The 112,312-nt window shown below is 40.1% G+C and overlaps 3 protein-coding genes and 1 long non-coding RNA gene across 7 annotated transcripts in view; 1 reads left to right on the plus strand and 3 right to left on the minus strand.

Moving 5' to 3' along the window:
- Positions 1 to 11,099, minus strand: part of fbxw5 (F-box and WD repeat domain containing 5) — a 16,744-nt gene extending 5,645 nt beyond the window's left edge. Inside the window, exons 1-10 of one of the 2 annotated variants that reach the window (XM_061734127.1) lie at positions 8,402 to 8,460; positions 8,252 to 8,283; positions 7,167 to 7,362; positions 6,922 to 7,079; positions 5,702 to 5,885; positions 5,395 to 5,543; positions 4,843 to 5,178; positions 4,565 to 4,748; positions 4,286 to 4,433; positions 86 to 298 (exon numbers count right to left, since the gene is read on the minus strand). In XM_061734127.1, the coding sequence (XP_061590111.1) occupies positions 86 to 298; positions 4,286 to 4,433; positions 4,565 to 4,748; positions 4,843 to 5,178; positions 5,395 to 5,543; positions 5,702 to 5,885; positions 6,922 to 7,079; positions 7,167 to 7,353 (1,559 nt within the window). In that variant the 5' untranslated portion in view covers positions 7,354 to 7,362; positions 8,252 to 8,283; positions 8,402 to 8,460. Of the gene's footprint in view, positions 1 to 85; positions 299 to 4,285; positions 4,434 to 4,564; positions 4,749 to 4,842; positions 5,179 to 5,394; positions 5,544 to 5,701; positions 5,886 to 6,921; positions 7,080 to 7,166; positions 7,363 to 8,251; positions 8,284 to 8,401; positions 8,461 to 10,979 lie in introns of those variants that run through there. The other variant, XM_061734128.1, reaches the window with a different exon arrangement.
- A 21,914-nt stretch (positions 11,100 to 33,013) lies between these two features.
- Positions 33,014 to 33,884, plus strand: LOC133454647 (uncharacterized). The gene is made up of 3 exons (XR_009783407.1): positions 33,014 to 33,136; positions 33,468 to 33,545; positions 33,644 to 33,884. It is a non-coding gene; the product is annotated as an uncharacterized LOC133454647 (long non-coding RNA).
- A 3,853-nt stretch (positions 33,885 to 37,737) lies between these two features.
- On the minus strand, positions 37,738 to 41,936 carry LOC133454649 (PR domain zinc finger protein 12-like). Its single transcript, XM_061733368.1, has 5 exons — positions 41,714 to 41,936; positions 39,698 to 39,888; positions 39,452 to 39,607; positions 38,936 to 39,050; positions 37,738 to 38,225 (listed from the first exon to the last, which is right to left on the minus strand). Exons 1-5 carry the CDS (start codon positions 41,934 to 41,936, stop codon positions 37,738 to 37,740), a joined length of 1,173 nt encoding a protein of 390 aa, XP_061589352.1.
- Positions 41,937 to 46,997: 5,061 nt separating this feature from the next.
- Positions 46,998 to 94,377, minus strand: fubp3 (far upstream element (FUSE) binding protein 3). Of its 3 annotated transcripts, none has more exons than XM_061734134.1 (19): positions 94,232 to 94,377; positions 70,729 to 70,840; positions 69,339 to 69,369; positions 67,956 to 68,005; positions 67,746 to 67,817; positions 64,377 to 64,434; positions 64,081 to 64,243; positions 59,425 to 59,523; positions 59,086 to 59,190; positions 58,881 to 58,983; positions 58,403 to 58,503; positions 58,186 to 58,315; positions 54,429 to 54,589; positions 54,082 to 54,146; positions 53,868 to 53,944; positions 53,305 to 53,361; positions 53,036 to 53,089; positions 52,777 to 52,898; positions 46,998 to 48,428 (listed from the first exon to the last, which is right to left on the minus strand). In XM_061734134.1, exons 1-19 carry the CDS (start codon positions 94,325 to 94,327, stop codon positions 48,420 to 48,422), a joined length of 1,665 nt encoding a protein of 554 aa, XP_061590118.1. In that variant the 5' UTR covers positions 94,328 to 94,377; the 3' UTR covers positions 46,998 to 48,419. The 3 variants fall into 3 exon arrangements, with proteins under 3 accessions (XP_061590118.1, XP_061590117.1, XP_061590119.1); XM_061734133.1 differs by having other exon boundaries at positions 69,339 to 69,372; XM_061734135.1 differs by lacking the exon at positions 53,305 to 53,361 and having other exon boundaries at positions 69,339 to 69,372.
- Between the last annotated feature and the right edge of the window lie 17,935 nt (positions 94,378 to 112,312).

Below are 112,312 nucleotides of genomic sequence, written 5' to 3' on the forward strand. Positions count from 1 at the left end.
AAGCATACATAGTTGTTGTAATGGAAATATAGTTATAGTAAAGCAGGTCAAATTAAAGCTACTATAAAAGATGTTGGTTATTAACCTGGCAACGAAGTCTCTGCTGACATCAAGGAAGATGAAGAAGCATTCGTCGTTTGGCGTAAAGGCTCGATGTGCGCGCAGACTTCTTCTCTCTTCCCTCAAGCTCTTCAGATCAATGACATGCAGGTCTATCTCCTCTGCAATAGGAGGCGGAGACATGGGGTCCGAGATCACGCATCCTGCTGGCCACGCCCGACTGTTCACATACAGGTATCTGACCAACAGTAGAAAAAAACAGTTTTAGGCTTAACATTATAATATACAAAGATTATTCATGATTCTTCAGAAGCAGCACACAAACTGGTATTTTCTGATGGAAGTGGAGTAGATGGGGTAAGTGATCATGTCAAGAAAAGTATTTGTTTCGTAACTTTAGTGGTTACAATCATTTTCAGATTCTGTATTCAAAAAATAAGATTAAAACTAACATGTTCTGACATTTGTGGGGCTTAGGCACTGTAAGAAGTGCATCATGTTGAGAGGAATGATTCACTGTCCTTCCTGGCAGTCAACCTGACCTTCAGCTCGTTGTCATTGCAAATAAATGCACGCCCCTCATGCATACTCAGTGTGCAGAGCTGCCACTGTCAGTGGAATAAGCTCAATAAAACAAAGCAAAAAAAAAAATCATGTGAGGCCATAACGCTGCCTCAATGTATTTGACTACAACCAAAAAACTGCAGGAAGAAGTAAAGTGAGAGTTAAAATTAGAATAGTGTGTAAATTGGTTTAGTGTTTCCTTTGTGAGAAACCATTCAGAAGGAACTGAAGTTTCAGTGAAGTTTTAGTTCAGCTTCATTGAAACACCAGTGTGACTGGTTTGTCACAAGAAGGTAGAGTTTGCCAAAAGTGAAGTAAACAAACCACAGACATGTTCTTGTAAGAGAAAAGCGGTGCCCTAAAGATGTTAAACTGTCTTTGTCCCTGGGTCCCCCTTATCTGCCTCGAGAGTTCCCTCAAATATATGTCATGTTTGTATACATCCATCCCAGAGTGAATAGGGATAATGTCTCAGAGATAAAATTGCAATCTAGCAAAGGACTGGAGGCTGTAACTCCTGGATCTCCTGTTTTAACCCTTGGTGATTTTCATCACTGTTCTCTTTAAGAACTTTAAGATGTTTTTATCCATAAATGACCTGTCCTCCCAGATTTAATAAAACACTGGACCTGTGTTATAGTTTGATCAAATGGTGTATAAAGCTCTCCCTCCACTTTGAGGGGCTGACTACAGCTGGTTTCAGAGGGAGAACTCCTCATCAAAAAGCTTAAGGTCTGGACTGAGAATCCATACAAGATCTTCAAGGTTGTTAACGAGTGCACGGATTGTGAGATGTTTAAGGAGAACTGTTTGAACAACGATGATCTTGTCAGTGTTTCCTTCTGTTTAGACAATGTGATCCCTGAGAAGACGATTAATATATACCTAAATAGTAATCATGGGCGACAAAGACACCCAGGACTGTGCTTTACAGAAAAAGTTGTGCTTTCAAAGAAGAAACCTTTTCACGACTGGAAAAACTAAAAAAGAAGTGAAATCTGAAATTCTAAAAGGATTATACTATATCATAAACGTGCCTGCTCATTTCAGGTTCTGAGCAACTTGGTCCAACATTTTATCACATTTTACAGCTTTCTTGAGTCAGCAGAGTCTCAACAATTTGAAAATATTATATCACTGTCCAAATGGTCAAACACAGTCATCCTAAGGTTGTGTATAATCTCAGACCAGTTGCCTTGACCTCATTAGTTATTATAGATTTTGAGAAACTTCTGAAAAGGATGCTCCTCATTAGAACAGAGTATATTTGACCCATTACAGTTCGCTTATAGTGAGGGGTAGAGGATGCCTACTATCACCTTAAGAATATATCAAGGTTATAGATCTGATGTCTCAGCAGGACCTGGAAAAACTAGTCCATTCATTCATGTTTAGTAGACTTGATTATTGTCTTTACAGGTCTGCCTAAAAAGTCAGTTAGACAACTGCAGCTCAATCAGAGTCCTCACTAAGACCAAAGAAGTGGACCACATCAGTCCAGCTCTGAGGTCTTTACACTGGCTGTCTGTCAGTCAGAAGATAGACTTTAAAGTTCTGATGCTGGTCTATAAAGCTCTGAATGGTCCTGGACCAGAATACTTTAGTGACCTCCTGACCCAGTATGAACCTTCCAGACCCCTCAGGTCATCTGGATCTAGTTTTCCATCAGTTCCCAGAGTCAGAACCAGTATTCAGTTTCTATGCTCCACACGCCTCAGATCAGCTGAAACACTCCAGATTGAAGACACACCTATTTTCAGCTACGTTTGAGTAAAGCTTTTAAGTTTTAGTTTCAAAACATGATCTTATTTTAACTACTGATTTTATCTATTGTTGTTATTTCTTTCTTTTTTGTTAACATTTTAAATCGTGAATTTTATTTCTAATGTCTCCGAAAAGCACTTTGAAACACCTTGCTGTTGAATTGTGCTATACAAATAAACTTGCTTTGCCTAATATAAACGCAAAGATTTTAGTTGTTGATTTTTTAATCCGCTTTTAACACTATTCAACCCCATAGTTTAGTTGAGTTCTTAAGAGATTTCAGTTTGGATTTTGGTTTAGTTGGTTGGATTTTAGATGATTTTGACAGACAGAAGCCAGAAGGTTGGAGTGAATGAGGTGTTTTCAGATGAACATAGAAGAAGAAAACCTGGGCAGTAGGTTTGATAATAAGCTTAACTTTAATCTTAACACAGAAAGCATCTGCAAGAGAAGTCAACATAATCTACTCCTGAGAAAGTGCCTAAGTTCAATGTAAATAAAACTATCCCAATATTATTTTATAAATCCTACACTAAATCTGTCTTAACATGCGCTACTGGTGTGTTGGTATTGGAACCTTAGTGTCAGGGCCAAAGCTGCTCTCTCACAAACTGTGAATGTCAGTGGTAAAATCATAAGCTGCCCAGCCTCACAGATCAGTACAACAAATTTACCATTTAATTATCTCAGCCTCTTCACTCTGAGTTCTGGTTATGACCTATTTGTTCTCTTGGACGGGCTGTACTGGAACTAATTGGCCCTTTGGGGATAAATAAAGTTTATTGCATTGAATTGAAGATTCCCTTTTATCAAAAAGCAACAGACTCAAACACTCTGCTGACTCAGATAGGGAAAAGTTAGGTGTTGTGTGGGTTGGAATTTTGCACTGGATAGCCTGGTCGCACTCTTTTAAAAATTTTTGTTTTAGATGTGCTCACTTATGTTTTTGGTGTTGGAATTGTGTTTTGTTGAGGTGGGAACGGCCATGATAGGCTCAAAGCTGAGCTTTTCCACTTGTTCATTTGGTGTGTATGTTGCATTGGGCTTTGTACCATTAAAAATGGCCTGCATCATAAGAAGACGGATCTCCCACTCACCCCTGACTGATGTGACTGAAGCAGCTTAGTGAGTCCTGCAGATATGTTATTTCTGTTGGGATGAGGGTTGTATGCAGCTTTAACTTGGGATGTCTGTTGCTATCTCTATTGCAATTCACTATTACCTGACTGATGTGCCTGTGCCTTTTTTTTATTTTTTTTTAAATTTAATTAATAATTCTCATTACAATTTTTTTTTTATATATATATTTTTTTTAATTATATATATTTTTTTTATTTCTTTATTTTTTTGCAATTGTCCATTTCTGTCTTAGTTTTATTTATTTTATTTATTTGTTTTCTTTTATTGTGGTTCTAGTTTTATATAGGTTGTTCGGGTATGCTGCAATATGTAAGTGACCACTGTATTTTTCTGTTGTTGTTTCCTAAAAGAAAAATGTGTGCTTAATTTGCAAAATGTTTTGATATAATTGTTTACATCTGCAAAACCCAATAAAAAAAGTTGGAAAAAAAAAAAAAAAAATGGCCTGCATCATTTCACACCAAAATCTGGGCCACTTGTTAGCAACAGGGTAACAATATTGACATCACCACCCTCATATTAAACACATTTCTCCTGGCTATCCAAGTTCACGTTCGTGTTCTAAAGGTGTGTTTTGGCTATTGATGCAGGTTGGGAGGAAAAGTCTTGTAAACTTTCCAGTCGTCACCAACCATAACTTTATGATTTGTTTACAAGATATTTTATGTTCTGAAAAAATACTGGAAAAACAAAACAATACAGTGCACTCCCATAAGGCTATGGAAAGATGGATGAATCGATTTGTGGTAGTATTTACCTGTGATCTGGAGAAAGGCCCATACCAATGATATGCCCATGAATATCAATGACATGGTCCAGGGAGTCAAAAAACTCATCTGAGCTCCGCTCTTCCCCAAGGACAGGACCAGATGTCGTCATCTGATCGGGCTTTATTTGTTTAATGCCTGGAAATGAAGAGCACCAGCTTCGTGAGAGAAGAATCTCTGGCAACAATTTGCCTCATCCTTCTAATTTCTTGTTGTATATTTCAATCACAAGCTTTGCTTTTGCTGCAGTGAATATGACATTATCTTACCTATCTGGTGAGGAGAGTATGTAAGGCTGCCGGTGGTAAAAAGTAAATACGTTTTATCCTCTCCTTCACCAGACTCAGACTGCTCAATGAGGCTGGAGTCAGGGGCCTTTGTGTGGTGTCTACCCATTAGCTTAGCTACTTGGGTTTCAAGCTGGAGTTCCCTGGCCGCCACGTTTTCACGACTCTACAAAGAAGTGAATACAAACGCAAAAACAAGTTATGAAGAATAAAGAACTATAATAGCCAGACAAAACAGGCAAGTTTAACAGCCATCTTACATGAAGAACTTGGTCCAGGTTTGAGACAGTAGATTGAGGGAGGCGGATAGACGGGAAACTGCGACCTTTTGCTGCCCTCTGATGTTCTTCCTCCTCCTCCTCTTCTTCCTCTTCCTCACTGCCAGAGGTTCCCAGGTCAAAGAGTAGAGGTTGGTGCCTGGACTGCTGCTCCCCTTTTTGCCTCCTCGCCTGAGACTGAGCCTCGTAGTCCAGCAACAAGTCTGGGTTGTCATGGCGGCGGCAGTGGGCCACCATGACCGTACGAATGGTACTGACATTGATGTTTTGGATCTTGAAGAGGCGTTTAACCACATTGACGTTCTCTGATTCAATATCCTGGAATAAAATTAAACATTTTTTAAAAGACCAGATAAGGATGAGACATGTAACTGTTGGACTCCCGATCTCCCGCTGATCTTGCTGCATGCTCAGTATGGGTATTCACCAAAAAAGACATTTTATTTCAGCACAACTGCAACTTCCATAGAGAATCTTCCTGTCGGTGCTGCCAAGAGTTTAAAAGACAACTCCCACAGCAGCACCGGGTCTCACCTGGAAAGCTTTGTTGAGCCAGAGAACAGAGCAGGATGTCATGTTGCCGATCCAGTGTAAGTTGCCAGAGATCAAGTGTGTCTCATTGAGCCAGCAACCAAACACATCATACGGCTTGTTCCTAACCCGTGACAGTAGCGTGTAATTGTCTGTATTGTTGTGTCAATTAAGGACAGTGAGAGTCAAGGGGAAAAAAACAAAAAATTAACGAACGCCTCTCTTGGACATTAGGATATTGTCATACAGGAAGAAAGGCTTATACATGGAATTAAGAAAATGGCAGATATTGTTAGTTAATCCTTCTTACCTAGACTAATGACTGCAATCTCTCCAGATGACGAGTGATGTGGGCCAAGGTAGACCCCAGAAACAAGCAGCAGGCTATCATCTGCATTGAACTGGGAGAACTGGGTGTAGCCCCAGTTAAACTGCCGCATGCTGGAGCTATGCACCAGTGAGATGTGTCCATCTGGCCGCTCTGTGTCCCACAGCTGTAAACGAGAAGAGAAACATGAGTTAAGACATTACTGCGTAGCTAATGAGAGAGATGACAGCAGGTGGTGATGTGACATTTAGAAAAATTAACAAAAGATTGCAACATTTATCTGAAAAAAAAAACAAATTAGGGCTCAGAAGACTGAACAAATCAAAATGGTTATCTTGTTGACTGAAATTTGATTACAATGGCAAAATACACAGTCAGTATCCATAAAAGACATTTCTTTTCTTTTATTGTATCGACATGTTAAATGTAACATTTCATCATGTTGCTTAACGTGTCATGTTTGGTAGTCTGTTGTCTTTTTAAATTGTGTATTGCACAACATTCTCTGTGAGTGGGTACAAATTTTAATTGTTATTTTTCATATGGTAGCATTTTTAGGGCCCGAGCACTTACAGTGCGAAGGCCCTATCGTATCTGTAGGAATTTTTATTATTATTATTCTGACAAAAGGTAGGCCTTTTCCCCCCCTAAACGTGCCCAAAAAGTCACCAAATTTTGCACGCAAGCCAGGCTTGGCGAAAAATTTGATATTTAATGGTTTGCATTAATGGGCGTGGCAAAATGGCTCAACAGCGCCCCCTAGAATAATTTTCTCTGCCATAACTTTTGAATGGTTTGACATAAAGAGTCGAGGGTGGTGTAATCGGACTCGGTATTGAGTCCATGACCATAATTGGTGAAAATTATCCCCGCTCCTTCTTCTGATTGGCTGTCCCTATTTTCTGCTATAACTTTTGAATGGTTTGACATAGAGAGTGGTGGGTGGTGTCATTTCTGATATGCTTATGGGGGGCGGTGGCCATGAGTGCGAGGGCCCGTGCATCGCTGCTTGCAGCTTTAATTTGTTTTGATTTTGGAACTTGGTTGAACCCGAACATGTGTGTTAAAGCAGAAATATTAACATACAAGAAAACTGTGACGCTCTACTGCTGACCAACAATTCAAATACTGAAAATGACTACTCACGCTGGAAGTATGAGTAATCAGATGAAAGTAACCTCAACAAATCTTTCAATCTTTACCTTTACTGTGCAATCTTTGGAACAGGAGGAGAACCGGTGACCCTTGTGGGAGAAAGCCAAATGAAGGACTTGGTCACTGTGTTCTCTCAGCGTCTGAACCTCCACACACGGGATACAGTCAAACAAACGTTTGAACTCCCTGTACCACGACACAGCCGCTGCGTGCAGATACAAATCTTGAGTTATTAAACAAAGGACATTTTATGGAATTGGGATTTAATGCTTCTTTGAAATGAAATATTTACATGGGTGTCGTGGTACGGCGCGTGGTATGCGGTAGTAGCTGTAGAAGAGCTCCTTCCACAGGAACTCATCTCTGGAGACGGCCAGCCACTGTCTACAGGTCAGACCAGCTCTTAGCACAGCATCATAGGGCAGACGCAGGAAGATCTCCAAAACCAAGCTGTCCGGCAGAAGTGGACAACAGTCCATCCTAACATCCTGAGGAGCAAAAACACATCACAAGTACAGTACTGAAATTAGAAATGTGTTATTTATGTTCAGGTGTTAATGTTACTTGCCATATGTTTTTGAGGTGATACCACAGAATGTATGTGATCAATTGAGTTATTCAAAAAAAAACATCTCTACTGCAATGCACATTTGCAAAACATTGTTCTTTGTAAGAAATTAATGAAAACCAGCCTATACCAAGTACAAAAGTCACTGATATTATTTTTACCTGTATTTTAGCTCAAGCCATGTGAAACATTGACACAATACTACATTTTCGCCAATATCTGGCATGCAAATCAATTCTAACTCATTTTAGCTCCTGCTGATACCAATGTTTATCTTATCAATTTACAAAAAAGTAAGGTGAGTGAACAATTGCTGATTTTAGTTTTGTACGCAGTTCCTGAATCCATCCTAGGATCTGAATCAATCTTGTAAAGTGTTCAGACCCTGCATAACCATTGGTTACAGGACTGGTCTGAATGAGGTCATAAGGGTTACTTCCTTGCAAAATCCTAAGATGGCCAGAAGTGCCACCTGCTCACTTCAAGCAAAAGCCAGTGAGACCAGGTATATCCATATAGTGTCCGGCAATGTGTGGCCACAATTGGTCTATGTAGGAGAATTGCGGCCAAAAAAGCCATATCTCCCATGTGGAAACAAGGCCAGGCAAATCAACTGTGCATTAAAACATAGGAATAGGGGTGTAGAAAAATAGCAGCAGCTGCTTTGGACTAAAGGGTCAAGGATACCTGGAAGTGACGATATGGTCTCCAGAGAGCCTTGATCAACATCACAGAGAAAGAAGTATTTAAAGCAGCCTACAGTCAAAGAAGATCTGTGGTGACATCTCCAAGATGCTGGAACAACTTACCTACCGAGTTCTTTCAAACCCAGAGTGGAAGCCTATCAAAGGGTGGTCACAACATATAAAGATTTGATTCAGGTTGCATTTTTTTGTATTAATAAAATAAAATCTATTTATTTTTTATTGTTGAAAGCATTCTAAGTTTACAGTATTTACTCACACCTGCCCAAGACTTGTGTACTTCACAGTATTTCATCGGTCCTGATCCAAAGAGGTATAAACCGATTATAAGCTTCTTCTAAGGACAAATTAATAAAATTGTGATTTTTAAATCTACCATTCACTGAGCAAAACAAAAATACTGATTCCCCTGGCTTGTAAAATATCCTAAAATAACTTGTATGTATCAGTTTAAAACACAACTTTTAATAAAGAGGGGACTATATTTGATTTATACAAATAAGAAAAAATATGTCCATAATTTTCCTTTTTTAACCTTTATCAGCTGTTGCAAAACACCTGCCTCCCACTGCTGAGGTTTGAAAATGATCATTATGATACCTCAGATGCAGAAATCTGCTTTCACAAATCTTATTTTAACCTTTAAATTGTTATATTTTATCAATGAATGGGTTTCTTGGGGAAAAAACTGTAAATAATCAAAATATCCAAGGAAATATGACTTTGCTTACTGCTTATCCTAGCTCCATCATACAGAACACTGTGATATTTTAGCTAAATTCTTATAGCTCCATGAATATCTATTAGAACAGCTGTAAAACATATACTACATTTTATAATAGCTATTATATTTTAATTGCTTACAAGTCACTTGACACTCCATCAAGTGTACCAAGTTACGGTGTTTATGTTACAGGTAATATGGATATTGCCATCAGATTGCAAAAACATGTAATTATAGTCACCCCACATCAAAGATTAGGATTACACTAACAAAGGTTACTTTTAACATTTTAACTCCTCTTCAAAATGTGTCCTCTTCAAAATACAAGACTTAACCAAACAGATTGAGCACATTTGTAGGTTTTTTGTAATTATTAACATTTGATCCTGCACTCAAACTCAGTGTAGTGTAGACACTTTATGCCATTTGTTTGCACTCCTAAGTCGATGTGCACTGAATATTTGCACAAGTTTAGCAACCTCATATAGGTTGTTTACATCTCTGCATTATTTAATTTATAATCTGTATATATTGTATTTACTATAATACTTTCTGTTGCACTTCTGATTAATGACAATAAAGTTGAATCTAATCTAAAAAGCAGAAATAAATAGGCAGATAAATATGCAGTACTTTCTTTAGTAAATTAAAGTAAGACAGTTACTGTCTTACTTTAGTTTTGTTAACAACAGCTTAACTTTAAATGGTAGTATAGACATTTATAGCAAGGGATGTGTAAAGAGAAAGGGACAAGTACTTTGCTTTGTCCATATCTTTAGGACAAAGTATAATATTTTCAAAGTTGGGAGTAATTCAAAAGTAATCCTCGTTAGTCAGACCGAGCTATATCTTCTGATGACATGTTATTTTAATCATACTAATAACGTAAAATATCTGTAACTCTAAGCAAGAGCAAAGCCATCCGAACAAACACATTACCAGGGGCCAAAAATGTATCTCCTCAATGAAAATTCTCACAAAGACCATACATGTAATACTGAAATGAGGAGGCACATCTGTTTAGTCTCATTATAAGAACTTGCCTCCTTTTAGATGACCGAAACCTGATGTACTTAACATATATCAACTCATTTTAGGAAATACTTTTAACTCACTTTAAGATTAGGTTTAGTTTTAGTTTGGCTAAATAGTTAAGGGTAGTGTAAATGTATAGGAATTAATATCAAATTAATATCATTTTATGATATCATTGTCATGTTCTCTGAATTACGTGAACATAACTACAGCAACACAACATGATAGTTTTGACACCCCCAAAAAGTGATTTTGGACAAACATAAAGAAAACCTGCAGCATAGATCTTTGTGATCAAACATAGCTTTCTATTCAGTATAATTATAATTTGTGTTTAATTAGTTCAAGGCAGTTAATTCCTATATTTGAGTTTTTCATATATGAATAAATAAATACACTCATGGTGTAACTATTATTGTTATTATTGGTTATAATCATTATTATTTCTGCTTTGGTCTTAAACATACTAAGGGACCACATCATACTAATAACGTAAAATATCAGTAACTCTAAGCAAGGTAAAGCCACCCGGGTGAGCTCAGCTGACTGCAGCCTGACAGCTGTTGTTTCACACACAGCCCTGAACTGATCTGCGTTTCTTCAGCTTTAAATATTGAACTAAAAACACGCAGCACTGCTTCAACGGTGTCACGTATGCGTGCACTTCTCCCAGACGCAAAACACGACACTATTCACACAATGTCACGTGAATATTTTTATACAGAAACGAACTAAGTCCCGAGCGATTATTGTCCTATAAAGACATTTTCATCCGTCGATGATCATACAAGTCGCTAAACGAACAAACAAATGGGACATTAAATAGCTGAAAATGTGATGAGTATGAGTTTCTGAGCCCTTATTCAGAATTGCTAGTTAATTTCTCCACGATAAACATGTTTTCTGTGAAGCGTTAACTGGCTAACTAGCTGTTAGCTGACGTTTGTTCTCAACTTTCAGCTACAGAGATTTAAACGTGTCAATGCGCTCTCGCTCTCATAATCCACTGCTCTCGCTGAAAACAGACAATCAGCGAGGTTTTATGTAAGATTGCCGACATAAAATGTGGCCCACCTGCTGAATCGAAGTATGTTGGAGAGAAAAAGAAAACGTTACGCCGAGCAGCGCCAACGTCGAGCAGCGAAGAATGAAAACAATCCGCAGCTGAGTGAGACCCGACTAACAGAACACAGAGTCATCGGACAGCCGGACCAACTAACAGAACACAGAATCATTGGACAGCCGGTGTGGGTACCAGATTGTATCGGGCTGCAATATTTTCCCCGGAAGTGTGCATTTTTTCCCCGCGATGGTATTTTAGTCAGAAGCAGCAGATCATAGTGGAGGTAAAAGGGAGAAGAAACATATACAAGGAATTATCAGAATTATCAGTGATCTTACTGACATAGGCTAAAAAAAATATTAGAGTTAAAATATTTATTAGGGACTATTTTCATTAGACAATTGGAGATTCATCAGTGAGCTGAGAACAATAATAGCCTACTATATGTATAGGGTAAACAATCTTTTGCTTGCTGCATAGCAGTAAGCAGTTAAATATTTTGATCTTAATAGACATTTTAAATTATCGATTTGCTTTATTACATTTATTAATCATCAGTTTTCACAAGACGGAACGTCATCACGTACGGGGAGCCGGGAAAAAAAAGCACCGACACGTCATCACGTATGGTCAAAAGCCAATCACAAGACGAAACGTCATCACGTACGGGGAGCCGGGAAAAAAAAGCAGGTGGGAAAAAAAAGCACCGACACCGGACCAACTAACAGAACACAGAATCATTGGACAGCCAGACCTGTCACTACCTGATGTGAGTCGCTACCCAATTTGAGTCACACATGCGCAGTCGCGTCCAACAACAGGGAATGTCATGCTATATAAGGGTATTAATGCAAAAAATCTTTATATTATTTTTAGCAAAAAATCTTTATATTATTTTTAGCAAGCATAGCTAAGCATGATAGCCAAATTACATTTCAAGATGTAATTGAAAGGTAGAAACGAACGAGTTTCATAGAACGAGTAATCTTCCATTTGTCAGCTTTTCCCAAACTGGGATGGAACTTTCCGGATTCCATGTAGGCATGGAGATGATGGAAAACATTAAAGTCGCTCATTTTAATCAATAATCGGGTAATGACAACACTACTTCTCCACTGAAATGCACATGTTGGACGCGACTGCGGCTGCGCATGCGTGACTCAAATCGGGTAGCGGACTCACATCAGGTAGTGACAGGACCAACTAACAGAACACAGAATCATCGGACAGCCGGACCAACTAACAGAACACAGAGGCTGCGACCGAAATGCCATACTAAAAAGTATATACTAAAAAGTATACTTAAATTCGGCACACTTTTGAGTAAATTTCCATAAGCTGTGTCCCAATTCAGGGGCTGCGTCCTTCGAAGGCTGGATTTGAAGGCCGATTACGTCACAGCGGCGCGCCGAAAGGCTGTCCCATTTCGAAGGCTCCTTCAAATGCAGCCTTCTTTTCCCGCTGTTTGAAGCAGGTTTGAAGGATCCATCGGTTGTATCCTCCGCGGCCCACTATATCCCAAGATTCATTGCGCACAGTCAGAAAAATATTTATTTCCAGAAAAATATTTTCAGATTCAAATTTTTTCAGAAAAATATATTATTTCCGCCGGCGCCGCCGGACACGCCTCTCTTCCTCCTCCAACAAAATTAAATAAAAAAAAAACAAAAACAAAACTTCTGTCTCCATTTCTTTTTTTTTTTTTGGTTCTTTCTTTCTTTTCCATCGTGTTTTCTTTCTTTCTTTCTTTTTCTTTCTTTCTTTCTGTCTATCTTGCTGTCTGTCTATCTTTCTTTCTTTCTACTTTGTTAAGTGACGTAGGACAAGGGCAGGAACAGCTGGTGACGCAACCAGGAAATCCCCCACAGGCTAGACCGTCTTATTTCACTAGCGTCCGTCCAGCCTCGGTATGGCCTTCGCGGTCTTCGAAGGCGTGGCCTACGAAGACCGCGTCCTCAGAAGGACGCAGCCCATGAATTGGGACACACCCTACGGGTGTGTCCCAATTAATTAATTAATTAGTGTGCATTAATTCGGACTTACTATTAAGAGTGCACACGCCACTTCCTGCCGTAGGGGGGGGGGGGGGGGGTTGTTACCATGGTAACCTGTCACAGCAGCGGTAGCAGCGCTCCGCTCCGCTATTTCCCGTGAGAGAGACTATATAATATTATTATATACAAATATTGTAATATTAATATTATATAATAATATTATTATACTTAATATTATACTTATGACATATACGTATCACTTAGCAACCAAACGCAGCTGCATTGCATTGTGGGAAGTTTCTGCTCGGCTAATGTCCATCAATCCACACTAAAAAAACTCTCCGGAATGAGTATGGATAGAGCATACTATTGAGTACATTACATACATAACTTTACTTTTTTCTGTTTGCGAGTTGCCTTTATTTTTGAAATCTGAATTGATTGAATATGTATAGAAAATACAGGCTTATTTCTATAGCACAATTTAACAATGACGTGATTCAACGTGCTTTACTTGGATATTAAAACATAAATAACTGACTGTATAGATGAGTTGTGGAAAAATATCTTATGAAATCAGCAAACTGACTCTGGTTGAATATTGGCAGAAGAAAGACCTTTATTCTTACTGGCAAGTAGAGCAGTACATACACCCACTCTGGTATCTGGTCTGCAGTGCTCCAACCACAGCACGTTGCCTTTCTGTTTTATAACTCTGATGGAGAGAAACCCCCCCCCATATAACCCCATGTAACCTAAAGTTGAATACACAAACAAAGTATACAGTAAACCTTAAACAGAGACCATTGTCTCTTTACAACATCATATAGTTACAGACTTTTATCACTTGTGACCTGGTTTACACCTTATGACCCTGTTTACGGCCTGGGCCTGCAACAGAAACAACTAAGTTAGCATTTTCATTAGAAAATACACACAGTTACATATCATGAGGATTGAGGAAAGAGAGGGGAAGACAGACTATTATTGGTACAGTAACAATACTAGAATAAGAACAACATATATGTATATATTTTCCTATTACAAGTTGACTGCATGAATATGACATCACATTGTTATATTTGTATGAGTATTTAAAGATATATGTACTGTATGTATATTTCTATACATAGATAGTGTGTACATGTTACTTTCATGTAATCAGTTTATATCTATGATAAAGCTTTCCTGAGATGAAGAAGAATCTTGAAGATCTTGAAACTTGTCAAACAGTCTGATACAACCTGAAATTTGGGAGTTTGAGGCCCCCCTGTGATTTGGATTGCTGAAATATTTTCAGTCTGACCCTAGGGTGTTTTGATTGCCATATACATTTTGAAATCAGCTTGTCTTATTTATCAAATGTAGATTAAGGAATGTCTACAGTTAGCATCTGGAATGGGTAGAGTAGTGTAGGTAGAACATGTTACTTTCATGTAATCAGTTTATATCTTTATGATAAAGCTTTCCTGAGATGAAGAAGAATCTTGAAGATCTTGAAACTTGTCAAACAGTCTGGCGCTGGAACGTGAAAAAAAAAAAAAAAGGAAAACTAGGAAATCAACTGAATCAGAGCTTCAATGACTTTCAAGTTCAAAATCATATTTGAGAAAATCTAAAACCAAAAGTTCAAGTTGACAGCTTTACAGACGCTTCAGGTTAAGTCCTGTCCTGATTATGGATAAAACCATCTTCAATATTTTAATTGGTAAAGTACAACAATGTAATAAAATACGATATGTAACCTGCATGAACAGAGGGGTGACGTGTGCCCATCTGGATAGATAAAAGACCAGACAGGTCATTATTTGATGCACTTTTTGTATTGGTTTGATCGCACAAACTGGAAGGACGGCTAGGAGGGGTATAACCATGGCGAAGTTATAGACTTCAGCCAAAAGTCTGAACATACCTGGTTCAGCAGCCTTCCTTCCACATGTCACTAGTCTAGATACAGACATATTACTGACAAAGTTGGAGACTATGTAGGTGGCTGTGGTATCTCCATCTTGTGTGTTGATGGTGTGCTGCAGCCTGGAGCCTTGATGGCGTTGGTTCTCCACAGTCAAGTGGTAGGTGACACTGATGTAAGAAGCTGCGCTGCAGTTCAGCAAAACTGTACAGGATTAATTTGAGAAAGATGAACTGATGGTGTAAGTCAGGGTGGGCTCAACAGTGATGGGCTCTGATATGATGGAAGAGAGAGAGAGAAACATGAACTATTTTGATTACTCCTATACTGTACTCTGTATGAATTATCTTCCTCATCTTCCACATCGGAACATGACAAACAGCAGAGGAAAATCTCAGGTCTCATTGTCAAGTTTGTTGTTGAACCATTGGTGTAGGTTTGTGAGTCCGTGCTCAGACAACTTTTCTCAAAACTGAGTCTATCTGAGAGGGGGAAAAACCATTTATAAAACCAATGTTGGTTAACGTTGAGATTGTTTAGGCAGCCCATAAGATTGTGGTCCTAGTCCACTCCAACATTTGAGTCTCACCAAGCGAGATGTCCAAGAAAAGCAGTCTGTAAAGACTGTTGGCATCTGCTTTTCTCAATGTCTAGCCACCTTGTACACACAGGGTTTTGCAGTCATGCTGTTAGGGGCCTAAACTGCGCAGCCCAAAAATACAAGCTGAAATTTGGGAGTTTGAGGCCCCCCTGTGATTTGGATTGCTGAAATATTTTCAGTCTGACCCTAGGGTGTTTTGATTGCCATATACATTTTGAAATCAGCTTGTCTTATTTATAAAATGTAGATTTAGGAATGTCTATAGTTAGCATCTGGAATGGGTAGAGTAGTTTAGGTAGAACATTCATTTTTATACAATTGTTGCGGCCTGCCATGGATAAGGGAAGTGTTGACCATCTGTCCAACTCTTTACTCATATTTTTTAGGGCCTGAGCACTAACAGTGCTCAGGCCCTATTGTATCTGTATACCGGAAATCAGTTCCTACTTTCTGCCATAACTTTTGAACGGGTTGTGATAAAGACATGTGGGGGGTGTCATTGGACTCGGTTTTGAGTACTTGACCTTCATTGGCATGAATTAGCCCCGCCCCTTCTTCTGATTGGTCAATATTTGATAGATCCTATTTCCTGCCATAACTTTTAAATGGTATGACATACAGAGTCGTGGGTGGTGTCATCAGACTCGGTTTTGATTCTTTCACCTTAATTGGTGAAAATTAGCCCCGCCCCTTCTTCTGATTGGTCGATATGGGATAGTTCCGATTTTCTGCAATAACTTTTGAATGGTTTGACATAAAGACTCGTGGGTGGTGTCATCGGACTAGGTTTTGAGTCCTTGAACATAATTGCTGCAAATTAGCCCCGCCCCTTCATCTGATTGGTCAATATCTGATAGTTCCTACTTTCTTCCATAACATTTGAATGGTTTGATATAAAGAGTCGTGGTTGGTGTCATCCGCTAAATGCCCAGGCCTGAAGAATCTACATGCAAGTCATACAAGCGCTTCCACTGCACTATGCCTGAACGTGCACAAGGGTGCGAGGGCCCGTTCATCGCTGCTTGAAGGTTTAATTGTTATTATTTTAGCACACCTTGAGGGTAATTCTTCAAATTTCATGTAAACGTCCACACAGATTCAAGTATTTTATGCACCAATTATACACCTCATTTGCTTACTTGGGTAAAATGTAATTTACTACAATAAATACTATTTATTCTGATTCTAGTTGTGCAGGACGTGGAATGCGCTGGAAGGCTACTCCATTGACGCTAAACCTCACAGAGTATCAGCATCAGGACAAAACTGATCTAGACAGACATGGCTGGACCCCAATAGACTGAAAAACGCAGGAAGAGGTACCTCATCAGAAGTGTCCGCTGAAGATGGAAAGTTGTGTGCAGTGAAGTGGTACGAGAACAAACCAGTAATGTTGATGTCTGTTGTTCATGGTACACAGACTGAAGACACCTGCCAGCGCTGGGAGAAGAAGTTGAAACAATATGTCACCGTCTCACGCCCAAGCATTGTCCGTGAGTACAACAAATAGATGGGTGGAGTTGACTTGATGGATAGAATGATCAGTTACTATCGCAAAAGCACCCGCACTAAGAAGTGGACAATGCGGATGGTAATGCACTTCATGGATCTGGCTTTAGCCATGCAGGTAGCTACTTTACTGCAAAGACCATGCAATATGTGCTGGACCAAAGACAAGACCCATGCAGTTCCTTCAGTTCCGTATGGAAGTGGCAAAGTGCCTCTTGGCCCAGCATCACGGTGCAGATTCTGACCTATCGGAACAATCAGAGGAAGAAGATTCAAATCAAGGGGTAAAACATCATGTTACAGAGTTGCCCCATGTCTCGGTCCGCAGGAGGGCTAATGCCTATCTCCCAGAGATGATTGGCTTGAAGAATGCGATGCATTGTAGACAACCAGGCTGCACTGGAAGAACCCGAGTGCCTGCAAAGTATTCTTGTGCTTGTAAACCGAACGCAACTGTTACTCACACTCCATAAGCAGACCAGGTCCTTCTGTCCTCAATGATCGCACCCTTTCACATAATCCTGTTTTTTTACATTACGAATACAAAATTTCAGATGAGCCATACTGTAACTGTGACTGTCAAAAAGGGGCAACATTTTTGTTCTGTTTGTTCATTTTGATGTGCTTTAATTTTTTTTTTTTTAACTTTGACATTCAAAACACAGCATTAGCCTAAAAAACGAGTTGTTGAATGTTTTATATTTTGTTACAGGCATACAATGTCATCCTGCAACTGTTTGCAGCTCTTCAAATGATCCATGCCGTGTAGTTTTCAAAAGGGGCAAAAATGCAATGTTCCATGTTTTTGCACTGTTTTTACCCTCTGATACATTTTAAACATGTTAAAAATGTGTGTGTTATGTATGTATGTATGTATGTATGTATGTATGTATGTATGTTATTAATACATGCAAAAGCAGTGTTCAAGGTGGAAATAAAGAGTTTTTTATTCTATTTCACAAAGATGACTTAATTGTGTTTTATGGAAATTCAGAACAAGAATCCACATATGTGGACATAATTTTTCTCTAAAAGTACATCATATCAAAAGATGATGCTTAGTTTTTATTCTAATTAGGTTCCAATAAGCCCAAATAGCAAAGAGAAATAAATGCATGTAAAAAAAATTGTCAAATATTACCCCCAAATTGCGCAGGTTGGAGTGAGCAGCAGTGGAAAGGGACCAGAACCTCAGTTTTGCTGTCGTTTAGCTGCAAATAGTTGTCTGCCATTCAGTTTCTTATTGCACCAATACAGTCTTGGAGTATGCTTAGGACCTTCCCCTGGCTTAACAGAAAAATGTAATTGGATGTCATCAGCATAGGGGATGTTGGATCTTTACACTGGCTTCATGTGTGGCACAGAATAGATTTTAAAATCCAGCTGTTGGTTTATAAATCTGTGAATGGTCTCGGGCCAAAACACATCACAAATCTCCTGATCCATTATAACCAACCAGATCTCTCAGGTCCTGCCAAACCTACAGGCGGCAGGGTAACGAGTAGCATAAAGTCATGCTAGCCAATCGGAATCCTGGAAAAAAACATCAACAAATAACACCAGTAACTACAGTGGCCAAACAAATTGTAAACACAGGTCACAGCCATGGTGACGTTTCTGTCGCATAATGTGACGTTCTGCAGCCTAAATGTCCGTTTCCCTCTGTTTACAAGCAAACGTGAAGACGGAGATTTTGCAAATCTCCACTTTTGCCGGAGTTCTCAGAAATGATTGTTTTTGGTGACTTTGAGCTTTGTTTTAGAGTAAACGAACGGCCAAAATGTATGAAAACGCCACCGCTTTTGCTACGTGTAAACGGGCTGTAGACAGCAGACACTGAGGTGGTCAGAGGGCAGGGCTGCAGGTCAGGATGTCAGCAGGCATCTACCAGGCATTTTGAATATATAGAGCCCCAGAGAAGATATCTGAAATAAATAAATAAATCAAGACCACAAATTACTATTAAGTGGGCTCAAAGTATTATTTTCTGATTTCATATTCCGTCATGGCCAGTTGGTCATGGAAAATGCAATCGCATCTGCAGTCATCTATTGTTGGAGCAGCACAGACTGAAAGAAGACTATTTTCTGGGGACTGTTCTGCAGCCTCTGGAGCTGATTTGTGCAAAGGAGGATATTTCATAAAAAGAAGAACATCGTAGGCAACCCTTAACTTCCTCTTCACAACAAATTTATTCACTAACAGAGTGTCTTCAGTCAGAGGATTCTCCAGATCAGCTGCAACACAGACCGCTACAGGAGATCCTTCCCACATACAGCAATAAACCTCTACGATGAAGACTGAAATCAATACTACCGTAACAGTTAACTTCCCCTCTGGGATAAAGTATTTTTGAATTTAATGTCTGATTTTAATACTGCCTGAAGGCCTGAAGATCCCGAGCATCCAGTTCAGAACTGTTGTCTCCTGTGCACAGATATTCCTGCAGATTCTCTGCATCTTTTGATGATATTATACAGTGTTGATGGTTGGAACTCAAAGCGGTTGCATTTTTACATTGTGAAAATGTTCATTAAAATGGTCCATAATTTTTGGGGCAGTTTGTGACAGATTAAAGAACCTCTGCCCATCTTTACAAGTGTGAGAGTCTACCAGGGAGAAATGCTCTTTGCATACCTAATCATGTTACTGACCTTTTGCCAATTAACCTAATTAGTTGTCACATGTTCCTACAGCTGCGTTTGATTGATCCCTGTTATTTTTCCAGCCTTATATTGCCCTTGTGGTAAAATGTCTCAACATTTGATAAGACATTCATGGGCTATTTGGAAAACAAAAAAAGGATTGGTAAGATTTTCATATCACTGCATCTCAAGGTTTTGTGGCTACAAAATGTTAAGTTTAGTTCATAAAATATTGATTTATGGCTACTGTTTATTTCAAAAGTCTTGGTCTCCATGAACTGGAAATGTTCTTTCACGCTCATTATTATTATAATAATAATAATAATAATAATAATAATAATAATAATAATAATAATAATAATAATATCAGCCAGCGTTTTGCCCTGCTACTTACCTCACGTGGGGTTTAAATTCTCTCTTTCCTCTTCAGGTGCAAAAAGGTAACTTAAGAGTTGGTTTTCCCAGAGGGACATCATCCAAAATGGCCGAGAGCATGCAGGACAGTGGCGTGGACTTGAACCGGAGTCACTTCTTTTGTTCGGTGTGCCTGGACCTGCTGAAGGAGCCGGTCACCCTCGTCTGCGGTCACAGCTACTGCCGAAGCTGCATCGACGCCTGCTGGGACCATGAAGAGAAGAGGGGACGCCTCAGCTGCCCGCAGTGCAGGGAGCAGTTCCCCTCCCGCCCCGTGCTGGGGAAGAGCAACCTGCTGGCTAAGGTGACGCTTCTGACATGTAATCCATCTGGTTTGTGTTTTGATAACAGGGGACACATAAATGGTTAGGGATGGGAATCGAGAACCGGTTTTTGTTCAGAACCAGTTCCCAGTGTTTCAATTCCTTGGAATCGTTTGTAAAAGATTCCCTTTTCGATTCCAGTGAGCACGAATGGCGTCATCAGGCACGTTGCATAGCTGGCACCCAAGCGATGCTAACGCTCGAAAGTCTTGTTACACTTCAGTAAAAAAAGACAGCAGGGCAACTTTCAATACTTGCCAAATATTTCTTCAAAGGGAGGAAATACTACAAACGTGCAAAAACATTTGTGCACACAGCAGCAATAACAATCAATGAATGTTGCGTTTTCGATCTACTCCGGACCAACGTCAGTAATCCTCAACCCAGCAGCAGCAACGTTAGCATGTCCTTGGCTAATAATACTGCAGGTAAATAATTAACTAAGAAACACTGCCTATCATATTAGCGCCATTTGCCTCATTTTTGTCCTTTTTTTCCAAATGAGAATTGATAAGGGAATCGAAAAAGAACCGAATTATTAAGCAGAATCGAAAATGGAATTGGAATCGTATCAATTCACATCCCTATAAGTAGTGTGTGGAGACGCTGCGGTTTGGATAAAAACTTAAATGAGTGACGTTGCAGCATCACCACGCGGTTCCCAACGCTGGTCCTCTGGGCTGCATTTTACACGTCTCCTTTCATCTACACAGTATATAATAATATAGAAGTTTGCCTGAGATTATCCACCCATGAACGTATCTTTTTTTTAGTTATAAAACTGGTCTGATGGTCTCTTCAGACATTTTTGTGTTTTTTAAATCAAAATAGTTCTGTTTTTGCATTTTGGTGGCAAAGATTTATATTTTTCCTCATTTTCATTTAGAAGGTTAGTTACCCTTAGAAAATGTAACTAACTTTAGCCCCAACTTGAAAATTGAACTAGGGGAACCTTTATTTTATTTTAAATACATGCACGAAGAATCCCTGCCCTGCATTTGCGTGACACGTAATTGCAAACATCTTTCTCAGGTTGTGGAAAAGCTGAAGGAGGCGGCCGGCCAGCCGCCTCCTGCTGCTTCTCTGGCTTGTGCCAGTCCAGAAGAGGTCGCCTGCGACTTCTGCTGTCTCTCCAGCCCATCCAAGGCCACCATGTCTTGCCTGACGTGCTTGGCGTCATACTGTCCCGTTCACCTCGGCCCTCACCAAAGCGTTCCTGTGTTGAAGCGGCACCAGCTGGTCTCGGTTACCATCCCACTTCACAGGCAGATGTGCACGAAGCACAACAAGCTGATGGATGTCTACTGTGAGACGGACAAGAGGTGTATCTGCTATCTGTGTACCATAGTTGACCACAAATGCCACAAATTCATGCCGGCCTCTGCAGCAAGAAATGAAGAACAGGTACAAAGTTTAAAAATTGAGCAAACATGAGACTGGACCAGTGAGTCAATGTGACTAGAACATTCACAAAGCAACACACGTTTGAGTACCAACAATTTCTTTCAGAAACGGCTGATCGGCAAACAAAAGACGCTTCAGCAGAAGATCCAGGAGAGGGAGGATGAGTTGAGGGAGCTGGACCAAGCGCGGCGTGACTTTCAGGTGTGGAAGAAATGCATATTTAAACTTCAAATAAAGCAGAGTCTTCCTGTAAATGAATAAACATCAGTGGGCATCACAGAAAGGCAGCATTAAGTTACTTGTTTTACTTCACAAGGCGATGTCTTGTATGAAGGAGTTGCCGCTTGGGGGGGATAGTGTGTGTGTGTGTGTGTGTGTGTAGGGTGTATTTTTTTTTTTTTTTTTTTTTTTTTTAAATCAGTATAGCAAAACTAGAAATGGGAAATTAAAAAAAAAAAAATTAGGTTAAAACTCAAATGTCGTAAACCAATTTTTATGTCCAGTGTTTAAAAAAAAAAAAAAAAAAACAATGTTGATGTAATGCATCATCACATTAGACTTGAAAGACGTAAAAGTATTTTTTGACGCTTTATGACGTTTTAATTGCTCTGCAGGTTCCTGTAGAGCAGGGGTGTCCAAAGTCAGTCCTCGAGGGCCAGTGTCCTGCATGTTTTAAATGTTTTCCTGCTTCATCACAACCCTGCCAGACGTGGCTGAGTCAATAACAGAGCTGTTGATAACATTAGTCAGGTGTGTGGGAGAGGGAGGCATCAGAAACATGCAGGGCAGCGTTTCCTGCAGACGGACTTTGGACGCCCCCCAGAGTCTAGATTAAGGCAGTTCAACAATGACGGCAGCGTTACTGAACCAACCAAGACTGATGTTCAGTTGCTGTTTTCACATAGCAAAACATGCATCAAAATATGAGCTTTATAAAGTGTTCCAGTCAACCATAGTTTTTTCAGCTGTTCATCTTCAGAAAATCTGAGTGTATTCAACTAGAGACAGAGATTGTTCACATTGCTGATTATACAGTGGTGTCATGACAAATGGTTTAGAAAGTCTCCGTAAGATCAGAGGAAGGAAAAAACAGTTCAAGAGCTCAATCTTGATTCTTTCTTTGTGTGAGCAGCGCTCTGCGGAGGTGGCGATGGACTCCATGCAAGAGATAAGCGATGATCTGATTTCCTTCATACACAATAAATGCATTTCTGCAAAGGAAATGGTGCTGGCCAGACAGAGGGCCACCACCACTCTGGCTGAGACGCTGCGGCTGGAGCTGGATGCGGACATTGCCAACTTGTTGAAAAGACGCTCGGCCTTGGAACAGCTGTCTCTCACCAAGGATGACATTCATTTCATTCAGGTGTGGTGGTTCGTGGTTTTGCTGTACCGTAGTGCAAATTTAGCCCTCTATTTCTTTAGTTTCTGCTGAATGTAATAAAGAGAAATGTGCTGCAAGTGATCTTAATCTGTTTAAATCTTCACATTCATATAAAAAGATAATTCAGGAAAAAATGTGCATAGATGTAATACGCAGATACAGTAATGGAGGTACATTTTTATTTTCTAATGACTTTATAAAAGATTCCTTATCCAAACGCTTTTATGGTATCTGCCTATTAGCGTTTCCTAACTATGCAGACGGTTGAACCCTTTGGTTGAAGTTTAACTTTCAGAGACAATACAAATGGACAAAACTGGACCCGTTGCTTTTAACAGTCCGACTTCAATCAGAAAAATATCCAGCAGCACACCTGAGCCTCGATTGCTTCGGCTCCACACCGTGACAGTTTGTGGGCGTGCAAACCTGTTTATTGGACTGTCGATGAATGCAATGTAAATCTGTCTTTTCCCTGCAGGTTTTCCAGTCTCTCTCCGGGCCGTGCGGCTCTCCACGCCTGCCGCCTGGTGCTGTTGTCCGTCCTGCTCATTCCATGGAAGTGGTGACTGACTGTTTTTCAGAGCTGAAAAAAGAAATGGAGGACCTCGTGGAGAGTAAATGGTCCAACATCTCTGCCAGAGGCACGTGACTGAAATCTTACTGTAGTGGCTCCTGGACACTGGTCTCTTTCAAGCTGACTGGTATTCATTACAAACCTTTTTTCTTTCTTTCCTCAGTGTCTGCCATGGATGTTGTCCTGCCACCTGTACCGAAGACCAGAGAAGACTTTTTACGCTGTGAGTAAAAGATTTGATACTCTGCAGCTCTTTTTGAATACATTTCATTTCATTTCATTTTTATTTATTCCATATCATGGGAATAGTTCACATATGTTCCATTCCATGATGGAAAAGGGGCAAGAAGAAGAAAGCCTTATATGCCAAGCCCCTTTCTCAAAAAAAAAATAAAACAATTCATATAAAGATGGTCTGTCCGTCTGTTCAACAATCAATACTTATATAATACCAAAAAAAAGGAATAATGAAAAAACAAAAAAATAAGAAAACATACACACTAACTCACCAACAATATAAAAACAGAAACAACAAAATATATTTTACCCGTTAAATTCATATTGTATGGTCTTTGTACAATTTTTTTTTTTTTTTTGAACTGGTGAATATTTCTACAATCCTTCAAATCAGCTGCCAAGGAGTTCCATAATTTTACACCACATACTGAAATACACATTTGTTTTAAAGTGGTGCGTGCAAACGGATGTTTAAAATCAAATTTCCTCCTATGGTTCTTATCTTCTGAACTAAAAACAAAAAAACGTTGTATATTTTCAGGCAATATTCTGCTTTTTGCCTTGAACATAACTAATAAAGTCTGTAACTCAATAATGTCTTTAAGTTTAATTAATCCTGCATTAATGAAAAGTCCATTGGTGTGTTCTTACACACACGTTATACACAATACATGAATGACAAGTTGATCACCAGAATGTCCGAGGATGAAATATTTGAGGTCAATTTCCAGAGATTGTCTTTTTTTTTTTTTAAATCTTTACACACTTTTTTTTTTTATTGCATTACTTTTGTATGTGTATACAGTACTGACTAAAGGTTTGGACACGCTTCTCCATTTGGTTGAATGAGAAGGTGTCCAAACTTTTGGTCCGTACTGTGTGTACGTGTGTTTTTTTTTTGTTTTTTTTTTTTATATATATATATATATATATATATATATATTAGAGCCTGTGGCTCTGGGGCCTTCACCCCCCAACCTACAGGGGGCCAGAAAATGAGGGGCTGGGATCTCAGCTACACAACACAGTTCAACAGCATCATTGTGTGAACACGTCACACAATGATGTGAATGCTGTTGTCATAGAAACCCACGCAAGCTTTTAACTATAGGGTCCCTCTAATAGATTAACCTGGGAAACTGCAATTTTCAGGTTGATTAACTTTGAACATTGACAGAGTTTTGCAGCCCTGACATAATATTTTCCTTTTCTAACAGATTGCTGTCCTCTTAGCCTGGATGGCAACTCTGTCCACAGATGTCTGTCCATTTCTAAAGAACGGCAGCAAGTGAGGAGTTCCCATGCGAGACTGTACTTGGCTCACCCAGACAGGTTTATGGCTGTAAAGCAGGTGCTGTGCAGAGAGGGTCTGACTAAGCGCTGCTACTGGGAGGTCACTAGGGGCAGTGGTACTTGGGCAGTGGCAGTGGCCTACAAACACATCAGTCGGAGATCCTTAGACTCTCACTTTGGATACAATGACAAATCCTGGAGTTTAGACTGCTCCCCAGATGGGTATACTTTTAGGCACAGCCAGTTAACCTTGGATGTGTCAGGACCTCCATCCTCTACAATTGGAGTGTACCTGGACTATAGAGCAGGCACTCTGTCTTTTTACTCCGTCTCCGTTTCCGACCAGATGACTCTGCTCCACAAAGAACAAACCAGCTTCACTGGGCCTCTGTATCCGGGCCTCGGGCTGAGGGTTGCTGCTTCACAAAGCAACTGTTGGGCTGAGTTTAAAACATTATGGTGAAGAGATTTACGCTGGTAGACTTCGGTTTGTTTTTAATTATCCTGCATAAATCTGTGATGACTTGCCCTTTCTGAGCAAATGTTCATGTTTTAAATGTTTTGTACTAATTAAAGAATAAAGACATGTGCTCAACTTATTGTCTGGTTTCCGTTTTCACTGAAAAATCTGTTGCCTTCATTATTGGGATTGTGGCATCCCAGATGATGAAACATCTATAAACGGACTGCTGATCAGTAAAATGTGGTACAGTAGAAATCAGAAGTTTACATACACTTCAAAAAGACTTTTTTTAGTTACATCAGACTAAACATCTCATGTTTCAGGTTAGTCAGGATTACCAAAATTATTTCATTCTCCTAAATGCCACAATGAGGGAGAGAATTTCTTAAATAATGGAACATTACTTTCTTTGAGGTCAAAAGTTTACATACACAAAATTTGTGGGCAGATCTGCAAAGGCATGTGCAAGTGAGGCGACTGACAAACCTGACTCGATTACACCAGTTCTATCAGGAGGAATGGGCCATAATTCCAGCAGACGATGGCAGGTGACCCAAAATGTTTGACCCAAGTCATGCAGTTCAAAGGAAATGGTTCTAAGAGTTTTTCTCATTATTGAAGCATTTATCAAAATTACATTTTGTTAATCCTGACTGACCTGAAACAGACTTTTAGTCTGATCTAACTTTAGAAAGTGAGACAAAAAAATGTATCTTTGCATAGTGTACGTATACTTCTGGTTTCAACAGTACATTTAATTTCCAGTCCATTAATAGAAGAGTTCGCATTACTGTTTGACTTTAAGATGAACGAATGAGGAGCAATTGGTTTCGGTTTTCACATCACAGAATGTGTACGTTCATCAGCTGTGTCACTTGGGTGTTGCATGTTTGAGTAACAGTTTGCCTGCATGCTGGGTGCTCTCCGGGTGCACTAATATCTGGGTGTGATGTGTATAGAAGTATCTGTGTAGTTGGATGTGAAAGTATCTGAATGCCAATTCACAATGCAAACATTTTGGATTAAACTAATGTTACATTACTATACTGTGTATATATATACACACTGTATATAGTTTTTTCTATTCATAAGCCTCAGAAAATCGGATGGATAAGTGTAATTATGAAATATTGGATAAGGGGTCTTCCTGTAGGCCCACCACCCGCAGGAAGGACCGTGAGAGGCCGGTGCAATGTGGGCTGGGTAACAGTCGTGGCGGGGTGCCTCGACGACCCAATCCCTGGACCAAAACCCCTTCAATGGGGACATGGAATGTCACCTCGCTGGGGGGGAAGGAGCCGGAGCTTGTGCGTGAGGTTGAGAGATACCGACTAGAGATAGTCGGGCTCACCTCCACACATAGCTTGGGCTCTGGAACCCAGCTCCTTGAAAGGGGCTGGACCCTCCACTACTCTGGAGTTGCCCAGGGTGAGAGGCGGCGGGCTGGTGTGGGCTTGGTTATAGCCCCTCAGCTCAGTCGCCATGTGTTGGAGTTCACCCCGGTGAACGAGAGGGTCGCTTCCCTGCGCCTTCGGGTCGGGAAAAGGTCTCTCACTGTTGTTTGTGCCTACGGGCCAAACAGCAGTGCGGAGTACCCGGGCTTCTTGGGGTCCCTGGGAGGAGTACTGGATAGTGCTCCAACTGGGGACCCTATTGTTCTACTGGGGGACTTCAACGCTCACGTGGGCAATGACAGTGATACCTGGAGAGGCGTGATTGGAAGGAACGGCCTCCCCGATCTGAACCCGAGCTGTGTTTTGTTGTTGGACTTCTGTGCTAGTCACGGTTTGTCCATAACGAACACCATGTTCAAGCATAAGGGTGTCCATCAGTGCACGTGGCACCAGGACACCCTAGGTCGGAGGTCAATGATCGACTTTGTTGTCGTTTCATCTGACCTTCGGCAGCATGTCTTGGACACTCGGGTGAAGAAAGGGGCTGAGCTGTCAACTGATCACCACCTGGTGGTGAGTTGGATGCGCTGGCGGAGGAGGAGGTTGGACAGACCGGGCAGACCCAAACAGATTGTGAGGGTCTGTTGGGAACGTCTGGCCGAGCCCTCTGTCAGGGACATCTTCAACTCACACCTCCGAGAGAGCTTCTCTCGGATCCCGGAGGAAGGCGGAGGACATCGAGTCCGAGTGGACCATTTTCTCTGCCTCCATTGTCGACGTGGCGGCTCGAAGTTGTGGTCGCAAGGTCTCCGGTGCCTGTCGTGGTGGCAATCCTATAACCCGGTGGTGGACACCGGAAGTACAGAATGCCGTCAGACTGAAGAAGTCCTACCGGGCTATGTTGGCCTGTGGGACTCCTGACGCAGTGGATAGGTACCGGCAGGTCAAGCAGGCCACGGCTCGGGCGGTCCTGGAGGCAAAAACTCGGGTCTGGGAGGAGTTTGGGGAGGCCATGGAGGAAGACTTTCGGTCGGCCTCGAGGGAATTCTGGAGGACCGTTCGGCGCCTCAGAAGGGGGAAGCAGTACTCTGCCGGCACCGTTTACGGTGCGGGTGGTAGGGCTGTCTTGGTTGGCACACCTCTGCGACATTGTATGGAGGAAGGGGACAGTGCCGCTGGGGTGGCAAACCGGGGTGGTGGTCCCTCTTTTTAAAAAGAGGGACCGGAGAGTGTGCTCATACTATAGGGGGATCACACTTCTCAGCCTCCCTGAGAAAGTCTACGCCAGGGTACTGGAGAGGAGATTACGGCCGATAGTTGAACCTCGGATTCAGGAGGAACAATGCGGTTTTCGTCCCGGTCGTGGAACACTGGACCAGCTCTACACCCTCCGCAGGGTGCTCGAGGATTCATGGGAATTTGCCCATCCAGTCTACATGTGTTTTGTGGATCTGGAGAAGGCATTTGACCGTGTCCCTCGTGCCATTCTGTGGGGGGTGCTGAGTGAGTATGGAGTCCGGGGCCTCTATTAAGGGCTGTCCGGTCTCTATAGGATCAGAGCAGGAGTCTGGTTCGCATTGCCGGCAGTAAGTCAGACTTGTTCCCGGTGCATGTTGGACTCCGGCAGGGCTGCCCTTTGTCACCAGTTCTGTTCATAATTTTTATGGACAGGATTTCTAGGCGTAGCCAGGGGACGGAGGGGATCCGGTTTGGGAACCACAGCATTTCGTCTCTGCTTTTTGCAGATGATGTTGTCCTGTTGGCTTCATCGGACCGGGACCTTCAGCATGTGCTGAAATGGCTTACAGCTTAAGAAAACACAAATATCCTATCTCAAAAAATTTGAATATTCTGGGAATCTTAATCTTAAGCTGTAAACCATGATCAGCAATATTAAAATAATAAAAGGCTTGCAATATTTCAGTTGATTTGTACTGAATCCAGAATGTATGACATTTTTGTTTTTTTAATTGCATTACAGAAAATAAAGAACTTTATCACAATATTCTAATTTTCTGAGACAGTCCTGTATGCAATATAAGAGCTATATATAAAATAACATATTTAAGTGAGCAGGCACCGCAGACTTCAATGTGGGCGGAGTTCAACGTTTGACCCCGCCCCCCACAGACTCATCATTCAGTGTCCAAAATGGGACAAGAAGCCATTTATGAATTGCGAAATGCAGGGATTTTAACACAATAAACATAATCTTTGGTTTTACTAATTATTAAATGAAATGTTGACACATTTCACAAAATAACAGATTAATTACCTATCAATTAATAATTGAAATGATGAAAAAAGTCATATATTTTAATGTGTATTTATCACAATAAAATGTAACGAGATACTTCTTTAATGTAACAACAACAATAAAAACCACAACAACAATAATAATAATAATAATAATAATAATAATAATAATGACAATAAGAACAACAACAATCATAATAACAATTTCTGAAAGTGGGACCCCATAACTAGGGGTGACAGTGGCCTGTGGAGGATGTGGAGGGGCCATGGTGGCCTGATTAGGAGCCGCTGGACAATCTGGAGGTCCATGATCGTGGTCCATTAGATGCTTCAAAAATTAAGCCCTCTTAATTATTGTTGCTTGGCAATATATGCAGTGAAAGTGAGTTGTCTTTCGACAACCCAATCCACATTTGACGATTGTGAACTCTGAAAGAGGCATAACAGTAAAGTAAAAATATTATAATACCATATTATATAAATACATAATATGACCAGAGACTCATAAAACATCCTATCTCTGAGTTGTATACAAGTGATTTTAAAATCAAAAAGACAATATATGCTCTTAATAACAACAAAAAAATGTCACTCTTATATTCATAGAGCATATTTACTGTACATGTTAATATAAAGTATGAACGATGAGGGCAGTAGGGGTCATATCGCGGAACCCTTAATTAAAGTGTATTTAATAACTACATTTCAAAAGTAATACCTTTGTGCCTCACTGAGGCATGGCCCTTAATGTGGTTGGCCTGCTCACTCCTCGGGTTGAGGAGGAGACCTGAGCTCAGTGCAGGGCCTCCTGGGGTTGGTAGAGGGAGCAATGCCTAGGACTGTCACTTAGATAGGAGCAATGGGTGATAAAATGGGGAAGAAATCGGGATAAAAACTTTTTTTTTTTTAAGAAAAAAAGGTTAATGTCTCCCAGGACAAGATATAGAGACTTATGAGATATGAAGAAAGAACTAGAATCTGGTCTCTCGACGCAATTGACCAAATTTTCTCGATGAGAAGACAGGGTATAGGGGAGCCCTCTTGCCCTGACAGCACGTTTGCTGCTGGATACATGATGGACTCCTGGAAGACATGGAGGATCATGTGTCTGTCCATACTCTCAGTCGAAGATGTTGAAGATGCCTTCATCATTGGATTTCTGATAACAGGATTCCTGCTTTTTGGAGCTGGCAATACCTACATACACATAGTTGAATGTTTCTATATATTTGTACACACATACCCATATAAATATTTATATAAATATACTTATTTACACTATATGTATATATAATTTGCTGCCCATTTCTGTACATAAATATACACAGATCTACCTATTCACCCAATAGTGTTATATCAGGCCCCTAAAGGCAGCTAAACCCCTTCCTCTTTGTACCTCATGAGAATCATGTTTTTATATTTGTTTTTAAACTGGTTAATGTTTAACCAGTTTAAACTCAGCCTAATTAATTGTTTTAATTCTGAATCCATTCTGTTCCATAGTTTAACTCCACAGACTGATATAGAAAATCTTTTCATAGTTGTTTGTGTTCTACGAGTCTTAAAATTTAGAGTACCCCTTAAATTATACCTCCCCTCTCTGTCATAAAACATTTCCTGCAAGTGAGATGGTAGTAAGTTGTTCCTAGCTTTATACATGAATTGTGCAGTTTGGAATTCTACTATGTCAAAAAATTTGATTATTTTAGAATTGAAGAATAAGGAATTGGTGTGTTCACGAAAACCAGCCTTATGAATTATCCTTATGGCTCTTTTCTGCAGTATGAATAGTGGTTGCAGTGAACTTTTATACGTATTTCCCCAAACCTCTAAACAGTAACTTAGATAAGGCAAAACTAGGGAACAGTACCAAATGCGGAGTGATTTGCTATCCATGAATTGCTTTGCTCTGGCCAGAACTGAGATGCCTCTAGATATTTTGTTGTGGATGTATTTAATATGAGGTTTCCAGCAAATCTTGTCGTCTATAATTACCCCAAGAAATTTAGTTTCATGTACTCTTTCAATGTTTACACCCTCAATCTGTGCCTGTGCTTGATTGTTTTTATTGTTTCCAAATACCATCATTTTTGTTTTGTTTAAGTTTAATGATAACTTGTTATTGTCAAACAATTTCTTAATTTTGTCAAATTCTGAGGTAATATTGTCCAAAAGTTGCTGTAAATTCTCACCAGAATAAAATATGTTTGTGTAATCGGCAAATAGTATGAATTTCAGTATTTGTGATACTTTACATATGTCATTGATATAGATGATAAACAGTTTAGGACCCAACACTGACCCCTGGGGGACTCCACACTCAATGTCCAAACATTGTGACTGATTTTCTCCCATCTTCACAAAATGTTTCCTGTTCTTTAAGTAGCTTCTAACCCACTGTAATGCACAACCCCTTATCCCATATAGTTCCAATTTATTGAATAATATGTCATGATTTCTTGTATCGAAAGCTTTTTTTAGATCAATGAATAAACCAACTGTATATTTCTTTTCATCTATGGAATTTAATCTATGGAACAGTTAAAGCTTGTGCTGTTGTTCGGGTTTTTCTGAAAACTCTTTCCCAGTGTCATCCTTTCTCAGCTAATTGCACCAGTGTAGCCATGTCATATGTTGTCATTTGTTTTGCCTTTTTTCTGTTCCCTTGATGGGTTGTACTGGCTGTAATTTCACTGTGCCAGGATGGTGACTCAGTGACAAATAAAGATCTAATCTAATCTAGAAGAATCTTGCTCATACAGAGAAAAACACTTTTCAATTGTTTTGTTTTTTGTTTTAGCAGTTAATTCATACACCATAAGTTCTGCTCTTAATAAAAGAAAAACTTTTTTTTCTTAACATATCCTTGTAAATACTTAATATTTAAAATTACTTACAAACACATTACCAGGGGCCAAAAATGTATCTCCTCAATGAAAATATTCACAAAGACCATACATGTAATACTGAAATGAGGAGGCACATCTGTTTAGTCTCATTATAAGAACTTGCCTCCTTTTAGATGACCAAAACCTAATGTACTTAATATATATCAACTCATTTTAGGAAATACTTTTAACTCACTATAAGATTAGGTTTAGTTTTAGTTTGGCTAAATAGTTAAGGGTAGTGTAAATGTAAGGGAATTAATATAAAATAAATATCATTTTATGATATCATTGTCATGTTCTCTGAATTACGTGAACATAACTACAGCAACACAACATGATAGTTTTGACACCCCCAAAAAGTGATTTTGGACAAACATAAAGAAAACCTGCAGAATAGATCTTTGTGATCAAACATAGCTTTCTATTCAGTATAATTATAATTTGTGTTTAATTAGTTCAAGGCAGTTAATTCCTATATTTGAGTTTTTCATATATGAATAAATAAATACACTCATGATGTAACTATTATTGTTATTATTGGTTATAATCATTATTATTTCTGCTTTGGTCTTAAACATACTAAGGGGCCACATTTCATTTAGTTTCGTGTAAGTGAAGTAAACACACATACGTAAAAGAAATGAAAAATATGTGTGTCAGTAATAATATACTTTCCAGGTGTGTGGTACGCTTGGTTCAGTGACCACTTTCAGCATTACCCAGAGGACCGCAGGAGCCTCCGTCACTAAGATACTGCTGTGTCACTCTAGCGTCAGTAAACAAATAACTACAGCGTGACTGAAGACCTGAGCTTCAAGACGGACCCATAGAGAAAAACTTATAGCACGGATCATGCTGTGACTGATATTCTCTGGTAAGTTCTAAAACATTAACAATAGTTATAATGCATTTTATTTGATGAGCCTTTCAAAACAGTAAAGGTCACCTTACAAGGTTATCTTAAATTGTGAGTTTAATCTTTACCATATGCTTTTCTAACAACCATAGTTAGTAGAGAGAGTTAAAATTTTGACTTTTTTGCTGTTTTATGAAGCAAAGACTTAGAAAATGTGAAATCAATAACAGATTAACCTGTGTGCATTTAACCTGATAGGGGTGGGGTCAGGTTACCTGCCACATTACCTCATTATAAAAGGCTTGAAGTCAGCAGCCAGACAGCACAATTAATTCCTGTCTTCCTTCAGCGCTGCATCATGCAGCTAACTGGCTGGTGTCTTGCTGTGGCTCCTCTGAGAGGGACAAATCATCCACTGGATGTAAAGGTGACTCCTCTTCAACTGAAATTGCACCAATTATTTAGTAGTAGTATTTAAACTCCTACAAGTTTCTTATGCATGCATTTTTTCTCCTTGATGTGCAGGAGGGAGAGTGTGGACAGTTTCCAGCAATGAAAAACCATCAAGTCAGGATCTGTCATAATGCTTCGTAGCAAGCTGGACACCTGCAGCATGTTAGCATTCATTTTGTGCTGTGTTGTACCTTTTATAATGACGACGTGTCTGAAAAGCTCCTTGATAGGAAGCGGGATAATGTCTGACAATTTACAAGGGCACCACTGACTAATGTATGCAAAAATGTGATGTAATCAACCCAATATATTAACCATGTAACTTATTATGTAATTGTATAATCATATTGTCATTTGGGAACGCATAAATATATCCTAAAAATCTGTTGATCATTTCTATTTGTCACATAAGCATCTTTTCATGTCTCTACAGGATAAAATTGCCTCGCAGTAACAAAGAACTGCATAAGATGATCGCTTCATTCGCCTCTGCCAAAAACAGTGTTGCATAACTACTAAATTATTATTTGTTCAACTTACTTTAAGCAATCAAACAATGTACATTATTAACTTTTCCATAACACAGACACCATAGAGTTTACAATTGTATTACCGCAAAAATAACATTTGTTATTATTCTTTTTTCTTTGCAGTTATAAAAGCAAGAATAGATCATCTTATAGTGGCGATTTTTCCTTTAACATCACAAGTACTTCTACAATATTGCACATTTACACAAAAGTTTCAGATATTTTTGTACCTTTTAAAGTTTCTTTAAGTAGTTTTGACCACAGGAGGGCAGCATATTACAAGAAAGCTCATGTGACCACCTGGAATAAGGCACAAGTGCAACTCTAGTGGGACAAAGTGGTATTACAAAGTGAGCCAACCATCCCCATCATTAGTACAGTATTGTCAGAGACATAACTGGTTGGAAGTGGTATTACTACATACAGTGGCTTTAATTCAACAAACAGGTCCATATGTGTAGATTAAAGGGGTTGAAAGAGGGATGAGTTCTGGTACCTCATAAATTCAAGAAACTTTGTTCAAGAGTCCCAAATTTAACCACAACTTTAACAGTGTTTCCAATTTCATGTAAGTCTCATGTTGGACCTTTTTGTAACTGTTGGTTTCATTCACAAGTTTAATTTAGGCAACAACATTTTACATGGTTAGGGGTTTGGAAAACATCTTCATGTAAAAAAAACACAATGTGACAGGATTGAAGAAGGAATCTCTTGATTGAAATCACATGTATCAGTGGATTCTAAATATGCAAATAATCAGGGATTTTTTTTTAGGAGGGAACTGTTAGCTTCTTGTCCACCCTCACATCCCTTCCTCTGTATGGTTGGGTGACAAACATGAAGCTATGCATATTTTGACAGTTCATTCTGGCCTCTAACAGACAGAGTAACTCAAGGTGAAAAACATGAGCAATGCTGTGGCAACAGATAATCCACAAAAAACACAAAAGAAAAATAGAAATACGTTTTTCTCATCTGATGTTGTGCATTCAATTTTCTTTGTTTCTGTTTCTGTTTATCTACTGATTTGCTTTAAAAAGCTGTATTGCACTAGAATTAGAAAAATAAAAATACATTTATATAAAAACCATGTAGTATTGCCTGAATTATTATTTCTAAATATCTATTTATTGACATTATTTTCAATGCTTTTAGATACTTCTTATTAAGATAAGAGATAAGATAAGATAATCCTTTATTTTCTCCCCCAGTGGGGAAACTCACTTATTAATTATTAATTATCTGTTCACATTAATGCTTTCATTTTATGTTCATACAAAATAGATGTATTTGCTTTTTTGTTTTGCATTAAGATGAATATTTATCAATTTGATTACAAAATTATTACACATAAAATAACAGTAACATTAAATGTTTTGTAAAGTTGCAGAGCCTTCTGTAAAATGACAAACACACCTTTTGTTATTTTCTTTCTTTTTTTAACTTGTTAAAAAAAACTTGTTAGGAATTTTTCATTTCAATCGTTTCATTGTTGATGTTGATATAATGCATAATTCTAGGTTATAACATTTTAAAAACTTGGAAAGTCAGACCAACAGTCTTTACATCAATGACTTTCTTTAAAATAACTTTTATTTCTGCTCGTGGCAAAATTGAAAAAAAAATTAACTCTTTCTCTGTTTATATGAAAACCTAAATCCACCTGCAGAGGACGAATTTGGTCCAATACATATTTGAATATAACTTAACTTAAAAATTACTTGACCAGTTAAGCAGAACTGTCAAACAATGAGACAAATTCAAATCTTCAAATTTCTGTTTTCTTAAATGTACATAAAGCATTGATTACTGACATGCACTTTTATGTGCATCTAAATGTTGAATGTACTCAGTGAGGAGGAGGTGCGTGTAGGAAAGGCATAGTACAGAAAACATCTCCATACATGTTACCTGTGCAAGTGTTTTAAATTTTGTGAATTTGTGAGAGGAACCAAAGCAAACAGTTCAATTAGGAATGCTGTAACAGATCAGAGGGGAAATTTGCGGATGAACACACAATCTGCAGATGTACTGATGATGTCAAAAGAAGACCTCCAAATATGATGTGTGGAAAACACAGAGACAATAAGGACACCAAGTTCTCAGGCTTCTTCTAGTTAAGATTTGTTAGATGCCACCAAAATGAGGCACCACTCCATGTTGATTTTCCAGAAATGTTTTGCCATTTGATTGGCTGTAAATCTTTGTTCTCCTTTAATCTGGATTTCACACCCAAGTCTGGGTGACAACTATTGTGTTCCTATAGAGCCCTTGTTATCTTACATGTGACAGTATTGTTCTGTCAAATCATATATGGAAGCAGCTGACTGACATGACACCAAAATATTTTAATAACATGTGATTTATTTAAAATAGAGGACTGCACAAATGTATTTACATTCACATGTACAATTCTCCAAAGTAACCACTCTGTACAGTTTTAAAGTGACACTTAATGTACAGGGCTAATGGCAACTGAAAAATGTGGTCACTTCCCTTATGTCTACTTGCTATACAAATCTTTGACTGAGGGTATTTATCTGAGCTGGTGAGGATGTGGATGTAAAATGAACATAATTCACAGGGTTGAAAATATCTCACTAAACTCGTTCAAAGTCATATAAAAGAAAAATTGAAAGTAAATGGATCAGGTTTTTTTTTTAAACTTCCATTATACAAACATTAATACATCTTTATGCTGCCGTTTTGACCACATCAAAGTCAAAGGAACAAGCAGTACTCGAGTTGTAAAAAAGAATCAGGGGGGATGGTGGATTTTATCTTATGGGGACAGATAATTTGTGCTGATTACAAATAATATAATATATTACAAATAATAGCACTGACCAAAACACCTGCAGAAATACTGTAGGAATGACATAGCAGCAGTTAAATGCAGCCTTCTGTAAGCTTTAAATAGGCTTAGGCCTAATACATCAAAACACAAAAATAAAAACAGTTTTCTGAACTTATCAATATGATTCTGTCCTTCACAGGATAAGTAAAATGGATCACTGCAAAAACTCGAAATCTTAACAAGAATATTTGTCTTATTTCTAGTTAAAATGTCTAATTTTAGTAAAAAAAATCTCATTACACTTAAAACAAGACTCATCACTGGAAAAAACAACAATTTTCATCTGTTTCAAGTAGATTTTCACTTGAAATAAGTAGAAAAATCTGCCAGTGGAACAAGATTTTTTTGCTTGTAATAAGAAGATAAATCTTGTCCCACTGGCAGATCTACTTATTTCAAGTGAAAATGTACTTGAAACAGGTGAAAATTGTCAAATAAGTTATTTTTCTGGTGTTATTTTTCTGGTGATGACTCTAAATGTTGAAATAGCAGTAAAACCACATTCATTGATGAAATTACATAAGGGATGGCAGTTTTACAGGGGGATGATTTGGACCGTTTTTATTTCAGGGGGGATGCCATCCCCCCTCATCCCCCCTCAACTCGAGTACTGGGAACAAGCAATACAAATAAGGCAAGAAATCAAAAAGTCTTGGTCGGATGCTTCACTCATGTCTGTCTTTAACGTGTGTATTTGGAGAGCATCCTCCACCCCTCCTCAGCTCTGCATCTAAAGTGCAACGTCGTTCCGCGCGACTCTTCCCTGGCCGCGCCTGCCATCATAGCACCACGGTGGGAATGTGGTGCACCACCAGGGGCATCTGGTGGGGCATGGCTGTCATCTGCGGGGGAGGAGGGGGAGGCGGGGACACGTGAGGAGGCGCATCAGTGCCTGTCGACGCCGGCTTGTGCCGTGCGCTCTTCTGGTGCGCCCTGAGGCCCGCCAGCTGGGAGTAGGCGCTCTGGCAGACGTGGCACTTGTAGGGCCGCTCGCCAGTGTGCAAGCGCACGTGGTTGCGCAGCGTGGACGACTGGCTGAAGCGGCGGTTACAGAAGCGGCACACGAAGGGCTTGTCCAAGGTGTGGATGCGCATGTGCGAGCGCAGGTTGCTGCGGGAGTTGAAGCCGCGGTGGCAAATCACGCAGCGCATCCGACCGCTGGGAGCGGAGGAAGAGGACGAAGAGGAGGAGGAAGAGGAGGAGGAGGAGGAGGAGGAGGAGGAGGGGGGGGAACACGAGGAGGGTCCGTCACAGGCGTGGGAGTCATCTGGAAGGAGAAACCAAAATTAGATTTGTTTAAGGAGCTGTATGTAAGAGCAATAATAAAACGAATCATAAAATGACCCCGATATGTCAACAGACATTTAAAAATCATGTTCATTTCAAATACTTATGTCACTGACAACAGCACTCAAGCCAGGATATTCCAGTTTAAAAAGAGGAGTTGCAGCCCTCAACTGATGTTTATGTTGTCATTTTTTGTTTTGGCCTGAAGCTCCACCCTCCACCTATCTCCCAATCACCAAGTCAGTATTGTTTCTGAAGCTCCACCCTCCACCTATCTCCCAATCACCAAGTCAGTATTGTTTCTGAAGCTCCACCCTCCACCTATCTCCCAATCACCAAGTCAGTATTGTTTCTGAAGCTCCACCCTCCACCTATCTCCCAATCACCAAGTCAGTATTGTTTCTGAAGCTCCACCCTCCACCTATCTCCCAATCAAGAAGTCAGTATTGTTTCGGCATCCGGGTTGCCAGCTCGGCTCTAATTATCGCAGCCATGGCAGCCTACGTTCCTGCTGCATTCTGCAGCCTACCTGGCAACCTCTGGTCGGGGGGAGGAGGGGGAGGGTACACGCCGCTCAACAATATTTTGAAAGTGACTGCAGTACCGGTTTTGGCCATTTCTTACAGACTGCTCCTTTAAAGTCCGTTTGGTTTAAGCTTGTTTGTCAAATGAAGACTTGAGTTAATTTACCATTCCTGCCTTTCTTTTGGTGTTCCTCGTCGGTTCCAGGAACTCCAGGGATGCCAAGAAACGTGTTGTTTGTGTTTCCATACCAGACAAGAAGCTCCTGGTCTGGTGGAATGGTCTAAGGAGAAAAGAGGGAAAACTGCTTAACTAAATATTCAAATGTATTATTCTGTGAATTTGGCACATGTGTTTGGTCATGCCGGTGTGTGTGTGTGTGTGTGTGTGTGTGTGTGTGTGTGTGTGTGTGTGTGTGTGTGTGTGTGTGTGTGTGTGTGTGTGTGTGTGTGTGCTGGGGGGGGGGGGGGGGGGGGGGGGGGGGGTCACGTTGGCACGATTAAATGCATTTGAATAAAAACGACCATAAGGACATCCATATACAACACTTTGCCAAATAGAAAGTCAACAAGTTTGTTGAATTCTTGCCTGCACTATAGGAGATTTACATTATTAAATGCTGAATAAAGTTAGAGATTGTGTCTCAGGATGGTGAGAGGAAATATTTTTGACGGGCATCCTTACCTCCACAGCCTTATAGAAGATGCTGCTGCCGATCTGCACCACCTCCAGGTTCTGCTCCTGCTCGTTCCGGGCGCATTTGATGTAGGTCATCCAGCTGCGCTGGTCTTCCTGACTGGCATCGACGAAGTAACGCACTGTGCCATCTTCATTGAACACCTGAGTGTGCAGAGCAGTGTAAATGTTATTAACACATAATGAGATAAGGCACACATAAATATAGTGTGATTTGTTGCATGAGCCGCTTACCTCCCACATGAGATTGTTGTTCTTGAACAGGTCCACGTGTTCGGGGGACAGCAGTCTCCCTGTGAACGGACCCATCTCGGTTCCGGCTTTGATCCAGGTCTTTGAAAAGATGCCCAGACCTTCTCCTGGGATCGAGCTTTGGGCGATGATCACCTCACTGGGCAGAACCAAGCTTGAGAGTTTCTGAACCTCTGTAAATACAGAAGGAACATGGGCGTTAAAAATGACAAAAGTGACTGAAAAATAAAAAAAATAGGATTTTTTTTTGTGCTTCACGCAAAAAAGAAAAAAAAATGTAGTGATGCTTAAAAATGTCTGAAAGCACCAAATGAACTGGATCTTATTTTAGTCACGAAATATCAAACTACACTTTATCCTCCGTTTAATTCGATTATCTGGTTGAATTGAAAGTTTTTGTTGTGCAACCCCCCCTCCCTCGGTAAGCACTCCCAATCGCAGCAGAAAGCGGGGAAAGAAAAGAAGGTGCTACTTTAATGTCAAAATCAAAGATTTTTTTTCCAAGATTCAGCCTGCAAAAAAAAAAAAAAAAAGAAAACCCCTACTGAATAGGGGTTAAATGGCCCTCTATTGCTTCGAGTCCAGAAATTTGTCACGCTTCAGATGTGATATTCATTAAAGTTTACTGGAAAAGGAACGGCTAATTCCAAATTCATTATCCTTTTAAGAACTTTGTCGCAATAAATTTGCACTGAATGCAAGGAGGACTTGTTTAAAAGGCTGAGGAATTTCTGCAACAAAAAAATGGAAAGGCGATTAGATGCTTGACATGCAATGAATAGCATTAGATTTAGCCTTCACGGTGCATTATGCGAGGAACAGCAAATCTTTTAAGGAGAGAGAAAGAGAAAAGCTCCGCAGCCCCGTAGCTGACAAGAGAGGAAAAGAGACTGTCCGGAGATTGATGAATGCGGGATAAAAAACCCAGGACATCTCAAAGAAAGGAAACCTTTCTCTCTGCGAGGTTTAAGTGGAAACTTTCCCAGGTCAAGCACAAAGTTAACCAAATGAATTTAATGCTCCGCGTCTTTCAATCGGCGGCGCTTGCGCGCAACAAGCCTCGAAACGCGAGGTCTCGGTGCTGTGAAAGGGTTCATGCGGTAAATGGATCGAAATAAAAGACGCAAAAGAGAGGGAAATGAAACAGATTTGTGAGGAGATACTTGAAAGCAATGGAATTTTAGTTTTCTGTCTTAGCTGCTGTTGTAAAAATGAAGTTAGGCTACATACAAAATGTTAATCAATGCGATTAATAATTGTGTTGATCTACTGAGTTGGATATGAGTTCATTTTTGACCAAAAGTACTTTTATCAAACCAGTACTACAATGAACGAGTTGTAACCTAAGGCGCATTTTATACCACCTACTTTTACGCTTGGTTATCTTAAAAAGAATATAACCACATAAAACATTGAATCTAAGCGTTGATCATTGAAATATCAATGAAATACCCTTTCTTCCATAATATTTTTAATCACAACTCACAAGTCCATACCTATCCAACACGCAGCTCTAATCACCTCAGACCCCCAAAGACTCGCACATCACAATCTCAGTTTAATATTGGTTTCAGAGGATCAAAAATATGGAACTCATTACCTTCATACCTATGGCAATTCTCATCCAATCAATTAAAAAAAGCTCTAAAATCAACTCTTTTAAACAATAAATACTTCCTATACGGTCTTCCAATTTAACCAGGTGTACCCAATCTTATCATTTTTATTGATTTTTGTTGAATGTTTCTGTATTTAGTTTTACTGCCCCCCCCCATTTGTTATAAATTGTATCTGCTTTCCAATGCTCTGGATGTATGTAAATGGAGAAAGCCACTTCTCAAGCCCCTGGAGGGTTTTTAGGCTTTCTCCTTCACATTTCTTTCTACTTTTATATTGTGTTACAAATGTTTTTATATGTGAAAACAAATAAACTAAACTAAACTAAACTAAATAAACGGTACCAGACATGGACTAGTCCGGACCAGCAGGTAAGCTTACCCCCAGCGAAGGACTGGGCCAGAACTTCGGCCGTGAAGGCGGTTTTGGGACTTCCTCCGCCGCCCTGCCGCTCCTCTACGAGGTGTTCTCCCAGCACGTTCCTCCACCTGCCGTACAGGAAACTGTGCAGGATGTCCGAGGTGATCACGTCCGACAGCGAGCGGCTGGGACACTTAAATCCAGACTTGAGAGCCAGCGCGTCGGCGGGTAACACTGAGCCCATGTTGCGCAAAACGAACCGACACTAAAACGGAGCAACAGAACTGGACAAACACTTGTAAAACAGACACAAACGTGCACTGGAGCAGCTCTTCCGTCAGTACTCCTGCCCCAAACTGGGTGCGTAAAATCCTGCCCGCCTGGCTGTGAGGATCTCTTTATATATAAGTGGCTGGTGTGACCCCTGTCTAATTACTTATTAACGACACACCCCTCACCGTGTGAACCTGCCTGCGCTGCAGCACCAGCAGAGACATTAAAACGCACCAGGCAGGGGAGGGGGGGGACTTTATTTTAGGAATTATCTCCAATTAAAACGGAATGTTAAACTGTTATTTGCATATCGTTCCAAAAATGCATAAAATCAAATATAACTTTGAACAGTTTTCTGATGAAAGAAAAGATACATTGTGGATTAGTCCCTAACACTTTAAAACGAATTTACGCACATGATTAATAGGGAATATGCGTTGGTTTATAGATTTATAATTAAATTTTATTTGAAAATAATGCGAAGAAATGTTTATTTATTTATCTATTCATTCAAAAAAAAGGAGGGAGAGAAGAAAATAGTCGTGACTGTAAGTTTTTAGTGATAGTTTGCGCAGAAGTGGGTCAGCGAGTCTGGGAGTTGCGTGCCCATTTTTTTCTCAGGCATTTCGTATTCATGCGCTGGTAATATTAATTTTTTGTGAGGAGTTAGCGCGGGAATAACAAGAATGGAAACAAGCTTTTTTGTCCAGCATTGTTCGCATGCAAAAAATGCAAAGCTGCTTTGACGTGGTTCACTTTTTCAAGCCCTTGTCGAGGTAAGCGGTTTAATATTCATGGATGTTCGGAGCCCCCTCGGTATTGTGGCGACGTTTAGATGAGTATATATGGCCCCCTTTCTTCTCTATAGCCGCGCTCCTCTGTGTTTTTTCCTCTCTTGCCTATTTTTCGGGCTTGATGGACTGGGGCTAAATGGGCAGTTTTCCTTCTTTTTCCAGCAGAGAGGACATCTTTATTCCATCCCCGGCTCACAGGTTTCCCATTCAGCTCCCCTCCAAGTAATGTCAGGGCCCTGAAAAGTGCTGCAAATCAATCTTTCATGGTGTTTTGAGGGCAATTTGACATCCATGCACTCTTCTTTTCACTTCAACAACTACAAGGGGGATTGTCCGAAAGAAAAAGAGAGAAAAAATGGGCAAGTTGTGCTTTCTCTGTCTTTCTCCTGCACGAATATGGACTGTGGCAAAGTAATGGGAAAGAAGATATGGCAAGTAAATACAATGGCGGAGAGTTTTTCTGAGCTGCAGAGATAGTGAAAAGGCAAGGTGAGTGACAGGGCACGAAAAAAGATTACTGTGAAACAGCTGCTTTTTATGAGCGGGCCCCTCCTACGTTTGTCTCCTTTTCCCAGATGAAATTTCTCTGCTCTTTCAATGGGATTCTTTCTCATCTAGATTGATTTACATTTATAGCATTCATCGGCACAAATCCGAGGTAAATGGCGGGGACAGGGGGGTGGGCCGCTTCTTTATTAAAGAGGAATTAAATGAATTGAATTGGGGTAACGCATGGATTTGATTTGCTTATTTATGCATTAACCTATGGCATTATTTGGACCTGGTAAAGCCGCGGGCATGTCAGCAATAGCAAATCATCCTGCTTAGCTGTTTCATTGTAGGACAATTTAAGCTATTATTCTGTCTATTTAAAGCTTATCAATTAAATGTGGATGATTGACAATTATTGCACAAAGAGTGCGGTAATTGTTGGATTTCAAAGGGCTGGTGGGAAACCTATTAAAGAAAAAGCATTTGTTCATGGACAAATGCAAGAGTTTTACGCTTGCAGGGGGTGAAAATGCACTTTATGATAGTATAAATAATTTAGCCTACATTACAGACAGAATAAGTGAAATTAAAGAGGAGCACATGAAAAGAGAAAAACAACAGATTTTTATGTTAAAGATGTTTGTGGATATACGAATTTGTCTGGAAAACTATCATTTTCATGAAGGGAAATAAGTGAGAGTCTCAGACTTTCTACAGGGAAACACACACACACACACACACACACACACACACACACACACACACACACACACACACACACACACACACACACACACACACACACACACACACACACACAGCAGACTCACGGGATGCTCCGTGGTGTCATTAAAAACAGATTAAGGTAGCTGCCACAGTGTGCAGGATACTCAGCATCGGCTTATCTGTAGCAAAGGTGAGAGCAGTGCGGCCCCTCCTCCCTGTCCCTCTGTTGATGGACGGGAGGGACGGGTGGGTTAGGGGGGAGTCAGGGCACCTGCTGGATGTGGAAGAGGTGGCGTGCGCCTTCATTTACGCAGTGATACAAACCGGCGGCTCGCTCTAATCCTTGGGTACAATGTCCCATCAAGTAGTTTCATGCACCCGAGCATATAAAAGAGTTCAGATGTATTTGGAATGCTTTTATTTTATTTATCTTTACAATTAATTAAGAAATGAGGCTTATTAAATGCAACTGATACCCCATTAAATTCCACTTTTCTCTTAAAAAAAAAAAAAAAACACTTTTTAGACGAAGCTCATAATCACAATGACCAAGCATGTGCGGACAGGTCAAATGCACGAGTCTCAGTGAAGAACTTATTCATTCCTGCAAAGAGGAACCGCAGTGTATGAGCTCTAGAGGTGGGGGCTACTCCGATCTCTGTCTGGGGATATAATCAGAGTAAAACACGCAGACACAAATCAAAGAAATGATTGCTTAGGTTAATTAAAAAAAACATCTTTAAGTAATGCCAGTTAAAAGGAAGAGATGTGTTTGTTTCTATATGGAAATCTATCTCGTTTCGGCCCTGCTACATATTCTTATTAAACCAAGCATAGGCCTATTTTATATAATAATCTAATAATTTGGAGGTAAAATCTGTTTACAAAGGGAGAAAAAACAAAAAAAGAAAATTAAAACACTGGCATCTTAAACAGGTGAAGACCAAATAAAAAAACACAAACATAACCAAATCAGTAGCCTATACCTCAGTGCAAAAGAGCAAAGATTTACAGAAACTGGATAATGATTTGAAATATTCTAAATTCTAATTAACTTAAATGTTTATCTTAGTCTGTTTGTGCAGCCTATGATCATTTCCGTCCCTTTTGAGACTCTGACAAGAGATAGTCAATCATTGTGATAAAGTGCCATATTTCCATAATCTCAAACTAACTCAAAACAAAAATAAGATTGAATTGAACAGTTTGAATATCATTAATCTTTAGGGATTTATGAAATATTACTATATAAGAAAACTGGTTTAAACAGATGTTTCATGACAGAGTTGCTTTGTAAATGTTTGCTATAATAAATACTTGTCATTAAATGAGCTTTCAGATGCATTTTATTTTACTGCATGGGTTCACGACGACGCTTACAGGTTTTACAACGCCTCCGTCCACTCAGCACACGCCATTAGAGACGCAGAGTGTATCGCCCGGTAAAAGGTGCGTCTGTCTCTCTCACGATGTTCTGCACCAAGTATAAACATCACACTCGACGGAAAAACTAAATTATGAAGACAAACGCAGCGGCAGATCTGATGTGTCCGCAGGGACGGCACATTTAAGAGGAGCGGGATCAAAATCAAGGATTGGATTTGGAAACAGCTGCACGGCTTCAAAGCAGGGGCCCGTGTGGGGCCACGCAGGAGCCTCCCTGCTGAGGGCAAAGATGTGCAGTGACAAAGCTGGGAGGAATCTGGAGGCGGGGGATTGGAGGGGAACATCTCAGTGGACAACAGCCTCAGGGACTATTGGCAGCATGCAGCAGAAAGAGAGGATGGAGGAACGACTCGAGGTGAAGGAAGTTCATGAGAGGCGTGATGAAAATCTAGATGTCATGTGAAGGGCTGGGCGATATATCGAGATTTTAATATATATCGATAATTTTCAAACGCGATATGGTATGAGACAATATCATGATTTTGATATAGCTTATTTTGTGACAAATTGACTTAAATGTTTTATTTGAGATTTGCACAAATGTTTTGTTATTTTCACAACTGTCAACCTCAGTGGAAAAGTCTGCCTGTTACTGTCTACATTGTATTAATTGCACAGTGTATTTTAATTTAATTGTTATGCAGGAAAGGGATATTTGTTTTATTTTATTCAAGAAGCATTTTTATTCTATGTATGCAGGGAGTTTATTTTTATTTCATTTGTTTTATACATTTTGATATTGTGCAGACCTCTGTTAATAAAGGAACCTGTGTAACATTTGGCACAAGGCTTTGTATTAAAACTGACTGTTTTTTTAAGGGTTTGCCTCAGAAAAAAATGAAGCTAACAGAGATGCTATGCTATAATGCTTTGGGGGGAAACTCCAATTATGGCACAGAAAAAATATCGATATATATCGAGTATCGCCATTTAGCTAGAAAATATCGAGTTATGACTTTTGGTCCATATCGCCCAGCCCTACACGTGATTGATTTAGATAATAACTGGTTCTAAATTTGAAGACATAGACCTCGATGTCACAGACTTTATTCACAAATCTGAGCCCTTTTTGTTTTTCAATCTGAGGCATACAACTGACAGTTCTCTGAAATTAAACTACATTTTAGGATTTTGCAAACAGCCATTCAAAATCTCAATGTATTGAAATCTAAATCAATATTTGAGCACTTTTAAAACAAAAGTCACGGTTTTTAACCTGGCAGCTATGTGGTAACAGGAAGACACTAAAATGTGCAGTTACAACTTAGGACTACAATGAGACAGGTGTGCACCAGTGTATTGCAGTTACCATGGTAGTCACAGTATAACAACCACAAGAGAGGCTTGCGGAAAATTTATTTGAATTGGAGAACTGGCAGTAGACTAAAGAAAATATAGATTTTCTGCTTATAAAACATGAAAACATACATTTGGCCTATATACCTTCTGTTTCATCTGTTAGTACATACAATAGAGCTCTCAGTTTCAACACTTGAGTAGCAGAATACAACAAAAGACATCCAAATGTTTATAGTAATTATCCACAGAAAAATCAGCTTAACAATACACATAAAGGTAGTCTGGATGTTTTTAATACACCTGTTAACTGTACACACAAAGAAAAAAGAAAAAGAAAAAACCCACCATAATCAGACATTTTGAAATTATATCCCTTTTCATTAAGAAGTGACATTAATACCAGAATTATTCTCCATCACAATGCATCATTTATATTAGATCACACAAAAAAAAATAATTAAACCAAGTCCACTGCGAGGACTCTGAACTGGGAGGTACCAAATAAGACTGTTTTTTTGATCATAATACTTAAAACACAAAAATACTACATTAATTATTACACAGGTACGAATCGCAGAAGCTTAGCAGTCTTGAATAGTTCAGGTACGAAGTATACACAAAAAAAGAAAAAACAAAAAGGAAAATCTACCACTTCTTGTTTTTCTTCATAACAAGATGCAACATCAAATTTCAAATCACACATTCACAATCTTTGAACATTTTCAGTAAGAAAAACAGAACAGAAAATGAGGGACATGTTTCCTGCAACTGTTATCACAGGAAAAAAAATAATTTTATATAAGTTTATTTATATATATATATGAAACGTATATATCTTAAATTAACAGTCAAATACGAGCATATATACATAGTTTTACAAGGTAGTAAACGCAAAAAGCTATTTGCAACATCCCCCTAAATCCTATCAGATCACTGTAATAAATTATCCATGACATTTCTATTTGAAAAAAAGGAAGAAATAAAAATCATCTTCAAAACTAAAAGTGAAAAGTTTGTCAAAATATTAGAGAACCCATCTTTGTTTCAAAAGTGAAATAAGATATTGCACCTTTTCTTTAAAACAGAGTACAACAAAATGACAATTAAAAACAGGATACAATGCACAAGAGGAATTAAATAAAGACTTTTGTCACTGGCTGATACTTTTTTTTCAAACTTTGTAACAAAAAAAAGAAGAGTAAAACATTTCCTGTAACAAAACACCAGTTTTATTTCAATGAATCATGTCAAAGGAAAAGCAGTTTAAAACACTAAACATTGTTTGACATATGACAAAACTGTATTCAAGACTGCTAAGCACAAAAGAAGGTAATGGTTTCATTTCCAAATAACAAAGAAAATTAGTTCATATTGCCTTTTGAAATGTTACAACTCTTGGGTTTATTTTGGCAGTTACAATCCGAGTCAAGACAGGAAAATAGAAAACAAAAACAGTTCTCTCAAGTCCATAAAGGGATCCCAGATACTGTCTATCCAAAATAACAGTGTGCATTAGCATTTAGTAACAAATACATGTTCCTGATTTTAGAAATATTACTTTATCATACAATTCATTCTACAGCTAGTGTTTCTCGCTAAGAAAAAGTCTTCAAGGCGTTGTAAATCTAGAGCCCCTCTGTTAAAAGAAGGGATGTTTTCAGCCTCTCAGTGATTCAAGTCTAACCAGGGTGTCCTCTCTAGTGATCCTGCAGAACACAAACACAACATCAGCATTTCATGTGCGACTGAAAAGTGAGAGCTACAAAATTCAAAGAGACAATTACAGACTGCAGAGGGGAACGTAAAGCGTCTTCACAATGATTTCCTGGTGTAATTACAGAGGCTGGATGATGAAGGGGGATGAAGTGAAAAAGATTACAAACTGCACTAACGTGACTCTGTTCAGACCTCGCATCAACAGGAGTCCTGAAAAATATCCTGAGTAGCCAGTGCTTAGCGCTGGTATTAAAATGCAGAAGGTACACATTTTTAAAAACTCCTTACAGATTAAACAGTAGTTTGTGCAACAGGGAAGTCTACTTGTACGTACTTAAAATAAGGTGGCAGAGATGGGACGGAGATGCTACTCTTAAAAGCTAAATTTACTTTGGTTCGTCTGAAGGAACCCTATTCACAGCATCATGTAGGTTGAAAGACAATTTTGGGTCTTGCAAGAGGGTTCAAATAGCAAGAAAGCAAGAACGTCTTTCTTTTTTTGTTTACGTGGAAAAGCCAAAATACTTTCACAGTACAGTATTTTCCACACTATAAGGTGCACTTAAAATCCTTAATTTTTCTCAAAGATCGGTAGTGCGCTTTTTAATTCAGGGCGTCTTACACATTAATTTTGTTGTGCTTACGGACCTCGAATCGATTCTATGTGGTACACTGCACTCAAAAATCTGTTAAAATGTTTTAGTGCGATTTTGGTAGTGACAAAGCCGCTCCGCTTGACTGATTGTCGGACCCAGTGGCGGATCTAGGGGGTGGCTACTTGGGCTACAGCCACGGATGTATAGTGTGCAGTAGTGATGCGCGGGTCGGGGTTTTTCCAACCCGCGGGTCCCGCATTAATGAGAAAATATGACCCGCCCCATCCCGCCCCGCACCACCATATCTATTCACACAACCCGCCCCAACCCGCACCCGCCAGTATTGCACTGCAACAAATTCAAATCTTAAGCCTGGTAAATAAACAATAAATAAATCCAAAAATAAAAATTAAATTAGGTTTTTGTGGCTATTTGCAATAAACTGAATAACGGAGCATAGGCTATTAACCACATCAATCTAACCAAGGCATTGTCATTCAATGTGCACTGTGCAAAAAAAGAATTGCATCAACTGTGCCGGGGTTTAGTCTGTTTCGCCTGGACTCGAGCACCCGGCCGGCTGAGCTGAAGGTGCGCTCGCTCGATGCACTTGTTGCAGGGATGCAGAGAATCAGAGCAGAGCAGCGCGCATATTCGTTGCAAGTTGCTTGGCGACCGAGAAAAAAAAAAGGTTTTTCCGGTCTGGCGCCGTTTTCCAATTCATTGTGTATGTGCTGTCGCTGCGCAAGGGCGCAGGGCTTTGCGCCGAGTCTGCGCCCATCCCGGCGGCGTGCGCTTTGGCGTAAAGCTTTCCAATGAATGGGAAAGCCGGCGGCGGGTGCCGCTGTGCGCCCTCTATGTGAAAGCGATTTGCTGGTAAATCAACCATTGTAATAGACTAAGCTGTCATAAGATGTAGCCTATTATTTAATAAATCTTATAACAGCGTTGTCCCAGCTGTTCTTGCGACGTGAGTCCCGCAGCCGCAGGCGGCATCAGCTCGACTCGCCAAAAACTCCCGACTTCAAAAAAATGATTTAACTTATTTTACCACACAAAACATGATCTAAAATTACTTTTTAAACTGAACAAAATAATACTATAACGAAAAAACCGTTTTAGGTAACGAATTAACTTAAACAGCGGTCACACAACTTTTTTGACTCTTTCAAACAGGTATCAAAACAACTCAGTTTCTACCCAAACAACATTATAAAACAATATGCAGAATAATCAACAATAATCGCCCTTTTGAACAAACAATAAACAACAATAAACAATAATGATATTATTGGAACGGCTGCAACAAGCATATTGTTTATTATTATTAGGGCTATATTTTTATGAATAGCCAACCGTGGTCTGCTCAGGCTCCCCCGCTGCCGCTGCTTGCGCTTTCGTGACGTCGGGGCGCAGGTTACGTGCTTGCAAGGGATTGGCCCGCCTCACCCGCCCCGCCCATGAAGTGAAAATTTCTTGACCCAACCCAACCCGCCCCGCGGGCAACCCGCGGGAGCCGCGGGTTATGGGTCGACCCGCGCATCACTAGTGTGCAGTACTGGAATTCACCAGAGTGAGAGCATGCGCAGGAAAGCAGCATGTAGCCTGCCTGTCCAAAAGAAGAAGCGTTTCCCTCTTCGTCGCTGCCAGCTTGTACAAGTGGAGTGCCTCCGCGGAAAATTTTAAACGGGTACGTGTCGAATATCAATGGAATCAGAAGCAATGGTCAGACCGTTCCCTGGTCAGGCCGTTCCCAACTGGCATGGGGACGTTGTATTAAGGCTGAATTATGCTTCTGCGTCAAAACGACGCCGTGTCTACGGCGTGTGGTTTTTGTACACGCAGAGGACACGCCGTCACATGCGCCGTCAGTGACGTGCACCTCCCGAAAATTGTAACTACGCGTCGAGGAGACGCCGACCACACGCAGACCGAGAGGGCTGTGATTGGTTCGTTTGAAAGCGAAGCATTTCCGGTTTCCGGTTTGAATCAGTAGTGAACTTCCAGGGCTCTTTTCTTCGTTTATGTGTGATTTTTTTTGTTTTTGTTTTTTGCACAATAGTTGTCCTTATTTCTTTGATTTACTGTGACCGGAAAAAGTCGGATAAACCATTCAGAAAAAGATCGCTAACTAGTGGCCGCGGGGGGTACTGCACCGCGACCAAATGGAGAGACGGAGAACTCTGACTGCGCCGTGTGCTCTGCGTGTGTGTGACGCAGAACCATATTTCAGCCTTTACAGTCGATCCTTGGTTGGTTACGAGTTGCAACGTCAGACAACGATAGATAACTAATTATGTAGTGCTGGGAATCAACCTTCATCCAACATCTATTCAATGTTACGGTACTATGATTATACGTCAAGCCAACGTTCATTGATATTGGTCAGCAAAATGCAGTAACTTTATCGCGTCTATAGTGTCACAAAAGCAGCCGTCAAACACAACCACACTCTAGGATTGTACATTTTTGACACTTATTAGGTAGTTAATGCCGCAATCTTTGATCTTGCACAGCTCGACCTAAACTGTACTTGGTAAAAGTTGTTGAAATCTGTGTCTAAAGGCCGGGACACACCCATCCAATTTTTGGACACCGTCGGGCGAGGTTGGTGACTCAAGATGGGTTGGTGTGTCCTGGCCCTTAAGCCTTGTGTTGCCATTCCTGTCTGCATTAATATCCAGGGTTTCACTCTAATTCTAACGATGCAAGTATTTGTCATACTGACTTATAATAGAGGGTATGCATTGACGTCACTTTCCCACTGGACCACGCCCCCTTACTCACACTGAGTGGCAAAACAGCTGCAACTAGTAGAGGAAACTGTGGAAAAGACGGGATACCAGTTGATTATCGGCTTAAATGAAATGCCAAAATTGACAGTGACCCGTAGAACCAGTGGTCCATGGACATTAATATTTGGCTACGAATCGAGTTTCTTGATATTTATATGTAGTTAATTTTCTACGCTGGGGAAATACACGAAGCAAAGCTTGAAGGCATAAAAAAGTCTTGACGCTTGGTCCTACTGCAAGGCAGGATTTGAGGTAGAAATTAAAGTAATGAGGACACGGAACTTTATGATTTGACCGTTTAACGTTAGCTACACAAAAATCCAACATTACCCGATACAAAATGGGAACATGCTTATAATTGACAGAAATAAATACTAAATAACTAACTGCAAATCCACGTTTCGGTGCCTGTAATCCAGTTGTTTCTGCAAATTGCAGCGATCCATTTGACTCTCTTAAGCTAATTTTTCGGCAGTCTGTAAAACGATAACTCCGATTTCTTGCTAAATCTATGAGTACAGTCGATCGCACAACAGCTTTTTCCCATTTTAGATGTTTTCGTGTGCTCAAACTGAAAGTTTACGCTGCCACTCAGTCTTTCTGCCACTCAGTGGACGTAACCCGCTGTGAAGTCACATCTGTGACGTCATGCGCATTCCCTCTTTTTGCATATTAATGTTATTATTTCTTTTATGTTTAAAATGACTAAAGTTGAATCAAAATAGAAATTGAACATTACTAGGCAGGGTTTACTGCACAAGAGCTCAATTAGTTTTAGTAACTCAAAACCAAATGGATGACTTTATTATAAATTAACATGCTCAGGCTGATATTTGTCATGAGATAAACGACCATCAGTAAAAACAGGAGTCTTTTCCCCCCTGACATTGGTGCAGTGAAATCTGCTTTAAACACATGTTGGTGTTGAGCTGGGAGTCAGATCTCACCTGAAGGCCTGGGGCTTGTGTCTCCTGAGTGCCCTGGTTGAAGAAGGGCATTGGCTGTCTGTATGCGTCAAGCCAGTTGCTGAAGTCAGGATTAGAGGTCTGCTGAGTTCCAGCTGTCTGACCTGAATACAACCCCCCCCCCCCCCCACACACACACACACAAAAAAAAAACAAAAAAAACAGCGGATCAGAAACTACAATGGAGGAGCAAGATCTGTTTGCAATTTGCTGATAATAAAATTGTTCCACGAGCACTTACCCCAAACTTTGTTGCATTCGGGAGCATTGCTTTGGGCTTGGTTTTGCTGAAGTACTGCAAGCAAATGGATATTTGATATTGTGATATCAAATTTATTTTTAATGAAATAAAAAAAATCATAGAAACCCTGAATCAACAACCTCACATGTGGACTAAAAACTTCTATACATTGAATATGTAGTGATCTAAATTTAATCTTGATTGATGAAGCAGAGTGAAATAAAGCTCGAGCCGAACAATAAATATTCTTTTGTTCCAGTGGCACTTGCCTAGCTTTTTATAATACTGCTCCCACTCCATCTGGCTCGTCTGGGATCCATTGTGGCCTGAAACCAGACACAGACACCCGAGTTATTGAGTGAGTTCTGCTCTTCCGCCTACCGCTCTCTTCCGCAGTTCTACATGCTAATGATTTCCATCGACAGCACATGTAAAAAAGTGTCTGTTCAGGAAACATGTTTTACACACGTGGAATTTGTCCATCTCACTGCAGGCTTTAGATCCCTCCGAGTACTAGATCACCTATGTTTCATAACTTTGGTGGCATGCATGCATTTTCACGAATCGTGAATCAAAAAAAGATTAATCTCTATTTCTGTTGCAAAAAAAAAACAGAATGACAGGAGCTCTGCTGGTGTCCCCACAACCACCGGTGCTCCTGCACCAGTGAGCTCAAAAGAAAAAATGCAGGCACTCTGGTGGATTGAAACAGCCACCAGAGATTCCCTGCATTTTTTCTTTTGAGTTCTCTATTTCTGTTATTTTGTTAAGTTAGGCTCCAAACACATTTTATGCATTTCGCACAGTCCCTCGCTGTTTTTGCAGAACTTACTGTGGTCCTGTTGGCCTTGAGGTTGCCAGATCTGAAAAGTTGTGCCCCATGCTCCAGTCATGAAAGCCGGAGGTGCACTTCAAACAAGACAATTGGAGAAGATATGTCAATCAGAATCTCTTGCAAGCATCAATTGTGCAACTATCAGCAGGCTTTGAGGAAGTTAATTTAATTTAAAGTGAGATCTGTGAGGATGGGAGGAAGTAGGACTTACTGAGAAGTTGGTCCTTGGTTGTAAGGATTCATATTGAAGCTGCTGTTAGGCCCCATTGGTGTATTCTGGAGAAGAGAAAGGGAAGAGGTGAGTGAAAGACCACACTTGTGTTTAAAGGGAGCCAACAGGCAAGGTCAGAGGGCAGAGCCGAGCGCTGATGCACTCCATTAAGTCCATTTGATGGATTCTTCATGTTTAACCTCTGGTGACATCCTGCTGGCCACCAGGACTACAGCAGCCCGACTCACCCTAACAGCTCCCCACATTGACATGTGCGCTCATGAATATCAGGCCAAACAATAGCATTCGGGGGGGAGTATTGCAGGGGCCAAGGACAGACCACCTACCCCAATTCTCTCATCGATTAGCTGACGGGCCTTTGCCAACTCCTGAGAGGTTCCTCGGATGGAAAAGATGCGCAAGTTGGGGTCAGTGTTGGGCGGCAGGTTTCTCTTCAGCTCCACGTGGGCATGAGACTGCTGTTTGATGTTCTTTATGGTATCTCCACCTGAAACAGCAATGACACCAAGGTCTTTTTTAAACATTGAGCTTTTGCGTGAAGCTTGTGTAAAGATTTCACTACAGAAACAAGGCTTTGCTGGAGTTATGGAAGATGGTCTTTTCTTTCCTTAAATTTGGTGCCTTCTTTACCCACAATGCATCCCAGCTTCTTTCACCTTTATCACCAGATTTGCCACTTTTGAGCAGCAACTTGCGGTCTTTAAAACAAATTGAACGCTATTAACAGGATTTCTACTGGAGCCACAAAGTTTCCAAGATTTGGAATCTTTGGGATCGTACTCATCCTCCCAAAAAGATGTGTAAAGTTTGTGGGATCCCTCTGTGTGGTTTCAGTACATTTTCATTCCCTCACACCTGAGTTCCAGGTGTTAAATCGTCCATCCATTTCAAAAGGCACAAACGCAGCATCAGACAATTCTCGTCTTAACCATGTAGACTTCCCCACTAAATTCATGCATTACTTCTACCTTTTCAAAAACCTGGCATGTGCGTCTTACCACTCATCAACCATTCTCTTGTAACATCCATGCAAATAAGGAAACAAAAGAAGACATCTCCTGCTCACTACCCCCTGCTCTGCACCAAATGCCAGCTTCCCGACGTGTGGGGAGAGCAATTACACCAGCAGGCAGAGATGAAACATTACTGGCAGGAGAAAGGAGACAAAATTGAAGCGTATCCTCCTTCTGGGATATCATTTGTCTCTTACTCTTTTCACTCTTGACTCTGTGTTGTCCACTGTTATGAGAGGGGGAAGAGAGGAAGCCCCCCCCCAGGGGTGGGGACAGGACACTGGGGCTGTCCGAACATCAATTACACATTTGTTCACTTGTGGCTGACACTCTGAAGACCCTGGCCGACCCCCAAATGAAAACGCTCATCAGAAACCTCTCCTCCTCCTGTAGCCTTTTCCTTGCTGCCAACAGACTGCACATGGGCCATTAACCCATTGTCAACCCAATGAAACTTCTGCCTTAATGAAGCCATTATGATCTCCTCTGGTCAGACGGCAGAGAGCAATGAAGACCCCGACTATTCATTTCATGGACTGGGCTGTAGTGAGGAGAGATAATACGTGCCTTAATAATGAGACTGGTTTAGTGAACTGCAGAAAAGGAGGGGATGCAAAAGTGCAACTGGTGACAGCATTCAGGCCAAAGCCAAGGGACTGGCTCACTGCTGGGCCATAAACACAGAAGTAAAATAAAATGAAAACTAAGAGACAGTATTATTATTATCATTATTATTATTACTTATAAAAAAGGTAATTTTGTCTACGTTGAAAAAGTTACACTTTTTGCTTTTGGATAGACTTAAAGTCTAATTTTCTTGACTCCTTGTCAGGACAGCCTTTTAAACTATTTTTAATTGTAACTTGAACTAAAGTCAAAGATAAAAATGATTGAATTTGTATTTTCATTATTTAAATAAAGTGTTAAGTCTTACAAGAATCCCAAGTTGGGCAGGAAGGACAGAAAATTCATTATTTAGGCTGCATACTGGCATGTAGATTATACATTTAGATTTTGAATTAACTGGGCTAAATGGTATATTATAACTTTGTGCCACATATGATGCAAAGAGTTTATTTAAAGGGCTTAAGCCTTCTACATAGTATTTACCAATTTAACAAAAAAGGCAAGCTTAAAATACATTTGTAAAATTATTAACGTATATTAAAAACAAGTCTTCCAGAAAGAATTGTGCTGTGCCACTTTATAATGCTATAAATTCTGACTTTAGAAGCTTTAAAATGTCTATTACTACAGAATGTCTTTGGCAAAGAGGTCTGGATATAGATGTAGAGAGGGAACAAGGCTAAGCAGAGAAAGCCTTAAAATTATTTTTTTATATGGTATACCGCCCAGCACTACAAGAATCTCCCAATTCTCCTTTTTCTGTCAGCAAACAAAAAGAAAAAAAACTGAATAACTAATCTTTAATGAATTGTGACGTGTCAGACTGAACTATGACAGATGAATCAGTAATCTTGGAAGGAACTCAGATAATCTGCTGATGAGTTAATATGACATTAAATAAAGAAAACAAGAGCCATCAAAACACTTCAATATATTATTTTAAGTAGTTTCAGTGTTTCTTAAAGAAAGATACAGTGAAGAGCTTAAACCTTTTTATCTCAAAGAATCTTCAGATCATAACAGGACATTTATTCCAAAAAATGAATTTCACATCTTTCTTTTGTAAATCAATCCTTTTATTAAATGTCACCAGCTCTGACAGATTACTCAGCATGAACTCCATTTATATTGACCATTATTGTCTGTGGAATAATGACGATTCAATTGAAATGGATTTAATTAAGTTCAGGGCTTATTTGCTACCGTGACAACAAAAGCAAATTTCAACTTCTAGCTGGGCAAACTCCATCTGCTCCACTATAACGTTGTAAACAATATGGAAAACCTTAGATCTCAGGTTTAGATGTTTCAGGTCAAAATTTAGGTGTATAACTGTCAGCTACTTGTTACGCCTGATACAATGAGTTCATGCTTGTTATAAAGCCTGCAGGTTGGTGGGTGGCTTGATTCATCAAGCTGTGTGTGACTCGAGTGTGTGTATAGGGTCAAAACAGAGGGCCAACGGGCTGCATATGGCATCGTAAAGATATTAATCACTACATCCTTTAAGGAATGGCTGACAGGACCCAGACCCACCGCCATCTCCACCATATTGGTCCACTTCATATGCTAATGTGGTGAGAGGGGGATGTAACGCCCAGGTTTATTTGTTTCCCTCAGCCCACTACATGCACAAAAGCCACTTGACATTTCTATTGCCATGTTTTTATCTTAGGTAAAGAGGCCCCCTTCGATCCGCCTACAGCAGCATACAAACTAAGACAACATGCATGCCACACACACACACACACACACACACACACACACACACACACACACACACACACACACACACACACACACACACACACACACACACACACACACACACACACACACACACACACACACACACACACACACACACACACACACACACACACACACACACACACACACACACACACCCTTCCAATGCAATGGTCAATGACTTTTAAATAGCTGCCAATGGAGTGGACATGAATAGCCAATAAGCTAATTCTTCCTATTCATTCCCTTGCTGCACTCAATTGGACTGAAAGGCCCCCATTAAATGCCAGGCAGCCTTCCACATGATTGAGGGCTGTTATTATGCACCTTTAACAATTAATGTCACATTACACGCATTATCCCCATCATTAAGCCTTTAGTGAAGCCAATGAATGCCACTTGTGCTGTATACATGAGCCCTAGAGGGAGAAAAGGAGGGTGGTCACAACCCCAACAAACGGCGATCTGATGAGTTGAATTTGCTTTTATTTATACTGTCTGTTTTGATTAACTCTTATCATTTCTGTAAAACGCCAAACTTGCAAAAGGCTCCAGAGTGAAGGGCTGTTAATCCAATTAATGCTTAGCTTTACATACAGATCAAGATCAAAATTGCTCATCAATACCAGCATCAACAAATATTTAAACCAGCTAAGATGCTAAGTGCAATCATGCTCCAAAACATGCTCCTTACCTTTGCCGATCACAAGGCCACACTTATCAGCAGGTACTGCATACGTCACTTCCCGCAGACCTGCTTGCGCTCCTAGGGTACAGTCAAATCGTCCTCGACGTCCCGTTATGCCACCAAATCCATCTCTCTCCTACAAAAGGGAGGGAGAAGATAAATGGATATGGTAATAGCACATCAGAGATTCATTCTCAACAAACCGAAGTGCAGAAACACCTACTTGAGCTGTCTGAACCAGTTCGTTGATGATGTGAACTGCATGGTGGCAGTGTTCAGTCTGGCCCATCACCTGAGCAACACGTTCTGTGCTGACCCCATCATCTAAACAACAACAAAAATGGATATTTAACTGGTCTTAGGCTTCTTAACTTTTCACCAACAGGTGAGCAAATGGCAAAAAGCCAAGCAGCGTGTTTGAAACTCCCCATGAGTATTGATTAACTAGGTTAACTGCGGAAAATTAAAGCTTAAGTTGGGAAAAATGCCAGAGACATTAAAAAAAAGAATTCAGAAATGTTTATGTTCACATGAATAACTACAACCACTACTCCAAAAAATTAACTACTGCTAAAAAAATTGTTTTTAAAGACTGAGGACTGGGCACTGCGCACCAAATATATGAAAAATAAGCAAACTAAAGACTAAACTGTATCAAACAAAAACAAACAAGTTTGCCACAGTTTTTAACATTATCTTACCTTGTTTGAACTGGATTCTGACACCAGCATCACTTTGTATCTTCTTGATCATCTCTCCATTCCTGCCAATGATAATGCCGACTGCAAATCTGGGCACTGCCACCTGGACAACAAGAACAGAAATTCAGCAGGGATTTAATTTTCATATATCAATGTGGATAAACTTCGCTATGCAGTTTTGAGAGGCAAAAAAACTGGATCTTACATCCAAACTGCTTCCACCCATTTTGGATTCAAAGTCAGCCCTGCCGGTTCTGAAGTCTACCTGGTCTTTGTCCCGAATAAACTTCACCACAAGTTCACGAGCTTGCTACAGAGAAAATTGATGGAAATACTGAGTTTTTTAATAAACATGTTGATGGAAAAAAAAAAAAAAAAAAAAATCTCTAAATAAAACGAAAGCAGAAGACAAATATTATTTTATTTATTATTAGATATATTCCAAGAAAGAAAAAAGAAAAATTGAAAAAAAAAGGGTGAGTGTGGCGTCAAATTGAGCATAAACAGGACAAATGGTGGCACACTGAGCTCTTCTGAGACTTACCTGCACTTTGTGGGGATCCCCAGTGATTCTCAGGGCCTTTTCTGTTCCAGTTGGCATGGGGTCATCCTGAATCATCATCATTTGCACTCCTGTTCTTTCCTGCGGGCATGCAATCACAAACCACCACTGTTACCTATGTCCAAATCGATATTCACTGTGAAGGGTAGGAATTCTGCAATGTCTCTAACAACAGGCTTCGATTTTAATACTAGTCACACAGAGAATATTTGTACACAATGATGGTTCTATTACATGCATGTTCGTTTTAAAAACAGAACGATGTGGAGTGTGCCACTGAGATTTGATGGATACAATTTATATCAGCAAATTCAACATGGTGTTATACTCTTCATCTGTTCTTAAAATAACTAGAGTAACAGAGATGTTTTCACAGTGAAATATCCTCCACCTTAGACCAAAACAAATTATTACCTCCACATTTTCCTGAATGTTTCAAAATAATGTTTTTAACTGTAGGGTAACTTGCTTTTGGCTACATTTCCCAAAGTTACTTTCAGACCTTTATTAATCTTAAATAGGTGTCAATTCAGGCCAATAATCCTTCATTCATTATACTTTAGCACCAAGCTTCCCTGTATCATTGTGCTGCTAAAAATATGATTTATATTATACAACAAATACATAGTCACCGACATGGCAAACAACACAGATTCTGTTTTATGTAATTTGTTTTTTTGAGCGAGTAGACGAACTTCTCCATAACCTGCATGGTTCATCTTACACAGCCTGTTTGAGACAGAGTATCTAGACTCGAGTTGTCCCTCCTTCCTGACTTTTGATGCTGCTAAGTCACTATCAGTTATGGGGTTTTATTGAATATTAGGTAACTTTGTCCTAGTGTTATCATTAATGAAATACATCAGTTTCCTATGATCTTCATATCAGTACATAGTACAAAGCAGCAGTGCGCCTCATGGCTTGTTATTCTCATACATTAATGTTCATCAGAATACAGCAAATTCTGCCTCTCATAAACTGCACACCAAGGGTCCCAGATTAAGTGGCCTGACGGGTTTTTCACGTTTTATTTCCAAGCCTGAATTATTGTCCTATTCTGGCCGTGCTTCCTTTTCAGACTGAGTCTGTTATCTGTTGAAGGACAGACATTGACGAATCATTAGTACTTCAAAACAGAGCAGGAAGATACCTTCTAGGAAAACAACGTATCCTCAATTTAGAAGGGAGAGAGAAATCAGGCACTGCAGTATATGTTGTTACACTGTCAACAACATTCAAGCTTTTTTTTTTTTTTAATAATTTTGTGACCTTTGAAGAAAGTTTTTTTTTTTAAATGAAGAAAAATGCCCATTGAGGAAAAACTGAGAAAATACTGTGGAAGGCAGTCACTCAATACTTCTAGTCTAGCTATAGTTATACCATAACAAGGCCATTCAGATGAACTTCATTGTCTCAATATACATGCATGTAAAGGACTTAATTTACCAACACACATATAGAAATCATGTGAACACAACTCATTTGAATCGACTGGACGAGAAATATTTAGCTGCGAGTACATTTGTTGAAGTTGGAGACGACAAGAAAAAAACCATAGCTAGCCCAAGAGGTCGGTTCAAGCCATGTAGGTGTATTACACCAATGTAGAGGTCCAGTGGCAGAGTTCTTTTTATTTCAATCGCTACGACCGCAGTGTATGTTAAAAAAAACAAAAACGCAGGTAGCATTCCTTGTTTATGTGTTTCTTTTGGTGCATTCTCCTTCGTTGCCACCTTTTAAGCTGCTGGCTGTTTGCAGACAGCAAAAAAACATGCATTACCACCACCTCGTGGTCAGCTGTGTTATTTGTTCAGTCAACGGTTCTTTTGTGGCGCAACAGTGGAATGGATACAGCACTGGATGAGGCATTAGGTCAAATGACCCATTGGTTTTGAAGCCTGTTTTTCTTCATAAAAAGGTGCTGCCATGTTGCTCAGTAAGCTCACAGGAACACACCTGTGTCAATGAAAGTTAGCTTTGCTCCCAGCTCCTTTACCCAAACTCCGCCGAAATGCCTGCATAGCTGACATCAGATGATTACCTTTAACATGCTGACTCAATGGCAAAATCAAAAATGTCCGCCACGTTCAGCCAACGCTGGGTGGTTGCTTTGCAAAAGCAAGGTAGCATGACAATTACTGATGAAGTGGTAATGGCCGACTGTCAATCATATCAGAAACACAGGAAATGTGTTGCTTGATATAAACTCTCCTGGCATGTTACAAAAACATTCACCCCCCTCAGAGTTGTCATAGGTCTGAAATCAAGTTGGACATTTTATCATGTGGAACTAAGATGGTTGGTGCTTGATGTAGACAAACGACCACTTACACTCACACATGTGGGCAATTTAGAATCATCAACTGACCCAACATACATGATTCTGGACTGTGGGAAGAAGCCAGAGAAAATCCCATCAAGCACGAGGAGAACATGCAAACTCTACAGAGAAAGACTCATGCCAGGTCCAGGATTTGAGCCATGAACCTTTTTGCCACCACTAAGCCAAGAAAAAGTTATTTACTTTTTTTTTTGTTCTTCCCAAGTTCTATGCTTAATCATTTTTTTGTATTTGCATGTTGTTGTTTTTTTGTTTGTTCTTTTTAAATGGCCAGGATCTATCCTGTGTTGTAGGTGAGTAAAAAACATATGGACATCCTCTTGGTTTACTGAAGTCTGCAACACTTAAAGCAGCACAATGCAACTTTCAGCTTTTGTTGAGTTTGGCGGCTCCTTTGGACAAAAGCGGTAGTGCTTTACCAGAAAGAACACTACGTTTCCCATGAGCACCAGCACGTACTGCCGGAAAGATCCTGTCCCCGTCGCGTGCATTTGTTTTGATAGTGAATGAAGACGGGACAGACTCAAAACTACTTTTCTGTTTCACCAAGTGAACAGACGGAACGCAAAAAAGATGTTAAACTGCTGGAAAAGAACTGGAATTTACCGGGATACCTTAAACAAGGAAGCCAAGGACCAGTACATGGAGAAAATAATGATTATTAACGGTTTGGGGCCATATGAAATCCCTATCAAAGAGTGGAGCTCCACTCTTTAGTAGGGACTTACTGCTGCAGTTCGGCACAACCCACGTCTTCGGCTACCTTGTTTAGGAGTGTTCGGCAGCTGCTTTGGTAAATGTTTGACTCGCCATGTGTTTCAATAAATTTGTATAATAGTACAACATACAGTACATGTTTTGTATTACTCTTACTTTTTTCTTTTTTGACCGCTATATTATTCTGAAGAGGCTCAGAGGCGTGAGCAATATTTTTGTTTTCCTCGTGAGATTATTTTTTTCCTCTGCAGCTACAAATAGAGTTAATATTTTTTCCTCAACAAACTAGTTTTATCTGAAGATTGGGGTTAATCGCAGCGCAGAGAGCTGGCCAGCAACTGCGTTTAGCTCGAGAAGTGGGGAATAAAACCCGTGTGAATGATCCGACCCGGGTCTGTGTGAGTGTTTGTTTGTGGTTTACTGTGGAAGGTTATGTTTGGTCTTACAGCCGCGATCCAAGCGAGCCGACGACTCTTTTACTCTGTTATCTCAGATGCTTGGTCTCTGTGGTTCTGCCTCCGAGCAAGAAAGCGGTGAAAAGTTAAACCATTAGCGATCTTTTCCCCACGTCTGCTATGTGTGGAGCTGCTGTGGCTACAACACAGCAACGGGTTACCATGCTTACAGAATAACGGAAAGTAACGATTAGAAGTACCGGTAGGCTAGGATAAAACGAAGAGGGAGCACGTCTGTACACGCTCTGGTTTTGTTCTACTGCACCTTTTTCCTGTGACGTTTTTTAGAGGGACTTCATAAATTAGTAGTCCAACATACTTACTGACAAAATAAAAAAATACTTTATAACCTGTGAATAACTGAATGCCCATTCCTTATATTTTGCAGTTAAGCCCTGCACAATTTTACAGTTCTCAGGAAAAATACGAGAACCCAAGACGAATCCCCTGTATGTGAAAACATTCCAATTTTGATTCTTATTGAACATAGAACTCTACATTTACATTTGTATCATAACAATTCTGTCTCTTGTTTTATCCCCATAAATCCCCATCGGTCGGACACCCCCCCTCGTCTTTCATCTCACGCCAGCGAGTGAACGCCGGGCCAATGTTTATTCTTGTCCGGGCATTTTTTTTTTTGTCCGGGCATTTAGCTTGTTACTCTCCCACTTTCTTTTTTCGCCTCCTCCGATAAAACTTTTATTTTCTTCGTTTTTTTCGCTGCTTCGGCCATGATACCAGCTTCTGCTGAGCTTTGCGCTCCACGCCCAGCTTTCGTCTCGACTACGAATCGGGAAGGAGGGGGAAGGAGGGGCATAACGTATGCCGTAAAGCAGTCAAAGCCGTAAGAAATTGTAGTTTTTTAGTGTGGAAGGGTTCCTACCATGCACCTCAAAGTTACATAGTGCCAGTGAAGGCGATACAGACCCCTCAGACCATGACAGAGGTGTCATTAAACCTGTTGGAAGTTGATGTACCATCACAATGACTCCTATAAATATTATATTAAGGTGGAAAAGTTACATAGTGCTGCTTTAAGCATAGATTCAAGTATCTTACACTGCAAAAATGTTTTCACATGAATATTTTTTGTGTAATGCAAGTGTTGTGTTTTGAGCAGACCTGCAGTAGTTTAATGGTCTCTCCTCCCTTGCCAATGACGAGGCCGACTTTGTTGGCTGGGATCAGGATCTGCTGGATGTAGCTATTCCCGTCCATGTCACGGTGGAAACCTGGACAATAACGACACTGCTCCACGATCTCATTAAGGAGCGCCTTTGCCAGCCTGTGGAGCAAAGACCAACTCAGTAAGCATTTACCCATGGTAAGTCGAATTATATATATCATATAGCAGTACAAAACACATTTGTTTTCATGATCAGTGCAGATTCAGTAAATCTATCAGTTTTGAAACTTACTCAATGCTTTCTGGGCTCCCGGTCAGCCTGCAGGGTCTGTCCAACATGCCTCCACTGTCTGTAACCAAATAGGAGGTTTAAAAACAACAACAAAACCAGCTAATTCTTTTATAGGCTACTATAGGCAAAAACATGTTATTTTGAAATATATAAAAAATACTTTATGACACCATTTCACTTTTATTTGCTTATTTGTTTAAATGCATGCTGGGTATTTTAAGTTGAGCAGCTGTTTTTATTTAATTCAAATTTATGTTTAAATTTGCACTATTTTTACCAGTCAATTATTACTTTATTGTTCAAGCTACCTCAAAGAGAACTGCACTGTTTAAGTGCAAAATAATGAAATAAAATAAAAATAGGGGACAACCTGGATCTGTTTATTTTGCATTTGTTCATTTTTTTATGTGTTACGAAAGTATCGGATCGGGACTCGGTATCGGCAGATACTCAAAATCAAATGACTTGGAATCGTAGGGCCGGGTATTGATTCAAATGTCAAGAATCGATTTGATTCCGACTCTTAAGATTCAAAATTGATTATCAGGATTTGATTCAATCAGATATTGATTTGGGTTAGTTTTATTAAAAATGTTTTTTGAGCTGTTGCCTGAATTATGACTGTAGTTATGCAACATATTAATAGTAGTATTATATTGAGATTCAACAGCAAGTATTGGCAGTTTATGATGGCTGTAAGGACCAATCATCTCCCATATAATCACTTTCAGAAACATCTTGTGGGGCAGTATTATCAAACAGATCCAGGGCAGCAAACAGAGGCCCTATGAAACCAGTTTTATTTTTTTTATTTCTTCCATTTTCTGTGTTTTTCAGTTTTAAATTTTTGAGAATTTGGTTTTTAGCATTTTATGCAAATTTAACCCCAAGACAGTATATAAGGCAATGAAATATCGACAATTTATGCAATTATAACTGAAAACTTTACCGTTTTCATACTTTTAAACATATTTAAATACAAAAACATGACACTACTAATTCGTGTCCCACGTGTTCCTTTTTTGGGCATAAACAAAAAATTCCATAAGTTATTTGTTTGAAATAAATAAGTAAGAAATAAATAACTCAAATATGCCTTTCAATATCCATTTAAAGTGCAAAAAAAGAAAGAAATTGCAACAGCTCATGCAGTAAACAAATAATTTTAGCTTGTCTAATTTATTGTCCCAGACACACAGCTTGCCATGAAGCACCTGGCATTTTTCAGGTATGTCATGACAAAGCGTGTGTCCGATGACAGAAGAAACAAAACAAGCTATAATAAATGTAGATAATATGAACTTCATTGAACTAATATAACATTTTGAAATTTAAGCTGAAATATCCAAAGCACTGAACACTGGTCGTGTACGGGTGGGCATGTGGATGACTGTGTCCGTGTGTTACGTGTCTGGTGATTCAATGATCTGCAAGTTTTCCCAGCACACTATTGACTGGAAAAACAAACGTTACAACACAAAGAGGCTGATGGTCATGTACTTTATCGGCGACATCTGTAATAGGTGGAATCGTAATTTTTGTATTAAGCCCCTTTCACATAGAGGGTGCAAAGCGCAGACCGCTGCCGGCAATCCCATTCATTGTGTATGTGCTACCGTGGCGCAAGAGCGGACCACTCTGCCGCCGAGCTCGGCGGCGTGCAAGATGGCACCTGCCGCGGCGTTCGCGCCACGCCTGCCTGCGCCCGAATTGAACATTTTTTAATTTCACCGTGCGTGTCAAACTTGCGGGTTGTAGATCAGAGACTATCAAGATGGAGGAAAAAATTATTTTGACTGTGAGTATGTGTGAGGAGCTGTGGGATACAAGACTGCAGGCCTATCATGACCTCAATAACAAGGATCAAAAGTGGAGAGAAATCTCCCAAGTTTTGGGCATACCAGGTGTGTATAAAAGTGGTAGAAATGTCTTTCTTTGAAGCAGGGACAGATACATTTTGCAAATCGAGCTGTAGGCTACTGTACGTCCAAACGAGTGGGAAAAGGGTGCCAGACCAGAAAAACTTTTTTCGTTCGCCTAGCAACTTGCAACAAATATGTGCGCGATGCGCCTTGCTCTGTGCCGGCTCTGCGCCCTACCCGGCGGTGGGTGCGACGCAAACCGCGCTCTATGTGAAAGCAGCTTTACAGTACGGAGCGCTCTCCTCGGGTGGTGTGCGAGCAAGGTCCGTTTCTCAACACAGCTGGTTGTCTGTGCGAGCGGACGCGGACGCAGGTTCAAACAGCAAGTATTTTCCAGCATTGACAGTCCTGGGGAAGCTGCTCTGCCCTGTACCTGGAAGTAAACTGGTGGCTTCTGCGCTGATTTCTCAGGCGGCCGCTTCGACATGTTTGTTTTGTTCACGAGGGTAGCGGGGGCGAGCAGTGTCCCCGGCTTTTAGTGACCCCTTTTGCTGAATTTCAGCTCATTAAGTTCATTAAGTCCAAGGGGAAAAAAAACTAACTTTTACGCACATTTTTAAGCCTTTCAGGAGTTTTAAAAACCAGTGCTTTGTTAACGCTAACGCTACTCTTCGACGCCATGTTTATTGTGTGTGCATGTGTGAATTAAAGGACGTGACTACTGGGATTAAAGTTCCCCGGGCGAAAATGTAATGAACAAAAAAAAAAAATCTTTAGACATACGAATTGTATTTTAGGAATTCATATGAGAATCAATTTAGAATTGGAAAATCCATTTTTTTCAATACAGGCCGGAATCAGCAGATACTCAAAATCAAATGACTCGGATCGGGACCAAAAACCAGTGGAAACCTGCAGTGCACGAAACTGCTGCTTCTAATCTACTTATTCATGCAATATATATTCACTCAGTACAGTAGCCTACACTACAAAGCTGTGTCTCAGCTACTGCAGGCATGTTTTTTTGCATTCGAATATTCATTTTCACCATCAAAATTCTTTTTTAATATATACATTTGAATTTAGAACATTCATTGACAGTTGTAGTACACAGTTTAAAATACAGCATGTGCAACCATACAGCCATGTATGCTGACGATTTTGATCCAATATTTACAAGGGCTTCAAATAATGTGTGTGATAATTTTAGATTAGACCATTTCAATAAACATTACACAAGATAAATGAACACTTGGGAATAAGAGCATGTACCATCTTGAAAGGCCTCATAAGTAACGTTGACTTTTGTTTGCAAAATCATTTTGAAGCATACTTTTGGACTTATAAAAAAAGAAAGAAAAAGAAAATCAATTACATATCAGAGTGAGTTTGTATGCAACATTATAAATGGTGGAAACTGAAATAGGTAAATGTTAACCTGAACCAAAAAAACATTAGCTTATTGTTCAAGAGTCCTTCAAATTTATAACGATTGGCTTGAACTTACCTGAAGCAATCTGGATCTTACAACCTGATTCTAGTTGGATTCTTGAAATTTGCTCTCCTCCCTTTCCAATGACTGAAGAAGAGGAGACACATTTTAGGTTTTTTAGAATTGAACCAAAAGGCCTCAATCAATAACCCAAACACTGAGTAAGATCTCAATACAGAAGCCTGCATGTTAATGCTGAATATATTGATCAAAAGGACTACTTACTGAATCCCACCATTTTATCAGGCACTTGGAATTCTTCTGTTGAAAAAGCCCTAAGAGAGAGATAAATACAGAGCAGAGATGATTAAACAATTAAAATTAGACAATTTTATATTCATTGATCAAAGTTTTGAATCATTCCCCAAGTAATGCATTACATGTTAGAAAGCTGTGAAAAACAATCCCACAACATTTGGGCTTTAGACTATTAAAAGTTTTGAAAGTTTGAGTTGTGGTTTCTAGGGATACACAATATTTATCCGACAGATACATTTTTGGTCAACATGAGTTGAAAATTACGACTTTTTTTTTAAAGGCTCCAAGTAAATACAATTTGAAAAATAATTCCAATAAAGTAATATTATTGGTGAAAGGTACAGCTTCTTAAAAACATCAAGCCATGTGCTTAGCCTTACTACCAGGACCCAAGCATAGCCCTGTGTCTGCCAAACTGAAAATGTAAGCACCAACTATAAAATTTCACCGACATGCCTACTATGCTCTATGCAGTTAAAGCAGTCTTAAGTCTCTTAATACTCTTTTTTGAAGATGAACATTTTTATTTTTGTAGATAAATTTGACAAATTAATGCATTTCATTTATTACAAATTTGGAAAAAAAAGTACTTAAAAATGACACACATAACATCCTAACAACCTAAAAGGTTAAATAGTTGTTTCTTTGTTATGCATTAAATTTTGGGGCGGCAGTAGTTCAGGTGGTAGAGCGGGTCGTCCAATGATCGGAAAGTCGGCGGATCGAATCCCGCTCTGTCCCAGTTTGCTGTCGTAGTGTCCTTGGGCAAGACACCTTACCCAGCTTGCCTCGTGTGAATGTGTTGGTGGTGGTCGGAGGGGCCGTTAGGCGCGATATGGCAGCCACGCTTCTGTCAGTCTGCCCCAGGGCAGCTGTGGCTACAAAACGTAGCTTACTACCACTAGTGAGGATGTGTATGAATGAATAATGATCTCTGTAAAGCGCTCTGGGTGCCTTGAAGGGCGCTATATAAATCAAAGTCATTATTATTATTAATCATTTTGATTATGTTTTTTATTTTTTGTAGAAAAACCATTTATTTCTGTAATTTGACATATCAATTCATATATGGAAAATGCCAGCCAGCCCAGAAATTAAAATCACACAACAGTCCTGGCTCTTCAAATGTGTCAGTTAGTCCAGAGCTACTAATATTAGTTTTTCATCCCGGCCTCTTTGATTTGAGTGTTATTGGCATGAACTTTGTAAGCCACTGGTGTTGATTGTATGGACCCAGGGGAACAATACATTGACCTGGAACATTCACTTGTGAATGGGTTCACTAAAAAAAAAAATACACAAAATATAATACAAACAGAAAAGAGAGAAAACTGAGTATTTTTTGCTCACCTTTGGTGAACCATAGTACCGTGATGATTCCCTACTGAAAACAAAGAAGAAAGAAAAGAGGAGAAAGCAAACCAATTGAAAAGTGAAAATGATCTTTAGATCATTTTACAGATAGATAATATTTTAAATATTCACTAAAGCAATAACCCAGTGAAGCAGCAAAATGAAAGAGTGAGTCAGTGCTGGAAGGAATCGGAGCAGATGGACATGAAGCTGCCAATCGTTCATGTCGGTTTCTGACCCACAGCAGGGAGCTTTCACCTGCATGGAAATCAGGCCTGCGAGTGCATGAATGAGCGTTTCCAATCAGAGCCGCACAGACAGAGAGGCGGCTGGGTCGGTGACTCCTGGTCCTGAATTGAATTTTGACAGGCTGCAACATGCATGGGTCCTGCAAGGTCACTGGAGGATTTGCTGCCATGGATGTGAACACCCGAGTTGATGTCTCACAGGTTCAATCAATTTTATGGTTGTTTGCACTGATTTCACTTCTTCTGGAAAAGCGATGGGGTTAAAGCTTGAGAATGGAACCGCTATGAATACAAAAAAGGGAGGCGTTCTGAATTCATACAAGGAGAAGACTGCTTGACAAAGTATTTTTGCACTTAAATGCTGCAATGCCACAAAGACACAATTTGTAATTTTCCTAAAAGTGTGGAACAACCTTGACTCACAACCGAGGACAAACTGTTGCAAACAATGTGACTGCATCAAAGAAACCTAAACTGGAATTGCATACAATTTTCTTATTGGTGCATTCAAGGCTCTGCCATCTCAAATACAACTGTGACAAGATAAGAGGAGGACAGGGTAAATGACTAGTGTTTCAACTCTGGACATGAAATGGATCAAATCTTTGTTGTGAGTGCAAGGAACAGCAAGATGAGACATTTCTTCCACAACACTGCAGTCGAATGCTTAATACGCTGCACAGACAACATGGCTTTCACGTCACACTTTACAGTCTAGCCCAAGCTTGCACAAGACCCCCCCACCCAACCCTAGAAATTGTAAAATGCCAACTTCTACACGCCTCTGCCCCTGGCAACAGCCTATAGCAGCAGACAGCAGCATGCCTTGAGAGACACCATACTGTTTTCAGAGAGTGATGGAGTGTGAGCTGCTAGTATCTTAAATGTTTATGGTTTCTTAAAACTGGACAAAGTTGCACAAATAAATTAAGGTCCAGATGCAGATTTTGGGCTTTTCTCCCCAACTCCTTTAGGGACATCTATGTTTATTTTTAAACAGAGTGAAGATATTTATGAAGATACTGTATACAAGAATCGTTTACATCAGGTGTTTGCCATACACTTACAGAAAACACACACACATGAAAAAACCTCAATAAAAAAAAAAAGAAAAAGATTAAGGCATATTGAAGGCTCACCTCCATCGTCTAGAGAGCGTGTTGGGGTTCCAAAGCCATAGAGGGAGGGATCTAAGACTGGAGACGAACTGCTCATGTCGGGCACCTGGTCTCCTCCCATTTTGGCTGCCATCTGGAGAGACAAGACAGTAAGACAGACGGAAGAAAGGTACAAAGTGAAGGGCAGCTGGTTGCACAGTGGTTAAAGCAAGCGGCCCATGTACTGAGGCTACAGTCCTCCTGCAGTGGTCGCAGGTTCGAGTCCCGGCCTGCAGCGCTTGGCTGCATGTCGTCCCCATTTGCTCTCTCTACTACTACTGTCATTTAGCAGACGCTTTTATCCAAATCGACTTGCATCTGAGAGAACAAACACCATTTCGCCCGGGGAGCAATTAGGGGTTAAGGGCCTTGCTCAAGGGCCCAAGGTGGTTCATCTTGGTTACCAAACTGGGTCTTGAACTTGGGTCCTCCAGACCCAGTGGATCAGTGATTAAGGTCTGTGAACGTACATTTCTTTATCCAATTTTTCATAATGTTGTGATTTGTGTAAAGCCCTCTCTCCCCTAGCGTAATACTGTTACACAAAAACAGTTAACTTGAAATACTTTTATTTGTTCAACTGTTCGAAATTAGTAAGTGAGGTGTGAAATAAAGTGCAGTGGAGTTTGAGAACCACTGCATTACATTCATAAAAATGAAATAATTAATTACCGTAATAGAGTTTAACTATAGGGTTAGTTTAAAAAACGTTTTAAAATCTTTTTAAAAAGAAATATACAGTCTTTGAACTGCAGTACCAAATATATTATTTAATAACTAGGCCTGTGTTGAAAAAATCTAAATCGATTCTCATTAATTCCTAAAAATCGATTTGTATGTCTAAGAATCGATTTTTTTTTCATCCTTACAACTTTTGGTATTTTTTTTGTTTATGCCAAAAAAAAAATCTGTTTGGTAATTCTGCCACACGATGTTTCTGAAAGCAGTTATATCAGCATTCTAGGAGGTGATTGATCCTTACAGCATCATTAGTAGAGATGCACCGATCGATCGGCCCCTGATCGGGATCGGGCCGATAATGGCCCTATCGGCTTTGGGATCGGGAAATAATAGTTCAGAGCGGCCGATCTGATGACGTTTACAACAACAAACCCCCGCCCGCGCGGGCGGCCCCGCACCTCAGACCGAGCGGTCCTGAGGGAGCGTGACCGGCCTCGCCGGTGCGGGAGTTTTACAATATCTGAAAAGGACAACAAATTTGCAGTTTGCAAAGTGTGTCCAAAGGACATACCATGAGGAGGAATGTTACAAAAGAATTTCAACACAACGAAGCTGATAAGACATTTGAAAGTTCTTCACACGGAGTATATTGAGTTTTCAAAGTTGGCTGCAGCAGAAAAAAGGGAGAGAAAAAAAAGGAGCGCGCAATAACGCGCTCAGCTGCAACACCTGTAACAGAGACTTATAAACAACAGGAAGAAAAATAAAGAACTACATTGTAAGGTAATGAATTCATATGCTTTGCTCATCAACTGCTTTCAGTTGTAGAAGAGATCGGGTTTAAACACGTTTGCAGCTTGGATCCGCGGTGCGCGCTGCTGCGGTGCGCGCTGCTGCATCGTAAATATTTCACTGATGAAATCCCGTCTGAGTTTTACCAGACTATATACAGTCCAAAGCCTCATGCAGGACGACAGTCGTGTCGGTCGCTTCACGAGCTCTAGTGTGAAGAGTAGTGTTGTCCCGATCGATCGGGTGGCCGATCGATCGGGCCCGATCACGTCATTTTCAAAAGATCGGGATCGGCCAAAAAAGTATCGGGACATACTGTTATGGCTCGGCCGGCTGGTTTCCGACTCCGCGACCCGGTAGCGCTGGGAGCGCGGAGTCGGCGCAGCGGCCAGAAGAGCCGGGCGGCTCTGCTCTGAGCCCCAGCTGCAGCTCAGAGCGGCTCCAGCAGCTCCAGGCCAGTTCGCAGGGGTGATAGCGCTCCGGCGTCACGCCGGATTTCCGGCATACCGAGGTGTTTGCGAGAAAAAAATAAAATAAAATCAGGTTTGCCGTTTATTTTTCTTATGATATGAATTTTTCATATACCGTAATACCGGTGAGTAGCGCACACAACGTTGGGAACGCCGCGCGGCGGAACGTAGCGCCGCTGGACCCTGTTTGTGTGGGGACTGTTTAGCCAGTGAGCAGAGCCGGCAGGGAAAAGTCAACAGTGCCGCGTGTCCGCGTGTAACCTAAATCTACCATGGCCTCAGCGTTAGGGCTCGGCCAAGTTAGGCTTTATAAATATATGGGCATTATAAATTTATTAAATATATGAGCGCGGAGTCGGCGAGGAGCTGCGCGCTGCGAGGAGTACCAGCCGGGCGCTGTGAAGCCTGATTTATGGTTCCGCGTTAAATCGACGCAGAGCTTTCGCCGTAGTACGACCATACGCGTAACCCACGGCGTATGGTCTGCGTTGGTGTAACGCGGAACCATAAATCAGCCTTAAACCACACCTGCAGCCCGTGAGCTCATCAGGAGGTTAGAGAGCGGCTGCGAGTTCATTGCTGGTTCGTTGTGTTAACTCTGAGAGCTTTATTGGTTTGTTTTTTAGCTTGCTGGTGTTTTTTTTCTCTCTGGGATTTTTGAGTTATTTATGAAGAAGTTCTGAGCTCCGTGTGAACAGTAGCCTACTCGAGTTGAGGGGGGATGAGGGGTGATGTGATGGCACACCCCCCCCTGAAATAAAAACGGTCCAAATCACACCCCCCTGAAATAAAAACTGTCCAAATCATCCCCCCTGAAATAAAAACGGTCCAAATCATCCCCCCTGAAATAAAAACGGTCCAAATCATCCCCCCTGAAATAAAAACGGTCCAAATCATCCCCCCCTGTAAAACTGAAGTGAAGTGAAAATCTACTTGAAACAGACTGATTTATTGCTTGTGTAGTTGAAAAATACATGAGAACAGGACCTTGAAAAAAAATAATCACATATTAAATCGCAATCGTAATATTGAGGAAAAAAATCGCAATTAGATTATTTTCAAAAATCGTTCAGCCCTACATTAGAATCATAAGTGCTGCCATCTCATTGTAAACTGCATCATTTTTTGAGGCCATGTAAACCTGTATTTATACTAGTGTGGACATTAATGTTTTTCTACAATATTTCCTCCTCATGACAGTAAAATAGGCCATTCTAAGCCAATTTACTGCTTCACATGCGGTTGTGTTTGTGTGTGTTTGGCAGCGTGGAGGCATATCTACAAAAATATGGAAAATCTACAAAAGTCATCAGAATATTCAATTTAATTAACTATTTATCAAAATGTCCCAGGGAATCACACCCCTGGCCTATGTTGTTCAATTTACTCATTCTGTTTTCTATGGGCTGCATGTGGTGAGCTTGAACAGGACCATGGGTCAATTTACACCAGACTTACACTTTAAGAGGACAAAAAATGACAATTGTGTTGATCGGGGCATATATCTTGGTTTAGGGGCTCGCTTACCTCCCAGGGAAAAAAAGTTCAGGCTCAGGATTTTTTTTTACTATCACCCCTGAGTTCGTCTTATTTGTTTGCTTATTGCTCTGTGCCTATGTTTTAACATATATTAATTATTTAATCATTTTATAATTGCATTTAACAATACAGACAGTTGATGTGTGTTTATTGTAAGATTTTGGGCAGCGCCGGCGGCTGAAGAATCGTTTGTGCTGGTGGGGAAGGAAGCGTGGCTAACAGAGAGCTAACAGCAGCTAGGCTACGCTCAGATAAACGGTCTGAAAGTTTTAAAAACAAAGAAAAGCTGTCGGAGAAAAGTGACTGTAGTGTTATGTAAATGATTATCCGTCACTCGTAAATCATCTTTTGGTCCACTTTATTGACTCGGTAACAACACAGGGATGACGGACTGCTATTTTGCAGGCTGGTGTTACGGTCTAAAGGGTCCGTGTCTGAACAACCACAATTGGTTCCTACGCTCTGCGTGACATCAGCACAACACAGTGACAGAAAACTATAACAGCCACAATGAATATCTGCTGCTATTCATTTCATGCTGTTGAGAATTCTGCACTACGGTTAAGCCAAAATGTATTTTCATTTTCTTATTGATTGTGAGTTTGACTGGATGTCATTCAACTTTTAAACCTCGTAAGTAAACTACCTCCTTTTGAAGTGAAATTGATTTATTTTTGTTATTTTACTATTCTGAACTTTTTGTTTCAGTTTACAATTTCATGTTTCTACATTTTGTGGCACCAGAGCTGATAAGCTTTGTTTTGATCCAATGATGCAGTCAGTGAAAAAACAAAAATATGTCCATGTTGGAGAGAATGGACAATACAGTTTTTTACTTAATTTACTTTACTTTTTTTTACTTTACTTTTTTACTTAATTCTTTGCCAAAATGTATCTGATTGGGAAAAAGTATCGGAAATGTATCGGGAGCCAAAAAAAGTGATCGGATCGGGAAAAATCGGGATCGGCAGATACTCAAACTCAAGTGATCGGATCGGATCGGGAGCTAAAAAATCCTGATCGGGACAACCCTAGTGAAGAGTTTTGCTTCACTCACAAGAGTTTCCTCACACGCGGCGGATGCTACCGCTAAAGCTTTCACAAAGCTTAATAATTCATAATTAATTTTTATTTTAAGATTTAATTCCTCTTTCCACAGGAAAACTAAGGTTTATAGTTTACACATAATCTCCTAATTTTTATACCCAATAATACAATGTCAGTGTCGTGTATATGAGACAACAATATTGGCAAATTTATGGATTTCACGCTGTGACCGGTGGTCGGCAAAATCGGGATCGGCCGATACTGGTTTTCGAGATCGGTGATCGGCCCTCAAAATCCTGATCGGTGCATCTCTAATCATTAGCTGCCAATACTTGCTGTTGAATCTCAATATAATACTGGTATTAATATGTTGCAGAACTACAGTCATATAATTCATGCAACAGCTCAAAAAACTGTTTTAATAACACTAACCCAAATCAATATGGGAATCGAATCGAATCAAATCCTGATAATCGAGTCTGAATCTTAAGAATTGGAACCCTATTAATAACATATGTTTACTCTGTCAGCCAAATCAAGTGTTTCACATCTGTCTCTCCTTCACTGTGCTGTCATGTTCTGTATTTTGCTGTGCAAGCAAATTTCTAATTAAGTTGTCATTTCACACATTTCTCGGTTTACAGAGAATGGAGTCCTTTAGGATGACATACTGTACCCACCAACAGTCACTGATCTTTGAAATGCAACACTTGACAGAGTGGAGGGAAAAAAAAGAAAAAAATGTGCCACCTTTGCATTTTTATGTAGACAACCAAAATGCGATTTTCATCAAAATGATGTCAGAGTCCCACCTCTACTCTAATCCTTAACCCCACTAGACATCACAACTGTGACAACAGCAGATTACATGCTGATGACAAGCACACTAAGTATAAAATAGCAACTCTGGATATTATTCACAAACAAGTTGTATTTGTTATGTCAAAGCCACTGAGCCAATTTGCTCTTATGTTAAGTAACTCTTCACCATGCACCAGTCACAGTGCATTTCTATGGTAGCATTACAGCCCCACGTACAAATCTGGCATTATGGTACAGTGATTTGTGCCAGTTTTGAGTTTTTACGTGTATGAAGAAAGAAAGGAAAAAAAGCAAATTGGGAAAGTTTCTGTTTTTGTGTGAACACTGCCTGAGTCTGGAATATTTAAAAAAATAAATAAAAACAACCTTGAAAGACACCAGATAAGCAAAAATGCTAACGCCATGTGATATGTGATTAAATATGTTTAAAGACGTCAATGATGAGAGCTGAATCTGACAAATTTGCAACAAATGCAATACGAAAATGGCATGTAGATGCATTTCAAATAATCTATAGAATGTACATAGCATCAGTACACTTAGTGATAAATTAGTACAAGCCCTCAGATGAAGCTGAATTCCAGTCTGATTGTGTTAGTTGAGGATATAAATGGTAAATCAGAATAAAATGGCCATAACAGTTTTACATAGCACTCATACTGCCAGTATATTTCATTTACCTTTTCATATTTCATCAAATGTGTGTATTTCAACTAGTTTTTCATCCTTGGTGAGTTCATGAAGAGCTATGAATTTTTATTTATTTTTTCTAGCAGTTTTTTTTTATTAAGCATAATGAAACATCACAGTTCTGCAACGGCCAGGGTTGTCTGTAATAATATCAATTATACTTATAGGCTATAATTTAGAATAAGCTGCAAACTCATAATTATACCCCATCACTGAACTGATGTTAAATCTTAAAAATGTTCAAGTTTCCACACCTTTACTCACTAGTTGTTAGTTTTGCTAGAATGCATTACATCTAATACCATATAAGCTATATTTAAACTTTTGCCCACCATGTACAAGCCATAAGTTAAGCGATGGTGTGTCTAGGACCTTTGCATTGCAATACATAAAACAGCAAGAAAATGTTACCAGAGACTTCTCAAAAAAGATCATTGCAATGCTACTTTTTAGAGCTTTACCATTTAATAGTTCATATTATATTAAAAGAGGCTCAATAGCCATTGCCAGTGTTGACAGGCTAATTAAAGATTTTAAAAATACTTTTTAAGATAAAAGGTGCCTAAACCAGAGAATGATAACCCCCCTGTAGATTCCAGACCACCTCAAAAACACATTTCTGTTCATGTTTTTGCTTTCAGTAATGTGAAAGCGTTCAACCCCCCCCAACCCCACAAAACTACGACAAGAGTGCAGTTATTTGGATAACAACTTAGCTGAAAACACATCTACCTTCGAAACGAAACACTCGCTAATCTCAAGTAGATTTCTGCCTTCTGCAATTATGGACATTTAAGTCTTCTATGCGAGAACTGCAACAGCATTTTCTATTCAGCCTTAATATGCCACCTCTCCTTCGATACAAAAGTATAGCATTTCAGAAAATTACACTAAATTGGTGTGTGCTGTGTTGGACTGGACCCCCCTCCACACACACACACAATATGAAAATATGCTCATGGAAATTAGAGTCTCCCATCACCTTCAGGGATGATTATCAACTTCAGACTATTGGTGAAGCAAGAGGGCTGCAATGGAAATAACGAGGCATAAAAGGAAGCAGGTGTGGGGCTGCTGTTACCAAGTCATCTCAGCAACAACGTGCATGGGAAGATAAAGTAGGAAATTGTATATCAAGTCATAATTGGTGTTGAACATTGGTCAAGCCTAGAGTTCATATGAATTTTTTCCAATCACCTGGTATTTTACCATTTGTGTACCTAACTGTGTTACTTTGGATGTTATGTTTGATTACATAAATAAAAAGAAAACCTTCATGTTTCTGCCTATTTTGAAGGAACAATGATTTATATGCACTAGCACTAGGGCTGGGCGATATATCGAGTATAGTCGATGTATCTCGGCTTCTACTGTGTGCGATGTACAAAATAACTATCGTGAATATTTAAATATACATTTGCTTTTAGCCGCGGGCATTAAATTACAGACTTTTCTCACTCTCTCGTCTCGTCTCTCCTTCTCTGAGACATAAAACAAGCACACCCTGTTAGATACGTCAGTCACGTGCTGTCGTGTGTGCATTATCATTGGCCCCCCGACCAGCTGCTGGTGTCGGCACTGCTGTCCGGGACCGCCGGTCACTTCCACCCCGCTTTAACTTTCCCAAACTCCCGTTTGCGCCGTGACCTCATCCGCGCGGTTGCTACGCGCGACAGACTCTTTTCAAAGCAAACCTGTTTAGTAAAGATGGGAGGGGATGTTTTCTCCTCGCACGGTTCTCCAGAGAGCCGAGGAGCCGCTCAGCGTGACACGCGCAGCTGAGCTTTTAGGCTGATTTATGGTTCCGCGTTACACCAACGCAGAGCCTACGGCGTAAGTGTGCGTCGCCGCGTACCTTACGCCGTACCCTACGGCGTAGGTTCTGCGTCAATTTAACGCGGAACCATAATTCAGGCTTTTATCTTCCAGAGCTGAGAAATGTCACCTAGTGTTGCTTAAATGTGGCCACATGAAATCAATCACCATCATCGAAACAAAGTCAAACAAGACTATATGACGTCATATTTCTAAAAGTAAGTTTATTTATTTGTTTATTGTTGGCTTTGTTTCGAACACAACAAAACCCAATCAAATTAAAAGCATCAAAATATAGAAAAAGCAAAACAATTTAACAGTCTCATTTAGGGCTGAACGATATGGACAAAATTTCATATCTCGATATTCATGCCAGATATCTCGATATCGATACGATACGATATGACTTCGGTTCGGTGAAAACCAAGCATTTTTCAGAAAAATAAAAACATCAGAAATCAAAAGAGTGCAGTTTTATTGATTAGAACTCACTGCCAGTCATCAACATTAACATAAAGTCACTCAATAATAAATAATAATCAAAATATTTTACTGTAGCTCCGCTTTATTGATAAATAACCAATGCAGTTAGTTAGAGTTCAGTACATGTTATTGATTGGACGCTGCAGCTGAACGGACTGTCACAACATCACTGCAGTTTCATGACGGAGTGAAGACAGATTACAGATTAAACTCATGTTTCACTCCCAGGTTTCATATTTGATTTATTTTCTGTTTCAACAATTAAATATCTAAAAATGTTAACTTTCAATCTGATCAACAAAAGAACCAGAAACAACTTGATTAATTTATTACTGCGCATGTGCAATCCCCCCATTTATCCAATCCTTGTTTTTCAGTATCCTCCAACAAATAGGAAATAGAGAAAAGAGTTTTCCACTCGCTGTTTTAATTCCCAATTTCGATTTTCAAACACATCAATTAATTTTTTATTATCAAAACAAAAGATGGGGAACGGATTATTTTGGTTTATTTCTCGTTTTTATAAACGGATGGACACGTCGCAATTTTCCCCAAGCACGACTTGCACAACACCTCGCTCTGGTCGACATCATCCTTTCTAAATCCAAAATACCTCCAAATAATGGAGGATGATTTATGTTTTGGCACAAAATTAGATTCTGCACTGCCACCGGCCGCATTATCCTCCGCACTCGTCTCTTTTCTTCCGTTTCGATTTCTCCGCTCTCCTGTGTGTGTGGCTGTGTGCTCAGTCTCCCTCCCTCCCACCCTCCTATGTTTGTCATTGGTTGGCTTCAGCTGTCGATCAACAGCAAGCATGAAATAAGCTTTGTAGTTGGCTGGCCGTAGTGGTGCGTTCAAGGGCAATCTTAAAAGTAGTGTTTATGGAGACTGCTCGAGCTGTACAAGCAGGGCGAGTGGAAATATATCGTTTATATCATTGCTTTTCCGTTATTAATGTCTTGAATGTTCATATCTCGATATAGATACGATAACGGTATATCGTTCAGCCCTAGTCTCATTCAAAAATAAAACACACAGCAAAACAATGTGTTCGAGAGGGAACAGGAGGAAGCAGAATGCTTATTTAGTCCTGTCCCTTCCTCACAATATCATATCATATATAACCTATAAAAATTAAATAAAATTAAAAGAAAAGAAAAGAAAAAAAAAGGAAAAGACAAAATAACAAAAAATAAATACAACACAAACAACCAATAAGTAATATCAGTAATTATAATCATAATTGAACCGGTCTCCTACAATATCCTAAATTCAAGAGTCCAATCTCCCAGTCACCTCTAGAATGATCCACGAACAGCCTTGAATGCAGGCAGTTATATTTGTATCGTATATAATCCATCCACAATGAACAAAATAATAATCAGTGAAAGTGATGCAAAGTAAAGGAGGTAGGAGAGGTTGAAACATTGCAGTCCCTACACCTACAATAGTCTGAATATAAAGGTGCTGTAAAGGCCCCTCCTGCTCAGAGCAGCTCATCCTGGTAAAACCAGGTAAAACCGGGACCAGAACATGTTCTTAGCAGATGTTCTTCAGACGGGAGTCAGAGAGATGCAACATTAGGGTTGCAAAATTCCGGGAATTTTCAAAGTTGGAAACTTTCCATGGGAATTAACGGGAATATATGGGAATTAACGGGAATATATGGGAATAAAGGCTCAGTTATGGTTCTGCGTCACACCAACGCAGAGCACACGCCGCAGCCGTGACGCTGTGCTGAACCCTTCAGACTTCTCCGTCTCTCCATTTGGTCGCGGTGCAGTACCCCCCGCGGCCACTAGTTAGCGATCTTTTTCTGAATGGTTTATCCGACCTTTTCCGGTCACAGTAAATCAAAGAAATAAGTACAACTATTGTGCAAAAAACAAAAACAAAAAAAATCACACAAACGAAGAAAAGAGCCCTGGAAGTTCACTACTGATTCAAACCGGAAACCAGAAATGCTTCGCTTTCAAACGAACCAATCACAGCCCTCTCGGCCTGCGTGTGGTCGGCGTCTCCTCGACGCGTAGTTACAATTTTCAGGAGGTGCACGTCAGAGACGGCGCAGGTGACGGCGTGTCCTCTGCGTCGATCCAAACCACACGCCGTAGGCACGGCGTCATTTTGACGCAGAAGCATAACTGAGCCTTTAACGGGAATAAATAAGAAATTTACAGAATTGAAGGTTGGCCCTTAACAGGGAACTTAAATATAGTTGGGGGGAATATATTGTAGCATAGTCTTGGCTAAAACAACCAGATTTAATGCAAGTACACTCCTCAATCACATGCACACAGCACATTGCTTACTGCAGGGCTATTGAGGCCACGCCCCCTACAGGCACTGTGCATTCCTCCATCACATGCACACAGCTTACTGCAGGGCTATTGAGTCCACACCCCCTACATGCACTGTGCATTCCTCCATCACATGCACAGGTGATTTCTTGAAGCCTGGAGGCCACACATTTGAGCTCAAAGCACAAGACTATTGAAGCCACACATTTGAGCCCACGGACTATATAAAGTCAAGTAAGTTTTGATAATATTATGGGGTAAATATATTTGATCTATAATGGTATTAATGTTTAACTTGCAAATATTAAATAAAAATGTATTAACACAGTAGCTAGCTAGCTGGTAAGTTAGGTGCTAAATGAAAGCTATTTTTCATTTCATTGACCATTTAACAGGCTAGCTTATTATGGTGGTAGCTACCTCAAATTTGATGCTGTTTTTTCTGACTCCAGCAAGACGGTTTTCTGTAACCATTGGACCATGGATATCTGCTTATGACAAAATAAATATTTACATTTATGTTTGGATATGATACAGTTTGTTTAAATTACCCCCAATTCCCATAAATTCCCAATAATTCCCATAAATTCCCATAATTCCCATGGAAAGTTTCCAATTTGGAATATTTCCAAAATTCCCCAGCTTAACTTCCCATGGAAAGTTTCCGGAAATTTTCCACCCCTTTGCAACCCTATGCAACATGCAGTTTCTGTTTTGAAATGACACTTTTTATGTTTGTGCCTCTCACTGCTTAGTAACTGTTTAATAAATACAGTTTTGGTAAATTTGACTTATTCCCCCTTTTTTGCATGAAAGTTTAAAATGAGCATACCTGTATATTAATGCAGTATGAACAAGAATGTTTTAATGTAGACATATAGAATCATCATACTGGTGTGATTGTATGCATCAAAGTGTTAATTCAAGGCTAAGGCAAAATATCGAGATATATATCGTGTATCGTGACATGGCCTAAATATGGAGATATTAATAAAAGGCCATATCGCCCAGCCCTAACTAGCACATTTTGTTTCTTACTTTCAAAACCATTTATTCCACCAATTCAAACTCTCGTTAATCACTAAGTTGACAACTGACAAGTGACAGATTACATAGCAAAATGTTTGGTTCAAGCCGTCTCTTATCAAACAGCTATGGCCCTATTGATTTTGATCGGAGATCGGAAAATAATAATTCAAAGCAAGCCAATCAGATGACGTTTACAACAACAAACCGCCGCCCGTGCTCGCATTCCCACATTTCAGACCGAGTTGTCTGGCCTTGCCGGTATGGGAGTTTTACAATGTCCGAAAAGGACAACAAATTTGCAGTTTGCAAGGTATGTCCAAAAGAGATACCCCGAGGAGGAATGTTACAAAAGAATTTCAACAAAACGAAGCATTTGAAAGTTTTTCACACAAAGGAGTATTTTGAGTTGCCAAAGACGGCTGCCGCTAAGGAGAAAAGAAAAGGAGCAACGCTGCTAACTCCGCTGAACGTAACAGAGACCTATAAACGACAGCAATTAAAAAATAAAGAGAAAATAAAGAACTGCATCGTAAGATAATTAATTCATGTGCTTTGCTCATCAGCCGCTTTCTGTTGGGTTTAAACGTGTCGTTAGCTGCTTGGATCCGCGGTTCGCGCTGCCGTGCCGTTAATATCTCACTGATGAATGTTCACCGGAGTTATAACAGACTATAATAATAATAATTCATTTCATTTAGAAGCGCCTTTCAGGTCACCCAAGGTCACCTTACAAAAGATAAACACACATTTTATAAGTTAAAATACAATTAATCCAAAAAAGCAGCAACAGACAGCATCAAAAAGTACATACAGTAAGTCTGGTGTAGTGAAGTGCACAGTGACTGGTTAAAGTGAGTAAGCAAGTTTAAACAGGTGAGTTTTGAGTTGGGTTTTGAATGTTGTGATGGATTCTGTCTGTTTTATGTGTGGGGGGAGGGAGTTCCAGAGTCTGGATGCTGAGCAACTGAAGGCTCGGGCACCCATGCTGCTGAGGCGTGAAGTGGACAGCTGAGAAGTCCAGCCGAGGTTGAGCGGAGGGTGCGGGAGGGAGTGTATTCATGTAAGAAGTCGCAGAGGTAAGTGGGAGCTAGGTTGTGGAGGGCTTTGTAGGTGAGGAGGAGGTTTTTTTAGATGATGCGGTAGTGGACTGGGAGCCAGTGGAGTTGGATAAGAAGGGGGGTGATCTGGTCAGATGACTTGGTGCGGGTAATTATCCGGGCGGCAGAGTTCTGAATGAGTTGCAATCTGTCGGTGAGTTTGGTAGGGAGGCCAGTGAGGAAGGCATTGCAGTAATCAATACAGGACGTAGGGCTGGGCGATATGGCCTTTTATTAATATCTCAATATTTTTAGGCCATGTCGCGATACACAATATATATCTTGATATTTTTCCTTAGCCTTGAATTAACACTTTGATGCATACAACAGTTACTAAGCAGTGAGTGGCACAAACATAAAAATTGTCATTTCAAAACAGAAAGTGCACGTTGCTTCTCTGACTCCCCGTCTGAAGAACATCTGCTAAGAACATCTTCTGGTCCCGGTTTTGGGAGGGCCTGCTCTGAGCAGGAGGGGCCCCTTAGAGCAGTGATTCTTAACCATAGGGCCGCGGCCCAACGTTGGGCCGCGAGCGCCCTCTTGTGGGCCGCAAAAAATAAAATCAGTTTTGTAAGTGTGGGCCGCGAGGGCCGCGGGACTGCATAGCAACTCCCGACCAAATGAGGAGAAGAAGACACTGAGCTAGCTGTACGTGTAATAGTAAGAGAAATGGTGTGTATTTACAGAAAAAAATCATTTATTTTGCACAGAGTACGTTTAGATCCACCAGGATCAGGGATTCTACGGCGTAGGCTCTGCGTCGATTTACGCGGAACCATAATTCAGGCTTAAGGCGGACGTAATTGAAGCCACCATGAGAAGGGGGGAGGGGGGCGTGATTTGCCAGTGATTGCCCGGCGGCTTCGTGGCGGGACGCCTGGGGCGGACGGCGAGACCTGGGGCTCGCTGCCGAGAAGGAGACGAGACTCCCGGGGAGCTGCCCCGCAGGAGGCGGGCCGGAGAGCCGGAGGAGCCGCCCGACTTAGCGGGAGCCGACGCGTCCCCGCGGCCGCGGAGGTCGGCTGCCGCTCGGGCGGCGGCGGGCTCCGTCGTTACTGCTGAAGGATGGTAGATGCCTGGGCTGAAGTGTCTGCTGGACTGGACTGTTGTTGCAAAAGCATCGGAAAGTGACTGGGCTGCAGCGCGGAGAGCTGCGGGCTTGTGCCAGTCGCAGCTGATCAGGCTCGGATGAAGCCCGACACGCTGAGTCCTGACAACTGATTAATTTAATATCTTAAATAAATAAAATCTTAAAACACCCATGTTTGAGTCCAGATACAGCTGTGAGGCAGCTTTCTCCACAATGAACATAATTAAAACTAAATATAAGCACCTTCTCATGTGTATGAGAACCTGACACCATCCAGCCCAGATTTAAAGTCCTGGCAGGAGAAATTAAAGCTCAGTTCTCTCAACGACAGAAAGTGGGGGCATACGATTAAGGGGAAGAAAGACAAACTGCAAAACTTTTCAATTGCTAAGATGTGTTTATATTAATTTATTATAAAAATGTGTTGAGACAATTAACAAAGAAAAGGGGAAATTCAAACTGCTGGTAGAGAAATAAAATAAGATAGCATTTGAAAAATAAAATAAAATCAATTTTATTTTTAAGAGAAAAAAATATGTGTAATTCAAGTTACACATGTTAAGTGGCAAATATTTTTGAAATGTACTTTTTTTAATATAACAGTCAGATGCAGATGTTGATACAACTATGAGGCTACTTGAATATACACACACACATACATATATATATATATATATATATATATATATATTATGATGTTCTGGACCTTCGCTTGAGTAAATCTTCTCTAAATGGACCTCTTAAAGTTTTAGTTGAATACCCCTGCTATACAATTTTAATATTTAATGGGCCCCGGGCCACTCTGTACTGAAAAAATTGGGCCCCAAGGTCAGAAAGGTTAAGAACCCCTGCCTTAGAGCACCTTTATATTAAGACTAATTGTAGGTGTAGGGACTGCAATCTTTCATCCTCTCCTCCTTTACTTTGCATCACTTTCACTTACTTTTAGAAATATTACATCATATAGTCTTATTTGACTTTGTTTCGATGATAGTGATTGATTTCATGTGGCCACATTTAAGCAATACTATGTGACGTTTCTCAGCTCTGGAAGAGAAAGGCTCGGGCGGCGCGGTGTGCGCGGACGCGCACTGAGCAGCATAGTTGGAGATGCATTAGCGCAACGTGCAAGGAGAAAACATCCCCTCCCGTCTTTACTAAACCGTCCCAGTTTGCTTTGAAAAGATTCCGTCGCGCGTAGCAACTGCGCGGATGAACTCACGGCGCAAACAGGCCGAGTTTGGGAAAGTTAGGTGGAACTCACCGGCCATCCCCGACAGCAGCACCGACACCAGCAGGACCGGAAAGGGAAGACGCCAGGCTGTGTGAGTGCTGGTTGCTTTGGCATTTTCTTTGATATGGCACCGGCCGGAAATGTGCGGAGTTTCAAGCACTCTTCATTTTCTAGCAGGTGGTTTTTCAAATGATATAAATTAGTTCTACTGCTACCTTTTGTGGCAACGCTTTTGCGACATATTTTGCACATCACCGTTGTTTGTAGGGCTGAAACGATTCCTCGAATAATTCGAGTAATTCGATTACAAAAAATGATCGAGGAATTTTCTCTGCCTCGAGGAATCGTTTAATTAATTAATTAATTAATTAATAGTTTAATTTCACCAGCTCAAAGCCTCGTATTACGCCCGGACCACATTTAATGCGACACAACACGCTGACGCTGCGCCGTTAAAGGGGGGAGAAAGAGGCGGCGGATATGTTTGTTTTGTAACATGTCATGCTCAGACAGTCTGCAATGGCCCAGACGGGAGACACATGTAGTTCAGTGCTTAACTTTTATTTTTAATCCACGCTATATTCTTCTGGTCCGTTCTCCTAATGTTCCCCCTCTAAATGTTCCGCGTTAAATCGACGCAGAGTCTACGCCGCTCTCCGGCGAGGGCGGAGAGCGCCGGTCCGGCTGGCGGGGCTGCGCTGACGTGCAGGCTCTCCACGGCTACGACGTAGCCTACGGCGTAGGGTACGCAGCGACGCGCATCATACTGCGTTGTTGTAACGCGGAACCATAAATCAGCCTTTACCCGGTATATAAACCTCTGTTCCCGCTACAGTTTTAACTAAAAGAAAAGGCAGAAAATGTCAGAAAAATAAAAACGTAATAAAACTAACTGGGTAGTTTTCATTTCATTTTATCTCTGTAGTCATTCATGGATAAAACAAGCAGCACTGGTGCCTAATGTGCTCCAATACAGCAGGGCTCATTATTTTATTTTGAACACTGCCAAAACTCAAAATCTTATACTTTAACTTAAAACTTAACTAGAACTTAAAATTTGCTTGACACAAATGAAAGTTCAATTGAAACACGTGGGAAAACACCTAATATTTTAAGTTATGTCTGATATCAGGTGTAATGGCATTTTTGGGTTAGAAATAAGAACATTTCTTGGTAAGATCCTTAGTTTTTTGAGTGAAGGCAGTGAATTTGGTCGACTGGTGTAAGTTCAGGGTTTTTAAATGCACAGCCATGAACCTACTGTATTATATAATTTAGTCTTGATGTCAAATAACATCTAACATCTTATGTATATTTATAATTGCTCTTTAACTAAACAAATATATGTTTTATCCGATTACTCGATTAATCGATGGAATTTTCAGTAGAATACTCGATTACTAAAATATTCGATAGCTGCAGCCCTAGTTGTTTGTTCAACACCTTCCTTCTTGAACCCAAACCACCGCCAGACGATGGATCCTGTGCTATTTTTCTTGGGAATTAATTCGTCCTCCTCCCTTCGTTAGCATTAGCACCTGCTGCCGCTACCTTTCTGATGGGCGTGGGCATATGATGATGCACGCACGACACTATGTGATTGACGTATGTAACTAGGTGCACTTGTTTTATCTCTCCGAGAAGGAGACGAGATGAGAGAGTGAGAAAAGCCTGTAACTTAATGCCCGCGGATAGTCATTTTGTACATCACACAGAGTAGAAGCCACGATACATCAGGTATACTAGATATATCGCCCAGCCCTAACGGGGTGGGACGAAAGAGTGGACCAGGATTTCAGTGCTGTCTGGAGATGTTGCGGAGGTGGAAAAATGTAGTCCGTGTGATGTTGTGAATATGAGGTACAAATGAGAGGGTGCTGTCCAGGATAATGCAGAGACTCTTGACTTGGGAGGAGAAGGGTACCGGGAAGCCGTCAACGATGATGGGTGGAGCAGGAGAGAGTTGTGACTTGGGGGGGTTGGATTTGGAGCCGCTGAGAAGAGCCTCGGTTTTATTGCCATTGAGTTTTAGAAAATATTTGCTCATCCAGGTATGGATTTCATCCAGACAGTTGGTTAGGGAAGTGGGAGGAATAGTAGCAGTGGGTTTGGAGGAAATATAGATTTGTGTGTCATCGGTGTAGCAGTGGAAATGGACCCTATGGTGACGGAGGATTGAGCCCAAGGGTAGGAGGTAGATAGTGAAAAGAAGCTGACCTAATACTGACCCCTGGGGCACACCCAGTGTGACTATACACAGTCCAAAGCCTTACACAGGACGACAATCGTGTCAGTCGGCTTCACGAGTGACATTTGGATTTCTAGTGTGAAGAGTTGTGCTTCACTCACAATAGTTTCCTCACACACGGAGGATGCTATCGCTAAAGCTTTCACATAGCTTAATAATTCATAATTAATTTTTATTTTAAGATTTCATTCCTCTTTCCACAGGAAAGGTTTATAGTTTATAACTTGTATCAACTTTTAGAGAGTGACATATCTGCTGTTGTCTGTGTTGGTGCACTGCACATGTTGTACATAATTATTGCCACAGGAAAGCTTAAGCTAATAAGCTACACTTACTCTTTGTAAGCAGAGTCTAAGTCGTCTCTAAGAGTCTAGAGTGTGAAATATTGCACATTGCCTCAGCCTGCAATAAAACAGACAATTCATGATACTTTCTCATCTCCTAATTTTTATGCCTAATAATACAATGTCAGTGTTGTGTACTAGGGCTGCAACGATTCGTCGACGTTGTCGACAAAAATTGATAATCAAAATTGTCGACAATGAATTCCATTGTCGACAATAGTCGCCAGACGTGTTTTTCCAACGGAGTGAGGCATCTCACTTCAATACGTTCTCTGCCGAGAGTCGCGCATGCGTGATAGCGTCTCTGCCGAGCGGTAGCGGGTAAACAATAATGACGGCGTCCCGTCCTGTAGAGCCGCTGCATGTAACAAAACTTCTAAAGTTTTGGAGCCTTTTAGCCTCGATACGGTAAATAAAAAGATTACTTGCAAGGTTTGCAAAGCAGACCTTGCTTATCACGGGAGCACGTTGGTAATGCACAAGCATTTGAAGAGAAAGCACGTCGGGTCTGGGTGACGGGTTTCAACAACACCAGTTCAACCCAGATCATGTCCTGCCATCCAGAACCGATTTCACCCACTTGATACAGAAAAAATATGAGACGTTTTATTTTATTTTTTATATAACACATTTGCCTGTCCTTAAAAAATGAAAAATAATGGATAGATGTTTATTTATTCATGGATTTATGTCTGACTGATCATTGTGCCTGTCCTTGGTTTTAAATAGGAAATTTTCTTAACTTTTTGTATGAACAGCGGCAAAGTTGAATAAAATATCTACAGGACTGTCTCAGAAAATTAGAATATTGTGTTCTTTATGTTCTGTAATACAATTAAAACAACAACAATGTCATACATTCTGGATTCATTACAAATCAACTGAAATATTGCAAGCCTTTTATTATTTTAATATAGCTGATTATGGTTACAGTTTAAGATTCCCAGAATATTCTAATTTTTTGAGATAGGATATTTGAGTTTTCTTAAGCTGTAAGCCATGATCAGCAATATTAAAATAATAAAAGGCTTGCAATATTTCAGTTGATTTGTAATGAATCCAGAATGTATGACATTTTTGCATTACAGAAAATAAAGGACTTTATCACAATATTCAAATATTCTGAGACAGTCGTGTATTTTTCATTAAAGTACCCATCTTTCTCGTGTTTATTATCATTTGCCACATAATTAAAGCGACATACTAAATTTAAGAAAAAATTACGAATTATCCGATTAGTCGACTAATCGTTTCAATAGTCGGTGACTAGTCGACTATTAAAATAGTCGTTAGTTGCAGCCCTATTGTGTACATGAGACAACACAATTGACGAATTTATGGATTTCACGGTGAGATTGGCAATATCGAGATCAGCAGATACTGCTTTTGGAGATCGTGATCGGCCCTCAAAATCCTGATCGGTGCATCTCTAATAATTATGTTTACAATTATGATAGGTACAGGAAATGACAAAAAGACACTGGCAAATTAGACATTGTGCAAAGTTGAACTCGGATAGCAATGAATTTTTTCAGGAACTTAACACAATTCTGTGTGTCACTATCATTTGAGGATACATGTTATATAAAAGCAAAGCACTTAAAAAATGTAAAGCCGAATCATTTCAACTTCTGTGCCTTCTAGATTTAAATTGTCACTTTTTGTGGCTGTAGCTCAAGCAGACTGCAAGTGCATATGTGGTACCAAACACCACACAAACACACACATAAAGAACAACTAGATCACGGCCTCCACTTCCCACTCGCCAGGCTTATGCCACATCAATGTCATATGATACACTGAAACTGAAAGGTGGACTTCTCCTTTCTATAAATTATGAGGTACGTCTAACATGTAACAAAGGGGAAATCTTCGTGCAAATTTTCACTTCTGTAAAACAAATATTGCATGCATACCAGATTTTTTTTAAACAGACATTATTTTAGATATTTCTTACCATGAATACAAACGTCAACAACCGTCTGATATTTATGACACTAGAGTGATGCTGATGCTCACAATTTAATCTTTACTGTCCTATATGTGAATGGTTAGAGATGCACCGATTGATCGGTCACTGATTGGTATCGGGCCGATAATGCCCCTATCGGTTTTGATCGGAGATCGGAAAATAATAATTCAGAGCGGGCCGATCTGATGACGTTTACAACAACAAACGCCGCCTGCGCGTGCGTTCCCGCATCTCATACCGAGCTGTCCTAAGGGGGCGTGGCCGCCCTCGCCGGTACGGGAGTTTTACAATGTCTGAAAAGGACAACAAATTTGCAGTTTGCAAAGTGTGTGCAAAGGAGATACCCCGAGGAGGAACAAAGCTGATAAGACATTTGAACGTTTTTCACACGAAGGAGTATACTGAGTTTCCAAAGTTGGCTGCAGCTAAGGCAGAGAAAGAAAGCGCGCACCAACGGCACTAACTCAGCTGAACGTAACAGAGACATGTAAACGACAGCAAGAAAAATAAAGAACTACATCGTAAGGTAATGAATTCATATGCTTTGCTCTTCAGCCGCTTTCTGTTGTAGAAGACATCGGGTTTAAACGCGTTGTTTGCAGCTTGGATCCAAGGTGCGTGCTGCCGTGGTGCGCGCTGCCGCGTCGTAAATATTTCACTGATGAAATCCTGTCGGAGTTATACCAAACTATATACAGTCCAAAGCCGTGTCAGACGGCTTCACGAGGGACATCTGGATTTTTAGTGTGACGAGTTTAACTCACAAGAGTTTCCTCACACGCGGCGGATGCTACCGCTAAAGCTTTCACAATGCTTAATAATTCATAATTAATTTTTATTTTAAGATTTAATTCCTTTTTCCACAGGAAAACTAAGCTTTAGAGTTTACAACTTGTATCAACCTTTAGAGAGTGACATGTCTGCTGTTGTCTGTGTTGGTGCGCATGTTGTACATAATTATTACCACAGGAAAGCTGAAGCTAGTAAGCTACACTTACTCTTTATAAGCCGAGTCTAAATTGTCTCTAGAGGGTGAAATATTGCTCATTGCCTCAGCATGCAATAAAACAGTCAATTCATGATACTTTCTCATCTCATAATTTTATACGTAATAATACAATGTCAGTGTCATGTACATGAGACAACAATATTGACGAATGTATGGATTTCTCGCTGTGATCGGCAAAATCGGGATCGGCAGATACTGGTTTTCGAGATCGGTGATCGGCCCTCAAATACCTGATTGGTGCATCTCTATGAATTGGGACCTTATATAGACTTTTAGGGAGTGAAAAAAAAAACCTAAAAGATACTTCTTTGCCATGTACAAGCAGAGGTATCATGCTTTGTGACACATTTAAGCTCCCATTCATACTTTGATTTATTTCAATTACCTTTGCGAGGCTGCTGTTTAGTCACATTAAATTAAAGCACATTAAATATAAAATAGCAACTCTTGATATTCACAAACAAGCTTGTATTTGTTAGGTCAAAGCCACTGAGCCGATTTGCCCTTATGTTAAGTAACTGTTCCCCATGCACCAGTTTACAGTGCATTTCTATGGTAGCATTACAGCCCCACGTACAAACCTGGCATTATGGTACAGTGATTTGTACCAGTTTTGAGTTTTTATGCATATGAAGGAAAATTTTTTTTAAAAAAGGGAAAGTTTCTGTTTTTGTGTGAACACTGGCCGAGTCTGGACTATTAAAAAAAGAAAAAACAACCTTGAAAGAAACCAGATAAGCAAGAAAAATCACCACATGATAACTGATTAAATGTTTACAGACGTCAAAGATGAGGGCTGAATCTGACAAATTTGGATAGTCGACAAATCTGTCAATTATTTTGTTCGAATAGTCAACAATCATTTGTGTCATGCCCTCCAAATACCTCGCCATAATTCTACAGAGAAATGACAGCTGGTTATAACAGCTCAAATGTGCACACCCACAGTAGTGCATAGACTGTGGCTGATATGGGCAGCAGATCGTTGAACTTGCCAGGTGCCTCAAGACTTCAGAGGCATCACATGTCCTGCTGTAAAGCGTCAATGCTCAGCTATCTTCTGCCCATATCTTCCACAGAGCATGTGCTAGTGGCCAGTTGCATCTCTGAGTATGCATGTGATAAACAGCTTTTTGAAGCTACATAATTGCGTTCCATGTGGAGGAAATGGTGAAAACACTTGTCGAGTAGTCAATTAGCAAAAATAAATAAATCAATGAATAAATAATTTGACAACAAAAATAATTATTGGCTGCAGTGTTTCTTTTTGCGTGAATTTGTGTTGACAAAACCAAAGACATATGATAGAAGACTGTACTGGGAGACGAAATATTTGTTGGGTGACCGAGTCGTCATTAAATCGTGTAGTCCAATGCTGATTAAATGACAGGACGACATAAAGACTTTTGATGGCAAGACACCAAATAGTGTAGTCTGAACAAAATCTGGATGTATCAGCTGGCCTTCGGCAGGAGGGTCGCCCCCTTATGATACAGGTCCTGCTCAAGGTTTCTCCCCTCCTAAAGGGGAGTTTTTTTTGCCACTGTTTGGCTTAAGGTTTTTTTCCCGACTAGAGGAGTTTTACCTGTCATTGTTTATGTTAGGTTTATGTAATAATTGCTCGGGGGTCATGTTCTGGGTCTCTAGAAAGTGCCTAGAGACAACTTCTGTTGTAATAGACGCTGTATAAATAAAACTGAATTGAATGTAGTCCGAAGTTGCTTTAATCTGGCCTTGAAGTCAAAAACTGCTGAGACAGTGAAATGTGTTTGCTGTAATGGTGTAATGCTTGATGTAAACTCAAAATTGGAATACAAGATTGGCAAAATCTTAATTCTTCAATGCAGTGTGTTAAAGCATCTTGGAGCGCAAGCAAAGTTATAATCTACACAATGAGAAGTTAAAATAGTACACGACTGAAGTCCAGCTTTTACACTATTAACTGTTGTCAGTGCAATACTAATCCTCTGCGACAGCAAACAGAGCTGTGTTTGACCAATGTCACTTATCTCTGCAGTCGTCACAGTGTGATACATGAGCAAAGAGGGCCGTGTTTTATTTTATTTTATTTTAAAAGTTATTTTGTCTTAGTTATTTTCAACATAGCCGTGGAAAAACCCCAGTGTGGTGAGCAGCCCGGGTGAAGGGGCTTATTTCAACAGATGACGTTACACTATGGCCTAACTGCAGTACTGCTGCCTGAACTTACTACCGAACACGCTGGCCAGCCAGCAGCTTCACCACATGCTGGTTTTTACCCTCACAAATAAAGAACACTTGTGAAATCAAGGAGATTATCATGTTAACATAATCAAATCGTGTAGTTTGGACGCAATGTCGGTTCCTTTCAACTTTTTCCCATTAGTTTATTTAACTCAATAACTAGTGAGACTGAGGCTTTCTTGGTTAAAGTGTACATTGTGTATAAAAATGAATATTTGGACTCGGAGTTGCAGGGAATCAAACTACCACGTTAGCTACTTGAGCTACCTGCAACTTATGACAACAGGTTGTCTCGACTTTACTTAATAAAGTAGTGCAAACTTTGACACCACGGAGTGCCCTCGTGGTGTGCTTGAGATGAGACTTGTACGATCATTTTCACGGGTCTGACACCGAGTTAAGGCGGCATGTGTCCGGTGTGAACTCTAATCTGCCCGTTAACTGAGCTGCCCCGACCGGTTAGCCCCTGCTAGCCCGCTAGCTGGCTCGGTGCGTGGGGGGGGGGGGGTTGTAGTCGAGCCCGCGGTCCCAGCCCAGGGCCCCGCGCCGGCTGGGGACTCAATGCATCAAACTCGGGATCCCTCGAGAGTGTTTTACCTGTCGGACCCGGCGCAACGTCTCTGCGAAGTCGTCTGTCACTCCGGACTGAGCCGCCGAGGCCTGTCCCTGAACCAGCTCCGCCATCATCATCATCCGCCTCGGCAGCTGAGAGCCACACTTACTGGAGACACACGTGCCGAGCTCCGCGAGCTGGGCGATCTCGCGAGGGGAGCGAGGAGCACGCAGGAAAAAAATAAAAAAATAAAAGAATAAAAAAATAAATTATATATATATATATATATATATATATATATATATATATATATATATATATATAATGGTGCTCTTTTGTTCCCAAACTCCTACAGTCAAAAATATCACGTTATAACGTGATAAGTTTGTATATTGTAATAACGTGAAAAATATCACGGTATAACTTATAACATGATTATAACGTGATACTGATATTTTTTTATTTTTCTGGAGTGGCAGCATTACACTTCCGCGTAATTTATTGTTAGAACAATAAATTATCATGTTATAAGTTATAACGTGATATTTTTCACGTTATTACAATATACAAACTTATCACGTTATAACGTGATTATGATATTTTTGTATTTTTCTGGAGTGGCAGCATTACGCTTCCGCGTTTCTCTGCTCTTTTGTTCCCAAACTCCTACAGTCTCACGTTATAATGTGATAAGTTTGTATATTGTAATAACGTGAAAAATATCACGTTATAACTTATAACATGATAAATTATTGTTCTAACAATAAATTACGCGGAAGCGTAATGCTGCCACCCCAGAAAAATAAAAAAATATCAGTATAACGTTATAACGTGAAAAGTTTATTGTTAGAACAATAAATTATCATGTTATAAGTTATAACGTGATATTTTTCACGTTATTACAATATACAAACTTATCACGTTATAACGTGATATTTTTCACGTTATTACAAGATACAAACTTATCACGTTATAACGTGAGACTGTAGGAGTTTGGGAACAAAAGAGCAGAGAAACGCTTTTTGTGGACGAAGAAAAAACTTGTGTTGTTTATTCCACGCTGCGTCCGAAATCGCATACTTCCACCCTAATGAGTATGCAAAATGAGTGTGCAAGATTTTTTAGTGCGTCCGAAACATTAGAACGTACTCAATAGTATGCTCTATCCATACTCATTCCGGAGAATTTTTTTAGTGTGGATTGATGGACACTAGCCGAGCAGAAACTTCCCACAATGCAATGCAGCGGCGTTTGGTTGCTAAGTGATACGTATATGTCATAAGTATAATATTAAGTATAATAATATTATTATATAATATTAATATTATAATATTTGTATTTAATAATATTATATAATGTAATCTTGTTTGGGCCAGAATAAACGGGAAAGAGCGGAGCGGAGCGCTGCTACCGCTGCTGTGACAGGTTACCATGGTAACAACCCCCCCCTCCCTACGGCAGGAAGTGCCATGTGCGCCCTTAATAGTACGTCCGAATTAATGCACACTACGGATATTTACTCAAAAGTGTGCCAAATTTAAGTATACTTTTTTTTTTTAATATATACTTTTTCGTATGGCATTTCGGACGCACCCCCAGTCTCTTGTTTTTAACAGCTCGTTACCAACGGTAACAGAACACTAACAGAAAACACATTGTCATCATTAATAACGGCTAGATTCTTGTGAATTCTAACCTACTGAAACTAAACAGTGTCCTGCTCGTGAGTGGCCACTACACACGCCCCCCCCAGAGTTCACAAGCACTGGCCTTAAATAACGACTTGGGGCCCTTATGACCCGTCCAAAACGATTCCCCGGCTCTCCAGCAGGCACCAGAGGGCAGGAAGGGACATCAGCAGGAGTCTGGTTTGACGACGGCCTACCAGGGGGCCGACCACGGCGAGGAGGCTGGGCCACCACAACGGGGCGGTCCAAGTCAAGGTGAGCAGGCTTAAGGCGGTCCACTGAGATGCGTTCTGCCTCACCACCCAGGTCAATTAAAAAGTTCTTGTCGCCAGGCTCCATAACCCGGTACGGCCGATCATAGGGAGGTCGCAGAGGGCCCCAATGGGCGTCGTGACGGACAAACACATACTCCGCCGCCCGCAGATCAGTAGGGACCCGCACCTGAGGAGCACCACGGTATGAGGTTGGGACCGGCAGAAACGACCTGGTCCTGTCCAGCAGAGCGCCCCGCTGCTCCGGGGCCAGCCAGGGGACTGTGGTACAGGGAAGGAAATCCCCTGGGACTCGGAGGGGCTGGCCGTAAACCAGTTCAGCAGAGGATGAGAGCAGGTCCTCTTTAGGTGCGGTACGGAGCCCCAGCATCACCCAAGGGAGCCTGTCGACCCAGCCATCATCCCGGAGACTAGCTCTTAGGGAAGCCTTCATGGATCGGTGAAAGCGTTCACAGAGGCCATTGGCTTGCGGGTGATAAGCCGTAGTGCGGTGGACGGACACCCCTAACTGCTGGGTAATGGAAGTCCATAGCTCAGAAGTAAACTGAGCCCCCTGATCAGAGGAAAGGTCAGAGGGGACTCCAAACCTGGCCACCCAGGTGCTGATGAAGGTCCGAGCTACATCAGCTGTAGTTGTTGCAGACAGCGGGACCGCCTCCGACCACCGAGTTGTCCTGTCCACAATCGTCAGGAGATGAGTGTAGCCCCTGGAGGGGGGGGAGGGGCCCAACCAGGTCCAAGTTGACGTGGTTGAAACGCCTTTCAGGGACAGTGAACCGCTCCAGTGGGGCTCTAACGTGATGGTGGACTTTGGCACGCTGGCATGCCACACAGGTCTTCACCCAACTCGCCACGTCCGTCTTCATACCGTGCCAGATGAACTTTGAGGCCAACAGGCGCTGGGAGGGTGTCCTGCCCGGATGCGACAGTCTATGAACGGCATCAAAAACCTGCTTTCTCCATGCACGCGGAACCACGGGGCGTGGCTGTGCCATAGACATGTCACACAGCAGCATTGTGCCATCATCATCGAAAGGGACATCCGTCAACTTGAGCCTGGAAACATCCGTCCTGTATGCCTGAAGGTCAGGGTTGGAGGCTTGATCTGCAGCCATACAAGCATAATCGATGCTGAGATGGACTGCACCGACAGCTGCACGAGAAAGGCAGTCAGCCACAGGGTTATCTTTCCCTGCCACATGTTGGATGTCAGTTGTGAACTCTGAAGCAAAATGACGTTGCTACCTGGCAGACCATGGTTCAGACACTTTTGCCATGGATAAAATCAGCGGTTTGTGGTACACAAAAACAGTGAATGGGCGGGCCTCAAGCAGGAAACGGAAATGCCTGACTGCTCCTGTGGGCTGACTGGCACCTGATGGTAGCCCCGTACAAGATCTACCTTAGAAAAAACAGACGATCCAGCCAGGTGGGCTGAAAATGTGTGGTACAGGGTAGCGGTCAGGGATGGTAGCACCATTAAGGCGCCAGTAGTCACCACACGGACGCCAGCCGCCATTGGACTTGGGAACCAGATGGAGGGGAGAGGCCCAAGGACTGTCGGAACGCCGAATGATGCCAAACTTCTCCATGGAGGCAAACTCCTCCTTTGCAATGGCGAGCTTGTGTGGATCGAGGTGGCGTGCCCTGGCATACACAGGCGGACCCTCCGTGGAGATGTGATGCTCCACACTGTGTTTCGTGGCAGTGGACGAAAAGGTAGGTGTAGTGATGTCAGAGAACTCTAACAGTAGGGGGAAGAAAACATCATATATATATGTATATATATATATATATATGAAAAGCATGTAGAAGTCTGTAATTTTTATCATAGGTACTCTTCAACTGTGAGTGATGGTCCCAGCTCTCTTCAGGTCATTGACCAGGTCCTGCCGTGTAGTTCTGGGCTGATCCCTCACCTTCCTCATGATCATTGATGCATGGAGCCCCAGACCGAGGGAGATTGACCGTCACCAAGCTGCTTGCCTATTGTCCTGTAGCCCATCCCAGCCTTGTGCAGGTCTATTTTATCCCTGATGTCCTTACACAGCTCTCTGGTCTTGGCCATTGTGGAGAGGTTGGAGTTTGTTTGATTGAGTGTGTGGACAGGTGTCTTTTATACAGGTAACGAGTTCAAACAGGTGCAGTTAATACAGGTAATGAGTGGAGAACAGGAGGGCTTCTTAAAGAAGAACTAACAGGTCTGTGAGAGCCAGAAGTCTTACTGGTTGACATGTGATCAAATACTTATGTCATGCAATAAAATGCAAATTAATTACTTAAAAATCATACAATGTGATTTTCTGGATTTTTTTTAAGATTCCATCACTCACAGTTGAAGAGTACCTATGATAAAAATTACAGACTTCTATATGCTTTGCAAGTGGGAAAACCTGCAAAATCGGCAGTGTATCAAATACTTGTTCTCCCCACTGTATATATATACAGGACTGTCTCAGAAAATTAGAATATTGTGATTTTCTGTAATGCAATTACAAAAACAAAAATGTCATACATTCTGGATTCATTACAAATCAACTGAAATATTGCAAGCCTTTTATTATTTTAATATTGCTGATCATGGCTTGCAGCTTAAGAAATATATATATATATATATATATATATATATATATATATATATATATATATATATATATATATATATATATGAGAAGAAGAACACCATTTTTTTAAAACAGTTTTATAAGACTGGCTAAACATTTTATACATAAGTGTTAATTCCTCAATGTTACCTCACATGTCCAACAATAAAGGTTACAAGAAAAAAACAAAACATCTAAGGGTTGAAGCCAATGCAGAACTCACAGAAGTTGCAGTTCCTCAACTGGCCACTTTCATGTTAAAATGTCCAACTTTGTAGCAGAAATGTTTACAGGCTAGTTTAAAAAATGGTTTTGGTGTCAATAGATAGTTTTCACATCCATGAGAGCTGTGAGGGGGGTCATTTATATTATTTAAAACCACTCTTCAGAAAATCTAGGTGATGTTATGGATTTATAACATTTAACATATTTCCAGTATATAGCATGATCTAGTTTAAAAGGGCAGAGTTGCTAGGGCCTCACTCAACAGCTACCCATCTGTGTTTCTGCAGTTCTTTTGTCATAACATAAACATCCAATCAAATTTCCTCCTGTTCTCTACACAAATGTGAGTCATATGCTTTGAAACAGTCCCACCTACATGTATGATTTTGTTGATCAACTCTAGCTGTGTAGTCACCATTTGATTGGCTGATGTTTGTGTAGAAGCATGAAAAATGTAAAGTACAACCAATTTGATGGAAGTAACACTGCCACTACTTTCCACAGAACCTACACTTAATTCAACAATACTTGATGTTAAGTCATTCAAAGTGAAGAGGAAGCTTTGCTGAGGATCCTTGTCGCACGTTATGTGTGGGTGTGGGATTGATTTTGTAACAGCACTTTCAACACCTCCTTTCATGGGATGTGCCTCTTCAAAAAATTGTTGTGACAGTTTGTCGAAGCTACACACCTCTGAGGTGGACAGATGCAGTAAGATGTAAATTAGACAGAGGTCCAGATGTGTAAACTGGATTATTCCAGTCTGGTCTGGGTCTGGGACGTCATGGTACTTAGCAATTGTAAATTGTTCACTGAATAACATATTTTCAGATTCAAGCAGCCCAAAAGAAGGCGTCACGATTATGTAATATCAGAGTTTTTGATTTGACAATGGCATAAGTCACTCAAATATATGAAATCAAATACTTTTTTTTCATAATATATCCCTTTTAATTTCAACTAGAACCAGTTCTCTATAGCGGTTCCAACAAAACTTTGTTGAGGTACCTAAATTCATTGCAGTCTAGAGTCACATACTCCACACAGAACTCATTTAGATGCTAGTAGGCCTACAGAAAATTACATTTAATTTCACATGACAAGCTCATCTTAGTTTATCTTTAAGTTTTAATGAACAATGAGGGTTTGCCAAGAGGATGACTAAACATGAACCTTACCAGACACCTCGTCTTTTAAGATGTCTGGTAGACATCTTACATGTTCAAATCTTACTTTTTCATTTTGAGTTGGAGAAAGAATCCCATCTAATGCTTCAAAATAAAAACAGAGGATTATTGGCTCTCTCCTTTCCTGCAGATGTGGAAACATCTCTTGTTTCACATCTGGAAAATGCCAGCAGCCAGACAGAAGAAAGTAAAATTGCTGCAAATTTCCAAACAATTTATGCAAAAGAGTTCCTGCTCCATAAATTGTATCCAAACCTCAATGAGCAAAGCTATTGGGGGCTGTTGGTAAGGTGTGATCAGGTGAGAAATCAAAGTTGCGGAGAATGAAGCAAATTAGTGTTAAAATCTTTCAACTTTCTTATGTGCAACATGTTATTTCAGGATCTGTATAAGAGAAAGTTTATTATGTGCAGTTGCTGGATGACTAGCCTAAAATTTGACAAGAATATATTGGCATGTTGCATCTTCCAGATGCTCATAAAACAATCACTTTCTCTTTCTCACCAGCCCCTGGCCATGTTATCACCAGCAGAGAAATTGAGTGGCAGCTGAGAGCTGTTCCCAGACCAGCACACTGAAACGAGAACCTTTAATTTCACACGACTGAAGTCTGATCTGGCCTGCTAACATATTGCAGCCATGTGCTGTGCTGCCAATGTATTCAAACCCTAACCTGGAGGAAATTGGGAAATGATTTTAGTCGTATCCAAGAATGAGTCAGCTGGTGGTCGTTGTGTACAGCCGGATGATGCATACATGAAAAGTGTTAGGGTCACGATCAGACACACACACATACAGACAGTTATTATGTATTCAGCCCCCAATCAAGTCAGACAGCATAGGAAATACAGCCAGTTATAGCAGGTGCGAGTCTCCGGATTTCTGCCTATCAAGCAGTGGGAACTTTGTAAATGTTGACCATGAGTTGGTTTGTGGAGTTGAAGCAGTGGGCTGATCAAGTATCTCAAAGAATAGATGCCTGTTGTCAAAGTTTGCTGTGGTAAAACTGTAGAACCAGTTTAAAAATCTGAGCCATGCTTTATTCAGAATACATCCCCAACCACAACTCATATTTCACAAATGTAAATATGTAAACTGCTGAGTTCACCCCACGAGCTGTGCCGTGCAACAGAAATAATTTAACGCAGAAAAATAAGTGCCTAACAAAATATAAATCATATTCAGATTTATTTTTATTGTGTATGTGGTTTCCCTGACATCGGCTGGTTGTAACCTAAATACAACTCTCAACCCTTAAACCAAATCCTCTCTCAAAACGTTAATTACCAGAATGTGGAATTGCTTTTAATCCATAAAAATAGAAAGATGGAGCTCTGCTTTTTTAGTGAGAAGTTTATTTTCTGACTTGAAACTGTTTCAGATTTCTCCACATCAGCATAAAACTCTTGAGCTGTATTGTGCGTTGTGGTTTGTATTGTTATGTTTTTTTTTTTTTTCACTATCTGCACCATTAACATCTTTTGTGCCACGGTCTTGAAGTTTTGTACAGTTTCTTTTTACGTTATTTAAGCACTTTCCTTTTTTAACAGTTTTATGACAGAGAAACTTACTGATGACATCACACACTGCTAAACAGGTGGTAACAGTTGGCAATATATGTTCAATTTCTTGTGTTCTCAGATAGCTCCCTTGTTGTGGAAAAAAAAAAAAAAAAAGGTTAACAAAAATCAACATCTTTCCACACAGTTTAAAAAGAGAAAGGATTCCTTCATAAGTGGTGGACAGTAATTGTTTTGTTCATGTCATTTATGGTTTGATTTTTTTTTAAATTGACCCCAGTAAATTTTAGACATTTTAGTAAAACAATGATTTAACTCTGACATGTGGGCTTACTTTTTCATAAGCAAACAATTTCAACCTTTTGTGGGTGTAAATGCAGTCAAAGCCCTCTCAAAAATTATTGGTCAACACGGCTCCAACTACAAATGAAATATGAAGAGAAATCACAGAAGACTCAAGCTCCAAAAGTTTCTTGCCCTTTCCAACACATTGCACCTTTTCACATGCAGGAATATCTCTAAAAGCTGTGTCGTGAGTGGTATCCAGCACCTGACAGGGCAGGTGATGCAGCTGTTTGGGATCCTAAAGTGTGCATCACCTGATGGTTTACAATAACTCCCAGTAACATGTGCTTATCCTGATGTGACTGACAGGGGACTTTATTAACAGCCCTAATCATTCTCACATGTGTGCTCACATGCATAGTCACATCATGGCACAACTTCCTGATGGAGAAAAGAAAGAAAAACTCACACAGTTCTTGGTGAGCAACTTCAATCAGCAGGAACAGTCCACATCAACTTCACAGACCTTTACAGTCACTCGGACAAAGAAGGGCTGACTTGAGAATTCACTCCTTCTGCATTCGTCCTATCAGGGCATCACTTCAACACACCTCTACAATCACAACTGTTTCTCATTGCTGCTTTAAACATGTGCATGCATTTATCTATTTATGAAACTGTTTAAAAGACATTTTAAGTTTCCACTGTATATCATGTAAATGTATGTTTTTATGTTATTATTTGCCCTTGAGGCAGTTTTCCAAAAAGAGTAGGCTATACTATGAAGGATTAATAAAAAATAAAAAAATATCAGGTAATACATGTATCTTGCCTTGACTGATTATTAAAAAGGATAAACAGACCAATTTTGCCCAATAAAAGAAGAGACACGCTTCTTCCCCTTATTTATCTTTTTTTTTACTTCTTTTTCCATTTTACTTTAAACCTCCTGTTCTTTCACCACTACAAGCCACTTTGCTTTGATTCAGCTTTGTATCTGTATTCTAAATGAATCAATTACATGGAATCCCGCAGTGAAAATTATGGATGTTTTCCACTATTTTTCTCCACTGGGCCACCATGAACCTTTTCCTGGCTCCAATAACCCCTCCACCCACCCTTCCTTCAAAATACACCTTTCCTTCCCATTCCTTCCACCTCTTGTTTTTTTTCTCTTTTTTTTTTCCACTACTAACAGAGTTGCCTTCTTCTTGACAAACATTTGCTTTACTGGATATATCGGAGGCTGGGGGGAAATAAGTGGTTTCTTTTGAGAGCTCTCTGCAGAGTGAGCTGACAAAAGTGCTTTGCAGTTAGGCCTATTTCTTTCATTGTCACTGCAAAACAAGTATTTTTTTGAAAGGATGAGACACTGTTCAGGTCCAAACATCAAGCATGTCAGTAATAAAAGCATATCAGCAAGCAGAGCCACTGAGATGGACAGAATGGGTTTTTATTCATCCAAAGCAAAACATAGATTTGACTTCTGTCAGAGCTTTAAAACGCACAGTTCCCAGGGCCCCGATGTACATTAAAAGTGATGCAGAGGTTTCGTGATATCCTTTGGAGTAAATATTTTACCTATTCGTAATGTTGCTATTCCTTCTTACAACATGAAGTGTTTCATTTGTTATTGTGTCCCCTTTCTCCTGCAAACATTTATTGAAAGTGTGAAATACTTTGGGGATGTTTCATCTTCACACATTCACTGTAGGGGACACATCAGGACCGTTGGCAGTACAGTCCAGTATCTGTGCCCCCGTCTTCATCAGCCATACCTTTGTAATCACTGCAGAATGCAGTTAAGCATTCTCATGTTTTAAAATACATGCATTTCTCTGGAAAAGATTTCATCTTGAAGGCAGTATATGTTGGTTGAAAATCTCAATGTTCTTTTCTGCATCAATGCTGCTGTTGATGCAAACCGAGGGCTGCCCTACAGAAGCTTATCTGATATAACCTCTACACCATCACAGACTCTGGATGGTCTGTTTCATATTTGGTCTAAAGCAGTGATCTTCAATTCCGGTCGTCAAGGTTGTATGTCCTGCATGTTCCCCTGCTTTAACACACCCTGATACAAAAAACTGTGTCATTAAGGTGTGCTACAGCTGGAAAGAAACATGGTCAAATCCCTTTCAATATTTTTTGAGGAACATTGTTTTTTTCAATGACTTTCTCATGCATTTGTTGATGAAATGGAGATCCTCTGCCCACCTTTTACATCTCATTTGCTTTTGTACCAAATCGTTATTAAGATCACCTGTTGCTTCTGAATGAGTGCCACCTCTGGTAGATGACACATAATTCATTCAAACCATTTTAATTACATAAAGCACAACCCAATATGCACATCAGCACACCAACTGAAGACGCTGTAGAAAGATCAGATTATCAGATTGCAATGATTCCATTTCAGTGAAAAACTCCACTTAATTCATATAATCCCACATTTCTGTGACTATTTAATATCATTATGCAAAAGCATTCACTTTTGCTCTCTGATATCATTTCTGTGATTCAAAGAAAGGTGCCACAGCAGAATTGTGGAGAATGATCTTTAGGAAACATACCATCTTTGCTTCGCTCTGACTGGATAATACCTGAAGAGGATTTTTGAACCGACAGTCGATTCTACTATTCGTGATGTTTTCTAACAAGGGTAACTGAACCTGATCCATTGAGTAATTCCTGAGATATGGCTTTTTTTAAGCACATACAGCTTAGCCCCATCTGTAGGCGCTGAAGAGGCCAACTAACACTGAGGAGGTTAAATATATATTTTTATTACATATATTTGAAAACAATCAATACACTTAATGACATATACATCAAATAAAACATTTTATATAGTCTGGTCTCTGAACAACTTGGTTCACTTAAATATGCCAAAATGGCAACCTTGGACAGTCTATATATATACAAAAGCTCTCTTAAGACTGTTAGACAAAAGTACAAGCAGTCTTAGTACAATAAATGCGGAGATGTTATACAATGGATTTCTGAAGTGTTTGGGTTTTTAACTACATGCAACCTAAAAGTGATATATATATTTTAGCTCAAAGACATTTTTTCCTTTTGCTTTATTTTTCATTTACTCTCTGATAACATGTACACTTCCCTTTAAACCTCCACTCTCATTTCACAAGTATTAGAATTATTTTGATACCAAATTTCTTGAAGAACTATATATATATATATATATATATATATATATATATATATATATATATATATATATATATATATATATATATATATATAACTTCATATACATGTTAGGGAGGGGTTAAAAACCATTATAGTGTGAGGAAAAACATAAAGATGCCTGTACATAAATAAGTGAAACTAAAAATCCCCACCCTATGTTAAAATGACAAGACTGACATAAAATCTTTTCATTTCCACTATATTTCTAAACATTTTTTTTAACCAGGCTCAGTAACAAAGGCCAGTTAAACACCCAACCCAAAGAGGCTTCATACCCTGTGGTGTATTTCAGGTGCCATCAGAAAACACTGCATTACCATCCATCATTACACACACCATAACAACCAAATAACCAGAGCCATTAAACATTTACATCATCCCTGAGACTGGCGCTGAGGAAGCTTCCATCAGCTTCCAGCACAGGCAACTTGAGCCTGGAAAGCGCCCTCATCCAGTCACCACCTCATGGAGTACCAGATCGAAGAACATAAAGAGTGCACACTCGCAAATAAACCCCACCAGTGGACCCCCAGGAGAGCAGGGGGGGAGGAAAGGGAGGGGCGGGAGGAGATAAATCTATTGATTCGAGATCAACATTTTCCATTGATGCTGCCGCAGGGGGACCCAGAATGTGCAGAGGAGTGTGATGGTGCTTGATGCTTCTTTTTTACAGGCTCTGGGCCAGTTAGCAATGATAAAATATGATATTGATATGATGATATTTTCAGACCAGTTTAAATGAGGATACAAACACAGGACCTGCTGCTTGCATGTTCATGTATCAAAGGTACATTTGGTTTCAGTTACAGACAAGACATGCCTGCATTTCCATTCTTGTGAGAGTTTGATGACAAGATCTGCCCTCTATGTCTGATTCAGGTTGGTATCTGTCAGAAAAAGCAAACCCCACTATCTTATCTGTGTAAAGTTTAGAAGCAGCAGGTCATGATGGATTTACTTACCTGTGGACAAACCAGGGATTGTCTAACTAGTTGGATGTCAGTTTACATTTAATATATGAGTTCAGTGGTCCAACACTGTCAGAAGCAGTGGCGTCAATTCAGTCCAAGCTAAGGTATGGCAAGGTTACGAGTCACAGAACTTAACCGCGTAGAGTATCAATCAACACGTCCAGCAAATACTCATTACAGAAGTCTGCTATGTAGCTTATCTGTGTGGTCAAGAAAATTGGAACTTTTTCAAATGCAGTCTCGCTCACTGCAAAAACTCAAAATCTTACCAGGAATATTTGTCTTATTTCTAGTTAAAAAAAATTTTTGTCAAAAAAATCTCATTACACTTAAAACAAGAGTCATTACCAGAAAAATAACTTGTTATTTGACCATTTTCACCTGTTTCAAGTAAATTTTCACTTGAAATAAGTAGAAAAATCTGCCAGTGGGACAAGATTTATCTTCTCATTACAAGCAAAACAATCTTGTTCCATTGGCAGATTTTTCTACTTATTTTAAGTGAAAATCTACTTGAAACATGTGAAAATGGTTGTTTTTGAGTCTTGTCTTAAATGTAATGAGATAAAAAAAAAATGAGACTAAAAATGAGACATTTTAACTAGAAATAAGACAAATGTTCTTGTTAAGATTTTGAGTTTTTGCAGTGTATAATAACTAGTGAAATCGATCATGTTGTTCTTATTTGCATTTGTAGTTATTCCATAAATGTATTTAAAAAACAAACATTTACATTTAACCCTTGAAGCAAAGGTGTGGCGGCTGCCGTACCTTGCCATACTGAATTGACGCCCCTGGTCAGAAGTAATGTATTTGTTATAAAAAAGAAAAGTTACATCTCACGCTGTTTTGAATCTGCCTCCTTTGAGCTATAATACCAGGGAAATGTAATTCAGCATTGAGAAGGGTTATTGATTTTTGTTAGCCCCGTAGAGCCTGCACACTCCGGACTAGTCAATGTTAGCGGGTAGTTGAGCTTCATTTTGTTGTAATGGGAGACTGAGAAGTCCTCACGCTCATTAACCCTTTTAGGTGGCCAACATTTAGCAGCAGGCAAAATATTTCTATTTTTCCATCAATATTTCATCACCGGCTCAGGACAAACAAAGCCAGGGGCTTTGATCGTAATGGCCCCATCTGTCTATAGATTTCAGGACATCACTGTATGGGTGTCCTTTGACACCAGAAAATAAGCTTAGACATCAAGGTAAGAATACCACACACACACAGGAGCCACGGATGTTAGGAAGCCTGGAAGGCAGAGAGTACCCTGCTTTATTTTGATGGTTCCTCACAGATGGTCTCTTGAAGTTGCAGCAGCAGATCAGGTTTCAGGCATATGAATGACGAGAACAATCTCGAGTTATTAGGACACATCGGCCCTGTCAGAGCACATGAGTGGCATCTACACCCAAAGAATTTATTAATAAATTACTACAACAGGTGCAGGGAAACTTCTACTTCCCTCTTTAAGTATTTAATTGATGTCACTATAGTCAAACTCAGGCATCACATGCAGATTTGTTTGTCTCAAATACTTGTATTACTTCATAGAGAACCACTCATCCTCATTTAATACCATATATCCTGTTCCATTTGAAGCTATCAATGAATATATAACACACGATTATGAATAAAATATTAATAGTAAGCCGGTAGAATTAGTATCCTGGCAAATCGCTCCTTGTTTCTTAGCAGTAGGTGAGTGACCTCATCATTTCTAGCAGGCCCATTAGCTTTCTGCACAAACCTCCAGGGGACAGTCCATTAACCCTTTATACCTGCTAAGTAAAGCAGCATTAAGTGAAACAATAAAACACAGTGCAAGTGGCAGGTAAAACAATATGGTGGTAAGAAAAAAACTAATACAAGAAGACATGGTAAGAACACCGAAAAGCTTGACATTTTGATGGGCAAATTGAATTAAAAGAGAAAATCCTTTCTTTTCATAACCCTGCCACACTGAACATAGGTACCCTGGAGGCAGCTGGAGGAAAAACGCCAGACACAGTTGGAATAGCCACTAAACAACTCTTCAGGCTTGAGTTACACTCAAACCACAGGGAAGGAGGGCCACTTTGGCCTGTAATTGGTGGTAATTAACGCTGCATGATCATTGTTCCTGTCCTATTGCATTTTAAGAGGAGAGGTCAGTGAACACAGGAGACTTTTCCATGCTGACAGGTAGATGAAGAGCACATATTGAATGTCCACAAAATATTCTGATGGGTGGCATGGCATGGCAGACACTGACGTGAGCTTTGTTTGCTCATGTCTTTGTTCCCCCAACAAATGCATGCCACTGTTGATAGCTAATAATTTGACAATTCCAAAACTGGTAGCATCCAATGTTTAACCTTAATTTTAGCCTATAACGGTTGTGAAGTGACAAGTTGAGTTGACAAAGTTTTTCCCTTAGAGAAGCACAATTTAAATTAACTTAGCTATTAACCACAAAGTCCTAATCTAAGGTTGTTATCATCTGGAAAAAGATGCTTTGGAGACGAGAGTAACAGTCCAGAAGTGACAGCATTGTTATTTTGTGGATAAACTGGTAATGCTAACAAGCTGTGTGTTGTATGATGTATATTAAAACATCTGCATCTGTTGGGTTCATGAATTTGTCTTTACGCTCTTTAATGACAATGACCTCATAAAGGACTCATTAACATTTATAAGTGCAAATAAACATAAATAATAAACTGTCATAACACAAATTCTATACTTCCTGAGATCACAAAAGCATGAATCAATGACTTCTAGCGTGGCTGTACCTTATTGCCAGTGGCCCTGCCCTGTGAACTTCATCTAAAAAGGTCGTGGACCCTGAACCTGAACAATAGCCTCCTTTGTAAATGCCCTGTTGGAGAGTGACAGGGACTTGAAGGTTAGCCGACTTGGACTCCTGAGGAGACGCGGCTGCAGGAGTGTCCATTAGGGCTCGGGCCTGCGCCGCTGCCAACTTTCATGTCGGGCTATTGTTGCACAGCTTTCCCCTGAGAGGTAGACACCGAGTGGGTAATGAGGGGTAATTGGTCCGGGGTCAAGGATGATTAATTCACTCGGTCAGGTGTCAGCCAGTTTTCATACCTGGCTGGCTGTGTAGGCAGGTAGGAGGGAGGGGAAGATGGATGGAATATGAGATGCTGGTAAAAGAGTAAGAAAGTGGATGTGTGGCCAAGCCCACAAGCACAGACGTCTGGACTTACATAAAGGCAAACGGGGGAAGGGGTTACAAACAATAGCCTTTGTATTTTTCCCAAAAACATCTAATGCTTAATGAACATGCCCTTTGAGGATAACCTGAAAAATGTCACTGAAGAAGACATATACTGACAAAAAAACAGAGATAAAACATAAAGTGGCAAAATAATAAAAGAAAGACATGAAAAACCAACAGACAGTTTATAGTTTGCATCCTCTATATCAAAACACTAAACCATTCAAAGACCCATTACCACAGAAAAACGTTAAAAGATGAGCAGGATGTAAACTTTGTTGGCAACAAAGCCAAAACACCTACAGAAAAATTATATTCATTTTAGAGGTAAGAAAGAACTAAAAACAACACTCAAAACAATAGTCAAAAAATAAACAACAAAAAAGATATAAGATGACAACAAAGAGAAAGAGAGCTGGATAAAAACTACAGAGGCAAATGGACACCGGAAAGAAAAAAACAGTATTGAGAGAAACAAATTGACGACGTGTAAAACAAACACAAAGAGATGCAAAACGAGCGGCAGGAGACAAAACTGTGACAAAGAAGCAATAGTCAACTGCAACAACAGGCAAAAAACTACTTTAACAATCAAGGGGACGACAAAGCCATTTGAAATGGGCCGTAAATCCCACTAAATATAAACCTTTCTATTAATGTTAGTGTCCTGCTCTGTTGGAGATGGGATGGGACCACCACTACACATCTGACTGTTCAGGTTACTTTATTGATACCCAAGGGTAAACTGGTTCACCCTGGTAAACTGGTAAACAGATGTGACTGTATATACACATCTGACTGTATATATATATATATATATATATATATATATATATATATATATATATATATATATATATATATATATATATATATACACAGTACTCGAGTTGTAAAAAAGAATCAGGGGGGATGGTGGATTTTATCATATGGAACAGATAATTTGTGCTGATTACAAATAATATAATATATTACAAATAATAGCACTGACCAAAACACCTGCAGAAATACTGCAGGAATGACATAGCGGCAGTTAAATGCAGCCTTCTGTAAGCTTTAAATATCCACTGGGCTTACATCAAATACATCAAAACACAACAATAAAAAACAGTTTTCTGAACTTATCAATATGACTCTGTCCTTCACAGGATAAGTAAAATGGATCACTGCAAAAACTCAAAATCTTAACAAGAATATTTGTCTTATTTCTAGTTAAAATGTCTCATTTTAGTAAAAAAAATCTCATTACACTTTAAACAAGACTCATCACTGGAAAAAACAACAATTTTCACCTGTTTCAAGTAAATTTTCACTTGAAATAAGTAGAAAAATCTGCCAGTGGAACAAGATTTTATTGCTTGTTATGAGAAAATAAATCTTGTCCCACTGGCAGATTTTTCTACTTATTTCAAGTGAAAATTTACTTGAAACAGGTAAAAAATAGTCAAATAAGTTATTTTTCTGGTGATGACTCTAAATGTTGAAATAGCAGTAAAACCACATTCATTGTTGAAATGACATAAGGGATGGAAAGGGGGGATGGCGATCAACTCGAGTACTGTATATATATATATATATATATATATATATATATATATATATATATATATATATATATATATATACACACAGACCCTAATATCTATATTACACACATATATGTATAAAATTCCACAGGATCATATCTTTCCAGAAGCAAAGGTGAGGGGTCATCATAATTTTCTCCCTCCAGCCACTGAATCCAGATTAAGATTGATAGATGTCTCCATCCCTCCTGCCTCCCCTTCAGCTTGACTAACTAATCTGAATACCACTCCATCCATCCATCCGTCTCTCTATTCTTACCAGGCAATTTTAGACACTGATTATCACGCAACCTGTGTCTGCGCGACAGTAAATGGAGGGGCTTGGCTGGTAATTGACCAGGCAAAGTCTGAGACGCCTGCCGTGTAATTGAGCGGGGGCGGAGGGATTCTTGCTGGACTGAAAGGGTCCGAGGGTTCTTCACTGCCCATTAGACCTGGCAGGGGGTCTCCTGTATCCGTAGAGGCTGTCATGAGGCCCGCGCCATACCCACCACTTTGATGCAGGACTGACACCTTTCAGGGGTTGGGACGAGGGAGAGGTGGAGAGGCAGCTGTGAGGGGTCAAATAGTTTACAGCATAGGATAATGGATAATGTTTTCTTTAAGTTATAAGGAAAAGCTGAAACTTATTGTAAAAATAATGTGACATTGTGGGCACAACCACTAGTGGAGATGGAATCAATCTGGGTGTGTATGACACTATGAAAGTGTCTGTTTCCGCTCATTTCAGTCCAGATGAGGAGTAGGCCACATATGGGTAGTAAGGCTACTTTTTTTTTCTTTGATGTTTGTTTTTTTAACAACCATACCTAAGAAACACTGACTCAAGCGACATCACTTTAAGAGATTTTCATCAGATTTCATTCAGCTTCATTGGTCCAAGTGATTGACAGGTGAAGCCAGGTGGCATTTGACAGGTTAGGTGGAACCATCCTGGTGTGGGGGAGACTCTGCGGTTTTAAGATAATAAGTTGAATAGCCTACTCCTGAAGATAAAATTCATTTTATGAATTTAGACTTATATTTTCCTCAATTATTTATGAAATATTTATTTTTAAAGGATTTTTGCATGGACGCTACTTTTTAAATATATGTACATTTTAAAATCTCACGTACCGCCTGGAGTGCCTTCGCGTACCCCCATTTAAGAACCACTGACGTAGAGTATGAAGTAGCTCTATGTATGTAAGTATGAACACCTGTAAGCTGACTTTGATGTATAAAATCAGTTTAAATGTTATGTGTGCGATTCAGTTGAACGGCAAAGATTATAAATCTGATGGTTTAGTCTGTTTGCCGTCATATCCAAATTCATTTGTAGATGTTTTATAATTGATACATGTGGAATTTGTGCATCT

This window comes from Cololabis saira, chromosome 11, assembly GCF_033807715.1.
Source record: "Cololabis saira isolate AMF1-May2022 chromosome 11, fColSai1.1, whole genome shotgun sequence".
In the NCBI taxonomy this organism is placed as follows: Eukaryota; Metazoa; Chordata; class Actinopteri; order Beloniformes; family Belonidae; genus Cololabis; species Cololabis saira.

What these genes read in the sequence shown, in the direction of transcription:
- fubp3 (XM_061734133.1), bottom strand. Translation starts at nt 94,327, where the DNA reads ATGATGATGATGGCGGAGCTGGTTCAGGGACAGGCCTCGGCGGCTCAG. An exon ending in CAGAATCCAGTTCAAACAAG is followed by an intron (nt 58,504 to 58,880) that starts GTAAGATAATGT and finishes GTTGTTGTTTAG; the next exon opens with ATGATGGGGTCAGCACAGAA. An exon ending in CGAATGCAACAAAGTTTGGG is followed by an intron (nt 52,899 to 53,035) that starts GTAAGTGCTCGT and finishes GGTTGTATTCAG; the next exon opens with GTCAGACAGCTGGAACTCAG.
- LOC133454649 (XM_061733368.1), bottom strand. Translation starts at nt 41,936, where the DNA reads ATGGGCTCAGTGTTACCCGCCGACGCGCTGGCTCTCAAGTCTGGATTT. An exon ending in ACAACAATCTCATGTGGGAG is followed by an intron (nt 39,608 to 39,697) that starts GTAAGCGGCTCA and finishes CTGCACACTCAG; the next exon opens with GTGTTCAATGAAGATGGCAC. An exon ending in CCAAAAGAAAGGCAGGAATG is followed by an intron (nt 38,226 to 38,935) that starts GTAAATTAACTC and finishes TTCTCCTTCCAG; the next exon opens with ATGACTCCCACGCCTGTGAC.